This window comes from Oreochromis niloticus, linkage group LG20, assembly GCF_001858045.2.
Source record: "Oreochromis niloticus isolate F11D_XX linkage group LG20, O_niloticus_UMD_NMBU, whole genome shotgun sequence".
NCBI lineage: Eukaryota > Metazoa > Chordata > Actinopteri > Cichliformes > Cichlidae > Oreochromis > Oreochromis niloticus.
In genome coordinates, this window is record NC_031984.2 from 30,000,697 (window position 1) to 30,144,875 (window position 144,179).

The window sequence follows — 144,179 nt, forward strand, 5'->3', positions numbered from 1 at the left end:
TCCCTCTGTATAATCTGGAAATCTCCGAGCCCCTGTACTGATACATCACTGAGATAAGGTATAAATCAACACAAGTATACACTCGTGACTTCAACCCAGCCACACAATCCACAGAAACATCCCAATTCCTTCTAAGTGGAATTCAGAGTTTCTTCGTGGTGTCCATAAAGGTCACCAAACATTAATGCTGACTCTGTACACATTCATGCCTCCTGTAAGTATCACCATATGCACTGATGAGTTGGTCCAACCCTGTATAATGACAATGCGACTGTCTCTCATTGAGCATTAGTACGCGGGGTAAAGCTCGATCAGAAACACAGGCTGCCTCCGAGCGCTGCTTTTCATATGAGTTTTATCTCCTTCTGTCTTTGCATACACAAAAAAACACATGATAAAAGTTGTCAGTGTTTGAAAAGAGAAAATGTTGTCAAGGATCAGCAAGGAGACTGTTGGTGAGAGTTGTCCTGGTTTTGTGTCAAAAGAATTCCAACAACACTTGGATGAGTTAACTTAACGTACTTGGATAATATATGTGACTCCCAACAAAAGCACATTGGTTGTGTTTCATCCACCTTTCTCTCTCTTTTTTCCATAATTTCTGTCTGTGTCTCTACGACTGTTGTTGAAAAACATAAAAATGTCAAAGAAAACAAACAAAAAAGTGCGACTGAGTGTAACTCTAATACAGATGTTTCAGGTTTCTAAAACTTCAGGATCACAGTTTGGGAAACAGACTGTGTATAAAATGTGCAGCAACCCAGGTTCCCCTTGGGAATTTGCTTCCACAACACCTTACTGCACTGTTCTTCTTCTTCAGAGAGGAAGTTGGAGCGAGGAGCGGGCCAGCTGTGCCAGATACACTCAGCAGCTGGCAAAAGTGACAGCCCCCTTGTGACAATATGCTGTAGTACCTCTTGATAATCCATTTCAAAGAAGCGAGCATGGCTTGCGACACTCTTGGCAGACGATGAAAATTCCACTTTGACATCTGAGCGTGCGGCTTTGATTGTATTGCTAATGCCGATGTGAGTGATGTGACACTTGCATCCACCTTTTTTTACCGGCCCTGTGTTTGCCTGCTTCAGCCACCAAAGAAACAGGAACACAAATACACATTTTTCTCCGATTTTATTGGCACATGATGCAGTAGTATCACTTATTTATCATCTGACAAGCCATTTTCGATACCTTTAGTAAGTAAACCTATTGATTTTTCCCTCTATTATGTATATTTCAAAGCAGAGAAGCGGTTTAATTAAGAACATGTTGATGACGTCTGTGATAGCGTGTCGCTGAGGTTTTTCTTGTTTTGTTTTGTTTTTTTGAATGTGGTTATCTTAGCTCAGTGGCAATTACAAGACTCTTGAGAGGAGTCTTTATCTGGAGTGTTTTCTTGAGTTTCTTGTCCACGTCTTCATATTTTCAACTGGCAGCAACACACCTGCCTGCGCCTGCCTTCATATCTGACAGAAAAAGAATGCCAACAAAGGGAGCATTCAGCTGTGAATTATTCAACTTCCTACAGCAAGCTTCTGAGTCATTGTCATATTGAAACTGTGAACTGCTTTTCACTCTTACATGAACAGTTATATGATTATGTGTCAGAAAAAGCTCATATTAATGATGCTCCTCAGCAGTGAGATAACTATCTGTGATTTGCATTACTTAGAGACAGTCAGTCAGAGACCAACTGTAACCCGAATGATGTTTAATCACACTAATAACTGTTATAAAAAGCAGTTATGTTCTATATCATATTCTTAAGTTACTGAAGACATTTGCCACGAATACCCTGAACTTTATCTTGTTCCACGTGACACTGTTTGCATGTCGCATCGCCAAAATGAAAACAAAGTTCAAAGGTCCCGTTTGTGACATGAGTGGTCAGACTGGAATTTTCACAGAGTGCTGGAGGTGGTGCAGAAGGTGCACAAGGACATGACTCTGAAGTAAATCTGGGTCAGATTTAAATCATGGGATCAGTTTTCACCTGCCTGTGCATTCACATGTCAACACTTATATTTTTGCTTACATTTATTCTCAGATTATTTGGGACTAAATTGTTTATACAGGAGAAGCTGTTCAGTTTTCACCAATAAAAGCTACAAATACCATTACATTAAATTGCATTACAATATAAGTCCATGAAGAACTGCTGCTGAAGATTGCACAGATCCCTGTGATCACTGATGACACTGAAGTTTCCCCTCTACCAGAGGCCTTGGGCTTGAGGGTCCTGCACAGTATATTTGCTGTTCCTGCACTAGATCACCGATCTCAGATATCATTCTTGGGATCTGCTGGAGTCACTCGCCAGTTTGGGGGTCACTGCACCGAGTGCTGTAATTACCACTGGGACCTCTATTAACTTCCAAATCTTCTCTCAGCCCTTGGTATTTCTCAAGCTACTTATGTTCCTTCGTCCTGATGTTGCTATCACTTGGTTTAGCTACATCTGTCACTATGGCTGTCTTCTGCTTGTCCACAACTACTATGTCCAGTTGGTTAGCCAGTTCACCAGTTTGCATCTCGATATCTAGAAGTCTCACGGGCTTTAGCTTGGTCAATCTCAGCCACCTTTGGTAGTGTATCCTATTTTAACTTACAGGCCATACTCGACACATCCACTCAGTTCTGGTTACATTTTATCCATTTGTGGATAACGGGTCTCTTGGTGGTTCACTGGAGTCTAAAAGCCTTAGAAAAGGCTTTGAAACCCTTTCCACACTGATAGAATGACTTTGTTTCCCAGTTGTGTTTTATATTGTGGCATAATGGATCTTTTAGCCCATTTCACTTTGTCAGACAGGTTCTATTTATGAAATATGCAAGTGTTACAAATATGCATAAAGAATAAGAAATACATTTTGAAAGCTTTAAAAACATCCGTTCAATGACAAACTTTGCCATAAAACATCAAAAGGAAGATACATTGACCAAAAATGCATTTTCAAACAGGGTGAGAGGGTGGGGGCTTAAGCCTTGGAGATCAGTGAGGATTTGACGGTGCCACAGCAAAGCTTTTGAGCAGCTTCCAGGAGGCCAGAATTTCTAGGTGCACCCCTGTTTCTCACATCCACCGGAGGTTATTGATTCACACTTCCGAGTGATTTCTCCATGTGGTGAAAGCTTGAATCACTGTCCCTTTTGGTTCATATGCAGTCACAGACCAGCTAGCACTGCAGCCAAAAAAACACACAAAGTCGACTTGTGTAGCTTAAAAAAATACTCATCACTGCTGTGCTTTTTGAGTCTATCACTGTTTGTGTCGCTCTGTCTGCACGTAGCTTTGGGTATGCTCTTTTCTGAATATGTCAGCATGGGGTTGTATGTTTACTCCAAGAAGTCCTCCAACATTTACCACTGAGTGCCACATAAAATAACTCCTCGCTATCCCCAATAGCCTCATATCCAGCAGCGTTCAGTGTTTTGCCTTTAATGCACTGACCTGCCGGGAACCCTGAGTAAATGGAGGCCCTGCTGTTGCAGCCGGATCACAACACAACAAACCAAACAAACACAACAAGCAGGGTTCAAGTCAGAGGAGACCCCATCACAGCTCTAATGGAGCGTTCACTGGATTCATATTTACATATGGCATGCTTTAATTTCTTCTCTCTCTTTTTTTTCCCAAATAATTGTCTCTCTGAGGATGAGTGTGAACACACGCAAGTGTAGCGTAACGGTTCTGTTTGTTTTCCGCCGAGTTCAATCACAGCGAGGCTGCGTAAACAACACACGCCGATCATCACTACAGCATCCAAGCCTCCGCTGTGAAGACATGGCAGGAGTCAAGCAGCTCGTCTCCATGCCTCTGCTCCCTGCAGTAAGGCTTTGGCACACACCATCACCGCACGCACATCCATACAGGCGTCTCTATGTTGACATCACCTCTAAGAATCCTAATCCATTTAGTTCAGCCGCCGTTCCGTGTTTGTGGCTTCACGTGTGTGAGTATAACATGGGCCCATTTCTAGCACAGGATTATTGAACTAAGACTTGTAATTGAAGCTTGATGAGCTAAATAACGTTAGATAAATCTCTTTTTTTTCATAAAGCATAAGGTTTGTGAGACGTAGAAAAGTCCTTATCTCCCTATACAGCTCCAGGCTGCTGTTGCCCGTTACTAATCTCTCATCCAGCATGAAAACGCAATGCCATGTTGAGTGGCATTTGCTCACAAAAGTGCTAAGCTAAGATTTACACTAGGTGTTAAAAACATAAAAGTATACTGAAATATACTGTGACAATTCAAATTTCACGAGCCTGCACAGCATTAATGTTACTTGAGTGGCTGTGGCTCAGGAGGTAGAGTAACATCCATTTTTTTGAAAGTCAGTGTACTTGAGCAAGACACCTTGTAGTGCTGTGTGGATGTGTCAATAAAAAGCAGAAGAGTGATAAATGTCAGTCCATTTATTCAGGTGGATTCATATCAGAGTAAATAATATTCATAATTTCAATACAATACTTTGTTCTGCTGTAAAACTTCAGGTTTTTCCATTTCTGTGGAGGAATTAGCCAAATTATTTGGCTACTGTAGGCAGTATAAAAGATGGAAACTGCTACTGGGTCTGAAAAGTGAAGTACCTTAAACCTGTGTTCTTTTTAATGGCCACTAGGAGGCCATAGCTGTGGTTCCAAAATTAGTTCTGTTGCTATAAAAGTCTATGGGAAAACTGCCCTCTACACTGACCTTGTTAAAGACTTTCCTGACGTGTTTATGGCTTCAGTCTGTTCTTAAACAAAATCATGGATGCTTTGAGGTTTTCTTCACTATCTAAATAAATGTGTCTTATTCCATATCAGTTCTCATTCTCAGGTTTTAGATTTCAATTTAACCACTTTTGTCTTTGTTCTTTCTAATGATTTCTTCAGCATTGAGGTAGTGACAGTGCTTTCACTGCCACACAGTAAACAACTTATTTAATTCAGCAAACTTTACTTTCCAAATTGTAAACATATATGGTTTAAAACAGCACTTAGATTGCTGCCATTGTGTAACTCAGTTTAATGCAGTAACCTGTCATTTAGGCTCTGACCTCCGGACTGTCAAAACTCGGCTGATTCGAGTGAGCGGGATTCATCTCTGAGATTAAAGCTCTACATGTGCGCAGCTGCTGATTGTACTTGCGAGGAACGCAGCTGCACAAGTAGCAATGAATACGATTATGAGTTGCAACTATTTGGCTCCGTCCATTAGCCTCTCAGTGCAGTGAGATTGTCCTTTACCCTTAACAGAAAAACAGTCCCAAAGCATAATGTTTCCACCTCCCTGCTTGACTGTGGGGATGGTGTTCTTTAGGTCATACTCAGCGTTTCTCTTCCTCCAAACTTGGCCTAAGAGTCAGATGCCAAAGAGTTATGGTTTCATGTGACCACAATACTTTCTCCAAAGCCTTCTCTGAATGGTTGAGATCTGGAGTGTCAAACTTACAAACTTCAGCTCTGCTTTGTTTTAATAGGCACACCATGCAGCCAGTCACATGCAAAGACCGACTGGGATCATACCATTGTGTCAAAGAAAGAAAGGGGGCAGACATTCCCAAGACAGCAAGTGTTGTGGTACAGGCCAGGTGCACAGAGAAACAGGGGAGCCGAATTTAAATGCAAGAATGTCGGGAAAAAGTGAAGAAATAAGTGAAAATGTAAAATGAGAAGCGTCTGGCTGGATTTCAAAAGATTTAAAATGAGGAGCTGGATAAAGTGATTCCCGTTTTTATTTTCAGCCATTTTTCATTGTGGAGAACAAAAGGTTTGAAACGTCATTGAAATTATTCTGTGTTCTCTCTAGTAGAAGCAAATGCACAAAAATAAGGCTTTTATGAAAATTCTGAATAAAAAATTGCTTCCTTGAAATAGAAAATTTACAGTTCAGGGTTGAATATTAGATAAAATAAACTATATGCAAAGTGTCTTTGAATGGCAGAGATGCAGAAATGTCTGCATGTAGCACAGAGCCATGGCTTAGTGTCTAAATGAGTCTCACAGGCCTGAACGTGCACTTGAAGCCATTTAAAATTCTGAACTTGTTTGATGTGCTGCTCACCACAAACAAGCACAAGCAGACGTTCTGAGCTTTTAACTGTAGCTTCTCCTACTGATGCACACAAATACAACACAACAACACAAAGTAATTAAGAAAAAAACAATTATATTAAAGAAAAGTTTTAGTTTTTCACTCTTTACTACCACAAAAATGTATTTTATTTTACAACTACTGTTTAAAATAAAGCTGGACAGTCTGGACAACAAGCTTTTTTCTGTTAATTACACATTTATTTCTTACAATTTAACACTTGTGCAGACAGTTTTCTTTCTTTGGCACAGCAGCTTTTTCTTCATCATGTAGAAAAACATTTAAATATGTTACCTCTTTACACTGACAGAAAGAGGAGTTTTACTGGCCCGCCTCACTGTAAACGTATAAGGTAGAGAGAGCCAGGATGGAGGTCGGTTTCAAAGTGGTATGGGCACAAGCAGCAACTGTGGGCAGGTCAAAATAGCTGAAACAATGTCCCCTGAGATTTGAGTTGATATGTGGAAGGGTATGATGTGTGCTGCCATTGACATCAGCTGATCTGAGTGTATTATGGCTGAGCTCGACTTTGTGGCCTCCCTGAACTAACACTATAATCAATTATAAACCTTGAATAAGAAGGTATGCGTGAAACTCCACAAACAGCTTTCCTAATGACATTAAGCCACCTTGTGTGTGTGTGTGTATGCACGAGTTACCTTGAGTCAGTGACATCTATGAACTTGTCTTTTTAAAAGGTGTTGCTGTTTCTATTCTACTGTCATCACAAAGCTTCCATAATCTCCTCATGAAAATTCATAATCATAAACAAGCACAACAGAAGAACACATGAATGCAATGTAGGTGTGCTGCACAATGAAATGAAGATGTAAATAAATCATTTTAACAAGTGTCACCTCTCTGAGCTTTTGGGGATTGTGACACATCCCATGTGGCTCCGCCGTTTGTCAGCTAAAAGAAGAAAAAATCTAATCCAGTTGCGTTTCACCTAAGAGCTTAGGTACGCAGCGCCGCTGTTTCGGGATAATTTTTGTCTGGAGTGGACTTAGCATACATCAACCCCATTTTTCGCTTCTTATCTTTCCTCTCTCTTGCTCATCACCCTTTCTTTGCTTCATTCGACTTTGTTTTTGCACCTTGTTGACAGATTCTGATCTTTTGTCTGTTGTTTAAACCAAGTGAGGATTTAGCCCTGCACTGACACAGCTTTTGGCCTCGGATCTGAACTGTTTGACTCCCGGCAAACAGCTTTTTTTCTTCTTCTTCATCTTTTTTTTTTCCCTTCTCCGCACCCGGTGTAATCCTCACAGATAAAGCAACCTCTTCGAACACAGCGGAGTGTAGCAGTTGCTTAGGCAACAGACTATCCCATCTAATCCAACCTGTTCCCATCTCCCCAAAGTCTGAATACCTGTCGAATTGAAAAGCTTCCTAAGCTCACCACTTGTTAACCTTGAGTCTTGTGAATAGCATTTTCAACGAAGATTTCAATAACAGCATGTTACCTTATTCATTGACATTAAAGCTTGAGAGACCTCTGACTAGTCCAGCTGTGGTAACTGTGAGGATAAGATTGCACTTGGTTCGACTTTTAAAATAAGAAGCGACTCAAGAAGCAACAATTTTGTGACCTCGACAAGAAGATTTGCTGGCAACAATGTGTCCAGCAGTTGGGAACTGACTGTAATGAAAACAGAGCTGACCTTAGATTACCTCGCAGAGCACCACATTGTTTGTCTTTGTGCCCCCCTCCCCCCAAAAAATCATTGTTCAATTCAACTCTTAGTTTCCCACCTCAGAAAGAAATGATGGGGGAGAGATGGTCTCGCCAAGTGCTTTATAATCTTCCCTGGGGTGCCAGGAGCAGCAAGGTGTTGGGGACATAGTATTGATTTATATAAAACTCAATGTTCCCTCCGCTGCCCAGATCTGAGTGTGTCTGGACCGTGAGAGCGATAAGGGATTGGACTAATGTGAGTGCAGGGCAAAAAAGGCCTTGATGCCAAATGGATAAGCTCAGACTTTTAACAACCTGAAAGTTTGCACTCTCGCTGCTGTATGTTATTATTTTTTTTCTTTCTTCTTCATCGTGTCATTGCATTACAGTGCTGGGTGTTGATGAATTGGAGCATTAAGGATTATGTTCTCCAAGAGATGCCCCTGGTGATTTGGGGTAAAAACTGGAATATGTCAAGTCACAGTCTGAGCAGAACTAGCAACTACTGCATAGATTTTGGCCAGATTTATAAGCCTAATTAGGCCAGCCCACACAGGCTCAGACAAGTTTGCAGACTTTACCTTGTCATAGTTTTTTATCTGATGCTATCTAAGGGCAGCTAAATCTCGAAACTGCTGCCGGGGAAGCATATACACCCCCTGATTAGATGCAAAGCCCATATAAATACAGTATACTGCTTGCAAGGTGCAAGTTCAGCTTAAAAACATTCTCGCTCAGACAAACAACTGAAGTTATTTATAAACATTTTAATGTCAAATTTCATTTTTCTAATTGTCCTTAGAAACTGGGACTTATTATTTTCCAATTATCCAAAGAGGCTAGCAATTTATTTTTCTATAATTACTTTCTTATATTTTCCTACTATGTATAATAAACACATCCTTAATGATCAGTTCTATTATTCACTTGTTAATTAGGAAACCCTGTTTACTGAAATCTAAACTGAAACCATTGGTGTCTGTAAGAGGAATAATTGACTCTGGACATTTTAATTTAAAGTGGATATGAGGAGACAGTTCTGGATGACGTATTGTCAACCTCTACCTGAGTAGAGTCGGAGAAGTTGTGAATTATTAAAAGATGAAAGTGTTTTCAGTATAATTGACTTAAAGAGTCACTTTTACCCAATAAAGTAGAACTTCATAATGGCTCAGTCACAGTTAGGGATGGGAATCAAGAGTTCCCTGTAGGTCAATTGCTTGAAATTGTTAGTCTGCCTGCCCACTGATCCCGCTTATCGGTTCTTGCACTTGCGCTAAAGTAAGCTAGTTTTAGCTCATGTGCTGGAGGAGGAAAATAGTGATGCAGTCTACAGCGTGGATAAGGACATTAGTTTTATTTATATTGCACAAAAGAACAAGAGTGCGATGGTTAAGTAGAAACTGCATCCAGGACAGAAACAACTGCATTATGCTGCTAGCAGAACTTGGGCTCTTTGCAAGCATCTGGATAGACAGCATGCTAATGCTAACCTAGCCAAGAACCCAGAGTGATGTTAAAGCTGAGTGAACAGCCCAGCAACCAGACCCTGAACTTTAACAGGTAACAACGACATTGATGAGCAGTCAGGCTGCTGTTCATGTTCCACAGGAGAATCACTGTGACGAACATTATGAAGTGTCTTTGTGCTGGTTTTCATCTTTGATTTGAGGTGTCGGCTTTGTGTTCATATCTAAATGCTAAGACAAACATCATATGTGTGTCCTCATTAGGATGGGGATTTTTGTTCTGTCGCATGGAAGCAATTGGCAATCCAGAGAAATTCTTATCTTCAGGTACACTGATGTTGAGAGTAATAGATTAATGAATATACATTGGAGTTGGAGAGACTATAGAGTTTGTGATTGCTTCCAACATGATAATGGCGGTTGTTAGGGGGTAAGAATACATATAGAAAAATAGTCTTGTAAAATATCACCATTAATATAAATGTAGGATTTTAATATTGCAAATGTCAAATCAGCCAAACATATGGTAGCACTTCAATTCATTTAGGCATGTAAAAACGGACGAATCGACCTGCTAAAGTTTTAAATCGATTCTCAGAACAATGAAGAAATGTGATTCAAGTGACTCTGGACATGGCAGAACATGAAAACATGGATCCATATTGCGTTGTATGAGCAGCTCAGACTGGTGGTGTAATGGTGTGGGAGATATTCGTTTGGCACACTTTTCACTATGTAATACAAAATCAGCACACAAATAAATATACAGCCTACCCAAGTGTTGTTGCTGATCATTTGCATCCCATAGTGTATCCAGGTTCCAACAGAATAACACACCATGTTACAGAGCTTGAATATTCTCAAACTGATTTCTTGAGCATAACGATGAGTTCACCGACTCAAATGGCCTCCACAGTCACCTGATCTCAGTCCAGTAGAGCAGCTTTGGGGTGTGGTGGAACGCAAGATTCACATCATGAGTGTGCAGCAACTGTGTGATGGAATCATGCCAACATGGACCAAAGTCTCTGGGGAATGTTTCCAGCAACTTGTTGAATCAGTGCTACAAAGACTTAAGGTGGCTCTGAAGGCAAAAGGTGATCCAATCCATTGCTACCAAGGTTTACCAAATAAAATGGTTTGCAAGCTTATATAAGTAGAAAAAAGTTGCACAACATGGGAATATTCTTGATTAGTACATCCATCCATTTATTTTCTCAAAGACTTTTCTAATTCAGGGTCACAGGATGTTTAGTACATTACTTTAGCAAATCAGAGAAATATCAGGAACACATCTTTCATGAAAATGAAGAACTGCTGCTGCGTGCTGGGATTTCTGTCGATATTTTTTTACCATTGTTTCAGGAAGCCATTGTGCCATTGCTTTACGGGTATGACAGCAAAGATGTTGAAAAGCTGTGTAATCCATCACAGAAGAAATAAAAGCTGTGATCCTTTTTTTGTTGTTCTGAAAGTTACTTGCAATGCATTAACTCATACACATCCAAATATCCAGTAACTGATGGAATGTGTAAGCCCTGCAACACAACAACCAAAGTAACTGCATTCCTGTTATGCTGATTCATTAATGAAACAATAGGTTCATTAAGGTATAGAGCAGTCATTCATATGAGGCTTGGCAGACTTGACTTGTGGTTTATGCCAGATTGGACTACATGCAGTTTTATGTAAACCTGGCTGCCTTGAGCAGTAGGGAAAGCGCAGCCAAAACATTGCATAGCAATGTTTAGCATGAGTGACTGATAAGAACCTCAGCCTTGCAGAAACACTGATACAGTTTCCAACTAGGTATTCGTGCTATTACATCTGATTCATATCTAGCTATAGAGCAGATTTGTGTTCTCTCTGAGCTGCTTCTTTTACTTTGTGAATTGTGAATAAAGGTTTATTGTTGCAGCTTATTATGTCAAACTTTTCCGTTTTTTTATTCATTGTACCAACTACCATGAATTCTAAAATTGTGTACACTGTGTGGCATATTTTTTTGTGTTTGCCTTTCAAACACAAAATCTCACGGACAGACTCCTTCAGCACAGCTCTCATCTGGTGTTTCCATTACAAAGAGGAGCGCGCATGCTTTGATGGGGAAAGGCACTCTCTCGCTCCCTCTCTAAAACCCTAATTGTACCTGCTTCCAAGCCTATTTCTGGGACATCAAAGGATCAACTAGCCTAAGTGCTCATGCCACAGTGTAAGGGTGCATATTGAAGCCTGTATTTAGAAACTCCCATCATTACCATGCTGATGTAAGGAGGGTTATTTTCTCATATGCGCTCCATACCAGAGCGTGTATGACGTGTAAACATGAGGCAATGGCGCCATCACATGGACAGCGGCAGTACTGACCACTAGTGGATGATAATTTGTTTGAATAAAAGATGAAACCGCAGGAGACGGAGCACAACAAGTCTGGGGGAATTCATGCATAGCGCTAAATAGAAATTGATTTTGGGTAGCAAATAAGGGACAGTTATGGAAGCAGCCTCCCTGCTTTGAAAGTGAAAGCCTTCTTGTTATTTAAAAGTCTAAAGAGAACAGGGTATCCCATTCAGTTCCATGTCTAAAGGTTCAGATGTTGACCTCTGACCTCCCAAATTACAATACAAATTTCTCACACGGCTCATATTTTTCGCTTCTCTGTTGAGTGACGAGAGCCAACCCGAGTCATTTCAACTTGTGATTTTCTATGATGGCTTGAAAAACATCCTCCAACAGCATCTGCTGCTGGAGGAAGGCCAGAGTGATATATCTGTTGCTAAGCAACCACTTTGACTCTTATTTTGTTGTGCAGGACCACTAACTAGATTTTCAGACAAGGTTGCATCAGTTCGGTTTGATTCCTCTGCAATGTTGGAAACATGCAGAAATCAAAGGAGAGAGTGTGTATTATTGATGTGTCTGTGCTAGCTCTATGTGAAAAGACACATTTTGATATGAAGTTACAGATGAGAATGCAAATGTGGGAATGGAAAGTGGCTGAAAGTCAGTGTCTATAATGATGCTTAGTACAGTTTGTTCTCGTGCATCATTTCAAAAAAATCCACCAGATTTGCACACTGTGAGGCGAGCCCTCACGGTCAGCAGTCAGAACTGCAGCAGTAACAAGGAGGAAAAGCCCGTGGAGGGAATTAACATAATTGAAAAGGCCCATCTGAAGCAGTCCTCCTAAATAGCATGCTCCTTTTTTTCTCGTATCAAATCTGGAAAGATACACATCATTTAAAATTCAGTGACACGTCCTGTGCATTATCTGCAATGAGCATGTCAATAAGGCTCCATACATTATTTAAATGTCTTATCAGTAAATGGTTTTTTACACAGCTCTGCAGAAGTAGACCCAGAAACATCGGCTATTTTGGTCTTTGAGAACAACAGAGTGACGGTCCCAGCGTGGTATTATGCTGGTGCAAATCTGTATGTACAGTGAAGCTCTCCCTTGCAACTTGGGGAATAATATGTGGAATAATCAGTAATGCAATAGTGCTGTAGTTGGTTTTGTAGCTTACCTTTTCACACTGATGGTGCAGATGTCCTAATATACAGAGACTTTAATGTAGTAGAGTGAAATTAAGTGCTGTGCCCTTGGCTGGTTCGAAGACTGCATGCAAAAAAACAAAAACAAAAAAGACTGCATTTCTATGGTGTCTCCATTCCTGTTCACCTTGTGAACCTCAGACTTTCAGTATACACCACCTACAAAAACACTGTGATGAGTATTCTGAATGGCTCAGTGTATCAGTGATGGGAGAGAAGAGGTGTACAGAGGACTAGCTGTTGACTAGCAGGTTTGTGGAGAGACATCTGCTTCTGAATGTGGATAAGAAGCAAAAGGACTGTTCACGGTGCGTGATTTACAAATCAGTGGGTATACTACAAGAATTTTTATGTTCTGTAAAATATGGAGAAATAAAAATAGGTTTACGTGAAGTCTGGTGCCTCACAACCTCGGGTTTAGAAGCTAAATCCATTTTATGGTACTTTAGGGACTAAACCTTAAAACAACTACATTCATCGTTCTGTTTCTTGTTACCACCAGACCAGAATTCTATTTCTTGTCAGTTAAATTAATACAGCTTTGGCATGTGACAGAGTCTGCATAAAACTGCAAAATATATAAGCCTGTAAATGTGTTGTGTCTCCTTTTGATGTGTCAACATCAAGCAGTTTTTTGGGGTTTGGGTTTTTGGGTTTTTTTTGCTACTCTGAATTTCTCGTGTCTTCTTTATTCCCAGAGGCTCTTAGATGAGACGTGTGGAGGAGAAATGACAGTCGTTGCCACTGTGATGTAATGCAGCAGGTGACTGGATGAAGAAGGCATCAGTTTGTGTGAGCAATGAAACCCTGTTCAAGCAACTACTGTATAGTGTGGACGGCAGTGACAACACCTGGCTTTATCGACAAAAGAGGCTTTATTTAAAGTGCTCCTATACACATCATATGCTACAGTAGGCTCCAAAAAGCTACCAACCAGTGTTCTGCAAGTGACCTTGAGCTCTAGTAGAATCAGAAGAAAACTGAAAAATACAGGTTGTATAAAAAATCAGTGAATACTGAACTGCCAGAACCACCAACCTTACGAATTCTTCCTTACAACAAATTCTTTTTTCATCCTCTCCACTGAATGTCTTTGATAACTGTATTTATTCATCTGTCAGAAAAATGTCATGTGCCAGAACTGAAAGCCCACAATTACATTCAGTCTTATTTTGGGTACAGCAACCTTTGATCCAGGTTGCTGTACCCTTAACGATAAAGCAATACGCCTTAGTCCTTTCTGAAGGCTCTCTAATGATAAAGATTATAATTGCAGCACTGTGTGAAAGTCTTGAGCCACGCCTTATTTCTTTGTATTTTGCTTCCAAGGAGACAGACTTTCTTGTCATTTTTAAAGTGGTCTTGAGCAATAGTTCTCCAGCTTTTTGAAGAACTTTCAATACTTTTCTTTAGACATGGGTTGTTTTTTCACTCATTTTCAGTTCAGTCCTTGTACCTGACCATTTTCAGAGGAATACTTTTTTGCTGGTTAAGAGACTTAAGACTGTGACTTAAGGCACCTCACTCAAGATATGAACAAGTGTTGTGTCTAAACATAACAGACAACTTAGGAAACAACCAATGTAAAACTGTGTTTGTAGGCATTTTGTTACAAGCAACATGTGGCAAAACACATATTTGTTCTCATTTCCTTTAGTTGAATCTATGAAAAATATTCAAAAAAATGTTCGACAGACAGAAATGAGCATTTTTGCACCAACAACCCAAAAAGCTATAAGCTGAAACTTTTTAGGGAGGCCGAAAAAAAAAACCCCTGCTATGGTTTCAAGTTGCCTTTCAGCCTGTAGTGTCGGGAATCTTCTCAGAATTGATGGAAATAAAAATGTAGATTTTGATCCTTTGTCCAATACTATGTGAAAAGTGTCTGATTAGCAACAGCTTAGCTTATTTTTCAGCATGACAATGATCCTAAACAAACTGTCAGTGCAGTAGAAGCATACCTGGATAGAAAAAAAACAACTGAACATTATTGAAGCAGTGTGAGATCTTCTTGACAGAGAACAGAAAATAGATCCGATTCCAGCATCGAGAACTATTTCTGAAGACTATAAGAACAAGAAAGTTTGCCTTAGAGGGTTAAGGCTATACTGAAAGTGTTCCTACCAAACACTGACTTTCAAGCTGGTAGAAACCCTGTTTTTTCTTGTATTCTACAATTACATATATGTTTTTGTGTCTTATTAAATCACTGCACATTTTTCCCATTTTCATATCAAAATAGGGTTGACTGAAAGAAAGAGGGTTGACTCGAGACTTTTGCACATACAGTGAAAGTTTCACTGTGTAAGATATTGCAGGCATTACAGTTAGGTTTTCTGTTGTCGCAGACAACAAACATCCATCTGGCCTCAAATATGAATGCAAGAAGTTTTGCTGTACAGGGTCTGCAGATAAGTTGGTACTACAAACTAATCGGATTTAGTGTAATTCAAGTCGGCAATGAAGTCAGGCTTGGCAGAAATCTCAATACTGGCCACAATGTTTAGGTCCCTGTATTTGCTCTGCATCTACAAGCCACTTTGCAACCCCACCTTTTCCTTTGTTACTGCTTTTTTCTGTCTTGCTGCTGCTGTTCTAAGTGTTTTCAATGTGTGTCACTGGAAGTGTCTGACGGTGTAAAAAGACAGCCAATCTGCCAAATGTAATTTGCTGCAGTTAATATTAACTGTCAGTGCAGTAGAAGCATAGCAATATTAGCCACCATAAGATAATCTCAAGTTTAGCAAGGCTGTGTTTTATCACTTATGAACAGAAAGGGGAAGGTTTTCATGTTTCATTGCTAAGAAGTATAAAAGACATACATACGGACAAATTAGGTTTACACAAATCTGAAAGCGCTTCTACATAATTAGTACTTACTTTAAATACATTTTGATTATCCAACTCATGCACTACTAAACTACTTAAAGAAGATTATTTTACATAATTAAAAAGTCTAAAAACCTTTTTTTTCCACTTTACAACAAACTGATCCAACACAAAGCCTGAAAATCATGTTTATGCTTTTTGATGCCTGTCACTGAGTGAACACTGAGGAACAGTTTTCAGTACCAAAGTTCCCAAAGTCACAGCTGTGGTCTACTACAACAGCTGGGGAACAGTCTGTTGTACCTTTGTGCTTCTTCAGGCATTAAAAACTGTTTATTGTTATACTTGTGGGAAAAGTGAACTAATAGAAAATAATTTGATTATGCATTCCATGACTGTTGGCTTAACAATATAGGGGTTCTCCTATGACATAGCACAGTAATACTTGTAAGAAGATGTAACACTTTGAGATAAGTATTGGGTTTAAGGTATGAACAGTGTGTCAAACATACGGCCCAGGGGCCAGATTTGGCCTGGACAGCTTTGGAACAAGTGAAGGAGAGGTATACATTTTGGACCATTAACTGTATTTTTTCACTGACAAAGACCTGCACCATGGCCACTCATACAAATGTAATTAAGTAACGGATATATGACAGAATATCTCCTGGGGATTTTTTTAAACTACAGATTTTAGTTTTATACCAATAGTACAGTAATTTTCTATGGATTGACAAAATCTTTCTTTCTTTTTTTTTAATTACAGGACACTCAATGAGAAATGAATTACTGAACTTTCGCTTTAATTTTAGGTTGTGTCTGCTCTGTCCTGACGGTCACTTCTCACCGCCATGAGCTGCTTAATTTAGCTGAAAACATCGGAAGAGCCGTTTTGTCGGCCATCCAAAGGTTCGGCAGTAGAGCACCCTCAGCAGCTGCAGTCTCCACTTCACAATCGCCGCAGCATGTGTGCAGCTAAATCGCTGGACATGCTGATAGGCGAGCAGTGACTGTCAGGCACACTTTAGCGCCGCAGGTTTTCGTAAAGCTTTTATTTTTGATATTTCCATTGACCCGTAGTGAAGTGAAGCAGCTCATGGCGGTGAGTATGGGCTCAAAATGTGGTCATAAATATCCTGATTTACAAGTACAAAATATTTATGACCACATTTTGAGCCCATAGGGTGAGAAGTGACCGTCAGGACAGAGCAGACACAACCTGACCGCTGCCGGCACATTTTAGCGCCCCATAACAGTGCTGCATATTTAATATTAATTTAACTATCCTGTGTTATATATATTGTGGTGTCTACACTATCTTTGGTTAGAAACGGGGCCATGTACTTCATGGATGATGGCCTCACTACTGCCCCTAGAGACTGAAGAAAATGATGCATGTAGTAAGTGTTAGCACACGTGTTTTGAGTGAACCCATAGTTGTTTTGTTTTTACTAGCTTGGTATCGCCACACCCTGAAGAAGCCACACCTGATATTCTTTTTTAAATGTTTTTTGTTAGAATTATGTTCTCAGATGTTCTCCCACCTTTGGAGAGGTAAGAGCACTCTTTCTGATTTTTTTAGGCCTTTTTAGCCGTTTTGTATTGTGCGGGACAAAACTAGAAATGAGCAAAAACTAAAAGTGCTTTCCGAGCATTATTTTTCCACGAAAAAAAAAAACTTGTCTTGGTCCCAAATAACGGCTTTTCCTTGCACAACATAACTTTTAGTTGTAAAGTCAATTGGTAAACTTGATTTTTTTAATTTATTTATTGTGCACACATTTAACTTTGTTTGCACAAAATGACATTTTGCTTGAAATGCCAAGTCTTAACCTTACCCAAGTAAATTCACTCATGAGCTTCTGTAACATGAATCAAAAGGCTGAATTGCCACCTCAGCATGCAGTCAAGTTCTATAGTCTCGCTAATGACCTACTAATTATATTCAGGTGTGTTGCAACAGGGACACATGGAAATGTTTCAGGACACCGGCCCTCGAGGATTGCAGTTTGAGACCCCTGGTATAGTGTGAAGAAAAGTTACAATGTGGTATATAAATGTAAGTTGTAGTGGATTTTAAAAATCTTCACTGCTGCATACTTGCATTAGCATCATTTTTGTTTTCTGGAGCGTTCAAAAATGTACATTTTGCATCTAATAAAATGTACACAAATCTGTGTAAATATCAAGAACTGCAATTTGAACAGTTCTCCCTTCCTTCCTTGGATGAAGCCAGTTTTGTTTGTTTTGGGGTTTTTTTGTTTTTTTTTTAATTGGTTTTGTCTTAACTAGGGGTAGAAATGTAATGTGTTGATTGTGATTAATTCATGTAAAAAAAAAAAAATAACGAGTTAAAAATAACAAATTTAATGGCACTTTAAATTTGCATTCCAAGCAAAGGGCAACTTTTGTCAGCGCACGATTTCCTGGTATAACGATTACAGTGATTTTACACATCACAGGTAATCGGAAGAAAACCCATTGCTAGGACTGATCGGAGGCAAATGTCGTTTCAAAAGACTACCCGACGGAAGCCTTGATAAAAGCATGGTTTTGTGCAAAAATGAGTTTGCATACCACCGAAGCACTTCAACCTTATGGTACCAACTTTATGCTGCTGAGTGGCTCATTTTGTTTTTTCTATACTAAAACTGCATTCAGAGAGGGGCCCCTGCACCAGTGCATGTATGCTTTTTTGATACTGATCATGATACACACCAATTTAAATGATTAATTGTATAATAAAATTATTAAGCTTTTCCTGATGTATCTTGCCTTTGTACTTTTAGGTAAAACAACAGAAGCAGACCGATACGGACTGATGGTGGGATTACAGCAGAGGGCAGAACAGATGAAGGTGTGCAGGGTGAGAATGGAGAAAACGGCAAAGCAGTGATACAGTTGTAATTTTCATCTTATACCCATCTCATTCTTTCTTCTTATTTTCATCCCAGTCTTCCTCCTTGTCTCCCCATCTTCCTCACGTCTCTGAGACTTCTTCACTCTCTCTCTCTCTCTATAGTGCTCTGTTCCTCCTTGTCTCCACCCTGTCTCACTATCTTATTATCTGTCTTTCGCTCTGTCCCGGGTTCTTTCCCAATTTGTTCCCCATTTACTAGAGTTGTAATAGTTTTGTGTCATATGATTAGTTCTTATTGTTATTTTGTTTTGACTTTTTCTTTTTAATTCAGTTTAGTGTCATTTAGTTTCAGAGTGTTTTAGCTTGTTTCAGTTAAGTTTTCATTGTTTAAAAAGTGTAGTTTTTAGTTTTTATTATTTCAGTGTTTCTTTTAATCTTTTTCTTCCTTCCTCTCTTTATTTCTTTCTTCTTCCTCTTTTGTCCCCAGCTGGCGTTCGGCAGGGGAGGTCGTCCACATGCTTTGTCCTCCAGTGAGCGCGGCGCTGCAGAGGGCCAAACCATTGCAGTCGTCGCTTCTGGATCAGCTGTTCCAGCTCTATTCCTACCTCCCCCTTCCTCTCTACCTTTCTTCTTCAGTCTTCCTGTCTTTTCCGCTTCTTAGATTTCCTCTCTGCCTTCTTTCCTTGTTGTCCTTCCTCTTTACATGTCCTTACTTCCTTTCTGTTTTCATCCCTCCTTGTATTCCTGTTGTACTTCGTTTTCTCAATTTCTTCTTCCCTGATTGCCCACATTTTCCTGTCCTTCTGCTTTTCCTGTCTCCCTGTATCCCTTCCCCTCCCTCCCTCTCTCCTTCTCTTATCCCTTCTTCCACTCTCTCCCTTTCCCTCCCTCTGTCTCTATCTTTTTCCCTCTCTGTAACTTTTCTGTTTTTAATCCCTCTTCCTTTCTTCCTGCCTCTCTTCATGTCTTCTTCCCATCTTTGTCTCTTTATTCTTTCCTGTGTTCTCTCTCTATTTTCCTCGCTCCTGCTCTGTTTTCTTCCCTCTTCTTTTTCTGTCTTCCTCCCTCCCTGTACTCCTGTCACCCTTCCTCTCTTAACATCTTCTTCCCTGTTTTCTTCCTGTTATCTCCTCAGTCTTCCTCAGTCTTTTCTGTCTTCCTCCTTTGCTCTTCTTGCCATCTCTTCAGTTTTCATTTGTTTTCCTCTATTTTTGTTTTTTGTTTTCCCCTCACCTCTGCCTTCCTGGTTTTCTTCCTTCCTCTTCATTTTTTCCTTTTTTTCCTTCCTGTCCCCCTCCCTTCATTGTTGTTCTTTGTCTCTACATGTCCTCCGTCTTTCCATCTTCCTTTCTCCCTGTATTCCTTTCATCCTTTCTCTGTTTCTTCCTCTCTGTTATTGTTGCTGTCTTCCTCCCTCCCTTGTTGTCTTCTTGTCTTCTTCTCTTCGTCTGTTTACCTCTTTCCTTCCTCCTTCCTTTGCTCTTTTACTGTCTCCCCCTCCCATTCTCCATTTCCCTCACTCTCTACCTCTCCCTCCCTTCCTTCATCTCTACCTGTCCTGTCTGTCTTCCTTCCTGTATTCCTGTCATTCTCCATCTCTTAACGTCATCTCCTGATTTTTCTGTTTTCTTCTCAGGCTTCCTCTGTCTTTCTGACCCCCCCCCTCTCCCTGTCTCTCTATCATGTCTTCTTCCCCGTCTTTCCCTTTTGTCTTCCTGCTTTCTGTTCTCTCCATTTTCCTCACTGCCGCTGTTTTCTTTCCTCTTCCTGTTTTTCTGTCTTGCTCCCTCTGTGTATTGCTGTCACCCTTCCTCTCAATGTTCTTCCCTGTTATCTTTTTCAGTCTTTCTCTTTCAGTATTCCTTCTTTTTTCCTCTATTTTTGTTTTTCTTCCCTCATTTTATTCCTACCTCCCCCTCCCTCTCTGTTTCCCTCTTCCTCACCCTCTTCCTGTCTTCCTGTTTCTGTTTTCCTCTCTGCCTTCATTCCTTTTCTTTCTTCTTACGTGTCCTTTCTTTGTTTCCATCCCTCCTTGTATTCCTGTCATCCTCCCTTTTTCTTCTGTCTTCTTCCCTCACTTTTTTCCAGTTTTCTTCCCTGACTGTTTTCTCCATTTTTTTTTTTTTTTTTTTTTCCCCCCCTTCTTCTTTTTCTGTATTCCTCCCTCGTATGGTTGTGCGATATGACCAAACTCTCATAGTGCTTTTTGTATAAATTCAGTGAATCTCAGGCAACTCGACTTGTGTGACGTGTTTTCAGCTGGGCGTCGTGTACCTGGAGTCCAGTCTTTTGACCGATGCATGAAACTATACATTTTCAGAGGTTATTTGTATTGGCTGCCATGTTCTGTGTATTTATTACTTGGCGTGCTGCGGGGAAAAGCCTGTTCTAACGTTTGGGTCTAAGGGTTATTTTGAGCACCTGACAGCTCTTTCTTGCTTCTCATCTGTAAACTCTCTCCATGCCCTTTCAGGTGATTCTTGCGTAGGTGGTTGAAGGGGTTTGTTGTGTTCGAGTCTGTGTGGGGACTGGTTTGCGGCATAATTTGCACAGTACAGTTTTCTGGTCCGTGTCAGACTTTTTCAGAACTAAACCATGTCCATGCTACAGAGGTGGCCCCTCGTTTAGGAATAAGGTCCTCGATTTGTTTTGACTGGTCCTTCTGTTTGGAGCTACCTGGTTCTGCCTCATCTTCACTGGCCATGCTGGTATTCTCTGTGCCTGCATCCACATGGTGACTGTAGGCGCCATTTATAGTTCATGTTTTCATTTGAGGTAATTTGTTTGATGCATATTCTGAAATTTGATGTTTGAGAATAATATATTTTGTCATCATTTCAGTTTATTTTGAAAAGTCTCAATAGGATCTTAAGCTTTATCGTGAAAGGTTTATGTGGAAAATAAACAAGTGGACAGCAGAGCCACACGATGGTTTTTACCGTCTTTGTTGCTAACAAGCCGACGCGTTAAAAACAGTTGCTTCTCCGTCCGCAGTGTGGTTATTTTAAATATAAGAGAAAGAGAACTTATAAATATATAAAAATTATAGCCACTACAGTGACCATCAAAATGATGAAAACATATTACCGTAAACATTTTTTTTCTTTGCAACATCGTATGAAATGATAGATGTTTTCATATCGTCAACGGATATATGGTCATATCGCACAGCCCTACTTCCTCCCTCAGTCTTTTTGTTTTCTTCCCTCTCCATTCCTACCTCCCCCTCTTTGTCTTCCTCTCTTCCTCACTCTTCCTGTCTTCCCGCTTCTGAGTTTTCCTCTCTGCCTTCTGTACTTGTTGTCCCTTGACTTTCCATGTCCTGTCTTTCTTTGTTTTCATCTCCTTGTATTCCTGTCATCCTCCCTTTCTCAATGTTTTCTTCCCTGACTGCCCACATTTTCCTGTCCTCCTTCTATTCCTGTCTCCCTCCCCCTTCCTCTCTCCTTTTCTCATCCCTTCCTCCCTTTCCCTCCCTCTACCTTTTCCCTCTCTGTAACTTTCCCTGTTTTTTTTTTTTATTCCCTCTTCCTACTTTCCTGCCTCTCTTCATGTCTTCTTCCCATCTTTCTCTTTATTCGTCCATCTATTCTCTCCATTTTCCTCACTGCCACTCTGTTTTCTTCCCTCTTCTTTTTCTGTCTTGCTCCCCTCCCTGTATTCCTGTCACCCTTCCTCTCTTAACAGGAAGAAAACAGGGAAGAAGACGTTATCTCCTTAGTCTTTTCTGTCTTCTCATTTGTTCTTCTTGCCGTCTTTTCATGTTTTCCTCTTTATTTTTTCTCCCCTCATCTCCCCTTCCTGTTTTCTTCCTCCCATCTTCATTTACTCATCTTCTTTTCTTTCCTTCCTATCTCACCTCCTTCCTTACTGTCCTTTGTCTCTACCTGTCCTCCATCTTTCCATCTTCCTTTCTCTGTGTATTCCTTTCATCTCTTGTTGTCCTTCATCTCTATTTATCCTTTCATCCTCTCTCTCAATTTCTTCCTCTTTGTTATTCATCCTTCCTGGTATCGTCGCTGTCTTCCTCTCTCCCTTGTTCTCTTGTCTTCTTCACTTGGTCTCTGTTTACCTCTCTTCCCTTGTTGTCCTTCATCTCTGCTTACCCTCTCTCACTCGCTCCCATTATTCCTGTCGTCCTCCTTGCCTCAGTGTTTTCTTCCCTGGCCTACTGCCTCTCTTCCTCCCTCCCTCTTTTCCCATCTTCCTGTCGTGTTTCTCTATTCGTACCTCTTTCGTCTTCCTGTCCTCTGTTTTCCTCCTTCCTTTGCTCTTATACTGTCTCCCCCTCTCACTCTCCATTTCCTTCACTCACTACAGCTCCCTTCCTTCCTTGTTGTCCTTCATCTCTACCTGTCCTGTCTTCCTTCCTTTATTCCTGTCATTCTCCATCTCTTAATGTCATCTCCTGATTTTTGTTTTCTTCTCAGTCTTCCTCTGTCATTCTGTATTTGTCTTCTTCCTCTTCTTTCTCTTGTCTTCATCTGTTCTCTCCATTTTCATCACTCCCGCTCTGTTTTCTTCCCTCTTCCTCTTTTTCTGTCTCCCTCCCTCCCTTTATTTCTGTCACCCTTCCTCTCTTAATTTCTTCTTGTTTCCTTCCTGTTTTCTTTTCAGTCTTCCTCCTTTGCTCTTCTTGCAGTCTTCTCAGTTTTCATCTGTTTTCCTCTCTATTTTTGTTTTTCTTCCCTCATTCTATTCCTCCATCCCCCTTTCTCTCTACCTCTCTTCCTGTCTTTCCGCTTCTTAGTTTTCCTCCCTGCCTTCTTTCCTGGTCCTTTAAATGTCCTGTCTTTCTGTTTCCACCCCTCCTTGAATTCCTGTTATCCTCCCTTTATCAGTGTCTTCTTCCCTGACTGCCCACATTTTCCTGTCCTTCCACTATTCCTGCCTCCCTCCCTCTCTACCTTTTTGCTTCCCTCTTCATATTTTATTCCCTCTTCCTCCCTCTCCATGTCTTCTTCCCATCTTTCTCTTTATTCTGTTCTCTCCATTTTCCTCACTCCTGCTCTGTTTTCTTCCCTCTTCTTTTTCTGTCTTGCTCCCCTCCCTGTATTCCTGTCACCCTTCCTCTCTTAACAGGAAGAAAACAGGGAAGAAGACGTTATCTCCTTAGTCTTTTCTGTCTTCCTCCTTCGCTCTTCTTGCTGTCTTTTCATGCTTTGCTTTTTTTTTTTTTCTCCCCTCATCTCCCACTTCCTGTTTTTCTTCCTCCCAACTTAATTTATTCTTCTTCTTCTTTTCTTTCCCTCCTGTCACTTCCTTCCTTGCTGTCCTTCGTCTCTACCTGTCCTCCATCTTTCTGTCTTCCTTCCTCCCATTATTCCTTTAATCCTCCCTCTCAATTTCTTCCTCTTTTTTTTTTTTTTTTTTTTTTGTTTATCCTCTCTGGTATCGTTGCGGTCTTCCTCCCTCCCTTTTCTTCCTGTCTTCTTTCTCTTCTGTTTACTTCCCTTTCCTTGTTGTCCTTCGTCTCTATTTATCCTTTCTCTCTCGCTCCCATTATTCCTGTCGTCCTCCTTGCCTCAGTTTTCTTCCCTGTCCTACACCCTCGCTTCCTCCCTTCCTCTTTTCCCATCTTCCTGTCGTGTTTCTCTTTTTGTCTCCCTGTCCTCGTTTTTTCCTCCGTGTCTTCCTCCTTCCTTTTGCTCTTTTACTGTCTCCCCCTCTCACTGTCCATTTCCTTCACTCTCTACATCTTTGCTCTTCTTGCTTCTCAGTTTTCATCTGTTTTCCTCTATTTTGGTTTTTCTTTCCTCCCTCTTCCTGGTTTTCTTCCTCCATCTCTTCTCTTTACCTCCCTCCCTCGATTTTAATCCTCCCTCTCTCCAGGTCATCTTACTTCCTGTTTCTCTGTTTTCCTATCTCCCACCCTACATGTTTTCTTCCCTTTTCCTGCTCCCGCCTTGTCTTCTTCCCCGTCTGTTTCCTTCCTTCTTTCTTTTCTTTCTCTTCCTGTCCTCTTCCCTTGTGTCGTCTCTCTCAATATGCTCTTCCCAGGTTTCCTCGCTGTTGTTCTTTTTTTTCCTCCCACCTCACTCTATCAATCTTCCGGTTTTCTTTCCTTTATTCCCGTCTTCCTTCCTCTTTCTTTTCTGTGTTAGTGTTAAAAAATTAGCTCTGAGTGTTGTTGATTTTCTAACACTGACACTGGTGTAGAACATTTTCTCACTCCTCAGTCTTACTTTAACACAGGCGATTTTGCTGTCCTTCCTCTCTTCTTTCCTTTCACCCCACCCCCCAATCTGTCGCGGCAGATGACTGCCCCTCCCTGAGCCTGGTTCTGCCGGAGGTTTCTTCCTGTTAAAAGGGAGTTTTTCCTCCCCACTGTTGCCAAGTGCTTGCTCATAGGGGATCGTTTGATTGTTGGGGGTTTCTCTCTAATAGGGTCTTTAACTTGCAATACACACCTTGATAAATGTTCTTGTGATTTAGTGGGTAAAATTAAATTGAAGTGAAATTGAACCAAAGCTAAAGTCTTCGAATTTGGAAAGCTAACAATATACAATAAACTGAAATCAACCAAAACTCTTGGATGCATTTTTTTTTTCTTTCTAAGTCACTGTTGACATGGCATTCATGCAAGTTAATGACTGTGATGGAGGTTTTTGACATTTCACATGCATTTTTGCCACAGAACAAGGACTTCCCAATTTGCCTCCATCACAGTCATGAACTTGCATGAATGCCATGTCAACATTTCATGTGCCATTCCCTTTACTTGTCCAGGTACAAATACAATATAGTTTATCGGTTTTTCAGAGTGGTAGAATCTCCAATGATGTGATGAAAACGGATGTAATTGAAAACAAAAAGCTTGAAGGGCTGCTAATGTTAAGGGTTTTGTTTCTGTTCATGTCTCCTCCTGTACAGTTTTCATGATGTACTGAAGTGTCCTTCCCTGTGACACTGAACCTGTTGTTTATGATGCCATGTACCTATAAATAACCAAACATGTCTCATAGCATGACAGCAAATCTGTCACACACACCATTTTTCATCTAAAATTTAAATGAGCCTCAGAGGTATGCTCCATCTTCCTCAGTGCTGTCGACTAAATCAGCCACCTTGATTAAAAAATAACTAATAAAATAGTAACCAATTTTTTTTAATTGATCAAGTTGTCTTTTGAAAGAAATTAGGCCAGTTCCAGAGCTTTGTTTGTAGAAAACTATTACAGTTACTGGTCGGGTGTGACTTTTCAGTCACTGAGTGCTGCTGTCTTTCCCTTTGAAATATATCCTCTGAAGCACTGGAGCCAAAAACAAAACAGCAGGAGCTGTTGAAGCTCAGAGAGTGGACTGTATTCTAATTTATTGGATCCAGTTCAACTAACAGCTCAGACCATTTCTCAGAAAAGTCAGAACTGGGCAAACTTATCTGGAATTCAGGATGCAGAATGCATAAGACGGTGTAGGAGCGGGATTATGACCCGATTTGACTTCACCTTCTGCACACTTTGACAGACATGGCTTTTCTCCTTTCCTGAGGTGCTAACAGTGACCAAGTAAGTGGTATCTGGTTGGTTTCTGAGCAGAGTTCAGACTTCGGTTCAGTTGGACATAGTATAGTTTACCCGTGGGCAGGGCAGAATACTCAGATTAACTCTCAACTGTTCCTGGGTGGAGAGGACCCCAGCTGACCCGAACACTAGTTTGTCCAGGCTGGGAAACTGTTACGCACCTCTGGCGTGTAAGAAAGGCGAGAGCAATTGCTAAAGGAGAAGAAATAATATGACGAGAACATGACGATTTTTACTTGAGTTTTTTCTTCTTCACCGAACCATAAAATAAAATCTTTTACATAAGCTTTTTCATTGTAGCTTTTATTTTCTTATCGTGGGCCTATAACAAAGACATTTCCTTCAGAATGCCAACAAAACTGACTTTACAGTGATGCGTGTAGAACAGATAAAAACAGCAAATTTCTAAATTTGAGACTGCAAAAGCAGATTAGAACTTTGACTTTTTACAGTTATAACAAACCTTTGAAAAGCTTTTGTGCCAGTTGCAAAGCCCCACCGACTCCTGTCCAAACTCAAGCAAAGCCGATTTCATAGTGGCCTATCAACCAAGGACAGAACGGGTCGCCACTGCAGTGTGGTGGAGCTGGTGGAGACGTGTCGGACGTGAATTTCTTCAGCTCGGATGATGTCTGTTGGAGACTGAAGGACATCATGTGCACATGATGTTGGGGGCAGGTAACTTTTTTTTTTTTTTTTTTTGTCTTGATGCATTCTCAATCATCCAGGTAAGTAAGTCTCTAAAAGTTGATTCTCTTCATCTGGACGTAGCGTTTTCAGTGGGAGAAACGTTTCGTCACTCATCCAAGTGACTTCTTCAGTCTCAGCTGACTGCAGGTTTCCCCAATCTAATAAACAGTACATTTGCATAATGACTGAAACCAGCCCACTGGAGGAACAATGGGCTGGGAGGCTCACTCTTTATAAGATTGGGGACAAGCCCTATTTTGTATTATGCATCATGTCTTACAGCAGCTGTATAAATGCTGTAGTGTCCCTTGTGAGCATTATGGCAGTTACCTAATCCATCCAGAGAAATGTCTCATCTTCCGTGTGTGTGAGTGTGTGATGTTGGGCATAGCGTTGGATAGAGCAGAAAGAGATGGTGAATCATTAATCCATTAACAGATTGGCCCATCTCGTTACAGATGACTCATACACATGCACACAGTGTCCCGGCTAGTTGGTCTCCTTGTCTTTAGGAGCATGTGTGGTATTAGGGAGAAGCACAGAGAGACATGTAATACAGGATATAAGTGTTATTGTAGCCGTTTGAATGGAAGGGGGGTTTCTCAAAGCTACTGAAGTGTATGAGCAATCCAGCTTTGATTGGTCAGGATCAATCACGAATAGTAATTTTTCCCAATCATTGTAATACAGGCATGTGCAGATACACAATTTTATTGAGCAGAATGTGTGTTGTGTTCAATCCAATAACAAATTTTTTGTAATTATCTGTCATCCTCACTTTATTTCCTTAAATCTTTTATTTGGAACACACAAAGATGCTATCCATGTTGTACTCACTAATTGTGGCATCCCAGAATTCTTTTGGCTGTAGCTCAGGAGGTAGAGCGGGTCATCTGCTAATCTGGAGGATGGTTGGTTCGATCCCTGGCTGCTCTAGTCTACATGCTAAATATCCTTAGCCAAGATACTAACATCAAGTTGCTCTCCCATGCATCCATTGGGGTATAAACGGGTGTGAATGGTAGATAGAAAAAGCGTAGTAAAAAGTACTTGCGTGAATGAGCGCTATATAAGAACCAGTCCATTTACCTTGTGATGATGCTCATATCGTCGTTGTACACAAAATGCAGGTGAGTTCAAGACCTGGTATTTGCCATGGCCAGTGGACACGACCAGCACGGCCACACCCTCGTCTCGTAGCTGAGCCATCGTCCATCAACCTAAAAAAATGTCTGACATCACTCTTGTTTGGAGCAAGAGTGCTGTTGTGTACAGGAGCCACCTTACCTCTGCCTTTGTGCAGGTACGCCTTTATCTCCAGACCTACTGCTGCCATTTTATCACCTGCCCTTCTTTTTCTTATACTTAGCTCTCACAGGGATTGTATGTGTAGTTAAACTGCTTTATACACTGACAGAAAGGGGAGATCCACTGATGTCACTTTGATCTTAAGTGGGGTGTATGTGGCCCATGATGCAAAACAATTTTGGCACTTAGCTGCTGTGCAATATCCCGATGCCAAAATGGACAACCCATGCTGTCCTCTTGTTGCGACCAATCAATAAATCCACAGACAGTTTTTTTTTTTTGGCTTTCTCTTTAAGCATCATTGTTGTTTTGGTGCCTTCCTCCCAGTTATATCATGTAAGTCAAGAAAAACTTGAGATCAACGTCTGGTTTGCCAGACAGCCTCACTGTGCCTCACTCACTGTGCATACTGAACAACCCAGTATAACGCCAACTCACTTCCCTGTCTTTGCTTTTGCTTCCTCTCTGTTTTCTTCTGTGCCCTCTTTGAATTCTGAAGAAGCAAATACCTTTGTTGGGGGGGGGTCTTTATTACTTGAATGGTATGTGCAGGCAACGCTGGTAACACTCTCTGACAGAAGAAGTGGAGCGTCTTGAAACAACCTGGGTCCAACAAAAACACCCATCCTTACAAATGATGTAATCTAACTCTTATAAAATGCAACATAACAAAAGTCAATACAATCTCTGAAAAAACGATTTGGGGCATCTCATAACTGGAGAGCTGTGACATTCTATCACGCTAAACGTGGAAATATTAAAATTTCATTTTCTCCGTTTTGTTGTTTGTGACAGGCGGCTACCGGAGAATAATTCAACTTATTTCTGTTGTTGTGACTCCAGCGAGGAATATGACAGATTGTTTTTGGCAAGTTGCTAATAGAGTGCAGAGCGCAGTTTCAGCAGTGACAAGTGTCTCTATTTTCTGCTGCGAAGGGACACGCTTCCATTACAGATAGGACAGATCCAGATTGTCAAGGAGCCCAGGAAATATACACTTGCAATATGGAGCTATTCACATAAAAAGACTGAGAACACAAAAAATAAAAGAATCCAATAGTTTTTGTGGAAAAGAGTTCTAAGTGTGGGAACTGGAGGAATCTTGCCACCTGGGTATTTCTCTCTTTTGTGACTTTTCAGAGATTTGACACATTATTGTCTGTAAATGGATGACACCATAACGATGCAGCGGTTAAGAACCCCCACCTGTCAAACCACATTTTCTCTCTGCTGCAGCTTGAATTGAATCCCTGAGAACCCTTTCTTGTTCATGCTATCAGAGCTCCTTCACTCTTCCACACTCTGAAATAAAGGATACCCACAAGAGCGGACTTCCCTTTCTGTGGAACGGTGTGCTTAGCGATGACTCGGCCACTGCGCTGTAAGCAAACTTCTTCTGGACTTTCACTGCACTGTGTAGCTGAGGACTTTGCTACAGGCTGTCTACCCACAAATGGGCACTAAAGCGATACTTTGTAACTGTGGCTTCTACAGCAACATGTGGGGTTGACCTTGTTTGACTTTAAAGAAGAGCTTAGATGTTCAAATTTTAATGGATTGTTAACATGAGCCCACTCTACACCCTTACATGGTTTTTAACAGAATTCAATGACATACACAAAGGCTACCAAAAATACACATACACAATACATGCAAACCAAAGTGGAAAAAAAAACTGCACTTATTAGAGTCACTAAGGACTTAACTTAGCAAGCCAATTGGGAACATGCTACTACAAGTCAAAAAACAAAAATGAACACAGTGGAAAAAGTGAAATATTTCAAGCCTCTTTTATTTTCATTTTCAAAATTTCACATTATTTCAATATTTCATTTAGGGTTTGATTAAATTGCAATTCAAACAGTATGAACAGTGTATAATTCACAGGGTGGAAGTAATTTTAATAATTTATTCTGTGTGTTTTATGGTATACTTTTATTAGTGTGTGTGTTTTTATGTTTCACATGTTTTCATATGTGGTGGGCAGATTCCAGACTTCTGCCCAACCCTGGTGAGTACAGGCTCCCGTCACTATTCAGACCACCGTGAATAGTGGCTTGGGCTAGTAATTGTCTAGTTCTCTCAGACAGGCAGCTTCATGAGGGGGGACACTTTCCTTCCACAACAACTTTTTAGTGGACTTTCTTTTTATTGGACTGATAAGTGGAGATTTTGTTTAAATTGTGTAAATAAATTACTTTTTAGAACTGCTGAGGCCAATGGGTAAACTGCAGTTACCATCGTTTTGTTCACCATCATGTGCATGCTGCTGCACCACAGAGGTAGCAAGCATCCTGGGCATTGGCCAGTTGAATATCATCATCTCCACGTAGACAAAGTGAAGAATGTTAACAGCACCAATTCTGGCTAAATGAGACTGTAGTTTAACTTGTTTTTTCACCTCCATGAGAGGCATGTCTTAAGTGCCTTTAGTCTGCCTGTTTGCAAGTGTATACATTATACAGTATGAATATGCAAAGTAGATAACAGCAGCACAAGCTGGACAGATTCAATCCCTTAGGCTAACACGTATTTTTTACTGTTTAAAATGATATGTTGAGACAAATAGAAACATACTGCTGTTTGTAGATATTTAATAATATTTGAGTCCTGCATAGGACCTGAAGAAAAAGTCCAGCCTGTAGTTTTACAGTTGTTCTAAACTGAAAACTTCGCAGCTAACAGCTTGTCTTCCCGAGCTAGCTAATGAAATGAGTTAACTGATCACTTTACAAAACATGCATTAAACTTGCGTTAAACCCCCCAAAAGTAAGGCAGTCCCTCAGGTCCCTTATGTATGTTAGTCCAGTTTACTGCAGAGCATATTGCTCTTCAGTTTGCAGACACAGTGGGGGTTGTGAGAATGCTGGATCTCCTCTTAGCATCCTGCTCCATCTGCAATCAATCATGACATTATGGGCCAGTTTTATGGGAAGTTAGTGAATAAAAACAAACTTATGAGAAAAGCTGCGCCCTTAAACCCCAAAAATGATTGCACAAAGGATCTTTAGGAAAGAATTTATGTGAGGTGAACTTTTTTGTTTTACTTTGACCCCTAGCCCATCTGCTAACGTGTACAGAGCTGGGTTAATGATCTATACTCCAACCAGGCAGCAGGGGGCGAGAGGTGGTCCATGTCTTGAACAGTCTGTTCAAGCATATCAATTCGCTAAATAATCAACTTCATTTTGCAGTTCCTCACATTATTAAGCGATGCCAGGTGACCTGCAAAGTTATTTGCCAACTGTTTCAAGCTTTAAAGCACTGCATGGTCCCACGTCGTCAGCTGTGAGAATGTGTTTCACTTCATTGTTGTCGGTTTTTACATTGTTGGTTGGACTAGAAAACATCACCTTACATTGCACTGCAGGATACCAACATGGTCGTTTTCACTGAGTTCTGATGGAAACAATGTAATCAACTGGTGCCATCTGCTGGCTGACATAGAATGTGATATTAAAACACATATTTACTCTCTATACTCTACTCCAGCTGTTTTATTTAAGCAAAAAGAGAGTTTCTGGTGGCTGTTTTCTTTATGATCAGCAGAGGTCATAGTTTACCAACATTTATGACCGCTGTTGTAAACTAATCTGAGACCAGTGCTATAAATTAAAGGATTTTCTGTGAATGTAAACAGGCTCAGATTTTTCTGTATGCTTTTAATCCAAATAAATCCTTATACAGTATGCTTCCGCGTTTTCCCAACTTATTATTAGCTCTATTTTCTGGTTTCCAGCTGTTTTCTCAGTTAAATGGCATGTGCCCATGTGTGCCTTTGGGGAAAAAAAATGTTGAAAGCTCATGTTTCCTGCCTTATAAATCAGATTTACTGTGATGATATATGTACTTCTCTGTACTTTTACAGTCAAAACACATCTTAAAACTTTTATGACAGCTTTTCAACCACTAAAGGCAAAATATTCTTAATATTAAAAACATGCTCACAGCAACAGATCCAATGTCTGTTTCTCTTCTATTTGTTCAGCAAAGTAAGTGGATTTAAAATGGCACCATGCAGGTAACATTAGATGCAGACTTTAGCATATTTTCAGCCGTTGCCTTTGGTTGCCGAACGCTTTTTCCATATGTGACACCATCTTTTTAGCGCCAGAGAAACTAAAGGTGAAGGTTTTGTCAGATGCAAACTGAAAGCAAAAAAAAATGTCAGCAGGTGATTTTTTCACTTATCTAAAAATAAGCACGTTGTCAGAAGGACAGTTGCCAAAATGGTGCAGACAAAGCAGCATATGCAGAAAATCACATGTCAATGTTTAACTGTGTGCTGCCCAGGACGTGTGGAAGTCATGGCCCAATAACAGCTGTGCTCCCTCACATTAAAAAGCGACTGCAGAGTCTTCTTAATGTGGGACAGATGTGCTCACTGACACTGCTGTCTATTCAGGCAGGGAAAAAAATAAATCAAAATGTATTAAGAGCCAATTGATGTGCAGCAAAATGTGTGGATTCTTTGCTGCTCTTGGATGTTGAAACACAAACTGGAGCGCTGTTTAGAAGTGGGAGGAGATGGACTGAAGTGTGGACAGATCCCTCATGACTGATCACCAGCTTTCTGGAGGCCACATGGAGTCTGTGTTGTGGTCTGTAATGTGTTCTGACTTTGGCTACTCAGCTAAAGTGCAGCCATGTATCTTCGTTCTGTGTAATACTGACAGACAGTGATCAGGGAAGCTACCGGCTAACTAAGTTTAGTTTAATGAGTACTGGAGCTTTTGTTGAGTAGTTGATGGTGTCTGTGTGGAACAGGAAATTGGCTGGTGCCTGTAATGCTCAGCTGGCACATGATAGGACAGTACAATCTGCAGATTCAGTTTGGAAAGCAATCTTACTTAAATCTCATCATCTCTGTAACAGAGTCTGTCGGGATTGAGTCTTTGGGATGAGCAACAGTGCCTCCTGGTGGGGAAATCCGATTCCTGCATCCACTTTTAAGGGGAACCTGTTACTCCCATTTCCAGCTCCGTGCTTTTCTTTGACTCTACTACAGCAGATTTGCATGATTCACAGTCCAAAATAATCTTTATTTGTCGAATACTGGCTGTCTGTGCGTATAGCTAACACAGCTTTGTGCCTGAGGTCACCTGATCTCAATGTCAACATACAGAGCCGAGAGTACAAAAATGTATCTCAGAAAATGTTTAGATCTGAAGTTTGATCAGTGAGACTTACGATGACACTCATACAGAGGCTGACATCATTATTTGAAATTTGGTAACAGGACCTCATCTTTTCACTGAGACTCACCGTGCACATGATGTGCCTGATATCATCGTGTTATTGATGCACAGCTCTTCCTGTGGTAGTAGAAGTGCTGAGTGGTAAAGCTAAGATGGTGAGAGATAAAAGGCTGAAACACAGAAAAGCATCCACATCTGAGTATGATGCTCTGTGAAACCACAAGTAGATGTGCGATTATTGTTTTTCCAGACTTGGCAGAATTTTTTTTTACTTCTTTTTTTTTTTTAAACAACCGTGATCAAGAGAACTCGATATAAACGTTCAAAAAAGGCAAAAGCAACACGAGACAGCTTTCACAGTTGGTTAGGTTTAGGCACTAAACTAGCTTTTGTCAAATGTGTTAAAAAGACTGCTAAAATAAGGTGTCATGAGGGATCTAATAGTTAGTCACTTTTCCTTTTTTTAGTTTACTTTACAGTTTGATGTTAATTTCAAGAGCCAACAGTGACAGCTGTCAAAGTTGATTCTGTTTCTTTTGCTATTTTCAATGTTTATATGTAGTTCTCTTGGTCTGGCTTGGAGTGTCTCACAGTATTAATTAGACTCAGGGTGGTGCACTTTCTGTTACACCAGAGAACCACTCATCAGGTTAGCAGAGGTTATAAAATGGAGCACATTTGTGTGAGTTCTCTGCACATTGTTGTTGCAGTAGAAGCTGCAGTGAGGCATTTCCTATGGTTGGTTTGTGTTGTGTTGAAAACTATAGCTGCAACTTGTAAAACTATCAAGTTCCAGAAGTGTTCATTGGGGAGTTGTAAACCTGTTGGCCACAGATCCACTCTTCAGTCTTTTCACATATGCACAAACTCCAGTACTTGAACAATGCCATGTTTTTTTTAACCTAAATTTTATAACTATCTATTAACTAATACTTACACTTTCACATACAAAGATTTCAACAGGACTCTGAACTCCTTTCACAGATCAGAGTCCTGACATATCCTATGCAAGTCCACACTGTAATCATCCATCCATACATCATCTTCAGCTTATCTGGGTCGGGTCGCGGGGGCAGCAGCCTAAGCAGAGAAGCCCAGACCTCTCTCTCTCCCTCGCCACCTGCTCCAGCTGTCCGGGGGGACACCAAGACGTTCCCAGGCCAACTGAGAGATATAATCTCTCCAGGGTGTCCTGGGTCTGCCCCAGGGCCTCCTCCCAGTGGGACATGGCCAGAACACCTCGCCCAGAAGGCGCCCGGGAGGCATCCTTGTCAGATGCCCGAACCACCTCAACTGTAATCATATCAGTAGAAATAAAATCAACACCGTCCATGAAGGTTACAAAATTTGAAACAAACTTATGTCCGTATTTGTGATGTTATTTTGTTGCATACCACTATAGGAGGGCTATACACAGTGGCTTGCAAAAGTATTCGGCCCCCTTGAACTTTCCCACATTTTGTCACATTACAGCCACAAACATGAATCAATTTTATTGGAATTCCACGTGAAAGACCAATACAAAGTGGTGTACACGTGAGAAGTGGAATGAAAATCATACATGATTCCAAACATTTTTTACAAATAAATAACTGAAAAGTGGGGTGTGCGTAATTATTCAGCCCCCTGAGTCAATACTTTGTAGAAACACCTTTTGCTGAAAACTGCTGTTCACAAACGCTGTCCATCTAATCTTACTGAGCTGGAGCTGTTTTGCAAAGAAGAATGGGCAAAGATTTCAGTCTGTAGATGTGCAAAGCTGGTAGAGACATACCCTAAAAGACTGGCAGCTGTAATTGAAGCAAAAGGTGGTTCTACAAAGTATTGACTCAGGGGGCTGAATAATTACACACACCCCACTTTTCAGTTATTTATTTGTAAAAAAATGTTTGGAATCATGCATGATTTTCGTTCCACTTCTCACGTGTACACCACTTTGTATTGGTCTTTCACGTGGAATTCCAATAAAATTGATTCATGTTTGTGGCTGTAATGTGACAAAATGTGGGAAAGTTCAAGGGGGCCGAATACTTTTGCAAGCCACTGTGTATAGCCCTCCTAGAACACAAAATTAGTTTCACTCCCAGGTCCCCCAGGACTGTTAAATATTTAGTAAGCAGTGTCTTGATGCATGCTCAATCAATCAGGTAAGGAAATCCCAAAAAGGTGATTCTGTTCATCTGGACACAGCGTTTTCAGTGGGACAAATGTTTCATCACTCATCCAAGTGACTTTTTAGTCTCCGTCATAGCATCAACTTTTTGATATTTAGTAAGCAGCGGGCAGGTACCTTAGTTCTCTATACAGACTGGAAGCCGGTGACCTTAATCCATCCTGGAGTTTTTTGTATGGCCATGATGCCAAAAGTGTTGGTTGTGGCACCCGGTGGACCACGAGAATTCATTTAACAAGCATTTAAATATATAAGGAAAATGTCATTTAAAAACTTTGAGAAAATTTTATTTTTATTGGAAAAGAGGACTTACTTTTATAAAGATTCTCTCCATGTAACATGGTGTAATTAATAAAATTCTCTATCATTTTTCCATGAAGTACCTTTGGACTTCATTGTAGTTACTATTTGTTAAGGGTTATTAGTTCATGCCATAGCTTCCTCCGTCTCTCCTTATTAAGGTTCTCTGTTTATTCATTTCCTCTTTTATTTTGCTAATTAGTTGTCTCCTGTGTCTTGTGTTTACTTTGACTTTAATTAGTCTCAACTGATCCTTTTCCCCACCTGTTTCCACTTCTGTTGAGCGCCCTCAGTGTGTCTGTGTGTATAAATAGCCCGGGTTTCCTTTTGTCCCTTGCTGCAGTTTGTTATCCTTTGGCTTTTGCTGTTTATGTGCCACTGTGGATTTTGCGTTTTCTGTTCATGCACTTTTGACCTAGTTAGAGCTTTGTTCTTATTCACTTTGTTTTGTCTGTGAGTGCTGCTTTCGAGTTTTTTTGTCACACCCGTGACACCTGTCTTTTATCTTATTGTTAGCGGGAGAGAATTTAAAATGCAAAAAAATGCTTGTTGTTGGAAGAGCTCAACAAGTAAGTCTGCAGGAGATTAAAATGAATGAATGAAAATATGAAGGAAATGTGTAATAATATATTTGTGTGAATAAAAGGTTGAGTGTGCCACAGAAGATTTCCTGAAGTTTGGAAAGAGCTGTTGAATGGAATAAACCAAGAAATAATTCATATTTGTTAGTAATATTCAGACCTGCTGTTAGGTGGGTGTTGGTATTATTTTTAGTAACAATGCCTTCATGTTGCCTTCAGCGAGACAGTGAATATTAGACTTTAGAATATTTGATTGTTCCAGATTAATACTAATGCTGCTCTGCATGCTGGATGTGAAGGCAACTGCTTTTTTGTTGTTTGGTTGGGCTTTTCTCCTAGTAACTAAAGAGGCATTTCATGCATTTCTCAAACGTGAAACTTCTTCTTTGACCAGCGGTCAGACTCACACACTTTCACTGGATAAAGGAACAGTCAAACTAGAAAGTTCTGCTTTTGTAATAATAATACTAATGGATTGGATTTATGTAGCACTTTTCAAGGCACCCAAAGCGCTTTACAACTCCATTATTCATTCACACACTGGTGGAGGCAAGCTACAGTTGTAGCCACAGCTGCCCTGGGGCAGGCTGACAGAAGCGAGGCTGCCATATTGCGCCATCGGCCCCTCTGGCCAACACCAGCAGGCGGTAGGGTAAAGTGTCTTGCCCAAGGACACAACGACCAGGACAGAGAGCCCAGGAATCGAACCGGCGACCTTGCGGTTATAGATGCGCTTCCCAACTCCCTGCACCACGGTCGCCCCTAATAGAAAGCAAAAGTCTGTTTGGGGCACTACAAAGAGGAAGAAGACGTTGAAGACAGAAGACAGAAATAGGCCAAGTCAAGCCGATCCACGTAGCATACCCGTGTGATGCCTCATTTGAATTTAATTTTTTTTCTCTACCCACAGTTCATGGTTTAATATTTGGCAGTTTCTTGTCTTAGGATATGGAAAGTAAACCCAGGAACAGAAGCAGCATCATGACCTCAGCTCTCTATACTTATTTCATTTTTTTTCTGCCTACCCTTCTGAGGTAGTTTTTCTCACCATGAGAGTTTGGCAAGAAAAAATGTCTGTCTGTAATGATTGAGTTTTGTGGTCATTTTTTCCCCGTTGGATGTAAAAAGAAATCAACATTTCTCTGTTTTATTTGAGCTACCATGGTGCCCTAAATGCCTCAACCTCAGCAAAGGTGGACTGTTTGGGCCTGAGTGCCACATGAGTGGATTTTTATACTCTTGGAACATTTCAAGTGGTTTCCCTGTGGTTAGACAACCCATTTGCAATCAATTCTCTGTGGTTTTACCTTTAAACTAGACTGAAGCAGGAAAGCCAAAGCTTTAGGAAAGGAAATTCAGTAGCATTCCTCTGCCATGAGCTCCTCCAAATATTTGGAAACGTACAAGTTCAACAATAATTTGCAGCGTCTGTGCCGATAAAAGACCAGGCATGCCTCGCTGCTCAGCTTCTCCTGCAGTGACCACGTGCCAAGAAATCATATATTACAACTTCTGCAAATTTGGTAGGATCAATTTAATTACAAACTCTGTGTCTTTTTGATGTGGTGCTTTAGAAAGTACTCGGGACATGACTGCCAGGATTTGGGCTCTTATGTAGTCCTTCGTGCATTTAACTAAGTGTGTGGTGCTGTAGCTAAAGACCAGCACAGATTCATTCTGTGTGACCTGCGTCTTGGTGTCGCTGTACACTTTGTTATTAAGGGGACAGATCAGCAATAGCACCAGTTTATAATGCTGCTTTGGGTACAGCAGGTGGTGCTGTGCACAGGCCATGTAGTATCCAGAGCATGCCACATATGAACCCAGTGTGTGCCCAGGCATTATAAAAACCACATATCACACTGTTTAGATTCAATCAATCTTATTAGTGCCAAACATGCACAGTTCGCTCCTGGTTGATTAACATTTGCAGAGGAAACTGCAGTAAGGTTTTACAGTGTTATCCACAGATATATGGTGTTATCAACCGGCTGTAAGTTTCCTGATAATCAATATTTTTTGCCCAATGTGGCTTAATAACATAAAATGGAACCACATTACTGCTGTTATAGAAGGAGAAAAAAGAGAGCGATGCTGGGGAATTTATTTTCCACTCCCAGCTGGAAAACAAAGAAAGTATCATTGAGAGAGCCTTTTTTACATAATTGCCTGATAATTAGTGAATATAAGTGGAAAGATAAAACTGTTTAGGAACATTTGCTTGTTCTTCTTTTTCTTTTTTTTCCCATTTAGGACTGCAAGATAATAGATGCTACATAAGAATAATGTTATATGGATCAATGTCTGTGAAGGTTCTCAATCATCCATCGTAGTCTAAGGAGCTTGGAAAGAAAAGCATCTGGACTTCTTTAAGTTTCTTGAAGATGTTTCACTTCTCATCCGAGAAGCTCTACCTACTCCTCGAGCCACACTCGTTTTCACACCTTGACTCATGTGAATAAGTAGGGGTCTATGACCACCTTGGGGACACTCCCATAGGGCTTAAATCCAGACTCGCCACCAATTACTCTTAGAACTGAAGAAGCTTCTCAGATGAGAGGTGAAACGTTTTAAGAAACTTAAAGAAGTCCAGACGCTTTTGTTTTCCAAGCTCCTTAGAGTATATAGTATGTAAATATTACTGTCATTGAACTCATGTGAGGAAAAATCTCTTACATTTACATTTCCTGCTTGCAACTGGTATTGACATAGAGGGCAAAGTTGTCCATGACCAGTAATGTCTTCAAATACTTTAGCACAACGTTGTGTTCTGCGTTTGCTTCCTTACCGTACAAAAGTTCCCACTCTGGGTGCATTTGTTTCATTAATGTGAGCAATATCTCTGAAGAAGTGTTAGTTTAGTAGTTTCATCTAGCATCACCATCCCTTCTGAAGGCGCACATGGCTTGTAAAATGTTGAGCTCACATTTGGCACATACAAGTTCCTCAGTCGGAGAGCAACTGTTAAAAGTCACATGTTTGGCCAGTCAGTGTAATTGTATTTATTTTGTGCGGTAATGTTTTTTGAAGTGAGGTGGAGCAGATGCAGAGGAGCTGTTGATTTAATCGTAAAATGCACGAGTGCAATGGTTTGTGTACTCGCAGCCTCCAAATTACCTTGTACTCTTATTTTTAGTTTCACCTACCTTGTGTATCTAGCGTCTATAAAATGTTTTTCCACAAGTATTGCTAAAGGGAAATAAAAGTTTCACAAGCAAATGCTATTCATAGCTTTTAAAAGATACACTGTAAAACGTGTCAAACTTTTCCTTTCATTATGGGTGAAATTTCCACCCTGCACAACGCCGATCGTCCAGATAGTAGATAATATATTATTAGGCCATTCAAAGCATCTACTGCAACAGAAACTGCTTTGTTTAACGTGCTTTTGCTTTCACACTTTTCTCCAGTACGTCTGGTGTCAGGGTTTTGTCTCTAAATCGAGTTTTGTATTCTTGTTTAATATTTGGGTTCTTGGATACGTTTCATCATTGTTTATTTATTTCTTTTTTTGCTCTATTTTTCATCACATTTTCATTCCCTTGTTTATTTTGCATCCTCATTTAGACATTTCCTGGTTGGTTTATTATAGAATCAATTTAGTCTCTACAATTTTACCTTACAAATCTAGTTTGTCTTTGTGTTTTGAGCTTGTTTGTTGTATCTTTGTAATTTTGGTTTATTTTTCTTCCCCAGTATTCCTCTGTGTGAGCTTTGTTATTGTCTTGTCTCTGTTTAGCTTGTGACTTCCTGCTGTACTTAGCATATCTCTTATGTATTGTCTGAGATGGTACTTCATGGCTGTCAAATTCCCTAATTACCCTTTTATGTATTTATACATACATACATATATATATCTGGAGAAATCTCTGTGCGCAAGGGACAAAGCTGAAAATAAATACTGGATACTGATGATCTTATGGCTCTCAGACAGCACTGCAGTACAAACAGGCATGATTCTGTCATGCCTCTGCAACACTTGCCCTCAGCTGTCTGTGAATACATTTTGCTGTGCCATCCACACATGCAGGTTTAGGTTCTTTTAAAAGTTCAATAAAACCATTAAACTAAAAAAAACAAAACAAATACCATTACAAGAACGAATAAAATTGCATGTACAGTCCAATCATAAAAGATAACAATTGTAAAAGCAGTAGATTATTCATACATCCATTTGTACAGTAAGGAGAGAGGGGGCTCAAGGGGAGCTTTTCAGTATGCACACGACTGTATTATAAAAGCTTTTCCTCAGCAGAGTGGTGCGGCATTTTAAAGCCCTGTAGTTCCTTCCTGAGGGCAGCAAGTCAAACAGATGACAAAATGGGTGAGTGCTGTCCTCAATGACCCTCTGGGCTCTGCAGTCGTAAGTGTAGAGGGCGTAGAAGATGGGGCTAAGCACACAGCCTTGTGGTGCTCCTGTGCTCAAAGTGAAGCCTGAGGAGATGTAATAACCGAGTCTCACAGTTTCCGTCCTACAGCTTAGAAAGTTCTTATCCACAGTGCTTTGTTATCCAGAGCAGTTGTCCAGGCCAGACCGCATGAGTCAAACTAATCATCAAGGCAGGACCTACAATGTAAATTTTAAGCTGTGGTTCAGCTTAAAAAGCTGAAGCCTCCTGAGTAGAAGCTCATTATGTAGGAAAAGTTTGACCTTTTGCTTTTTGATGGCAAATGGAGCAGATCTTGTGGGCTTGTAAGTTGCTTTGAGCGGCATCAGCGATGTTGATGAGTAAAGCATTGGAAGTCAGATGGTGGTAAACAAAGTTGCTCATGAGAGTTGCTCAGTCTGACTTGGAATAATTTTTGTCAAAAAACCTCACAGAAAACATAAATTGTATTCTTATCAGGTGTCTAAGAATACAAAATGTTCAGACTGTGAAAAAGAGTGGATGTTCAAAACACGTGACGTGCTGTGACGTGTTACAGGAGAGATATTTTCATGTGTTTGAGACAGGACGGGCCTTCTAAACTTATTTCCTTACATCTCCAAACTGGTTTATTGTACCTGCCTCTGCTGCATGCTGGGCTCACATTCACAGGCTATTTAGCTAAGCAGAACTCAGAAAAAAAAATGTTTTTATTGATTATGTACAATACAGTTTAATTGGACTTACAAACTCAATTTTGACAAGAAGAAACTCCATCCAGGTTATCCGCAGTAGGTAGATGGCTCAGTAGGTAGAGTGGTGGCCCCATGATCGGAAGGTTGGGGGTTCGAATCCACTCGCCCAATGGCTGCCCACTGCTTCACAGAGTGAATGGGTTAAATGCAGAGAGAAATTTCCTCATGGGGATCAATGAAGTATACATTAAATTAAAATGAGGACCACTACCTGTACTTGAAATTGCTTACATTTGAAACAGCAAAGAGAATTCAAAAAAAGAGAGAGCTTTATTCAAACGTAAATAACTACAGGAAAAAAGCCAATAAAGTGCCTCTTCACCACAGTCAAGGAAAAAAATGTTTTGCCTTGGATCCCACAAAGTGCCATGGAATCAAACTTGTCAGCTGACACTGGGAAATAAAAAGGAACAGAAGAGAATTATCTTTATTTTTGTAATAACCCCACTGAAATTTCTGAAGGCCCCTCTCTTCCACTGACCTCTTCTTCCATGACACATTCACATTAAATATGCAGTCAGACTGTCAGGTTTACCTCACCAAAGAAACTATCCTATACAAACTACTGACCAACAGACATTCTTGCATGCATACTCAGTAGCTGCTATGGCTTGATGTGAGCTGACTTTTGCCCACCAATGCAAAAGCAGGCATCTTCATCGAATTGTTTGATGACCAAAAAAGACTGACACGTCTTGGCGCTTCAGAGAGAGTCTGGTGTGCCATGTAGAAGACGCTATTTTCCATCTTCGTCAAAGAAACGTCACATGATGTCTTGGTTTGTGACGGATGTTTTGCACCTCTCCAGCTGAGTTTCAGAAAGTGTTTTGGCATCTTTTGCCAGTACCACACTCTATTAAGATCTTTAATGATGGTTCTTTTTGTTTTGTTGAATTTCTGTAATTTTAAACATGTTTTTAAGAAAACTTTGAGAAAAGGCACTTTTGGTAATTCTTACCAAAAGTATCCAGGGGAGTTGTTTGCTTACTTTCCTCTGTGTCTGTGTATAGCATGTACCATTACACCCATAATATCTATAAGGAAATGAGTGGGCACACATCCACAATGAATCATGATTTCCATGGTGCATGTAATGGTTCAATAAAAGTGTTTGAACAGTCTAATAATCTCCTATAGGGTGACTAAACACTCTCATCAGACGAAACAGAGTGAGAAACAAGACACCCAGTGTCACAACAACCAGGGCAGGGGTTCTAAATTTGGGGGTTGGGGGGGACTCCACACCAACTCCACTGACTTAAAAAAAAAAAAAAAATTGAAAAGATGCACTTTAACTACATTTCATTGGTGCAGACTGAACCTGCATTTCACTATTTTAAAACTTACTTTTATCATCCTACTGCAGCAGTTTGGAATTTTGCAAGAAGCAACATCATAATTAAAAAGTCTGATGCTGCATTATTAGCAGGTCAAAAGCATTCACTTCACATGTTAACATCCCCCATCACCCCCAAAATGGAATTTTAACCAAAACAAAAGAAGAAAGAATGTTACAACTATATATATATATATATATATATAAACTGCTATAGCATACAGTAGCATTAGTCCACACACACACCATGAAGTCAAGCACTGATGCAATACAGGCAGATCAGCAGTTCTCATTGCCAGCCAGTATCAGCTGACTGAGAGATCCTACATCCTTCCATACATCCAAATAGGAACCATGTCATGCAGGGAATCCAGTTTAAGCAGTTTTAGCCTACCCACATTAGTTGCACATCTGCAAGCTGCTTTGGAACCCACCTCCACTTGAACTTGTTCTTTAACAATGAAGTCCAAATTGGACTAAATATATTTTTTTCCATTGATCCCTGCTATGTTCTGTACTGGGATCTTGCAATTGCTCTTTTCACCTCATATTTCATGGGTGGGGTGGATCAGGAGGTACAGCATGTCATCCACTAATCGGCTACTTCAATCTGCATGCCAAAGTATCCTTGAACTGAGCCCTAAGTTGCTCTCCAGTGTGTTCATCAGAGCAGGAAGAATGTTAGACAGAAAGCACTGAATGTGTATGACTGAGAGTGAATGGGTTAAAGAGGCATGTTTTATAAAGTGCTTTAGGTTATCCAGTAGAGTAGAAAAGCACTATATAAGAATCCATCCAATAGATAGATAGATAATAGATGGATAACTCTTTATTGTCATTGCACAGTCATACATAGAACAATAGTACAATGAAATTGGAAAACTGTCCCACATCGGCACTACATACAACACAACACGACACAACACGACACATCACAACAAACACAGTAACTTAACTTTGACCATATATATGTGTGGAAGGGCAGGCGGGCCCAGAACAAAGCCTCCAAATACAAATGACTGCAGATGTAAAATAAAGACTAATTTTTATTATAATGGTTCAGACTGAACTAGGTAATACTTTATTTAGACTGTTCATTTTTCCTCATAGAATTATAAAACTTTACATATATAAATAACTTTGATAATACTGATCCAGCAGGACCATCCATGTGACTGTAGTTTCTGATTGCTGTATTACTGCTAACACATTATTCTGCTTTAAACTTGCCAAGTGTTTTGGGGTTTTTGTTTTGTTTTGTTTTTACTTCAAGGCAGTAGATTTGATATAGATGGATTGGATAATGACCACCTTACTGAGCTAACCAGTCACACAGTAAAGGGTCACACTCCTGCAGTGGGGACAGGGGATTTACATGTAGATGTCCATAAATATCATAATGACAGAGTGATGTCTGGACTGGACCTTCTACATGGATACTGTGCCCGGTGCATGTTTTACCTCTCTACCACGGCCGATTTTGACTGAGGAGATAACATCAATGTTTCTGCCATATTTACTGGAAATCCCCTTCTTGGACCTCTTTTTTTTAAGCTCCCATTAAAAAGTATTTCTGAAACAAAACAGTATAAAAGGAAAATAAAGTAGTAAAAACAACAATCTCAATTGGACTAAGTATCAACTAACATTTTACCAGAGATGCATGGTCAGCAGTCAGTATGCAGTGCTGTATGACAGCTCTACAAAATGCTCTCTTTGCCTTTCTCACTAATGTGGTTTGCTGCAGTATATCTTCTGCTATGAAACAAGCTGATAATATACATTTGGTATATTACAGGCTGAGTTTGAAACACTCACTCAAAATCATGTAGTGGAAAATGTGCCTTCATGTTGTGCAGCGCCCTGTTATTGTCTTTCAGTTTTAGAGCGCATGGCTCTACACTATGCCGAATCATCCCAACCCATCCCTGCACTGCAAACAGAAAACCACACGGAGATCAAAGCAATGGTAATGATGCTAAGCGCATGTTAGGAGGACAACTGCAAACGTTTACTTTCCTCAAGTCCCATCAGTCACTAATTAAAGCCATTTATTTTAGGACTGAGATTCTTTCCAGCCTGCATTCATTTACCTGCAATCAGTGCACCCCAAACACAAAATCACCAAAAATCCAGACTTTCATTTCGGCCTGCTTGTTATTGAACTAGACATTCACAAAGCCAAATGTGTTCACAGAGAATTATATGATAGGAGGGGAGAATGGAAGGCTTTCCCTCGACACAGACTGTACATATCAACACAGTCAGCCCTTCTATTCATCAGTTTTGTTGCATGTTGAAAATATAATTGCTATTTGTTTAGATATGTGTAGCTTGTGGGTGATGCACACATGCACATGCAGATTTATGTTGTTGTTTCTGAGTGTAGACAGGATTGGAGAACATCTGACCATCAGTGCTCACATGTTGACTATAACTGTCTCCTCCCTGGCTGTGTCTTCTGTCACGTTTTCATTCTTTCCTGTGGGACAGTTGCCCCTCTCCCTCTCTTTTTCTCTTTAACTTCCATGTTATCTCTCTCCCTTATTTCAGTGTTGGCTAATGTATGTAAAAGTTATATATTTAGAATAGAATAGAATAGAATAGAATAATCCTTTAATTGTCCCACAAGGGGAAATTTGGTTGTAACAGCAGCCAAAAAGACACATATACAAACAAACAGTACACAGGACACAGAACAGAAACATACACAATTTTTCTTACATATTTACATTAAGGACAATGGTTACTATAAACAGAGTACTGTACAATTATTAAATTAAATATAAATAACTACAGATAAGAGGCAAACCAGGTTGTAGTGCGAATCGGTTGATTAACTTATTGCAGTTACAGCGCAGATGTAAACATCTATGATTGTTGGGAGCAGTTCTGATTGTACAGTCTGACAGCTGCAGGGAGGAAGGACCTGCGGAAACGCTCCTTCATGCATCGAGGATGCAGCAGTCTGTCACTGAAGGAGCTCTGCAGTTCAGCAACATTTACATGAATGGGGTGGGAGACTCTGTCCATCAGAGATGTTATTTTGGCCAGAGTCCTTCTGTCTCCCACCACCTGCACTGGGTCCAGGGTGCATCCCAGAACAGAGCTGGCCTTCCTGATGAGTTTATCCAACCTCTTCCTCTCAGCCGCCGATAAACTGCTGCTCCAACATACATCACTGTAAAAAATGACAGATGCCACCACAGAGTCATAGAAGGTCTTTAAAAGCGCTCCCTGTACTCCAAATGACCTCAGCTGCCTCAGCAGGTAGAGTCTGCTCTGACCCTTCCTGTAAAGAGCATCAGTGTTGTGGCTCCAGTCCAGTTTATTATTCAGGTGAACACCCAGGTACCTATAAGAGTCCACTATCTCAATGTCCACTCCCTGGATGTTCACCGGTGTCAGTGTGGTGGGTCTGCGTCTCCGGAAGTCCACCACCAACTCCTTGGTTTTCCCGGCGTTGATCAGCAGGTGGTTCTGCTGACACCAGTCAACAAAGTCCAGAGTCCACTGTCTGTACTCTGAGTCGTCCTCACCTGTGATGAGGCCGACTATGGCAGAGTCGTCAGAGAACTTCTGTAGGTGGCAGCGTGGGGAGTTGATGGAGAAGTCTGCAGTGTAGAGGGTGAAGAGGAACGGTGCCAGCACAGTTCCCTGTGGGGCCCCCGTACTGCAGACCAGCGTGTCAGAGACACAGCCCTGTGACCTCACATACTGTGGACGTTCTGTGAGGTAGTCCAGTATCCACTGGGACATGCGGTGGTCCACTCCCGATAGCTCCAGCTTGTCTCTCAGAAGTCGTGGCTGGATGGTGTTGAAAGCATTGGAGAAATCAAAGAACATGATCCTCACAGTGCTTCCAGGCTTCTCCAGGTGAGTCAGAGCTCGGTGCAGGAGGTAGATGATGGCGTCCTCCACCCCAATGCCAGGCTGGTAAGCAAACTGCAGTGGATCCAATGAAGACCTCACCAGGGGGCACAGATGGTTTAGAACCAACCTCTCGAGGGTCTTCATCAGATGGGATGTCAGGGCTACCGGCCTGTAGCTGCTGAGGTCCTAGGGATGGGAGGTCTTTGATACCGGTACCACACAGGAGGTCTTCCACAGCTGTGGTACTTTCCCCAGTGACAGGCTCAGGTTGAACAGATAACCTAGGCTGCCACACAGTTCATCTGCGCAGCATCTCAGGAGCCTGGAGCTGACGCCATCTGGACCTGCAGCCTTCCGCACCTTGATCTTGCGAAGCTCATTCCTCACTTGAAGTGCTGAGATAGAAAGAGTGGATTTTGGGGGAGGGGTGTGTATGTTGGAGTCCACAGAAGCCGGGGGTGGGTGTAATGACTGGGAGCTGGGAGGTGTGAAGCTGAGAGGTGTGAAGTCCTGAGATGAAGGACAGGCAGTCCCTGAAGATGAAGGAGATTGCAGCAGGGGGGACGATGCTGTGGGAGGGGTGGGTGGTCGATCAAACCTATTAAAATATTTATTTAGGTCATTCACCCACCCCAAGTCTCCTGCAGCCTGGGGGGTTGGTTTTTGTCCTGAGATTGTCTTCAGGCTGTTCCAAACCCCTCTGATGTTGTCCTGTTGCAGCTGCTCTTCCATCTTCCTCCTGTAGTTTTCAATTTGGCTGCTCAGGTGGAGTGCAGGATTTACAGAAGAACAAAAAACTGTTTATCATCAGATCCTGACAAATCCCAGTTCTGAAGGTACACAGTAATCGTGTCACCTGATCGTGAGTCCCATTAGATTATTGCAAACAGATTATATATTACAGATCAGAGAGAAGAAAGAAACAAATACATTCAAGGGATATGTGCAGTTGCAGAGCTGTATGCCTGCGCTTGTGTTGATTATGGATCGATTTCTGATTAAAAATTAATACTGCAAATCCATCGTCTCACTTTGCTTTTTGCATTGTTGCTATCCTTTGACGATCTGAAAAGAAAACTCCTGCAATTGTATGTCTAATGAGGTTAGCTGCAAAAATAAGCGTCCATGCACCACATTTACTAACCCCGTCCTGGCTTTAAAGACCTACGGTTGGGATTTCAAGAAGGGGCGCAGCATCAGTTTTTTTACAGAAAGTGGTGGGAACGGGTTTGACTGCATGTGTGTTTGTGGGAGTTTCCCCTTCATGGCACCAAATTTTGGGGGAGAATATTTAAACAAATCACATAAAGATTTGCAGCTTTCAATTTAATGCTAAATTTAACACACAAATAAAGCACAGAAAAGCTGAGAGTGCAGTGCCAAATCTTTGACTCAGTGAGTCCTCATGCTGAGTGCGCACATACACATGAACCATTCAGCTGCTCCCTTATTCACAAGGGCTCGCCACAGCTGGTAGCTCCGCATGTTTTCATTTGGCTGACTTTTACACCAGACGCCCTTCCTGCAATCCCCAAAGGATTTGTGTCAACTTCCAACCGGGTATCAACCCGGGAATCTTTCACTTGTCCTGTAAATGTGCAAACCTACACTGATTTGTGTTAGATTCTTGAAATATGACATTTGACTTTAATAAGTACCTCCAATCTCATGCAGACCGTAAAAACCCCCAGAGCGATTGATGCCAGTGACTCTGTAACAGTGTCTTCATTAGCTCACGTTCAGCTTTAGTTCTGACAGTAAACCATGTTTTCTGTTCTGCACGTCGTCCAGGTCCGCTGTTATAGATCATAGTTCAGGTTTATATGGTGGGATAGTTTTTAATAATCTGGCTCTCCTCTGAATAAATCTTACACTCCACTTCAGTCTCAGTCCTCAGGACCTCACACATAGTGTCCAGTGGCCTCTGTCAAAAGACTTCCTCCATCCATCTAAGCAATTCAAGGTAGTTCCCCCTTAAATAAACCTCATATTGATTCTTCTTAAGCCACTTCTCATTTATCTTAGTTTCCAGCTGTATTCAAAGAGAAAAATGTGCGTACAGCTTGTGTTTGCACTGCCATATTGTTGTTATAGTCACTCGTTCTCATCAGGTGTGTTTATTTCTTAACTGGTACTGGTACTCCAGAGTACCTGGAGAAACCCACTTCAGAAATCTTCTTGCTCTGTGCATGCTGACCACCCCACTACCATGCCATCCTATTACAGATCTCTTGCCTGTCTCAGTGCAAGGGGTTACACAGTGTGAGAAATGGATCTGAACAGATTTGGGTTAAATTTGACCCAGAATAGCATTAATTTATAGTTTTCAGTTAAGTGACCAACTTGCTGCCCTTGCAGGCAAGTCCACTATTTGCTGTTATGAAGGAGTAAGTGTTTTCACTTACTCCTTCATAACAGCAAATAGTGGATAGTGGGCGGTACTGCAGGACAAAAGTGTTGTTTCTTTCGCCTGTCTGGAGCCAAGAGTGTTTGGATCATCTGTCCATGAAGGAGAAATAAAGATATGAAGAGAAACTGGGAATTTTGTGGCTTTGGGATAAATATTCTACCCCAGCAGCTTTATTTAAATTCCTAAAAGTGCCAACTTCTCTCCCAGAACAGATGTTGGTGCGATACTCTACGCCCATTTGGCAGCAATAAATAAACACAAGTTAGTTAGTGCATCTGAGAGGTCAGCAACTATCTGGCATTATTGCTAAGTTTAAACTCAAAGACATTCAAAGTATGGCTGGAGGGCAAAGGACCCTGTTACTGTTTTTGCCCACCAGCTTGGCGTGTCCCAGGAACTCTGACTTCATGTGAACACTATGGATTGTGGTATCTCTAGAACAACATACATGGTTGTGTGTGTGTGTGTGTGTGTGTGTGTGTGTGTGTGTGTGTGTGTAATTTGAATCACTTTAGGATAAGTAATCAAATTTCAGGCTTACAAATTGCATTTAGGGTATTTTTGCTGGTGTCAAATGTCAAAACAAAATTTTACATGAACACAAGGTTTAGTAAATCTTGCTCTAAATATCATGATGACAGCTTTGACTGCTCTTTTTGGAAACAATTCCAGCAATAAATGCAGTGTGAAATTACATATCATTAGTCAAACCTGTGTTTGACGAGTCAAAATATCTCTGGTGAAAGTAATTTTTTGCTCTTCATAAAGGAAAAGTTTTGCAACCTAAGCTAATTTTCAATAGTTAAATGAATACACTGAAGTAACTCCCATACTGTAAATAAAGATTAGTTAGATTTAGAGCTTAATCACATGAACAAAAAATAAAATAAAGACCTGCAAGCCAAATTCAGTATTTTAGTACATTTAAACCTGGCCTGCATATTAAATTACATCAGACTCTAAATTCATTTTTGTCCTCCTGATCATAGCTGTGGCCTGCACAGCATCAGTGCAAATAAGTAGATGGACACGTCGTCATAGCATCTGCAGGCTATAAAGCTAGCTAACATGCAGTGCAATAGCCTTCATTCAGAACTTAAACCAGCATGCTTTTGCATACTCTTTTAAATTACAAAAAGTCAATAATATGTTCAAAATTAAAACTCTGTATCCTCTTAAAGATTGGTAATTAGTTGTTTCACCTGTTTTCATGCTCGTTACTTGAAGTTGGCTTACTACGGCTTTATTTGCAAAAACATAAACAAAGACACTTAGTGTAGTTACACACTGTTTATGACAATAAGTTGCCTGAAATGTTTGATTGACGGATATCTGCTATGCAAATCTGCAGGTCTGCAGACATGCGTCTATAGCGATTATATGTGGTGTGTCAGCTGAACTGATAATTTCAAGTCAGGAAAAAGAACCAGAAGAGAGAGGAATGAGCACGTCTCTCTGAAGAACAGTAAAGTAATACTGCCACTGCTGTTATTAGTAGCAAATATCTGAGAGACTCTAAGCTGTGTGGTAACACTTGCAGGAAAACAAATTTCTCCATACATGACCACAAACAATAGATTGACGTTTTAAAGATTAAATTAGAGAATGATAAAGGTGTTCTAGACGTGTTCCTCAGGCCAACTAAAAAAGCCTGCACACATTTACCACAGTACTAGTTAGTGGGCTGGTGATGAAACTCTACTCCAAGCCTCGTGGGTGGTCAGTAAACCATGAACTGGGGAGAGTTGAGCGGTAGAAGCTAACATTGACCCCAAACAACCACATAATCTGCCAAACCATTCTTAACTATGCCTCTCTCCTTCTCAAGTCTCAGATCTCTCTCAAGTGTTTCCAAGAAACCTAAGAGGCGCTGCATGTTGTAGGCCTAATGATGGGCATGTGGGTAATTACAGCATTCTCAAATGTGGCAGCACGAGTGGTTATACTGCTCACACACCGACCTGGCACCTCCTCACTGCCTCAGTGTCTGCCACGTCTTTAGACTTTGTTCGGGCTGGGTCCTGCCATAGATGTGTGCTGTTTGGACTACTAAGATACACTGCTTTGCGCTTTTTTGTGTACACCGGCCTTTTATCTTGTTCAGGAATGAAAATGAGCGTTCTGTAGGGATGCTTTTGATAAAAATCTGTTTCGTTTAGTGGACTCAAGCCCAGTTTCTATTTTCTCTTTTGATGATTTTATCTCCATTCTCTAGGTAACTAACTTAAAATATATCCCCTGTAAAACTCGTCAAACTCGACACACTGTACATGACATTTGAAGCAGTACTAGAACTCAGTAACTTCCCCGAGGCCTGACAGTTAAAAAGTATGTCTTCGTATTCAGAAGGGAAGTTTAACTAGAGTGTGAAAAAAAAAAAAACCTGGTGCAAAAATTGCAGTTTACGGAACTCTAGATATTCAGATCTTGAGGTTTAAGAAGAGGATTTAAAAAAAGAAATAATTACAAGGAAGTTAATAACACATTCATGTATTTCTAATACATGAGCTGTTATTCCTGGTGGAGTGATGCCAGTATCATACAGGAGTGAAATGTCCTGAAAGATTAAGTTGTTTCTTGATCTTGACGAGTTCTTTTAATGATAAAGGTTAAAATACTATAATTATTTAGTTCTTTAAACTTTAAAAAATACAACTCAGCCTCTTCACTATCTGTTCTGTATGTTTACTAAATCTGAGCATTTACGTATTCTTTTATTTATGTAAGTTTAGTGATTTTTTATTTTGTCAAAAAGCCCATTGAAGCTTTTCTTGTTTTATCCAAATAATTCATTGAACTGTTGCCATTTATACACTAGTTGTAGTCAAAGACAGGACATGCCATGGCTGCAGTGCGATGTTGCCTTCAAGTGCTGGTCGTAAGCCGAATAGAAACATTCTGTAAATTTAAAAAAGTATATAAAGTTTAATGCGACTGAACGTTTTTTTTTTTTACAATCATGGGATGAAACTTCTTCCTTTTCATACAATACTGGGACAAGTATAACTACATTACATTAACCCAAAAAAACCCCATCATAACCAAATTGTCCTGTTGTCTCTGAATGGAGCATTGATGAGGGAGAGTACGCGTGAGGAGAAGGGGGTGTGTGACGTCATGGCAAGGGTGCCCAGTCTTCAGTTTGGCGGAGGACAAGTTTGTGTAGCTTCGACAAACTCTACACACCACAGGCGGGGGTAGCAAATAGACTAAGAAGAAACAGGGCTGTTAATAACTTTTGGGGGGGGACTGTAATATCAACATGACGTTATTTCCAGTGTTATTTAAAGTGCCATTATAATTAATATTGTTGTTGGGTTTTTAAAAAAGTAGCGACCAGAGCGAAGTGGATTTATACCCGTCACATTACAATTAACGGCTTTATTACTGCGCTGTTATTTCTGTCAGGTTGGGCGGTTGCTTCCCGTAATTAATGAATAGGTCCATATCGCTTTCAAGTGTCTCGTATCTGCCACCGGGCGGTCTCGCATGAACTGCGTAGAGGCAGCGACGAGGGGTCGGAGGCTCCGCCAGCAGAGCCGGGCTTCAGGATGAAGATGCCGCGGGGAGGACGCCTGTTTCTGGCGACGTGCCTCGGCTCGCTCTTCGTTCTCGTGCTGTACTTTCAGAGCATCACCAAACCAGGTAAGCCCACACATATATATTCCACTCACTGGGGAAACAGTGCTACACTCACGCTATTAGGGTACTGTTTAACGAACATTTTTTTTAATGTATTTAAATACGGCAAATAAAACTGTTCGATATATTGTGTGGTTATCACAAGGAAGGAGAAGGCAGAGGGTCCGCACTTTACTGACGTTAGCTAAGCTAGCTCTTCTTCTCATTCGCTGTCGTGGAAAATACACGCTGGTGTAACGAGTGAAAGAAACTACAGATAATTAGGCACACACACTGAATTTAGGGTTTAGGGAATGTGAATGACTAATTAATAGCGGGGAAAATACAAGTAATAAAGCTCTTCGTGCTTTTTGGTCTTGTGGTCTTGCTAGAGTCTGCATCTTTGGCAGGCAATTTTGCACAACTGTGAAGTTTTAATGGTGGCATAATGAAACGTGAATAAGCTCACATGGAAAAGGTGGAAGGGTTTGAAAGCCCCATGCTTTTGGAGAGAGATCCCCCCCCCACACACACACACACACACACACACAAACAAAAACACACATATTCCTCCACCGTGACCCTCCTCTCCTCCTTTTACCTCTCCTCTCCTCTGCCTTTGTTTCCTGGGTAGCACAGAGAAAAAGGACTGCAGACCTCCAGGGTGAGGAGTAAGGGGTGAAAGAGATGTCCAGATGATGGATTTGTGCCTTGCCATGCATACTGAAGTGAAGCAGCACATGCGCTTAGAGAAGAGGAAGAACAAATATTTAAATTGGTTTGTCAAGAAGAGAGAGAAAACAGCAGAGCACAGAGAGCAGACAAATCAGCTGTACGTGATATTTTTGTGCAAGAGGATTTTCCATCAGTCTGTGTGGGGTTTTTTGTTTTTTGTTTTTGTTGAACGGTATCCAGGGTAACACTGCACGTGTTAAGGAAATGTCAAAAGAAATAATCACATGCACCCCACCTGAATATCACGAAACACACACCTGAAACAAAAAAACAAAAAAACCCTTTAAATCACATTTTATAGCTTTCAGTAGCAGACACACAGACCACATGTTGCCAGCTCCACAAGCAGCACACTAAAGCACTTTCATTGACCTCCCCCTTCCATCTACAGACTATATACCCTTACTGGTTGACCCATTGAGGCTTGGCTGCATTAGAACCTACTAGTAGAAAATGAAAACCACATGAAAAGCAGGTTGGAGCCACATTAAAAAAAACCAATTAACTGGATGTCAGCAGAATATCTACTCAGCGTGAATTTAAAAACTGAGATCCAAGCGTTGTTTACTTCACTTTTTTTTCCATTCCTAGCTTCTGCTCTCCTTTAAATTGTTCTGAAATGAAACAGGGCACACACTTTAGCATCTTTAGATACTTTTCAGGCTACTCTCTTTAGATATTCATAAGGTATTGCATTTTTCCATAGTTCAGATCTGTGGTTCTATCCAGAACTTGTTCCATAAGCCCTGGTGTCAGGAAGGATTTTGTGATGAGTAACCTTAAAGAACTGTTTTTCCTGCAGATGCTTAAGTAGAGAAAAAAATGGATTTAAGACCTTAAAACTTGATGATCAACACAAATGTTGCAGACAGTTCATAGGATTTCCATTGTGGCTTTGGTGCAGTTACACTGACCATAAAGTCGTGTGTCACGGTGTGCTGGATCATCCCCGTGGTTTCTGATAGATCAGTTAATAGTTTTATCTTTGTGCTGGTTTCCATTTCAGTTCCCTGTCTGTGTTTAGTTGTTCTTTTGTTTGAGTATGTTCTTGGTCTCCCTTTCAGTGTACAGCGTGTCCCTGTTAATTCTGAAGGTTAGTTCCCTATAAGGCCTTTTGCACTAGTACCTTCTCGGCTTGACATGATGCAGCTCAACTCAACATTTTCCATTACAATCAAGTACCACCTAATGTGTGTGGGGTTGTTATAACAGCGTGGCCAAAAATCCTGTGATGTCATTTGTATGTGACACGAACGGCACAACAGTGGAGGATGTCGAGGCGATGGTACCTGCTGCTCATTGATGGCTTTTTGTCAGACTTTGATTTTTGTGAAGGAGATGCTCTCATGAATCATTGAGTGATTCGTGAGAATCATCATCACTGACTTTAATCATTGATTGAGACTAGCTAATCAGTGGCATGCATTCTGTTGACGTCACATTTTCAGATCTGCTCAGATCACTTGGATCTCCAGCTGAGCACTACTAAGAAAGTGCCTGGTACCAGGTACTACCAGCTAATGGAAAACCCTTAAAAGTTGAGTCGCCTCGAGTTAAGCTGACCTCAGCTGACCCTTCTTTTCTTAGTTCCCACCCACGTTGTTGCCTTGATTAAGTTTGCCTGTGCCTTACTGTCTCTCTCAGTTGTGTAGGTGTTTAGTCTGTGTTAGGTTATCAACGTCCTTCTTTTTCTTAAGTTTCTCTACTTGTGAATGTAGAGTTTTTTTGACAACGTCGTGGTTACAAAAATCAGGACTTCAGATGTGCAGCAGTGGGCTGGGAAACAGCTTGAATATGTTAGCAGCTTTGCCCTGTAGTTAATTTGTCATGTTTCAGAGTTGTTCTGTTTTGCAACTTAATAATATGTATCGGGAATTCAACTGTGTGAAAATGTTGGATAAGTGAGGTAAGACAGCAGAAGAGATGCAAACAATTGTAAACAGCTAGCAGAAACCAAACTGAGTTTATCTGTACTGAAGCACAAGCACAATAAGTAACATACACCCAGTACTAGGGTTAAAAAAATAAATCAGTACTCAGATATTAATATTAATTTGATTGCAACGACTGCAGGTAGACATGCACATGGCTTCTTTTTTTCATTAACAGCTGAAGTAGTTAACGCTCATGACACTTAACAGTACTGCAGGAGGAATTTAAAGAGGTAAAGCTTCCATTTTAACAGCATTGAAGTATTAAGCAGTTATCATAAAGGTTAACCTGGCCACTGCACATTAGCAGTTTAACTATTAGCAATTATCCATTAGCCACATTAGCCATCTGTTATCTTTAATGTAGCGGCTAGCAGTGTGCGGGTCGTGGATAGGATATTGAGCAGTGGCAGATACACTGGCCAGCCACTTGGCTGTCGGGGAGCCATAGAGTTCTGAGTGTGGAGAACTAATCCGAGCAAATAAAGAGTGAAATCGAGAACAGAGCAGTAGAATCAGATGGTTTCAGGTTTGAAAAGCAGAGCTGAGGATGTAAAGAGCTGAAGACTGAGGTGGAGCAGTGTGAATGCTGGATGTCGGCAGATGTGAACAAAGTGATAAACTTTAACTTTTGTTGTAGCCAGCTAGGTCAGTTTTAAAAGCTAGGTCAGTTGTAAAATGCAGCCAGTGAGCGGTTTAGCCTTTTACAGTATGCAATATGTTTTATTTTATTTTTTTAAAGCTTCTTCATTTTAACATTACTAATTCCATAATTCATCTAAGGTTCATTTCTAACTTTTCCATAATGCTCTTCTTCTACAATCAAAAAACCTATTTAGATGTGTTAATACATTTTACACATCTAAATAAGATCTAAAATCTTATAATTGGAAAAAATAATTGAAAATTAACAAGTTAACCTTTTCAAGATTTGACTTTTTTCTGCCATTATTTCTGTTGTTGCAACTTCAAACCAATACAATACAATGCAGGTGCTTTTCTTTGTCCAGGTTTTATTTGTTTGATGTTTGAAAGTTCCTAAATAGACTAAGTTTGTCAGGCTGTTCGACGTGTTACACTCTGAAATGGTAGCTGCTGTGTGATACCTTGGAATGAATTCTTTTGCAGAAATAAATCAATAAATCACCAATAATAGAGCAAAACTGGGATGTCAGTCAGGAAACAAACCACACAAGCAACAAGGAGCTTCTGTATTTAGCCTCACTATTTTTGCAGTTTCCCTTTGTTTTCGGAGCAGCTGATAACAGCACGGCTCTGAAAACACTTGTAGGCATGTCTTTTAACATGAGACAATATGCCACTGAAAATTTGGGGTGGAGATTATAGCTTTTAGTTTTAATGGTATCTGATTATAGACTTTCAACTTGTTTTCAGCTGGTTCTAAACAAAATTCTGGACCATAGCCATAGGAAATGCATTTACACACCAGGAGCGTTTAACACACATTTTGACCAGATGCTTAAAGCCTTTCTTGTATTGTACATCTGGATGTCCCCATCTGATTGTCATATCAGCAACAACAATGTGATCGGCTAGTAACAAAATGATCAGATGGAGCACAGCAGCACCCAGCAGCAGCAGCATGCCTAAATTAGCTGGGGAGTTGTCTTAGCCTGTAGGAAGCTAACAGCAAAGCTTCATTTTGTAGGAATTTCTCTCTGACTCGACCACCAGGTTCTGTTTGCTGGAGTGTTTAATTTAACCAAAAACTGAGATCAAATGAGTTCTGATAATGATGCTTGATCTTTTGCTCCTGTTCATGCTCTCACTATTCTTATGTTGTTTGTTTGGAAGTTTTTACTTTGCTTAATGTAACATAACCTGTTGCCACCAACTTAACTAACATTGTTTCACTACATCTGTCTCTGTGAGCTCCCCTCCACATGTGGCATGTGTGAGAGGAGAGGTGAAATGAGGTTTACTCAGAACAAACAAAGAAACCAGATGAAACAAAAAAATGAAAGTAAAATGCAGAGTTGAGAAAAGACTATTTGTAATATATTTATTGTTGTCCTTTTGTCATTTATTATCTTATCAATAAACTCAAGTTCCAGAAACTGATGCTGTTGGATTTATTTGCTATTTTTAATTTTATTAAGTTAGGAAATTAATTTTTAAGTCAAGTCTGATGCTGCCTTACACACAAAAGACTGATTCATTTATAACAGCAAAAGGCAGATACATTTGTTACCTTAAGCCAAGGTTATCATATGGCTCTGGATGGTGGCCTAATAAAACCAAGACTTACAAGTGACAGACTTCCTTGTGGGAGTAGCCAGGTTTTATCTGCAGTGGAAATCACTTCCAATAATAGAGTGTGACTGTTGGTGAAGGATTGGGTAATCAGTGTCAAACAGTGTTGACGGTTGTGTGTGGTTGGTGTTGCTTCACTGTGGTGTTTTCATCACACGCACAGCCTTGTGAATTCTGTAGCACTTTGCTATCCCAGTAAAAAATAATACTTGATCTCTGCAGCTGCATACAAGATTATTGGCAGGTCTGAGCGATATGGATAAAAGTCATCATTTTTTTGTCATTTCAGTCAATACTATACATTTGTATCATGATGAAGATCGAATCACTAAAATCACTACTTCTGACAAACCTGAAGCTTCATTTTTGACTCCTAAGTGGGATTAGGAAAATATAAGGTGAATTTTGGGTTAAATATTTTCTGTCAGAAGTTGAACATGATAAATGTACTACAACACTGGACAAGAGAATTTAAATAAATACCATGGGTACGTAATGAACTAAAATCTAAATCCTAACTAGGCAAAAACTTCAATTATTACAAAAACTGCATCTGAACTGCAGTCAAACTGTTTTAAATTGTTGGGAAATAATCCCACAAATTAAAAAACATTGATAATTTTCTGCAGTATCCTCAGTACATATTCCATAAGGTGAACATAAACCAAAGTGACATATTCACTGAATTCTCCATGGGAGAATCCACTGAGGGCTCATGAAAGGCAGTATAGTCTCAGTGAAGTGGGGGGTGACACTCATGCATGGGTCAGTTGTGTGACTTGTACATTATCTAAACACTCTCAAATTCCTCATCAGGTTCCTTTTGAGGCCTGGGCTGTGTCCGCTGGCGTGTAATGTTCGATAACACTGTGGCTCGAGTTTTCGTTCACATTTTTGGTTGTCATTTTGTATTTTGTCTCGCTCACACTCCTGATGTAAGAGTGTGCAGCAGCCTAAATATTAGCACGTGGTGCTGCCGACTGCTTCTCCCGTGCTCTGTCCTGTGTTTGTCAACCTAAAGACTTATTTCCAACTCTGTTCCAACCACATGACTGAAGAAAGGACAGTACAGTAGTCCCAGCAGCGACAGGAAGCACGGTGCAAATTATTATTGTGGTTCTATTGTCTGACTTCCTAAAACAACACCCTCGGTTTGGAGTTTAAGACAGTAACACAAAGTCCTGTCCAGAGTGGTCTCATGAACTCATTTACCCAGGTCATGTCATGTGTTACGCCATTAAATGTGAACTTAGTTAGGAATTTGACTGAAATGAGATTAAGATGTATATTACAAGAGGCTTAGTGATATGTTATGACTGACCATTTGATATGAATGAATATATTGTGTGTCTAATCTTCAATCATCATTAAATTATGGTCAGGCAGTTTAGATAGACAACATACAGTGTCCATGCAACTACTGCAGGGGGATGCTTGGACAACCAGGTGATTAATATGAAGGGACACAAAATTGAATATGATATGTTTTTTTAAAGAAAATAAGCAACATTTAAGATACTTACTCTAGATTGCATTGAGTTGGCCTCTAGTAAAACTGTGAGGAACCTTGGGGTCACTTTTAGAAACATCCTCTCTCAGAGTGATGCTTGTTCCTACATTCATTACTTTACTATTGTTATCAGGTTGTTCTAAAACTTTCTGAAAAAACCTTCAGTTGATCCAGAATGGAGCAGTGAGAGTAAGGACAGGGAGTAGAAAGAGATCATATATCTCATATTGCTTCTCTTCATTGGCTCCCTGTTAAATCCAGACTTGAATTTGAAATACTTACTTACTCAGTGAGCAATCTCACCAAGATCTGTTAGGCGGAGGAAGTCTGTAATCATCTTTCCGTTTTAAAGTGTGAACGGTAAATTGGTTTGATTGGTTCCAGAAGCAACATTATCATTCCTACTTTTATATTACTGTTAGCTCCCCCCCCCAAAATCAAACAAAAAGATTTGTGACACTGTTGAAATTTCCCTGACATAACCTGTTTCCACCTGGTCTTTTTGCTCAAACACATCACTGTACAAAAATAGAATTAAATCTTTTGCCACTCGTTCTTCTTTCATGTGGCTGCTCTGACCCAGCTGTGCTGCCTCAGTGTCACTATGCGAGTGTCCTTTGAGCATCTAAACGTGTGTGTTGTCAAACCCGGAGCGCATGTGTCACCTTTAAAAGCTAACTGCTCTGAACTGCTTCTGTGGCTGTGCTAATTTAAAGAGTTTTGTGCTCTTTCAGTTTGACACAGGAAACCATTTTCTCTCATCAGCGTAAAATTTACAGTTTGGTCCCATTGAAGACGCAAAGCATCATTTTGTGTGGCTGAGTCAGTTGTCCTGCCATAGTTAATATGGGATTTGCTAGTATCATCATTTCTGGGCATGAGTATTTTCTTCGCTCACAGTGCTGTTTGCTCTGCATTCACCCTCGCCATTTTTATTCCACTTCATTTGCTGGACTGCTGTATGCAACTTTGCATGCTGTAGGGTGGTAAAGCATCTGTGTCTGTGTTCCCCAGCTATGGGAGACAATAGCAAACTGTCTGCTCAACAGTGATGTGCCCGTGGCATCTGAACAATATGAGCTGTTCTGATTTAAGTTTTAAGTCTGGAGTGGACTGTCATAGCTGCCACCACACACAGGAAACTGAATTCACCGAATGTGAAAAAGCAAACTGTCAGCCATGAATGACAGAGTTTTGAAGGCTGTTTTGACAGCCATCATTGATGCTTCACACAGGCCGAATCCTCTCTGGGTCTTGTGACAGTGATGGATTCCACATCAAAGCTGTAAACAGCATCACCAGGGCCCACTCTGTCATCTCACCCACACACAGACTGTGGGGATTGTTTTTCACCTAAACATATTGTAGACACCCACTGTAAACATTTGTCATTAAACACATATACAGACACAACCTGTGCATATCTATTCATACATGTAGCTTAATCCAGTAAACTAAGGCTATGTCCACACTAATGCGTTTCCGTTTGAAAACGCATCGTTTTCTCTCCGTTTTGGCCACTGAGACGGTGTTTTCGCCAAGGAACACGCAGTGTTTTAAAAACACTCTTGCAGTGTGGACAGCGAAAACGGAGACTTTTTGAAAACGATGACACGTATTAGTCATGTGATGCAGTCAAGTGACCAATTAAACAAAGATAGCGGAGGGTACTATACAGCAGTTGTTTTGTTGGCTCTCAATTTTGACAGCCCAAAAAAGATTAATATCAGTTTGTACATGCTTCAGATAGCTTTTCTTCAAATTCTACAATTCTTACTCTCTTTTGCAACTTTGTACTTTTGTGTTACTCGCAGCAACAACTCCACCTCATTGTTAGTCCATTTAAAAAACTCGGTGCTTTTCCTCGACATTTTGCCACGACGTTTCAAAGAGCCGGAAAATAAATAAACGGCAGACAGAAATGAGACAGGTTGAATCTTCTTGCGTTTCACGCATGCGCAGTGAAAACGTGGACACACAACTCTGTGAAAACGACTGAAAACGACAGTGTGGACGCCGAGCGTTTTCAGACAAAAACGCCCTTTTCAAATCTATCCGGGCTAGTGTGGACGTAGCCTGAGTACACTCTTCATTTGCATGTGTGCACACCGCCACTTATCATCTGACGCTGATAACAGTGCAGGTGCTGTGACACAACAAGTGATGTCTTTAAGGTCTCCAACAGAGCCAACAGCTCATTAGAGAGCACATCACACCATGTGCTACACCTGTAGGAAGTTTGTACTGTGTTAATATTATAATGTAAAAGGTGTTAATATGGTTAATAAGGCTAGTGTCTTAAGTACATAAAGATGAAGTTATTTATAGTTACCTTAAACTGCAAAAATAGCATCGATGCCATGTTTTTAGCTTTTTAGCGCTGATGTGTTTGTAACACTTAGATCTGTGTAAGAGACCGGAGTGCACTGGTTATATTGCAGAGGTTCACACAGGATTGGATTCTGTTTGTGGCAGCAGTGTGTGTACCCAAACCTTAAATTGTGTTTTTTATGAACTGTTTGTGGCTGAACGTTTTCTCAACAGCTGCACCAGGAGACAGGAAATTAGTTCAAACTGGAGCTGTACTGAAGTATACCTCACTTTATCTGACATGTTTTACACGACTGTGCTGCTCTGTAATTATGAATCAGACGTGTTCAGCTTCTTCTTGTGTAAAAATACTGACAATGCTGAGCTGACGGTTGCTGGAGTTGGATGTAAAATCTCGAACGATGTGAGGTTTCACTGAAATTACTGGAACGTAAAAAAGACTTCTGAATGAACCGTGCTGAAACACAGATGGGCAGAGGTGTAGAAACGATAAGGCAGATGGCTGCATCGGCAGACTGTTAGCTGCAGTGATGTCTCAGACAGATCAGTTCATTACACGCTACATGTCGTTTCAGAGAAGATAAATTTCAGGCCAACCTCAAGTCTGACATCAGATTTTTCAGATTTTTCAGGTGAAAAAGGATGTGATGACTTACAGGAACTGGTTAGTCAGTGCATCTGCTGAAGGTTTGTAAGAGGTGTGCAAGTAAAAATAAGAAGAATAAGAGTAAAATGGAAAGTGGCTGCCAGCTCCCTAGTGTCACTTATTGTAAAACCACCACATCTAGTTTGTGCAATCACCAACATCTGCAGTCTGTAGCACATGAATGTTGTGACACCATGAATCAGGCTCTGCCTGGTGACACGTTATTCTTCATAATGCTGTAGTCTGCCCTGCCTTTGTCAGCTGCTGGTGAGCCAGACTTTTATTTACTTCACATAAAATACATCACATTGCCCTTTTCTTACAGCTCATGGAAACTAATAAAGATAGGCCTTCTTTTGAAGTGCATTTAAGCTGAATTATACACCCATGCATAATAAGTGATGCAGCATAATTCTCTGTGCCTTGTATGCATTATGATTATAGAGGGGAAGAGGTTTTTCAAAAGGGGAAGCAGCTTCTTTGCCAGTAAAGCAGGGCTGTGATTTGCCTTTGTAGAGTGGGGACAAAACAGCCGGTTATTCCAAGTCCCACACAGGCTTTTTGCATGTAACGAGACTGGGCCTCTTCTACTCCTCTTCAGCTATCGGTATGTTGTCACTTCCTGATATGAGAGGAAGTGGTGGTTTTCTGGTGGATGTGATAGAACACTCAACACACACATACACATAAAAAAAAAGAAAAAGAAACTAAGCTTCACAATGATCAGAGCATAGTAACCACAGATGTATTCGTGGTCATGTGATGTATTATAAAATATCAGAAAAGTTGACCTGATAGAGGAATTCGGGATTGAACGATGTAGAGCCATTTGTATTGATAATACACACCAGTGGACCATATACACCCATATTTATAGGTTATGCAAGTAAAGTGTTTGTCATGTTGACTACAAACTTGACTTAGATATTGCAACTGTGCTTATCAGCTGCAAACCACAAAAACAAACTAATGTATTGAGGGAAATGATATTTTTTGGCTGCAGAGATAGCAGTGACTGAGGTTTATCTGTTCACATCAACTTGCCACTCACTGAATATTAAGAGTCTGTCTTAATGAATAAAGAAAAAAGAATCAAAAAACAAATGTGTCCTTGACACAAAGAGGAAATAAATAACAGCCCGAGTCCTGTGTTTGACAGGCTGGTGAATAGATTTCTGGGAGCCACAATGATTTATAAAACATGTTACGATTATCCATCGAGCTCACATTCAACACTGACTGACTGACTCACAGCCTGTACCCCAGCTAAAAGTTTTATAATTTCATATTCAAATAACTGACATTTCCAGTTTTTCCATGATAGTGATACCTTGACTGTGGATATCTGCTAAGTGTGTTTTTCTGAGTAGATATGTGAGCAGTGATCTAATACCAGTGTTAAAGTATAATAGCTATGCTCCTTGCTCTGAGAAAGAGACCAGTAATCATTCAGGTGTGTAAGGCAGCGTCAGAGTCCACTGAATGTTGATTTCCTAACATTTTTAAATAAATACAAAATTATTATAAAAAGGTGATCATATGAAAACAGAATCATTTAAAATAATAAAACACGCATTAACATTATTCAACTGACTTATTTGCTGTGGTCTCACTTCAGCACAGTGTGAAGTTTTTAGTTTCCACATCCATGAGTGCACTTGGGCCTGTGTGATGTAAATGTCATCATCAGACAGTGACTGTGTCTGCGTCAGCAACAGAGTATAATCCAGGCTTGAGAGTACCTATTGCATACTACTGCCATTTATAGCCATGCTAGTTTCCCCTTTCCCTGCTTTCAGTGTCGCTGAGTGCATCTCCTCAGACACTTGTGTCATGTATGGAGTGGAGCTGATGATCCAGTTGTTGACATTGGATTGTGGCCTATATTTGCCATTTCCTGAGCTTTCCTCGTGACTTTGGCATGGATAGAAAACCTAAACATTTCATGTCCATGTAGCGTTTATGCTCAAAACAGACAGTAAACTATTAACAGACCCTCCACAAGTGTCTCTTGACCTACTTTCCAGCTTCCTGAGGAAGTGTCCTGGGTTTGCTGAAGGTTTATCTGCTTAATAATTGTGGAATTGTGCTGTAGACTGAGAGCTCACATGCCTCATGTATTGTAATTAGAAATCTCTCGAAGTTGCCGTTAGTGTGACTTTTAGCCTGAGTGCTGACAAAAGACATCTTTACTGGTTTATACAAAATCATATCAGAAATGACATGTTCTTTCTTTTGGACTGGTGTGGATTTTTTTTATGTATCCAGTGAGTCCAGGAAGACTTGATGTCTATCTGTGCGTGTTGCTGATGATGTGGCACAGATTACCCAGAGGAAGTGGAGGATTTTGATGGTTCATGTGAGCTCACGCAGAGAGGCTGTGGCCCAGGCAGAGGATGTGTCTCCACAGCCTCTGCCTGGGCCACAGCCTCTGCCTGCCTTGACCTGAGATCCGCCCTCTTCTTGTTGTGTGAGTGAACATTACACATTTGCTCTGTCACCATTTGTTCTCCTTTTTGTGTTTGCTTCTTCCTCAAAATGGAAGGAAGCAGTTATGATTTACAGCTTCGTGTCAATCTGGAACATGTGACAGTGTATTTTGTCAGACCAGAATGCACAGCTGATGGGTTTTTAAACATTTCAGAACAGCAGGGGTTCGATTTTATTTGTTTGATGTATTCAGCTGAAAAGAAGAGACACAGTAGGAGGGAAATGGCCTCCGTCTCCATCTGGCTTCCATACTTACAGCATAGCCATTCACCTTGCTGGTTAATATTCCTTCCATATGATGGTATGGAGACACCCCTCCCCCAAAAATGCTCAACTGCATAAAGCACATTCCCCACATCTACTTACCTCTGTCTCACTCTGGCGTTGTGCCTGATGTAAAGCAGCCCTCTGCATCATTTAGGCACATGTGCAAAACAAATTTCTGTTCTCACTTTAGTGCCATTAGCTGCAGACCTAAACACTAACACTGTGTTTGCAGGGGGGGGTGGCATAGAGGAATGGACGAAAGAAGACAGATGTGTTTACAGAGGCTGAAGAAGGAGGAAGGGCACAAGTATCTAGACTCTCCCAGATCATCCAGTTCAGCCTAACATCATTTGCATCCACAGCTAACTGTGGTGTGTTTGTGAGCAGGTAAAGGTCTTCTTAAAGCAAAGAGAGGCTAAAAGAGCTAAAAGTGTTATTAATGTAGGTGTTGGAGTTTTATAGAATCTACAGTATAAATGAATGGTGGGAGATCACGTCATGACTGAACGGGACCAGCAGATGGGTGGAAAGTTGGCTCTGTCTGTAACTCCATTTGGACATCTTTACAGCGAAATTTAAACTTGTGCAAATATACGAGACGCTGTTTCTCATTAGTCACCTACATGCAGACTGAATTAAAAAAAAAATAACAGTGAAGTGGTTACACTTAAATCAGTGGTTGTGGAAATATGACACACCATGCAGTAGACTTGCTGCAGGGTTCCATGTGTCCTGACTGCTGCAGAACAACTCTGATCCATCAGAATGGATGCAGGATCTCTGGAGGTATCCTGTGGTGCAGAGCGAGTCCCGTGGGTTATGGGGCGGGACCTTCATGGATTGGGTTCGTTCCGGTACATTTATCAGAGCGGTGTATGGTGGGTTTGGAGTTTGTAATCAAAGGCTTTGGCATTTTTTGTAGGCTTCATTGCTTATCTGGACAGTTTTGGTTGCGGGATGGATTCTAGGGGGGACCACAGCCTTTGGGGAGTGTTAAGCAACATTAACGCACTTTTCAGTACTCATAGCCGTTAACACGTTGAAGCGCTCACTGTTTTGTCCTCCTTTGTGACTCTGCAGAGGCAGAAATGAACGTCCTCCATTAAAATTCAGTCAGGAAATACTTTACTCAGATCACCCAAAAGAGAGCTTTCACAGGTTGTTTCCACATACACTTCTACACAGTCATTCTTTGTTTTGCACCCGCATGAGTTTCCCCAATGCTGAATATTATTTAGTGCAGGTTTAAGGCACCACTGACTTACTGTCACTTTTCAGACCTTGGAGCAAAGGTGCTCGTTTTATATGGAGTATGTGATCAGCGAGATGATCAGTTTTGTCCACTTCACGTCTCAGAGGTTTCAGTGTTGTGTCCATTTTAGTAAAACACGTTTGTTGTTTAAAAGCAGAAGCTGGTTTGAAGGCTGTCACCAGACCAGGGAAAAGCAGGACAAGTCCGCTGCAGACGCTTTATAATGGAGACCAGGTGAGAACGTACTGTCCCACCACACACACGCACACACACAATCGCACACACATAGTGTGACAGCTAGTAGGTAGCAAGTTTCACTTTCACTGTACAGACTGTACCAACTGCAACATCTAAAGCTCAGTACTAAACACACTGTAGTATTAAACATAATGCAAAATGAACACTTGGGCTCAGGCTTCCGGTCTCTGACGAGATGCTGCATTTAGTGAGAACACTTTAAATTTGTATCAAGCTACTTATTAACATTCAAACACTCAAAAACCCCTGCAGCCTGCCTGCCAGCTTTCATAAGCAAAGGTCATCTGTGTAAACTTTATGTGCAGACCTTTGAAAGAGTCCAATCTTTAGTAAAATGTGTTCCACATGAAATCCTTGAAGGAGTTAAGTTCTGTACTGACAGCTGGCCTTCAGCGGTTTTTAAAAGGCTTTTGTTGAAAGTTGTTTGTGCCTCTCCCTCTCTCTCTGCATCGTCCTCATCACAAGCAGCTGGAGCTGTTGGCAGCTCACAAGTCCCTCCAAGGCCGCAGGGAGCTGCTGGAGCAGGCATGTCTGAGTCACACGAGGAAGCGCCGCGTGCTCTCGCCCGAGGATCTCAAACACCTCATTGTTGACGACATGCATGGCCTTATTTACTGCTATGTACCCAAGGTTGGTAAGCACGTACAGATGAAATGAAAGAGGTTTGAGAGAATGTGAGAGGAATGGATGATGATAGAGGGAGACAGGTGCATCTTTTTATTTCACAGGTGTTTCCTTTTCTGACTTGCAGGTAGCCTGCACTAACTGGAAGCGTGTCCTCATGGTCCTCACCAGCGACGGCCGCTACACCGACCCCCTCGCCATCCCCGCTAATGAGGCCCACGTCGCAGGTAACCTCCGCACGCTTTCCGAGTTCTCGGTCGCAGAGATCAACCAGCGCCTTCGCAGCTACCTCAAGTTCATCTTTGTGCGGGAGCCCTTTGAGCGGCTGGTGTCGGCCTACAGGAACAAATTCACGCGCAGGTACAACACTGCCTTCCACAAACGCTATGGAACCAAAATCATCCGCCGGCACAGGCCCAACGCCAAGCCGGAAGCCCTCGAGAAAGGAGATGATGTGACTTTCCCTGAGTTTGTCCAGTATCTCGTGGACCCTCGGACGCAACGGGAGGAACCTTTTAACGAGCACTGGGAGCGGGTGCACTCCCTCTGCCACCCCTGCCTGATCCACTATGACGTTGTGGGGAAATACGAGACTCTGGAGCCCGATGCTCAGGCCGTGCTCAGATTGGCCGGAGTGGAGGGGACGCTTCAATTTCCAACGTCCGGCAAGACCACCAGGACAGACGGCCACATGGCGGCGCGTTACTTTAAGCACATCAGTCCTTTCTATCAGAAAAAACTGTTCAACCTGTATCGCATGGACTTCATGCTCTTCAACTACTCCACACCAGAGTATCTCAGGACTTGATAAGCATCACTTGTCCTTTCAGGCACTTTTGTGTTGCTCCCTGCCTCGGAGTGGTCCATCACAAGCAGAGACTTGACACTGGGACTCTCCAAGGGAAACAGTTAACGGCTGTGGAGAGTGACTGGATTTTCTGGTTCCAGTAAGTGAAACTAAAAACTGCCTAAGAAGAAGACAGATGGTGTGTGTGCTGTTATCTACTGAGTGAGGATGGAGTTTGTCTTTAGCACAGCAGACTGCAGGTGACACATCATCTCTTTACAAACAGATCCTTTTTGTGTTTGTTGCAATTTCTTGCCAAAGTTTTGCTTCATCAAATTTAGCGAGCCTTGCTTTGACTTTAGTTGGAGTGTTGTAGAGCTGGTGAAATGTGCCTCATCAGCATTTTTCTGCAGCTCTCACTACAGATTTCTTTTCTTTGTTTTTGCATCTTCTGAGAGGTAATGAGCCAGAAATGAAACTTGAGAGGAGCAGGTTCTCTTCTCACAGGTAAATGTGCTGACTGTGAAACTGAGCATAGTGTTGCCGTCTCTTAGGAAGGCCTTTATTTATGTCAGTATTTATTGTTTTGGAAAACAAGGATGTCGGGCTCATTTTTTTTCCAGAGGAAATGATTTTCTTTTCTTAAAGAACAAAAAACTTTTCTCTTTCAGAGTCAATATCTTTTTGCCGTGTCAGCTTTTGCACATTAACCGATGCTAAAACAGAAAACTGTGAGAGCGTACCACATCAGCCTCCTGCTTTAAATCTGCACAACTCTCACAGCTCTCGTTCACACCGGCTCCCACAGATCCCAGAGTGATTTCCAGTCGTAGACGCTCCCTCATTCCAGTAAAAGTGTGTTGCCGTCCCTCATCTATCGTGTGCCTGTATTTAGCTCTGAGCAGGTAGGCTGAACAAACAACCACATAGCTGTGGTCAGGGCTGCGTCCAGCCCAGGACTAGTCCTGGTCAGAGCTCCCCTTGTTGGGCTGTAGGCAAGCACACCAAGGTTTAATCCACCTACAGTCACCAAACAGGCCTCGTTCAGTAAATATGATCAGTACACTGTTTGACCTTCATTAACTCTTTGAAGACAGAATATGCATTTAAGATGGACTTGAAATATTTGCCAAAGATAAAAATAACTTCTTTAAAATTCATATTACCTCAGATATTTCCTTGCAAGCACCATAAGCGAGAGACAGTTTGTATCATACATATCTGTTTATATCCCAGCATCCACTTAAATTATAGGAAGATTAGATTATGCTTTAAAAATAACTCCCAAAGGCATTTCAAGATGGCTTTAACCAACAAGAATTGGGCACAAGAGCTAGAAGAGATTTGGATCTCCCCTAAACGAATAAACTGAAATCAAAACAAACAGTTCTTTGATTCCTTACAATAATCTGAATATCTCAGTGCTACACAGTTTATCAAGATTAAGAGCTGGGATTACTTATTCTTTGTAGATTGCTGAGACATGATCTCAAAACATCAGAAGCGAACATTTCAGAAACACACCCACGGTTTGCTCACTGTACACTGAAGCTTTGGCTGTTTATTCTTATCTGCACGTCCTTCGGGTTTCTTTTATAAAGTATGTTTAATTTAGTCAGACACGTGCCAACCTTTCTTATTGTTTTCCTGTAATTACGCTTTGAAAAGTGCAATATTAGTACATGTTAAAAGCTGTGTCTTTATTCAAGCCTTAATTTTGTGCCATATTTTATTTTTCTATTCCAGCCATGGATTACAGGGTGTTCCTTTCTGATGCTTTCCTGCGTAGCAGTTTGTAATTTAAGTCGTAATTTGTAAGAAGCTGCAACTTGGCAAAACCTGATTACACACTTTACTTTTTTTTCTTGTTTTATGATCTACTGCACGAAATGTATGTTTCACCTTTTAATTTAGAATCTGCTAAGTTTTCATCTCAGATGCCCCGACGCTGCTGTGTGGGACACAGCTAGCCAAAGAAACCATTTTCTGTAGAAATGTTCTTTGAGTCAGATCTTTGTCATTGTGAGTCATTGTGAAACGGCAAACAGAACACAATCTGAAAGAATCTCTCATGCACTTGTGACACCAAGCTGTGAATCTGATAACTGAAGTGCACTTGCTGATGTGATAGTGAATGACTGGTTACCTTGAAGTTTAAAAAAATATAAACCCACAATGACAGCACTGTGTGTGTCTGCTTTATTATTATGACAGTTGTCCTATAGTTGAACACCATTTGAACACAGATGTGCAGAAACTGTATTTTGCCCTGTTTTTTTTTGGGCGGGGGGGGGGGGTTTGCAGTAGGAATAGTAAAATTGCCCCAAACTTTAAAAACCATACACATGCTGGGGTAGCAGGACTTTTTTTTTCTTATTTGTATGATAACGCCACAGACAATCAGAAATTAGTCTGTTGCTTTTTCATTAAAATAGAACTGTTCATAGCCACAAAGTCACATTAACACTCACCAACAATTTTGCTTTAATCTCCAGACACATAAGACAGCACAGTGTAGGTATGGAAGTTTGAAGAACTTAACACAGCAAGATTAGAAAACAAAGGCGCCTTAAAAAGGCCCTAACATCATAACGTGGCAGTGTCAACACTGAAGTACAGTACAAGCTCTGACGAAGATAAAGCAAAAGAGAAAGAACTGCTGCAACATTTAAATACAGATTCTGTTTTTCTTTTTAAACATTGAGATGCTTGTAGACGAGATTTTAGTTACAACATGGTTGACATTTTTGCTTTCAAGGCAACTTCAGACTACTAATAAAACACAGTGCAAGTTTGCAGTCAGATGTTTTTGTTCCAGTTGCACTCCATACTGTCCAATAGGGCTGGATGATACACTAAAAAAGAAAGAAATAAAATAGAGGTTTGCTTTCTTGCAAAAAGCTAGATGCAAAGACTGACCACTCTCAATTAAAAGCCACTTAGCAGTGAGCTAAGCTGAGCTAATAGCTAGCAGGTATTGAATTAGCAATTAATGTTCGTTTTCATTGTTTATAGTTTGTAGCTCATAGATTTTTAGGCCTCACTCACACAAGCCCAGAGACTAGTGGACAACCCTGTTTTCCCAGTTTCACTACCACTTGTCGAATAGTTTTTCAAAGTCAGCATCTTCTGGACAAATTGCTGAAGACCGCAGCAATCTGCTAGTGACTAAAGCAATTACAAGGTGGTTTTCGGTGAAGTACAATATACCTCTTTGCAATCCTTTTCATGCTAGTGACTGCACACAATACAGAGAAACCATCTGCCAGTCGAATGCACACTGGCAGTTACTGACTGGTCTCTAGGCCCATATGAACTGAGTTGAGCAAGCGACGTCACAGTGACCTCTTCACAGCAATTCACAACTTTTCAGAGAATACATGTTTGGCTGTTGCCAGATGGTTGCAGACTGTGTGACTAGGGCCTTTGGTTATGTTAGTGCTAAGGTAAATAGTTATCACTCTAAAGTTTAAAGCAAGCAAGTATTTAGCTATCTTTAACAAGTAGCTAAACTGTTACCATTGCTTCACTTTAAAGGTTTAGCTGTAATTAGCAGGTGCTAGCTTACCTAAGCCAGTTAAACTTATTCTAAGCCTTATACATATAGCTCTATTGAGCTACACATATAAGTATAGCTCACTAGGGAGCTATACTAGCGTAAGGTTATGCTACTTTTAAGGTAAAGAGTGTTTCACTATTTAAAGTTCATATTACAGTAATTGCCTTTGACATAGATAAATAGTTAGCTTTTTCCATTTTACAGTTTAAGCATTTATCTGGGATAAAAGGCAGCACTGTGAACAAGCTATGGCCATGACTAGAACTTGGGTCCATGCTTATAAAATTACCAAATTAAGTAATGTTCCCATGTTTTTATCAGTGATTGTACTCTTTTAACCACTTGGTGCAGTGGTCTGCAGGTATACGAGACTCCACTTTGGATCAGAACATTTTGTAGTTACAATGCAAATACCCTCTAATTTGTTATAACCTGGCAGACATCACGCCACCTACTGTACACTACAAGAACATCATTTTATATGTCGTCCATGTAAACATGAAAGGGGGGGGGGACTACTACAACAACCCTGGCTTTATAACCAGCAACATCCATTTATTGGTCTTCTTATCCAAATATTTTACTCAGAGTACTTTAGTTACTTGCATTTTTAGAAATGGCAGTTGAAAATAATAATTTATTAAAACACTGAACTTTTCCTTTTAACCGTTTTAAATTAAATGTGCGTCTAATTTGGATCACGGTCAAAAATTCAAACAGCAGACGTAAACAATCACAAAAGGTAAATAACTAATTTCCTAAAACTGTCATATTAACCTTAATTGTTATGCGAATGACAAAGTTTAAATTGTATCATCCAGCCCCTTCACCCACACTGGTTAAGACTCACTTATGTGCTGGTACAACACAACCTCAGCTGTGGTCTAAATCTCACAGTATCACAGTTAATACACTGATCTCAGATGACTAACCCGGGATTCAAGTAGTACACGTCTATAGACTAGTTCTTATGCATCTAGTGTTTAACAGTGTTACAATAAAAGCTTTTAGCAAAGACCTATTAACACTGCAGTACCTCACATAAAAGTTCACTGAGAAGACGGGTTGTTGACAGAAACGCGTTGATGTTTGAGGCTTACTCGAAAAGTGCATGCGTGTAAAAAAAATGAGAAACTCTCCTTGTGTTTAATGAGTGCATGTACACACACATTTGTGTTTCACTGTTATTTTGAGACATCATGTAAACTCAAGCAGAAAGACGAGAACATAGTTTGGGCCAGTCTGATTTAGTCATCCATGCTGTGATGAACTTTTACCGATTCTATCCTTTGTGTTTTATTGAACATTTAAATGTGGAAAGTCTGAATATAAAGCAGCTTAAACATGACTTTAACTGTTACGTGAATTAAAAAGGGGCACAGTGAACACAGGCAGAATGTGACACCAGATGCAAATTCTACCAGCGTGGATTAAACGTGTCCACAAGAGTGGGATTTTTCTGAACTCTACTATTTTGGGGTTTTAAGACAAGACAAAGAAAATCAAGGATATCAAGACAGACTATGACCAAGAACTGGGGTTAAAGGTAAGTTTTGGATTTGGTCAGGAGCTGAGCTAAAACGTTCAAGTCCAATATGTGCAAAGACTTTCCATAACACAAAATAAGTATGCACTCACTGCTGTAATGATGAGGTCGTATGGTTCTGAAAAACATCACTATGAATAGTAAGGCTGTGTTGACCCTCCATTAAAGGGATGTAATATCAAGTAGTGAGAGAACTCCAGAGGCAGCTCTACAGCTGAATAAATCTTCAGCATCTGTCTGTTTTTTAAAATCATCATGTGGCAGCACAAAGTTCACAACTCTCAAAATATTGCAGAACGCTTTCTGAACGTTGAGATCGTGACGCACAAGGTGAGAGGTGCACACACATTTTCACGCTTCAGTGTTTAGAAACACATTTTCCTCCCACATTTTTAACAATTTCTAGTATGATGTGAAATCTGAACAACAATCTACTTGCTCGTAATCATTAGCTTATTGGCCTAATGTGCACGCTAACGATACTGTACATTTATCTAGTGAATGTCCGACAAGAAGCTCTACATAATCTGAACATTAGATATTCAGGAGAGCGCTGTGCGTTGTGGACAAGAGAAAAAAAGATTTACAGATGTCAAACATTTAACAGTTATTATTTCTGTCCGTCCATCTGTCTCAGTAACTCAACATTATAAATCAGCACAAAGATGGTGTCTATTTTGGTTATTAGAATCCTTGTAAAGTACATTCTGTGGATTATGATAGAGATAAGAAGTTTATCAGAGAACATTCCCCATGTATTTTATATTCCAGTTAGTGCAGCGGTCCCCAACCTTTGTGCCGCCACAAACCGGTTTAGTGTCAGACAATATTTTCATGGACCGGCCTTTAACGTATCGCGGATAAATACAACAAAATAAAATGAGATGACCAAGACAAAAACTGTGATATTTTATAAATATAATGATAAACAAGAATTCACTGTGTAATTGTGTAACTTTATTAGCAGCGTCCTCCTGAAATGGGCCAACAACACTTAGAGTAACATCCTCCTCTCTGCCACTTAATGCTTTCTGGTCGCTATGGTAACGCATAAATATTTCTTTCAAAATAAGACACATAATTAAAACATGGGAAAAGACCCAGGGACACTGAGTTAACGATAAATTTCACACCCGAGCGTCAACTCATGCGGCCCGGTACCAAACGACTCCGGTCCGTGGCCCGGGGGTTGGGGACTGCTGAGTTAGTGTATGACATATATCATTTATACAGTGACATATATCATCCTCTCTATCCTCCAAAATCAATGCATAGTGCAGTGCACCCAAACACGGGCTGCTTTAAGTCTGTTCTAACTGTTAGATTTAAAAAAACAAAACAAAATCTTGCTGTCATGCCACTATGATAAGTTGCTACATCTTCCACGCAGGGTAACCACATAAGGACCAAGAAACAGAGGAATGATAGTCAACATTAATTCAAAATAATGTACTACATGTTCTGAAGGACATCATTTTGGCTATGCAAAAAAAAAAAAAGATTGATTGGTTGCTAGGCTTAACCTCCTAGGACCTGCCGTCCACATATGTGGACATCACATTTTGGGTTATTTAGACCAAAATACTCAATTTTGCTCTACAAGGGCCTGATATCCACTTACGAGGACATTATACTGCTACTGTTCTATCAAAATTTTAAACGAATATCCTCATATGTGGCTCTTATTTTTCTTAAAAACAAAAATAAGGTAAAAAAAAAAAAATCTGGTAATTCTTTGTTTTTACATTCATCGGGCCCCAATATGCCCAAATATCAAAGTGAAATTAAAAATGCATGCTGTGGAAGAGTTCGGGTCTTAGGAGGTTAAAGTGGATGTGTCCAAGCAGAATAACATATCCAGATGGATGGATGGATGTAATTGGGTGGATGTCACCAGTGCTGTACCTCCCATCAGTGTAAAGGTTTGAATTTGTGACAGATACGGATTTCTCAGGCGCAGTGGGAAAGATCCAAAAATGCTTTATTGTCCAATCAAAAGCATTTTTGTTAATGCAACAAAATCGGGTTCAATACGATGGTGGCAGGCAGTTCTTAATGGAAAAAAAACTCAATTTATAGACCCAGGCTTTGAACCACTGACACGCAGCGGAAACAGAGAGCCAGGAAACCAGTGCCTAGCAGGTCTCCCAGGGCCGTCAGGTACGGGATGGAGAAGTTGTCAGGGTCCAGACTCCGTCTCCACATCAAACGGACAATTAGGTCAGCAACATAAAGGAGGATAGCCACCTGGAGAGAGAAGACAACTGGGCTGTGAGTGTCAAAATTAGCATCAAACGTTAGAGTGCTTGTAGTTAGCTGCTTTTCTTACTATTAGCTGCCAGTAATGGACAAATAGACTAATGATATATATGACTTAAACAGCTAAAAGGAAACGATGGGCGGTTGAAAGTATGGCTAAATTAATAAAGCTGGCGAATGTAATGGCCCAACTGTTGAAACAGCAAGACCTATTGTAACAGTATAGTAATATTTAGCAACGAAAATAAAATGATGGGGAATTTAGCTCAAGCTGTTGGCTTTAGGTAATTACCAAACAGATGAGATTTTTAAATGCACATCATCAACTGCTGAAACAGAAAGTAACTGAATAATCAGTTAGTTGCCTAGGTGGTCTTCTAAACCATTTACTATCAAGTTATATGCCAATATGTGATTCCCTGGAAGTTGTGAAAAGTGTATCCCCGGTCCTGATCACTTCCCATCACTGATGCTTATGTCATACGTAGTTCCTTTTAGTCGCCCAATGTCATTCGTTCTCTGTGGTCTCTGTTTGGCCCTTTGCTTCTAGTGCAGATGCAGCTAAAGACGCAGCTCTAACTTGTATGGTGAATGGTCTCTGTTTCCAGTTTGTGGCACACTTTAAGTTTTAGTGTCATTCTGTGATTAGTTACCATCTGTCTGGCATCTAAACACGTGTGGCATTTACAAGCGTGCACACTGGGCGACCACAGCAATGTGCTAGTGACCAAAGTAAGCAACAGGACATTTTTGGTGCAGCACACTCTCTGAGACAGATTTGAACCAGCAACCTCAGGTGATCACGCACCAGTCGGTCAGGGAACGTACATTTTCCCCTGAACCCGACCTGAGGCAGCGACGGGATTTTCAACCCGTCTCTAGTGTGACTAATGCCTAAAGTGGTTGAAGTAGAGCTGACTTTAAATAAATAAGATAAGATAAGTGGTTTAAAACAACTGAACGTAAACAGCTTTCTAACAGTTGTTTATAAAAAAGAAAGGAAAAACAGCTGTTGGAGAGAAAAAAATAAAACCTAGTGGATGAATAGCTGGAGTAGATGATTAGAAGGTATATCTAAAAGTGATGGTTAAATGGACTATTACATGGTCTATATTGATTGCTTTAAGTATTTGATTATCAGTTGAAAAATCAGTGATTCGTGGCAAGTTTCCTATGAAGCTTCCTAGAAATGGAATCAACTTTTCTGGGCTTGGGCTGTTAGGAAATCTGACATCTTGAACCTCCGGGAGATTACCCAGAGTGCCAAACTATTATTGACTTGGTATCAAAGGACAAAACACTGAATTCTGTTCAGTAACACAGACTTTCCAAACACATGACAGATGATGTTATGCTGGGGATTGCGGTGTACTTTCTGCTCTATCCTGGAGCAACTCTTTATCCCAGCGAGCTGCTCAAACACACACACCTGGTACAGGTCATTTCACACTTGGGTAACAGGGGGTTGCTGCCATTTTGATCAGACTGTACAAAGTCTAAGTCTATAATGTACCTTCTGATGACTGGTTTTCACAGTCTGTGTCAGACTGTCATGGGAAACTTGAGGGTCAGCTGAGAGCCAACGAGTTCATGAGAAACCGCTCAGTGTTGGCTACCATCAACAGGAAAGCCCAAACGATTTCTTACAGTGAATGTGGCTGAATCAGTGTACCTGTAGCAGAGCAGCACACAGGTAGCAGACAGTGAAGGCTATGGTGATAGGTGCCTCCTCTCCTTGTAGCAGAGAGATGGCGTAAAGGAAGACCAGGTGACCGGGTATAACCAGCATCAGCAGCACCCGTGCTGACTTCGAGTTGACCCCTGGGAGACAGAAAATGTAAGAAAATAGTGCCTTTTGTTATCAAACAATGATATTTATCACCAATCTTTTGACTCCAACTGAAGAATTTCTAGACTAAACTTTATGTTACATCATACAATCGCAGTAATCTGACTTATTTTACAAGCTCCACATTGCCAATATTGTCACCACTTATAGTTAATCTGACATCAACAACTGACCTTTTACACATTCTGCAGACTCTGATTGACATCAGCACATTTGGAAGTCTTATTTGCAGTCAGCTAATAGATCAAGTCCCACATTCACACGAGCTGGCTGTTTGTCTCTGGCTGAAAATGACGATGATGGTGGTGAGACAGTAAGTTTAAAGCTATGGTGTGGTGGGGCCTGTTGGGTGGCCCTGGGGCTGTACCATTTGGGTTTGGATTTCGTGAGGAGGCTGGCTCTTCCTGGGCTTCAGGGCAGGTTGGCCTGGGCTGATTGCGTGTCTGGAATGCTTGATCCCAGACCCTCATTAGTAGAATGTGTTTTTTACCCATGCCTGTTAGGAATTTTAAACTTGGTTTCCTTAAATCGTTTAAATTTCTGGTTTAGAGCTTCCACAGCATGGCAGCGTTACCTGAGGAGAAGAAGGTGATGCAGGGATTGGGCCAGTGCTGCCTCATCTTGTAGGGTAGCACCCCCGGGATGCTCCAAAAGTGCAGATAGGTAGAGATCCTGCTGGCCTGGATGGCTACCAAGTTGCCACCCACTCCTATGCATGGGAAGAGAAGGCAAGAGGATGAACGAGCGGAGTCAAAGATGATGTAAACAAAGTAAGAGAAACTACTTTAAGCTGTTGATCGCAACTTTAAACGAGCCGTTGCAAATGTCGGACAAAGCTGCCATTCAAGTTGTATCGTCGTAATCAAAGTTCTTTCCCACAAAGAACAGTAAACACAGCTTTAGTGACGCTTAATCTCATTTATCGCTGCCGGCACACAAATTAGGCCAAATAATGACACACTCTTGGCACAGCTGCGATCCGGACAGGGTCTGCAGAGAGACGCGAGCCAGAACAACGCTAAAGCCTGACCACTCGAGTCACAGTAACTGAAAAATAAGACAGATGAACACAAAAGAGCACTGCAAAGTGCGGCGACTAGCTGCACATGCACGTGGAACGCTACACAAATAAAACTGGCTGTAAAAATCAGAATGGGACAAATTCTGGCATAAAAATTGTGTCAATACTGGTTGAGCGGGAACTGTTTGACGAGCCATTTTCTGATTTCTAATGTGCTCCAGGTGGATTACACAATCAAACTGGAAGATAAGATTCTGGCTGAAATGAGTTTATTTGCTTCTTCAAAGTTGTATTTCGGCACAATCAAGGACGGCTTTTGCAGATCCCGCTGCTTTTCACAGTCCATTTTCATCTGGCGTTGACAGTGATATCTGTGACTAACTCGGTTATGTCAAGAACCTTTCCAAGTACTTAGCCCCACAAAAAACAACCCTGCCCCCAAAAAACGAGGCACAGTTGCCATTAGGATGGGGAGAGGGGTGTTTTGTGAGGAAAACATAATGCTGGTTATATTTTGCAAGCCAGAATAGGAAATTTAAACCAGACGGGAAATTTAGAAATTATCAGCGTGGCGCAAAGAGTGTATGAAACAGAGGATTATGAAACAGCCAGAGGATGGGCAGAATCAAAATGAGAAACATTAACAGGGAGGATCTGTGGTTATTCAAGGCGCTATGAGCTGTGCCAGCACACTGGCTGTGCATCATTAGTGGTTTACATTGACTTCTCTCCTATACTCATCGGCTCTCTGCACGCATCACCTCACAGCCAAACCGCTCAGCCTTAGGGCTGCTTCTTTTTTGCGTCCTCTTCTCTATGTCATGATGCAGTTTTCATTAACGCATAAGTTAGACACACATTAAAGATGACCATCAGGTCTCTATGAGCACAGTGTGACGATCTCTCTGCTCGTCCTTATGTTTATTTGACAAGTTTGTGGTACACACAGTGCTACTGCGTCTCAAAAAATTTATATTTTACAGATTGACTGCACATAAACGGAAATATTTCACCTTTTTCTTTTAATAGCTCATGAAAACCAGGAATCGAGTATCTCAGATTTAAGTATGTCAATAAATTACTATTCAAACAGCATAAACACCATACATCTCTCACCCTTGTTTAGCACATACAGCCGCAATCATTTGGCAAACTGCTGATTTGATGGTTACCCGGATGACGATCATCCACATCCTCCAGAAGTGGATGAGCAGTGTTAAAACTGCTACCAAATGGTTTGCTGACCATTTTATTACTGTCCTGCCAACTCACCTCACCTAAACTCTATAAAGAATCTTGAAGGTACTGTGAAGAGGAAGATGAAAAACACCCAGGCCAAACCCAGGCAGAGCTGAAGGCTGCTATCAAAATAACACCTCAGCAGTTCCACAAGCTGACTGCCTTCGTGCCACGCTACATTTATGCAGTAATTTGTGGTGATGGACCTCCCAACCAAGTATTAACATTTTAAAGAAACATACATTTCAGAAGCTGGACATCCTGTATTGTCCAGCCTGTTTTTTGATTGATCTGAGGAGATTTTCTAATGATTTTTGGGATGCTTTTTAACGCTGGTAAGTTGGACACATGGGTTCTATGGGAACTGATTGACTTTTGGAACCAACACCAAGTGGCCACTAGATGAACTGCAATTCATTTTTCAAATTTTTGTTTGTTTTTTATGCTTGGTCTACACATGCCTCTAAAAGAGAAGCTTGACTTGCTGCATCTTATTACTCATGTATTTGCATCACTCTAATGGCACAATCGAATTGACCACAAATAGTTTGCCAACTTTACTCAGCTGCTGTTGCAACGCTCGACCTTTTCAAATTTTGTCTGTGGTGGTTTTGTTTGTGATTGTAGCTACTCTGACAGTTGGCTCTTCCTATTCTCTTCTTATTTAACACAACAGCAAAGGTCCTGTAGATAAAGTCAGCATCCTCAAAAGTAAACGACCTAAGTAGAAGCGTGTAGTCACATCAAAAGAGCATTTATTTTATTTTATTGTAAAGAACAATAAACAAACAATATGGGAATGACGAAGCTGTAGTTCCTGTCCAGTTATGGCAAACTGCAACACTGATGTTAAAATGGCTGATTTTAAAGCAGAAATAATATGTTCATAGCCAGGTATAAAAAAACAAAATAAAACATAAACAATATTTATACTGTAGGCAGTTATACGGTACTAAGTGCCTGCTAGGTGTTCCCAAATGGTTAGCTGATGACTTAGCATGCTAGCCCTTTTCCAAATATAAAAAAAGCTAGTGAAGAAACCAAACTTCAAACTTTAAAACAGTCGTCCACAAACCAGTAGGTGATGTCATGCTGGCTAGGTCCATCTTTTATCTGCAGTCTATAATTTAGAACCATATCCATGTTTGGCTGCTTAGCTTTAAATAGTTGGTCAAATAGGTGAGAAACTAGATTTATTCTTCACTCTTTTCCATTTTTAAATCACAAAATATTGCATTTTAGGTACGAGTGATTGTATTTTGGTAAAAGAAGAACTCTGATTAAGCAAAATACAACATAAAAATTGAGCTTCCAAAAGATGCATGAAAGCAGTTTTATGCCCTTACATCATGGCTCTGGTGCATAAGGAAAAAGTTGCTTCTTCTCAAATGTTCCAGTGGTTTTAAGGCTTCATTTACGGGACATTTTGGCAGTTACTCAGGTTTTAGCCCATTAACTTCAAATCATGTGTACTTTAACATTAGGGCTGAACATTTTCCGAAGCATCACATATGATTTTAGACTGGTTTCCCGCTAGCAGCTGGTTTCAGTTCATTTCACAATGGCAATTAACATCCACTTGGAAAAAACAAGGCTCAAGTGCTTGAGGAGAGGTCATCATGCATGGTAATTCAGACTGTTCTGAATGCCCCCCATTGGGATTACATAATATGTTCTTAGTGCTTTGGCGGTGAATATAAACAAAATTGTTGCCAAATTCAAAATTTTACTTCAGCAAAGTTCTTGTCCTGCTTCCTGTGTTTAAACAAGATTTTAATATTATGAGAAATATGACTTCAGTTTTCAAATTAAATAGGATTATATAGCAAAACACTGAACACTGATATCCAGTCTGGATGGGTCATCCACCGACCACATTTATATTTTTCTTTTGTGTTTACAGCTTTTTAATGTCAGACGTCAGAGCTGTTAAACACACAAAATAGAAGCGTTTCCAGTTACTTGGAAGGAAATCAATAAAGAAAAATCCTTTGATCAAGTCAAAGTATTTGGATGGGGACTTTAGATGCACTCAAATCCTGGTAAAATGAAATATTTCAGCCGTGCCCCGAGAGCTGGACTGTGCTGTTGAATCTGTGCTTACTGTGGTGTTCATGCACAACAAACCAAACATGAGTAGCTATCATTATTTCTAAATCAAATGAGCTTTTGACATTAAATTTTAAGCTCATTTGATTTAACTGCAGCACTTTATCAAATTTTATTACTATACCCATGTGACACAGATCTCAACTTCCCACATCTTTGAGCTGGCTGATACACAGAAACTCACTGTCATCAACTACCGCACAGGCATTTGTACAGACACGTTCAAGTAATTACACATGGCACCGTTTCATTTTAGAGACCTGCTTACCATTAATGACAGGAGTGAAGATAGCCATACCCTCGAAGTTGGGATCACTCACTGTCTTGTCCAGTATAAGGCCTCCAAAGCTGGACAGCACAAACAGAAAGGCAATCACAACACAGCAATACAACCTGTACACTCATATACTGTACATACAGCGCGACGCATGATTTCTTAGTTTTCGTCCATATTTGTCACACAGAGTTCACATCATCAAACAAATGTTATTAGACCAACGTAACCCCAGTCAACACAGATGCTGTTTTTAAAGGAAAACCTCTCCAAGCCTACCTGCCCTACGGGCAAAAGTAACAACCACTAGTTCTAATAAGCAGCTGTGCCACCCTTGGCGGTGAGAACTACAATGAAGCATTTGTGATAACTGGCAGTGACTCGTTCCCATCGTTGTGGAGGAATTTTGGCCCGCTCTTCTTTTACTTTTAGGATTTGAGTCACGAGACCACGCCAAAACCTTCATTTTGTTCTTTTAAGCCATTCAGAGGTGGAGTTGCTGGTGTGTTTCAGATCATTGTCCTGCTGTATAATTTGAGTGCCCTGGAGCTTCAGGGCACAAACTGATGGCCAGACATTCTCCTTTGGGATTTTCTGGTAGAGAGCAGAATTCATGGTTCCATCATTTACAACGAGTCATCCAAATCCTGAAGCAGCAAAGCAATCCCAGACTGTCACACTACACTTGGTATGCCGTTCTTTTTTATTAAATGCTTTGTTAGTTTTATGCCAATCGTAACGGGACTCAAACTTTCCAAAAAGTATATTTTTCCAAAAGTCTCGGCGAGATGAGATGAGCCTTTGTGCTCTTGTTGGTCCGCAGTGGTTTTCTCCCTGGAACTTTTTGTCGAGCGTCTTTCTTATTGTTGAGTCATGAATTCTGACCTGAACTGAGACCAGCTGTTCTTTAGATATTGTTCCGGGTTCTTTTGTGATCTCCGTGATGAGACGTTGATCTATTGCACTAGCTTTGGTAGGCCAGCCACTCCTGTGAAGGTTCACCACTGGTCCTCCACATGTGGACAATGGCTCTCACCGTCACCTACATTCTGTCCCAAAGTCTTAGAAATGGCTTTATAACCCTTTCCAGACTGTCATTGGATACATGTCATGGATTCTGTTGCTCAGCTGTTTCTTTAGATCAGAACAAGATGTGTTACTTTTTGAGATCTTGCAGCTACTTCACTTCTGGGAAGATTGGCAGTTAAATGATGGACATCAAACTGCTGTGGAAATAACCTTATAGTATTTCCCAGATTGATGGGCAGCAACAATAGCTCCTCTAAGATGATTGTTGATGTCTTTCCACTTTGACATTGTGTTAAAACACACCCGAATGATCCAGAGGTGCTCACACTTGCTGATTATCAATCAATCAAGTACATTTGATTAGCAGCCCCTGGCTGCTGCTTACCCTGTTCATGCTTATAGAAGCAGTAAGAGTAGACTTCATACAAGTCCTGTTAAAAAATACTTTTTAATAGGCCTGTATATATGCAAGAGCCATAAACACACAAAAAACAAATCTATTCACATATAAAGTGCTGTTTATTATTATTCTAGAGCAAGTGTTTGAGTGTGTACCTGCTAATGGACATGGCCACTATTACAGGCTGCCATCCTGAGCGGAGAACCTCTCTGATCTGAGGACTTTGTCGGGCCACCAATACCCAGACCGGGATGAGACAGAGGAAGACCAGACACACCAGAGGCGACAGGTACCATATGTCTAAAAGAAAGAGAGACAGAGAGACTGAGACATTATACTGAAGGTCTCCAAAGAAAGAAAGAAAAAAAGGAGACAAATCCACTCAGTTATGGGCATGTCTGCATGGGTATGAAGAATGTTATTCAACACAACATTAAAGGCTTTACAGTTTTATCCTACATATACAGTAGCTAGGAAACTGTAGCTTTATTTGCTTGTGTTCTGTGATGTAAATGATAATGATGGCATTTTATTCCCCCTGTACACACAAGGTAGCTTCTGCAGATATTCACTGAGTTCAGCTGGGTTACATTCTTCCTACATATGTACATTTACATCACATATGCCAAATAACTAGATGCAGAGAAACACATCTATAATCACTGTTTTATACACCCTGAGACATTTTGATACACAGTGCACACGCACTACAGTGTGTGTTGTGGATACACAGTGCATTCTCACAGTGTGTGTGGAAAAAATCTGCCTTTTGCTGCCACCTTCTGGCAGAAAAAAGTCAGTTAAATCTTTCCTTCCAAATTTCAAGGGCACCAAAATACCCTGCCGTATATCACTTGTTTTTCACATTTAAGGGTTGTTAGTGGTTGTCACTGGCAGCCACCAGTGCTACCCCTCAGCCTCCCAGCAGAGGGCATCTATGGCATAAATTTGAAAACCTAGGCGATTTCCTTCTACAGTTATCACACGACTATCAGAAAAACTGACCTTTGACCTTGTCCCAGATTTCACCTCATCCAAGATTTTTAGTACCAGCACCAATGGTATGAATTTGAAAAGCCTGTGTTGCCTCGTTTGAAGCACCGTGCTACGCAGCTCCACAACAGTTACATATAAACTGTGTTAAGGCCGTGGCTCGTAACATAAGGAGGAGCACAACACCCATTTACTCTCTGAGAGATGTCATTTATTAACAAAAAACCCCCCAAAACACAAAAACCAAAACAAATCAAGCACAAAGGCTGGGTCAAGAGGGAGAACAAGTGGGTAGAGCTAAGGAGGAGAATAGCTACAAACCAAATACTTCACAGATCACCAGAGGGCGACACCTACACATCACATCCAAATCTGGACATACTCCAAAATTCACTTCTAAGCTGTGTGAAAAATGAAATTTATAATCCAGCCACAGGTTTGTGAATATAAGGAAAAATAGAACTGAACTAATCATGTGACCTCTTACGCACAGTTAAAGAAAAAAAATGCAAGGAACTTTAGTGAAACCCAATAAGCTTGAGGTCAGATGGTTGCTACTGACTACTCAAGTGCCAGAGCTCATCTCGGCTCTTTCCTCACCTTTATACTCATAGAGCGCACTGCTGACCCCAGCCAGCAGGGACAGGGTGATCAAATCCCCCAGACTCGCAGCAATGGGGGTGGCCACATTGTCAGGGTTGATTCCCACTTTCCTCGAGCCGATGATCACTCCAATCATCACCAGACCTGCACAACAGAGTGTGAAGGGACAGAAACACAAAAGACGTGAGACGCTGACACTTTCAATCAACATACGGGGAAAAACACGACTGTAGAAAGAAAGAGCCAATTCAGCTTCTTCTTTCATCATGTTTGTGAGACAACAGAATGCTGACGGAAGCTTTTAGTTGGAATTTGTTCATTTTTCTATATCAATAAAGACAACTGCCAACAGCCAACCTGCCTCACAGAGTGACAGCTGGCTGGGAAAGAGAAAAGAAAAGAAAAACAAAAGAGTATGAGTAAAAAAACTAATTACAGAGAAACTGAAATGACAGCGTAAAGAGAGACAGCGATGAGGTTTCCCCCTGCAGAGAAGAAAATGAAACAAGGACAGTTTTGTTCCCTCACACATCAGTCCTGCTCAACGCCAGAACACTTAAGGTGAGCATGAATTATGGATTATTCAGGGAGTGCATGCTGAGACGGGTAATGTAAGGACAGGCGTACAGATAAAAACGGTTTGATTGAAATTTGTTTCACAACATTGAGAAGCCACCCTAAAACACTGTCAGAATAATAACATTAGCTTGTATAACTGTCAAACTGTTACATATCGTTTGTTATAGTTACAATCACATTCACACCCAGCAGCTTAAACAGTTTGTTACCTTAAATTAAGACCTTAAAAACAGCAGCATCTGCATGGGTGTGTGTCGTTCTGTCTGTCAACATGATAGCATGAAAAGATTTGAGTGATTTCTGATACAACCTAGTGGGAGTGTGGAGTGGGGTCATGTTAACAATCTATTAAATCCACCGAGATCTTCAAAGTCAACTTAATTTATTGGTTCAAAATTGGCAAAAAGCCTTATAACATAGAAACTATGATTCTTACATGTGTGGTGTGTATTGCCCACATATAGAAAGTTCTGTATAAAGATTTAAAATATCATGCCACATTTGACCTCTGACCTCAAGTTCAACAGATTGATCTGAAGGTCAAAGTGATAATAAAGCTATATAGAGCTATTGAAAACTATGTATCTTACTGAGGCGAGTTAAAAACATCCAATCAGAAAGTTCCTCTGTCAGCAGGTGTTTAGTTTGACTATCATAACATCATGAAGAATGTGAGTACAGCTGGTACTCTGGAGTGAATGGTTCATCTGGTTCTTCTATAGGTACAGCTTTAGATTTGAACCCTGACCCCTAAATGAAACTGTATGCTTGGTCAACTGTATGCTGGAATAACTGACTGTTATTCGAATCTCCAAATAAAGAACATCCCCAAAGCTTACTTACCTAAAGACAGAGCAGCTACAAAGGCGGTGGTGATACTGCTGGCGCACAGGACAGCTGCTTGTTCCAGTTCAATGCCTCCTCTGGAAATCGCCCCTAAACAAATTGCTGCCACTGCGGCGAGGAATCCTACCACTGTGGCCTGGACCTGCCGAAACAGGAGAGAGCACAGCAGCGTCAGGCCCCAGCTACAGTACGATAGTGGATTTAACATTGACAGAAGCCGCAATTTTCGTGAGTGAATATTTTTTGGCAGATTTTACTCAGAAAAATCGCTTCAGGAATCATTTAGCCTGATAACTGAAGCAGAGTGAATTTGAACTTAAACACAATACAAAGAGCAAACTGAAGACAGGAGTCCCGAACTGTTGGACAGTACAAAATACTCTTTTCATATTTTGTATGTAAATTTCTCCCTGGCATACCTTACCTGAATAAGTGCCAGATTGCTGCACACCATGGTCCATTGTTTGTCAGGGTCATCCATTTGGCCTGTGTTAGCCTGCAAACATGGAGTCATGATTCATATGTTGAGGCAAAGGCTCTCGCTCAAAAAACACAGGTCTGAAAGAATGAAGTTTTTTTGTTAAGGCAGATAAATGAGCCCAGTTAATAACAAACCGGGCTCCAATATAAATCCAGATGTTAACAAACTAATTTAATTTGGACTTTTAGTGATGCTTTGAGTCAGAGTCTAACAGTCTGAGTTGAGTACAGCGTTATCCATAGTAACACATATTAGATGACTCCACACAGTCTCTGTGACTCAAGAGCTTCCCTGAGGCCTACGGCTATCATTACTGGTCCTGTCTGGTTGTCAGGACACTAGCCTGTCTGCAAACATCGACTGCAGAGTGTCTCGTCTCTTTCGGCTGGGCATTGTATACTTAGGGTGAAGTGTTTTGACCAATGCATGAAACCATATATTTATAGATATATTTTGGGGTCTTTGTGAGTCTTTATTGTATGGCGTGCTGCAGGGAAAAGCCTGTTCTAATGTTTGGGTTTGTGGTTTATTGTGAGCACCTGACGGCTTCTTGCTTCTTATTCATAAACTCTCTCCACACTCTTTCACATGATACTTTCGTTGGTGGCAGAAGAATTTTTGTAGTTTTTGGTGTCTGGCAGGGACCAGTTTGCAGCATAATTTTATATGCAATGAAAAACATATTGCAGTAAACAGTGTATGTTGCAACAGCATGGCATAAATGATAGAGTATAATATGAAACGGTAGATGTTTTAACTAGTGCTGTCAATAGATTAAAAAAAATTAACTAATTAATGTCACAATTTTCTGTAATTAATTGCGATTAATTGCAATTACTTGATCAATAGCCTGGCTGCAATTACACTTTTTCAACTTTACATTTAAGCTTGTAACTGACATTTATGCAATATAAGGAAGTAAATGCAGAATAAACACAAAGAATGTGTCCTTAAATTCAAAGAGAATTGTAATAGTTTTCTTCAGTCTTTTAGCACAGGTTCTCTCCTGTGAAATGCAACTTTAAAAAAAACTATATACTAATAGGTAAGTATACACTAATATATAATATATATTAGTGCTGTCAAACAATTAAAATGTTTAATCTGATTCATCACAGGGTTACTGTGGATTCATTTTGATTAATCACGATGAAATATCATCCATTTTACTCTATAGTAATCGCATTTCATTTTGCATGAGCAAACAGACTCGGGAAGAAGGGGAAAATATACACACTTAACATGTTTATTGAACATCTTGAACATTCATGTTAACAAAAAATTCTGTAAACATTTATCCACTCTCTCTCTGTCACTCTTGGGGAGGCACTTCAAGTCCTTGAGACGAGGAACTAAAGTTATGTAAAGCGCGTGTTCTCAACGATATTAATAGGTCTGCAGTTTGTTGCAATCCACTTGGCAGTTGTGTCAGTCAGTATGTCTGAGGTAGACTTACTGAGTCTCCGATGCTCCGTGAGTGGCCTGTCGCAAGCTGGGTGACGCATTAGCCAGAGTCCTAGCAGCATCCCCGACTAACCCATGCTTCTGGTCAATGTGATATTTTAAGCTGGAAGTGCTTCGGTGAAAAGAAAATTCTTTCTTGCACAATGTGCATAATACTTTATGTCGGTCGACTGTTCAGTCTTGTTATTTTTTTAATACTCAAATTTCCCAGCGAGAGGGCCAATGTGTGTTTATCATCTTCCCGATTGAGTTGATTGGTTCAGCTGCCCGTCAAATCAACTGCTCATTTGTGCATGTGCGAAGGTAACTCTACTTGGACAAACTGCCCGAAATGCGTTGACAGAAACATTTCAGGGATTTTGAGTCATTCTGCACTCCAGATGAGTTAATTGCGTTAAAAATTTTAATCGCATTGACAGATTAATTTGCGTTAATGTGTTAATTTTGACGGCACTAGTTTTAATATCATCATCCAATATATTTTATCGTATCACTCAGCCCTAGTGGTAAGTGTGTGTTTCTAAAGCAGGGGTGTCCAACTCCAGGCCTCAAGGGCCTGAGTCCTGCAGGTTTTAGATATCACCCTGGCATTTGATCCAGGTGTGTTGATTAGTTCATTACCAGGCCTCTGGAGAACTTCAAGACATGGTGAGGAGTTCTAAAGCCTCTCCACCAGAGGCCTGGGAGTTTGAGGGTCGTGTGCAGTGTCTCATTGTTCCTAGGACTGCACTCTTCTGGACAGAAACCTCTGATGTTGTGCCCGGAATCTGATGGAGGCACTCTTCCAGTTTGGGGGCTACAGCTCCTAATGTACACTATCCCAATCACTACACTACAATCAACTACAACCTGCTATTGTGTGTTAGATGTCTCTTGGCCCCCAATTGCACAATCTGGAACTTGGGTCCAGCGGTGGTAGACTCCTGCCTCTATGGTCCTGGTCCTTAGGACTTGTTCTGTGTTGTCCTTTAAGCTGGCCTTTTCTAGCCATTGATAGGATTTCTTAATGTTAGCCACTTCCTCTATCTCTCAATGGTGCATCCTAGGCAGGGACTTGGTCATCCATGATCCATGTTCCTCCTCTTTTACCTCACCACCTTCTGCCTTCAGCTGCCTGAAGCATTCTTGGAGCAGCTCAACTAACATATGTCTTCCTAATGTATTGTAGATGCTCTGTGTTTCCTTCTGGATTACGGCTCTGACTCTCACTCCCATCGTTGTTCATAAAGCCTTAGGGTGCTGGACTTGGAGACATCTATAAGTTATGAGGAATCTTTGTTTGGATTTCGCACCTACTTCCTCCTGTGGCCAGCTTATTAGTGTGACTGCTGATTAAGCATCCACAGTACTGAGATCCAAATCTTTCCTTAAGCACCATTTAACTTGGAAAAAAAACTATCAATGCAAATTCGGGTTTTTCATTTGCGGTTCTTCAGTTTAGACATTTAAAATGAGTCATTTCATTCTTCAAGTGATTTAAAAAATATGAGCTTTCAATATTCATTCAGATTTTTTGTACCTCTTTTTCTAATGTACATTTAAAAGCTATTCAGCTACTTTCCAACCTTGAAACTTCTTCTGTGTGAACAGCTTTCAGCAGTTCTGCACTTTGGCTTTCAGGTGAATGATTCTGTGCATTTCAGCTCATTCAACATTTATTTCACCAAAGATTCAGGAATTATAAAAATTCAACTCAAATCACTCAACTGTCAGCATTCACGCTGCATTTTCTTATACACTGTTATACACTGTCTTACGTTCTGGAGGCATTTGGATATGGCTGACATTCTTGCCACAGCTACATGTACATGTAAAATTTGATGTGTACCAAATCTAAATATGGCTCTGCTACAACCTCTCTAACATTGCTCTGCTTCACTTTATTTGTTGGCACAGACAGTATATAACATAACAAGTATATAACAAGATAATATATAACATAACCCTTAGGCTTGCTTACGGCGGTAGAGAGGCGAGCAGCCAAGGTCATCTCCAGGTTTCCTTTGAGTCCAACCAGAGCTGGAACCAGGATGAAAACTTCTGTGATCACCTTAAACACCTCCCAGTGCTGGAACACACACATTGTGTAATGAGATACCGAATAAACAATTACAGAGCAGTGCAAAAAATACAAAACAAAAGCAAACATTGTCACTAATTATGCCTGATATATTCATATTCTAAAAACAACTGCACCTGATAAACCCGATAAACCTTCCTGATGCAGTTATGAAAGACGATCAGATATTCTAGACTAACCCAGTAGCCTACTTTCTGTTTCCACTACTTTGAGCATTCGACGCCACGCCATACCGTGCAGGTTCACTGGCTTTAGAAGACGTGCAGTTCACAGAGTCCGCCTCGTGATGGTTTAGATCTTTAAATAAATGCGATTATAAAAGAACACAGCTACAAAGAGCAGAGCGATGTGAAGATGTGACAGCCACGTAGGGAGGGAAGTAAGGAAGAGTGGAGGGGACTGACAAAGCAGGTCAGTAAAAGTTTGATAAGACGTTTTGTTAAATAGGTGACATAGTCAGTTATAAAATATAATATAACAGGAGCTAGACATAATATATTATTTATTGCTAGCATGTTTAAAAAAACAGCTTGTGCTTAGTGAAGACTCTATTGTTTTATAGCAAATACATCCTTGTGTGAACTTCAAAAGATTAATTTCTGCAACAAATATAGCTCCGCTCAGAGGGAAGAAAAAACCTATGCAGGTGTACAACCACCTACATGTGCTTCTTAACTAGCTGACTCAGCTGATCCTGCATGCCGTGTTTAAGCGTACAAGAAAACAGAGAAGTTATAGAATTTCTCTCTCTTGCTTTTAAACTTGAGATGTACTCAGAGCCACTGTGTTTTGATGGGAACTATGAAACTATAAATCTTTAGCTCTTATATATAGTGGGGATCACATTCCTATAATAAACCTTGCAGAGCCTAAAGTCAACTTGAATTCAGAGTTACATGGAGCCTATAGATTCTAAATTGGCAGCAAGGAGTATGATTAAGCTTGAATGTTTGTCTCTCTGTGGTACGACGCTTTTACAGAGGACTGGGTTCAAAGGACAGAGCACAATAAGCACAAAAAATATCCAGAAATTTATTTAAATTCTTTCTTCTCAGACGCAAAATCCAAACCCATCGGTCCTCATCATATCTTAAATACCTCATAGCACCACATTATTCTAATACAGCACTTTTCCTCCATTTCTACCTTTAGAAACTCTGAGAACCTCTGAGAGTAGAGCCTTCAGCTTTCAGGCCTCAATTCTGTGGAACTAGCTCCTCGTTTGGATTCAGGAGACAGACACCTACTCTGCTTTTAAGATTAGGCTTAAACCTTCCTTTTAGATCATGCTTATATAGCTTATATCTCTCTGTTCTTTCCTTTATCCTCTTCTCTTTGTCCCCACCGGGTCACAGCAGATGTCTGCCCCTCTCTGAGCCTTGTTCTGCCAGAGTTTTCTTTCTGTTAAAAGGGAGTTTTTCTTTCCTGCTGTCGCCAAGTACTTGATCAAAGGGGTCGTCTGAATGTTGGGGTTTCGGGATTTGCGAGTAATGAACTAGTGCCTATTACCATGCAGGGTTTTGATATGTGTTGTCAGTATTTACAAAGACTGAATTTAGGACTTAGGAACCTTTTTTCGACTGACCCTGTTCTATATGTGTATCTGGGGGTTCCTTTCTCAAGGCACAAAACATAGGGAGAAGAATACTTAAATCTGCACTCAAACTGATTTATAAGCAGAAAGCAGAGTGGGTTTTTTTTTTATATCCCTCTGAATTCTCTGGCTGCTTCTATCAGCTGTCACATCAAATGTCAGTGACCCAGTTCCACTGGAAGTTATGCATGCCCATCACTGCCTCTGACTTGTTTCATAAGTGAGGTGTGTTTCTGACATGCCTTCTTCACACTGTCATTTCGGTACAGGTCGATCTAAATATCATCTCACACGTGCCCTTTCTATTCTTGAGGGTTACAAATCATTTCCATGAAGTTCTGAACCCTACAAATGGAGCTACATACTGATGAGCAGTGATTCATAATCTCTTCCTTCTCAAACTATTGGAACACAAATATTAATTAATCCATCAGTTACTGGTTACTGTGTGCCAGTTAGCTAGCTTGGTTAACCAATGATTTGTCACATACAAGAACAACCCGAACAAGTTTTTTTTTTTAATCTTTTTAAACATTATGAATGTGCTCACTATTGGTCTGTTAAATATTATGCACTCTCTAATGTTTACAACCAATGGGATCATTTCTGCCTCCTGAACTGTTTAAACAATAGTGAACCGGTGATGAAGATGAATGGATCCAAACAAAGGAATAAGAGAACTGAATGTCAGTCTTGTCAATGGTAGAGGAGTGTGTGTGCTGGTGTGAGTGCATCTCTATTCATACCAATTCCTCTCAGGTTCTGGATTGCTAAATCTGGCTGACATCTGTCATACACAGAGGCTATCTTGGGACATGTCCCACTTCTGCTGTAATACTGCTGCTACTGCTGCTTGACTGTGAGTGCGAGTGTGATGGGACAAAAGCCAACATAAGCCAGCTCAGTGCTACTGTAGACTTCAAGGGACTTTCTAATGTTGGTGCTGTCGCTGTCTTCAAAATGACCGATTCAGATACTTCAGACACACAAAAATGACTTCAAAAAATCAACTTCTTTTAGCCAATTACAAGCCAGGTCTCAAGCCAAATATTTGCTGGGGAACTATAATGTGTTAAGTTTGCGTCATTACATTAAAAGTCTGGTTGCTCATGTTTTGCTGTTAATGTTGTGTTCTATAGTTTTTTCCTGGTCCCCTCCCCACTGTGACCATTAATGACAAACTGGGTTATGGTCTTTAAAAAAAAAATTGTGAAATTTAAAAAAGTAGTCTATATTTTTAAAGAGCCCGCAGTGACAAGAGGAGGAAGCTCAGGTGGTTTTTTCTGCGACTGATTCTGTTGCATATGTATTTCTGGGGGTTCTGTTTTCAAGGTGCAAAATATAGGGAGGATAATATTTAAATCAAGACCGCAAACTGAGTTATTAACATTTGAAATACACAATTTACGACTAATTGCACAAATATTTAATAACGAAAGAAGCATGTCTTATTTTCTGCACTTGGTATTGATATGAATGATCTGTGGTTAGAAAACAGAGCAACTTTTGTAAATCAGTGCTATTTGGGGATGGCGCTCACTGGCTTTCTCGATTTTTCGTACGCCATCTGACAGATCGACTGCATTGTTGTCAGAGTGTGTTTTTTGAGGAAACACTTTTCGTAAAATGCAATGCTTTCGGTGTGTATATATATGTTATACGACATGTTGACATCCGAAAAATACTGAATTTCATGCCATTTTTTTCGCAATGCACTCCGTCTGTAAAGGCCTTTACGGTTAGGGTGGATCAGGTGACCCTGAACCATTCTTTAAATTTATGCTGCAAAATGCTGGTGATGCAAAGTTGGTACATTCCAAGTCTGAACATAGAATGACTGAGGGGAATACTCATAACAGTACAGAATACCAGAGATGGACATATGACAGGGCAGTGAATACACTGGAGGGTTAACTAGGTAACCAGAACTACTAACCATCAGCTTCAAAGCAACGCATGAGGAACGCTTCAACTGTGACAAGGTTCTTTACTTTTAAGGAGCTTGGAAAGAAAAGCGACTGGCCTTCTTTAAGTTTCTTGAAGATGTTTCACCTCTCATCATTAAATTACTATGACCTGGATGACATATGCGCTTTACTTTTGTTTTTACCTTTTTAAGTAAAGAACTTGGTCACAATTTCAGGGGAGATGCACTGTATATACAAAGTCATCTCCCTCTCTGACCTTCTTTTTCTCTCTCTCATCTTCAAACCACTTATTGAATTAACTGTTCAATGCAATCCCAAGGCTCTCGTCTCTCTCGCTAGTCTAAATCTGATTTAGAAAGCTCAGAAAGGTGGATGTAACACAAGACTCCATCTGTTAATCAGAAAAAAGCACTGTCAACGGTGAACCAGCAGAGCTGTGCATGCATGTGCAATCACAATACACGCATTTCTTGTTTAACCAATTCAGGCTTGTTTTTAAAGGATCTCAACAACGCAGACTGAGTTCAGAAAGCAGGCCAAGTCATGAAAAAGGTAGATGAGACTGGCAAATATCTTATATTTAACTAAGGCCAGCATTAGTCTGAACTAATTCAAGCTTGTGAATACCTGAGGGGCAGGAAAACAAAAAGGTCTTTTCCACTGACTGAACCGTTTATCTATTCTTCATAGCAACAGTTGTCAATACGTGTCTGTACTCAGTATGCAAATACCCACCCACCTTTCCACAACATCCCACAATCAGAAACTGTAAGTGAGGTCAGTCCATTTCTCCCATTGAAACATCCATTAACAGGACAGGGTCTCAAATTTCACTGCTTGTTTTTTCAGCATTGGGAATCAAAATTAGTGAAGTAGAGAGCTTGCTCAAATATTCTTTGATCTCTTTGATATTCAAAAGTTTCAGGTTAACCTACAAAAAAAAAAATCACCCCTTTATAGAAAGAAGGAAGTATGAGCGTGGTGCCCTCGAGCAACAATCATGACACGATATTCAAAACAGTTCAGATGGTACCCAACCCTACACATCTATTCACATTATTCTTGGATAATTACTTGTATAAGGTCCATAACGATACCAGCGGAGACCATTCCAAGTCCCGATATGAGGTATGGCACGATAACCTGCGCCCCAATGAGCCAAGAGCTCTCTGGTAGGAAACCATGTTCTGATCGAGTCAGCTTCCAGGTCACGCCACGTAACTTCTTGCCTTGGTAGCGTAGCTCCAACTCCAGACGAGTCACAACCATGTTGCACGGGGGATTAAGCAAAGCACTTAGTTTGATGTTTAGTTATCCCATGGTAAGTGTAACTTCATTCCAATGGAAAAAAACAAACAAACACGGATTAAAAATAAAAAAGGTCAGAGGGGTCAAAATAAAGTAAGGAAGTGAAATACCAAAGACGAAAACTATCAATGAGTTTGTCCTTGGTTTAAAAAAGGGGAAATGTTTCAAGCAGTTCCTAAGGCCCTTCCTGAAGAAATGAGAGGCAGCATTTGGGAGCATATATATGTTCTGCTCTCAAGGGATGACCCAAAGATGACAGATACTTCTTGCATCATTCTTGGCAGCACACAAGATAAACATTCAGCATCCCTTTGATGGAAACTGGAGATTCGATATCTATTCAAGCAAGCGAGACATTCGTCATGTTTCCATTCCTTCCAATCAATGATGTGTTTTGCCAGGCAGAATCAAATTTAAAAGCTTTAACTCCAACTTGAGGGAGCTGGAGCATGGCATCTTTGGACCAGTGGTGAGTCAGCAGTGATGAGGTATCCATTTGTCAGCACCTCTGGGAAAAAACAATCATTAACACGATTTCTGATTCATCAGTCAAAATGTTCCACAAGCACAGATGATCCACATCTGCAGTCAAAGTCTTAAGTTTACCTCGCAACCCGTCCAAACTAACATTAATAATAAGACTGGTTTACACCAGTAAATTAATGCTGAATAGCTCAGTGGTCCTCCAGTTGTCCTGAACAACTCTAGAATCAAATAAATCCTCTTGCTGAGTTTGTTGTTTGTTGGATGGAGTCCTCAGTTGATAAGATCCAGCTTTAAATCTACTTGACCTCCAGTGTAAACGGCACAGCTGTATCTTGTGAAGGCAGCGCTCGGAGTGACAGCTGAATGAGTGACAGGAGCAAGAAGATGAAGAACAGTCCAAAAGGTGAGAGAGTTTAGAAGCAGGAGGAAGACTTTATATCTTTGATATATCAGCTTAATCTCTTATTTGGCGAGGTGAGCTCTGTGATGTCAATAGGAGATCCACAGATGAGATGCAGCACACAGTACCACATGAGCAGACTAAAGTGTTCCTTTCCTCCTTTCAGCATCAGGGTAGTCCTGCTCAGTCCGCTCAGCTCTGCTGTGACGTAGCACAGAAAGAGGCAGGGCTGTCTGCACTGTGCAAACTCACGAGAGAAACGACCGGCTTTCTGCCACGCACTCTCCCTCTAAGCTATTTTTTACTGCGTGTCTGCCTCTTATCCTCCCTCCCTCCCGCGTGTGGCATCCATCGTTCTACGTCGAACAGTCTTGCTGCATTTCTCCCTCTCACATCCCTCTTTTAGTTGTTTCCATATCTCTGTATCGTGACTCATTCTTTCCCTCCATCTTTTCCTTCCACTTGTACCTCCGTTCTAGCTGCGATATTAATTTTGGAACACCGTATTTAAGAGCAAACAAACATACTGTACAACTACTGATTTCCAGCCATCTTTCAGGTCTTAAACTAAAAATCATTCTCCTCACTTTATACTGTTCGATTACAGTCACAGCTGGTTCATCTCACAAAAAAAAGAAAAGAAAATGTTTTCATACACGAAATATTAATGACATGGAAAAAAAAGTCTGATAGATATTACGTAATATTTTTACTACAGCAAGGTGATTCCCAAAGTTCTATTAGCTGAAATCTCTCAGCATGGTGTGCAGTGTGTACTTAAGAAATCTGAGGAAACTGGTCAGTTGGAGGACAAAAAGAAGAAGTGGCAAACCTAAATTTTATTTACAGCAGATGAACAACATGTGAAAATCAAGTCCTTATAGAACAGGAACAATCCAGCACAGAACCTGAGAGATCCTGACCCTTCAGTTGCTTCATGAAATAGTCATGGATTGGATTGGATGATGAGAAACTCAGACAACCCCAAATCAAAGAAAATATGACCCAGTGAAAATTATAATTTTAAACACTAGCATTAAATATTCAATTAGATTTTCAAATTAATTATTAATTTTCAAATATCTTGAACTTATAAAAATAAGTGTTTAAACAAATGCTCAGGATACTCAGTTACTTTTGTAATGTGTATTCATTACAAATCTATCAAGATATGTTCTTTTTTATACACATCTTTATGTGAACATTTGGATTGAATCACAATAACAACTAAAACAGCAGTGGGATGGGTTTCAGTGTTTTTGCTCAGAAGATAACAGACACTTGCACTTACACAGCAGGGGTAAGACTTGTAATGACTGCTAATGGTAAACTCTTAGCCTAAATGCTGCTAAATGTCAACACGATTGACGCATCACTGGCCCATTTGTTTGCTTCAAGTATTTAAAGAATTTATAACTATAACAGTTTCTGGGAGTCTGTCCAACTAACATTTAAGTCTCTTTTAACCACCATAACTGTATTTTAAAGAAGTCAAATATTGCATGTTTGCAATATTCTAGTATATAGACGATCTATTCTCACAATTTTATAGAGCGAGCTTTTATAGAGCTCTAATTTGGAAGCCAACCAACAGAACAAAGAGAAGCTGACACAAATGGCACTGCGTCCGCCTGTCCATCCATTCATCTTCTTCCGCTTATCCAGGGCCGGGTTGTGGCAGCAGACCTCCCTCTCCCTGGCCACCTCCTCCAGCTTATCCAGGGGAACATTAAGGCGTTCCCAGGCCAGCCAAGAGATAATCTCTTCAACGTGTCTTGGCCCTGGGGCCTCCTCCCAGTGGGACAAGGCTGGAACCCCTTACCGAGGAGGCATATAGGATCCTTGTAGAAGCCCGAACCACCTCAACTGGCTCCTTTCGATGTGGAGGAGCAGCGGCTCTACTCTGAGCTCCTCTCGGACAAACCGAGCTCCTCTCCCCATCTCTAAGGGAGAGGCCAGCCACCCTTTGGAGAAAGCGCATTTGCACTGCTTGTATCCCCGATCTCGTTCTTTCGGTCACTACCCAAAGCTTGTGACCATAGGTGAGGGCGGGGACGTAGATCAGCCAGACAATCGATCACTTTTACGCTCAGTTTTCTCTTTACCGCGACGGACATCACTGCAGGCGCAGCACCAATCCATCTGTCAGTCTCCCATTCCCCTCTCCCCTCACTTGTGAACAAGACCCCGACAAATTGCATGTAGGATGTAACTGAAAGACAGGGCAACAGGATGTGGTTGTTTAGACAATAGCCACCATCACAGGCCACAGTAACAATCGTTATTGCTGATAGTGCAGTGTTTCCGTCTTTATCTCCATTTTAGATCGGCTACTCTCCACGTCCTTGTACGTCCCCTGTGCTTTGAGACACAGCTCCCAGCCAAGCTCATGACTAATCTTCCATCTGATGCAGGAGGGAAACTGATACTGTAGACTGCAGAGTGGGAAGAAATACTGATGAGCTACAGATGGAGTAAAGGGAAGCAACCATATGAGGACGGACGTATGTTTATCAGTGGAGGACGCAGGGGAAGAGGGAGACCAGCTCATCATAGAGCAGACAGCAGTGTGTCCGATTTCCCTCAGCTCAGATGGCTGCAGACCAAATGCCAGGGACACGTGGCACAGGACAGACACGACTAGCCCAAACTCATTTTTAAATGTACTATCCCACTTTTCCCACCTTATATTCCTATGCTATATCCTACAGTATGATTCTATACCAGTGTGTAGAAAACACAGCCATCAGTCAGTTATATTCTTGAGGTATTTTGACCAAGGATATTACTGACATTTCATTAAGAACTGATGGGAAGGTTAAAGGTATAGTCACAAATTTTTGAGGTCATTTAATAGAAAAAAAGTATACTATAGTCTTAAATGTACATAGATCAGTGTGTAACTACATTTTCCAATAAACTGCATTCTCATAAACATGTAATTAATCTATTAATAATATATAGGAGTGAGTTTGCAGTTTCTGGAAGTCGTCATGTTCCTCCACCATATTTGAATACAGTCGCTGGGAAGGACATCTCCCTTCCACCTAATGGTGTTTTACATAAATGGTAGAGACAGGCCATGTATGTAGTATGCCAAATGGGGAGTAGAAGAGAAGTTGTAGGCATTTGCGTGTCATGGGGACATTTCAATTTGTGCCTGTACCTTCAGACTGAAGATATGAACCATTATACTTGTTTTATCATCTGAGAATGGACCCCCTTCATCAAAGAGATAACACCACTTGCACCTTAATAAAATGTCATCCTCTTCCTCCTCACCTCAAGATTAATCTCCTAAACAGAAGTCGCACTCTAAGACATGAAAACTTGCATAAACATGCCTATTTATTCCCGATACTGTTGCAGTGACTTATTTTCAGTAGATCAGACATGAGACTTTCCTGTCTCTGGAGAGTTGACAACGAGCCGGGTGAACAACAACAGCTAATTTTAAGCTAACGTTATGCCAGCTAATGTTAGACTCAAGTGTCATAAAACATTTGATTACATTCTCACATTGTATGAGCGTTTATTCACCAACTGTACGAGTCCAACAATGTTAAATCCACGTTAGATTCACTAGCAAAAACTAAAACCAGCTAACAGTGGAAAAAAAAGCAGAAATGTTCAGGATATCCTCAACAGCTCACCTTAGTTTGGCTGTCATCAGTCAGAGGTAAGCTTTACTGACTCACTGACCTGTATTGAACTCCTTTTACAGTTTTACAGCTACACGTGGATGCTTCTCACCCAGCATTGACAGCTGAGATAAACACGCATAAGCTGTTGTGGCAGTTATGGTCTAAAAACTTTCCCTAAAACATGATGTTAGGTTTTTGAACATAGTGTAATGTTTTGATCTCTATTAGCTGACTAGAACATGTTTGTCCTACAGGAGCCAATGTAGCAAGGATTATGCACTTGAATTGGGAGAGGTAAGAAAACAGAACTGCAATACACTGACATCTAGATTTTGCACTCTGTAACTATAAAGAGGGGTACTATTAGGTTTATTAGTCTTCTAAGGTCACTGGAAATCACACTGTGCAACGTAGATCTCATAAATTTGGGTAGGATGCACATACAACTAGGGCTGGGCCATATCATAATGTTCACGGTAATACCGGTATAATGTTAGGCAATGGTAAGAAAATGAAATATCGCTATAGAATATGGGTAAAACGCACATGCGCAGTGCATTTGTTTTCATACGCACATGGCGGAAAAAGCATGGCGGCAGTGGAGAATGAGAAGGGCGATGAACCAGAATTGGTTTGTAAAAATGCTGCAACTTCAGTGATGTGAAACTGGTTTGGCTTTCGTCTGTCAGATACACACCAAAGCACAATTTTTGGTAGAGCATGCAAGCGAGCCGTCGTTATTACCGTGTGTTTCGGAAAGTAAGGCACACTTAAAAGCCATCCTTTGATTTTCTGAAAAATCCACAGTGCCCCTTATAATCCGGTGCACCTTATGTATGAATTCTGGTTGTGCTTACTGACCTCGAACCGATTTTATGTGGTACATGGCGCTCAAAAATCTGTTAAAATAATGTTTTAGTACGACTTTGGTAAGCTACGAAGTCGCACCGCTTGATGGATTGTCAGAGCATTACGGCTACATAGTCAGGAGCCTCGCGGAGTGATACGTACTGTGCTTCAACATAATATTACCATATTGTGTGTGTATAACCTCTTTTTAAGTTTTGTGGATATTATACATGGTTATGCTCAAGATATGTCGGCCAATTTCCACTGGAAATGCCTTTTGGTTAAACTGTCAGCAAGGAATTTGCATTTGCACTGTTAAATTGTTATATAGCTTTAATGCACATAAAAAACAGCTGCTTGTTTCAGTAAAAATACATTGACGGGTTTTTTTGCACTAATAAATTTGTGGAGTTGTAAAGTATTTTGTCTCGCATCAATTATATCGTCAGTTATATTGTTATCGCAAATTTTCAAATATATATAGTGATAAATATTTTTGGCCATATTGTCCTGCCCTACATACAACATGCAATAATATTAGCCCACACACCGGCTGCTATCTCTTAACTACTGATCTACATACGTGGCTATGATAACAGATGGAGAACACTTGTTACATGCTACTGAAGATGTAATAGTATCAACAGCAGGACAGCAGCAGCTATGCACTGGGGTGCATTCAACTCACTCAAAAGGCCATTTTGCCCATCCAGTCAGTTTATAACTTCCGACAGAACTGGCCCAGTGTACACCATGTTAACATGATAAAGAGATACAATAATACTTAAGTCAGAAGAAGATGGCTTTATTGCTCTGAGCTAGAAGACTATTTCAAGGTAACAAGTACACACAAGCACACACACAGTCCCACCTCCTGTAACAAAAACAAACAAAAATACACACTTAGACAAACAACCTGTTCTAACCGGTGCAGATGAGTCAGTATGTTGCTCATGTTGTTATTTATTCACTACCATAAAGTCTCTGTGTACGGTCCAGTTTCTCATTGTTGTGACGCTCTCTCTCTCTCCTTACGTTAACACGTTTAACGAGAGAGAGTAACCGTCTGGGTCATTACTGACGTATTTTGCTGTGCCTCTGGTCTCCAAGCTCTTAAATCTGTCAGAGATCTGTCCTTACCGGAAAAGAGCCTGCCACTGTGTGCATAGATTTACTGTCTGCTAAGAGATGCCTTAATATTCTGTTGCACATTACATGCCAGACAACGTGAAAATAACTTCCCTGTATAATAAACAGTTACTTATGAAGTACTTTATATGTAAAATTAAGGGGGACAAATTTTTTCATCTTCATTTATACAGTGAAGTTTTTCACCTTCCCGATTTCCTATTTTTTTGTATGTTTGTCAATCTTAAAAGTTTAATTCTCAGTTAACTGAGACCTGTGAAGCCTGTGATTCTTTAATGTTGTCCTGGATCCTTTTGTGACTCCCAGGATGAGTCAGCGATGTGCTCTTAGATGTGCTCTTTTCTCATTTTGGTCAGCCAGTCACTCCTGGGAAGCTTCACCACTGCTCCACGTTTTCACCATTTACCACTGGAGTCCCAAAACCTTAGAAATGTGCTATGATGTGTTCCTTTTTAAGATCTTTTAACCTGCTTCACTTTGTCAGACGGTTTCTATTTAAGTGATCTCCTGATTCAACAGGACATCCAGTAATTGGGCCCAAGTGTGTTTAGTGAAACTCAAATCAGCTTTCCAAACAATGTGGTTAATCACAGTTAATTCATGATTTAACAAAAGGGTAACTTTTCTCCCTTAATCAGTGAAATCATCATTAAAAAAAAACTGCATTTTGTATTTACTCGAGTTAGCGTGGTCTAATATTAAAATTTGTTTGATCTGAAACATTCATGTGTGACAAATATACAAAACTCTAGGAAATCAGGAAGGAGGCAAACACTTTTTGATACCACTGTGTTTTAGACACTCACGAAAAAAATGGTGGTTTTATTCTGGGGGTTTAAAGAGGGTGTAATAATTGTATCCTTTGACATAGCTGCCACATTTACACTGATCATAGTTTTTGTACAACATCCCCGAAAAAATCATCTTGGAGAGCGGTGATGCCAGCATCTGATGAGCGGCCTGAAGGTTACCTGTCAGCTTCTCCAACCTCTGGCTTTTTGCCCACCCTAATGTAGTAGGCCCCAATATCCACTATTATGTTAACATACTTCACGCTTTTCCACTCTGAATATGTGATATTAGTCTCCAAGCTACCCTAAGGACCTTACCTGTACAATGTCCAGCACCATGCCAGCCATCACCATGCCCATTCCAGCCAGCAAGTAGGGAAAAACCACCTGAAGACAGATGGCTATGGATGTCTCTTCCTCTACTTTGGCAACAGGCACTTTCCTCCTCTCCTCCGTAGGTTTTTTAGGAGGAGGTTGCACGACTGGGGGCAAGATGAAGTCATCTTGTCCGTCTAAGGTGCTTCCCAAGCTGGCACTAGGACTCCCAGTGGGACTCTTCCCCTTGGAGCGGGACTTCTTGGTCTTTTTCCTCTGGCGGGCCTGTTGTGACGGTTTATCCTCCCCAGGCATGATGACAGCAGTGGCTGTGACAAGTAGGGTTGTGTTAGTTTAATCTGGGAACACAGAATAGATAGGGACAGTAAGAGTCTAGTTTGGCACAGCTGTACTATCTATAGAGATAACTGCATCCAATCTTTTGAATCCATCCACTCCACCAGGATGATGTGCCAATCAAATCAAATCAAATATGCTTTCCATCAGCTGAACAGAGGACTAGCTATCAAATTTTGCCATGAAGGGAGACAACAGTTTCTATTGGTGCTTGTTCACTTTGTTATATCTAGCTCTACTTAGAAAGCATGCTAAAGTAACATATATAGATGCACAAAGGGGAAAAGGCACCATATAGTTTGGATCAACTGTATAGAACAGCAAGAAATGTACACTCTCCACATTTCCACCACTGTTAAGCTTAACTCTGCACTTCCTTTTATTTGCCTTCTGTTTCCTCTCAGCTTTCAACTGGGCGTAGCATAAGGCTGCCGCTCCCTGAGCCTGGTTCAGCGAGAGGTCACTTCCTGTTAAAATGGAATTCTTCCTTCCCACAATCGCCAAGTCCTGCTCATAGGGTCGCCTCTGAGTTTGGGCGCTTTCTGCAAGATAGTGACTGTAGAGTCATTATCTTGCAATATATAGCTCACAGAGGAAACCTGCTGTGAATTGACACCATATAAACAATAACTTAATGCTTCAACTTTTTCTGATAGACTGGTGCTCTGTTTTCAGGAAAGCTAATCAACATATTAAACACAGGGGCATAACAGAGAACTCTAAACACTATACATAAACAGCCCCTTCTTTTCTTAATCCATGAACATCTTTTATTTTTATTATTTATATTTTTTAAACAAATAACTGAGCTGACAGCTGTATTCAACAATCTGTAGCAATCAATAAGGTAGTCAGTAATGCACTGCTAATATACCAGCTTTAATAAAAACCTTTATGTTGATAAGTTGGCACTGTTTCTCATTTCTCATCATACTGTGGTCTACAATAATTTCATAAATTAGTTTTGCTTGGAGTATCAAACTTTAGAGTGAATAGTTGTCATCGTTTCATTTAACTCTTCACTCAACTGATATATTCAGGCAATTTCATTATGACACTAATTACTAATTGAGAGTTTTTAAAATCATCAGTTCAAACTCGGGAGCGACGAGTAGCTGGTGTGTGATACGTGGTCTCAAAGCACGCAAAGTGCTATCATGAGCAAACGTACAAGAACAGACAGGAAGAGAAACGTTTGTCTCATATTAAAAAGCAAAACTCAAACATTAGTAATACAAACATGTTCGACACGGAGTCCCGGAAACCTCCCCAAACGTCTGAATTCATCTGCAGGTCCCGAAACGACGCCGAACATACAGCGCAGAATTCTTCTGTTGACATGCATTCCCTCACTTGGACGCTGCCATGTGCATATCCCATAATACATCTGTACCAGTAACCACGGTTACACAACCAGGTGCTTTCTGATTGGATAAACTAAGCAGTAAAAGACAGAAAAAAATACTGCGTAAGCGTGTAGCCCCGCCCCCCTCGCGAGAAGAGTGCGAGCAGCTGCTGTTTGTAATAATGAAATTCACAGTTTTATGACTGTGAGGATGTGTAAATACTATAATATATAAAAATACGTTTGAATGAATATAACAGCAGTAGAAACAATTTTTGAAAAGCGTTTGGGCTGAGGAAAGATTTATTTTTAGTTTCTTAATTTCAAAGACCAGAGGAAAATGTTTTATATCAGTTCATGTGGCGGTTTGCCTGAGCTTAGATCTCCAGATCAAAGTGACTTAACTTATGATTTAATAAGTTGACATGTGTCTGACATCAGACTAGTGTCAAAGTTAGAAAACCTCTCTGTCTCAAACTCCCTGGTAGTTTATAGATGCCAATATGAAAATCTTTGAAGGCATACTAGGGGGGGGCAGCAGTGGAATCACCAGCGAGGCATTTCATTATAGCAGTGTACAGAGCAAACCAATACTTGTTACCATTTCTAGAGTCTGTACTAATCACAACACACTCTCATTCAACATAAATTCATAAAGTTCTGCTTGGACAGCATGCTCTCTGAGGCCACAGAGCCACATTAAGCCTGGTGTATATTAGTTTCCATATTAGATTTGATTTATCGCCCTTACCTTTGTCTCCAGTCAGAACTCGTGAAAGTTTGTGGGGAAAGCTCCCGAGAATAACCGTGTGTGCCCTTGCTATGCTGTGTATATGCGCTTGAATGTAAATGCCTGTCTAAATTAGGACATGTGTATGTTCCTCTCTCGTGCATTTGTTTTTTTCTATGTGTGTCTGTGCGCTGAGCTCTGCGCGTGCGTGTTTGTGCAGGGCAGGAGCTGGCGCGCATGCATCATAGGGCACCGTCTTGAATTTCATGGCATTAGCAGATAAGGATGACCCCCCCTCACCCCCCTCCTCCTGTCTCTTTCCATCTCTGTCCGGCTGGCTGGCATCTATATAGCGTTTTCTCTTTTCCATTCACAGAAAGAATAAAGTTTGCAACGTCACAGTTAGGGAAACCCTCCTAAAGGATTTGTGGGGTCGCGCGCACGCACGCACATACACACACGCACGCACACACAACCCCGTTCAGCTATCTTAGTGAGGACCTTCATTGGCATAATGGTTTTCCTAGCCCCTTACCCTAACCCTAACCATTAAAAATGAATGCCTAACCATAACCTAATTGTAACCCTGACACTAAAACCACATTTTGAGCCTCAAAAATGGCTTTAAGTGACTTCAAATTTGTGAGGACCGGGTTGTGTGTCCTCACAAGTGACTGTTGGTTCTCACAAGTATAGCAGAATGCAGACGTCGGTCCTCACAAAGATAGCTAGAGAGGAACACACACACACACACACACACACACCTCACTGAGGTTTTTATGAGCTTGTGTAGGAACTATAACCATTCATTACAATCAAAAATCATACATGTTTAAAAGACACTATTTAATACTATTAGGTCGATCCCTCTTCACTAATTTACGTGTTAAACTGAACAGCCTGGTTATTTCTTTACTGTTGCTTGCAATATGACACCATGCCATGGGCATGCAGCAGTTTTTAAAGGTTATGTGATGGCATGCTGGGTAATACCTTAGTGGTCAGTGTCTAATAGTCCTGTGTTTTTGGTATCGATCTGATACCAGATAAAGACAACTTATGTAGTGTATAGCAGTGTGTCATGGCTTACAGTATGAGATGAATCATCTGTGATTTGCAAAATGTGAACATAATTTAATGACCAATAGATCACTGTGATTTTTACTTTCAGCAGTAATAATGATTAGTTATCACAACAAAACTCACCTTTCAGCTTTTCATGCATTTTGAAACTTCTTGGAGACCTGAAATGTAAATGTGCCTGTCCCTAGCACTTTGAGCTCTTCTGTTGTTTAAATGTGCTACAGGTTATAAATAAAATAGTCATCACAGCCAAAGATTCAGACCTGTTTCATAGTGCATGTTTGAGGTTTGAGTTTTTATTTCCCCCAAATTAACAATTTAACATTTCAGTGGGTTACAGATTAGAGGATAGAAACAAATCAACCCTATCACATTAGTATGAATCTGATACCAACACAAGTCTTGGTATTAAAACTATTGATATTTGGATTGAATGCGACATCCACATGGATGGTAAGACCCAATGTTTCCAGTGGTATATTACCCAAAGCATCACACTGCCTCCACTAGCTTGCCTTCTTCCCATAATGGATCCTGGCACCTGGAGATCCTCAGGTAAGTGACACACTCGAGAATCCACGCTGATGTCAAAGAAATGTGATTCATCAGACCAGCCCACCTTCTTCCATTGCTCCTGGTCCAGTTCTGATGGTCACGTGTCCATTGTTGGTGCTTTCGCCATTGGACAGGGGTCAGCATGTGCACCCTGTCTGGTCTGCAGCTATGCAGCCCCATACACAACAAACTGTGATGCCCTGTGTATTCTGACACCTGTCTATCAGGAACAGCAGTAATTTTTTTGACAATTTGAGCTACCGTAGCTCATCTGTTGGGTCAGACCATATGGGCCAGCCTTCACTTCCCACATGCATCAGTGAGCCCTGGCTGCATATGACCCTGTCACTGATTCACCACTGTTCCTTCCTTGGACCACTTTTGTTAAATACTGACCAGTGCAGATCAGCTCACAAGAGCTGCTTTTGTTTTGGGGATGGTCTGACCCAGTCATCTAGCCATCACAATTTGTCCCCTGTCAATCTCACTCTAGCTCATTTTTCCTGCTTCTAACTCATCAACTTTGAGGACAAAATGTGCACTTGCTCCATAATATATCCCACCTGCTAACAGGTGCCATGATGAAAAGATGATCAGTGTTATTCACCTGTGAGTGGTCATAATGTTATGCCTGATCGGTGAATGTATAAGACTGGGTACATTCAGTTTAAAGTACACTACATTACAGTCACTTTGTTTTTTTCCACTTTAATATGTTGTTGATAAATCTGTATCTGGTTTGCTTTAATTAATACAACAATAAATCTGATACTTGCCATTTTCAAATAGCCATAATTCAGAACAAGTCCCTTCACAACAATTACAGCTTTGAGTCTTCTTGGATAAAGTATAAGCTTTGCACACCTGGCCATTATTATTGGCCGATCCTCTCCAGTTCGGTCAGATTGGACATCAGCCATCCAAAAACTGCTATCTTCAGTTCTTTTTGGGTGGAACAGTTAAGGAGAGCCAGAGACCTCTCCTGAAAGTATTCCAATGTTGGACTGGCTGCTCTCTTTGGTTCATTGTCATCCACCCAGTCTCAGGTTGCTACTGTTGCTGCTGCAGAGAAGTGAGCACATTAGCTGGGTGGGTAGCAATGTCTGGTGTTTGTCAGACATAATGCTTGCATTTTTATTCTTAAGACCTGGGTATACTTTTTTTTCTCCACATGATCTCATAGTTCTTGCAGTGCTGCCTGGCAAACTCTAAGTGGGCAGCATTGTTCCTTTAGATTCTTCTTCTGTCTAGTCCCATACAGGCCTTATTGATGAAGCGCCGCTGACTCTTTCTGGCAGGCTCTACTATATCTGTAGAGGACTGTTGCAGTTTTGTCACAGTGGCCACTCGGTTCATGGTCACCTCCCTGACCAAGGCCTTCTTGGTCATTTGTTTGATGTGGCAGGATAGACAACATACTAATTCAATTCATCTTATTTATGTAGCCCCATATGATAAAAACAGTTGGCTTAAGGCACTTTATATTGTAAGTTAAAGATCCTGCAATGATGCAGAGAAACAGTCAGACGACCTCCTTCTGAGAAAACATTTGATGATAGTGGGAAGGAAAAAGTCCCTTTTAAGAGAAAGAAACCTCCAGCACAACCAGGTTTAGGAAAGGTCACCTACCTGCTGTGATTGGTTGGGGGGGGAGATGAACAGGACAGGACAAAAGACACACTATGGAAGAGAACCAGACATTAACAATAACTAATGATTAAATGCAACGTGGTGCGATACTTTTGTCCTGAGCTTTACATTATAGAAATTCTTTGTCTTGCCACAGTTGAGGTTTTAGACATTTTAAGGATAATTCAATATTCGAAGGAATTGTCTGTGATCTTGATCTTGATTGCCTTCAAGATCCAATCTCTTATGTCTTATGGGGAAGAAAACCAGGCAAAGGTTCACAAAAACTTGAAAGAGGAAACCAGTAAAGTTCTGAAACAAATTTGTATGGACTGGTGAAACAAAAATCAGCCTCAATCAAGAGATGGAAAAAAGAAAGTGTGGAGGAAAAAAAGAAAAAGAAACAGCTCATGACCTCATTTGTCAAAGTGGCTACCAATGGAACTGGCAGTTATTGATGATTTTGCTGCTGAACGAAGTAGCAGACCGAATTCAAAAGTGTACAGGAGGTTTCTGTCTGTGTTTTCAGCCGGAGGCATAAAATCTCATTGGTTGACATTTCATAATTCAGAGCAGATTAAAAGCAGACAGACTTTACTATACCCAAGAGCCGAAGATGTCTGCAGGAAAGGTCTGAGGGAGTATTCAACAAAGTACTAAATATGTGACCATGTGGTGAAAGTTCAGTTATGTAGTTAACTCCATTACCAGATCTTCCTTCTGACATTATACATAATGAAACATTGGCTATAGATGGACTGACATCCAAAGAACCGAACACACCATCCTTAGTATACAGTAAACTGTTTTTCATTGGGGTTTTTAAAGGAACTTACACTATTTAGTTTAAGTTGGAGTTCTCAATATAGCCACTAGGTGGCAGCATGGATTAATGAGAAACAAAACAGCAAAAGGTTTTGTTCACATCATTAGAACTTTTAGAACTTTCTAAAATAGGCAGCTACCTGCAGATTTCTCACCCACTTGCAAAATTATGCTGAACCTAAAACCCGACCCCAGCAGAGAGACTTTGTTTCTATAAAAACTCTCTTCTCTTTAGGCCTGCTGCTAACTGATGCAATCAAAACAAAGCAGGCTTGTAAAAATGTTCCACTTATTAAAGTTGACAAGAATGAAGAGTAATTTTCCAAGATGCTGAGAAAAAAAAGCATTCAGGTGCAGTGGATTTTGGTGGTATCAAATGCATGGTGGTCTGATAGGATGATCTGTCTCTAACAGCCTTTAAGTTCAGGTCCTTTTTAAGTTTATAGTAATATGATCCATGTTGTAGTTATGGATTCCTTTATGTCCCTGTTCAGAGGTGGAAAGCCCCTGGAGGCTATCGAAATATGGTTTCCAGTTGCTCAGTGTTTATTTTCAACTCATATTAACTATAATCGAAACCAGAAATGGCCGAGATTCGCCGTGCACGTGCATTCCTATATGTTCTGCCTTTTGTGCTTTTTTAATATGTACAGCACATGGTTTCTTTGGCTTCAGATCATCAGGGCTGTGTGAGCCCTGGCATTTTCAGCACCTCATTAACACCTTCATGCACACACAGTACAGTCACATACAAAGATGCATTTATTACACTCCCTCAGAAAAAATATTTACTGTACATTCAGGGATACAATGGATTGTCGTTGGAGTAATGCAGTTTAACCCTTTAGAGGGTACCTTTTACACAGAGCATTTTTAAAAACTGGTGACTATTTTCACTTTAAAGTAATGTCAATAAAATGGATCGCTAGAAATCTTGAGGTATTGTTATTCATTTATTGGGATTAGTTTAGTACTTGTCTAGACTTGCTTACCACTCAGACAGCTTTATCTATCCAAAATCTGACGCTAGAGCCAACTTTGAATCTCACATTAACCTAACATACAAGTGTCTGAACTACAGTAAATGGAATGATACTTATGCAGTACCTTTTTTAAACTGAGACCACTTTTTACTGCAAATCTCATTCATCCAGTCGCATGCAATCACGCTGTGCTTTTATCTATGCTTAAGAACTTTTCATAACATTTACACACACACTCGCAGTCTGATGGATGCACTGGGGGAAACTCTGGGTTCAGTATCTTGCCCAAAGACACTTCATCATGCAGACTGGACTAGTTGAGAATTTATCCCCTGACCTTCTGATTGTTAGATTACCCACTCTATCATCTGAGTCTGGAAAACCTACAGCCACCCATGAGGGATGAAACTAGAGAAAATCTATAATGCACACCGAAAATGGTCATATACCTTTGTACTTCTTGGAAAGGTATCTGTGTTTTGGCCTTTGATAAGGACGCAGAGTCACCTCAGGTGGTATATAGTATGTACTTCAATGACTTAAAGTAATTATTATGACTTTATCAGTCTTTCACATTTCTTTAGTTCATTGAAGTTGGGTTGAGGTTGAGGTTGAGGCCTGGGCTATGACTGAGCCACTGCAGTATCTTGATTATTTTCTTTTCGGCCACAATGCTGTTGATGTGTTGTGTGTTTGAGATCATTGTCCTGTTGAGTGACTCACTTTAGGCCAACGTATAACCGTCACACAGGTGGGCTCATTTTTGAATGTAGAATATGTTGATGTAAGGAGGAATTTTGCCATTAGAATGGCTGTAAGGTGCACACATCTTGTGACTGTAAAAGCCATCACCACTTTGCATGACAGTTGGTATGAAACATTTTTGCTGATATACTTTTTGTTTTGTTTGGGGGTTTGTTTATAGCCAAACATTTCCACATTTGGTCTGTCCAAAGGAAATTGTTCCAGAAATCATCTGGTTTGTTCAGATGAGACATTGCAAATCTAAGCTGTGCTGTGCTCTTTTAGGACAAATAAGCATCAGTAGTTGTTCAGCTTTTTTCTAACTGTACTGTCATGCTAACTGAGGCCTGTAGAGTCTGAGATGAAGCTTTTGCTTTTATTTTTTGCAGTTTAGCTGAGCATTGCACAGTCTGACCTTGGGAGGGAATTTGTTTGGGAGATTGTGGCGTTGTGTCACAGACCAGCCAACTGCCAAAACTTCCATTAAGGGTGTGCTTAGTTTTTTACAGGACTGTAAATAAATGCACACATTTATCAAATATTTCTTCAGTTGATTACTTTATTAGCTTAATACACAATAACAAACAAACAATAAGAAAAAGTCATTTAACCAGAGTCACAGACGTGATTGATATTAGACTAAGATTGCTCTTGCTACTCTGGCTAGCTAGGCTTTTAGCCAGTTTAGCTAAATGTGTTTTAGCATCGCTAAATATTAGAAATATTTGGTGTCACATTTTTCTTTGACTTATGATCAAAGTAGCATCATGGAAAATATACAGAGTTGTTTAAAAGAGAAAGTGGATAAATAATTTTTGCTAAGAATGCCTTTTGACATTTTGCCTTATGATTGGGAGTTTGCTGCCCAAATATTGTGCATGTTCCCCCAAAATTAATGATGCTACACCATTGCTACCAAACTATATAGCAACACCCCTTTGGCTAATATTAAAGACTAAAACCACAATATTCTTGCCAAAGGTGGAAGCATTACAAAGCAGTTCAAACATGCTAGCACCACATCATAGACTCCAGTGTTTCAAAGCAGCATTTTACATACCATACTGTTTGCTACATCAGATTTGTACCAAGTGAATGATAGTTCAGCATTTACCATTACTGTGTTGGTGAGAGAGCAGCTGATTTCACTATGATAATTACATACATTGTTACATTCCCCAGAAGCATGCTGACATTGTAACATGAGCGCATAATGAGTGTTGTACCCCATATATACATATGCAAACCCTCCTGACCGCACTAGTGATATCATCTACAAGGAAAACTAAAAGGAATGACTAATGCGTGATTCAGGTCCATGCAGTGTTTTATAAGCTACTGCCGACAGAAGTGCTTTGGTACTCGCGCGACGATATGCACAGTGGTTGATAGATAGCTATGTGCTTCCAGGGTCCCTGGACAGTGTGGTGGAAACTATCATGGAAATTCGTAATGTTGCTATAAATAAATGCCCCTGTCCTCTGTTGCCAGCCACGCTATCAGTCCTTTAGTCAGTCAGCAGACTGTCTGTGTTCTGTCCTGCCTTTCTTGTTGGGATACTTGTTTTTCAGCTGTCTATCGGGCTTAGGTTGGGCTATATGGTTTTTAATGCTAATGCCTAATATCCTTTAACTATAATGGAAGATGAAGATATTAGCTGCAGCTGGAGAGTAAGACTATAGCTAAAGCAGGCAGACAGTGTAGGTGAAACTGTCACAAAAGACATCTCGTTCTAACTGACTTATACTCTCTGGTGCACCTCTGATTTACCTTGGAGCACCTGTCGCTGGTCACACGGGCAGCTGTTGGCCTTGTGAAACTCCCACTGCATACACTCTATCACCATCTCTTTTTACACACACGCACATTACTGTATTTCACTCACTCTTGTGACACCCTCTTGTGTCAACTAATATTACTAACCTAAATCTGTGTGAGTGTTCTCTGTGGAAAGGAAGGAAAAGATAAAATAATCTCAAGAAAAGAAGTCATTTTCTGTAATTATTAGTATTAGATTAGCATTAGCAATAGTAGAGTACGGCGTAGGCTTTTTTTCATTCAACGGGATTAATGAGCAGAATTAATGATGATACTGGTACAATAAAGTTGTACCACGTCCCATTTTTATCCCACAGTCAGTCTGTTATGTTACTGAAAAGATTTTTGGGAACATACAGCACTGTGCAAAAGTCTCAGTGCCACCCCTCATGTTTTTTTTAATATATTTTGCTAGACTAATTGGAAAATGGTGCCGTGATTTTTGAAATATACAGTATATACAGCAGATATTAAGTTTGTACAATTCTAAGAAGCTTGAAAGTGAATATTTGGTATGACCACCTTTATTCTTTAACACAGCCTAAACTCTTTCTAATTTAAGTAGTCTGCAGCAATAGTTCTCCAGGCTTGTTCAAGGAGATTCAAAGCTCTTCTTTGAATTTTGCTCTGTTCTCTGCCAATAATAGTGTTTGATTATTTCTTCTTCTATCTATCTTTTATGACCTTCCACGTTGGTGATAATTTACGTTTTTTGCACAATAGCTCCCCAGATAAGTGCCTTTAGGTGTTTCAAGATGGCTGCTGAGTGGTGAGATTTGTTTCTAAGAGGACTTTGGTCTTATTTTTGTGTGTGTGTGTGTTTTTAGTTTGTATTTGGAGACTGTGTAAAACTCCACGAGCTAGAGTTTCTGATAATGACCTCACCAGTTCTGAATTTGAACCCAGAGACGATGAACTCTGGGTTTATGCTATCTATCTTAACTAAAGTCAAACAAGTTGATGATTCAGCCCAAATGTGGAAAACAACTCTCAGACATTTTGGATACATATATATAGATACTGTAGCCAATATAACCTATGAGCAAGGGGATGTGTTTGGTTGGTAAAAGCTACTAAATTTGTTTTTATTTCACGTCAATAATAGTGACGATTGTTCTCTGAGATACCAGAGAACAATCTTTAAGACTTTTTAGTTCAATGAAACAGGATAACAAGAAAAATAAATAAATAAAGGCATTAATAGTTAGTGAATGAAAAATATGAGTAGTGGCAGAAAGATATTTTCTTCTGTGTTTCCCTTCATTCATTACTTTGAAATCCTCAACAGGCTTTGTAACAGGATTTGTATTTTTTCCTCGCCGAACTCAGTTAATAATCTTTAACTTAATTAATCCAGTCTATTATTCTTACAATTGCATGTTTCTAGGAGTGAAGACAAATGATTGCATTTGCCATAACTATCTTTTGATGACTAATGCAGTTATAACACAAGCTGGGAGCTGTTGTGTGAAAATGCTGTTAAATACACCAAATTATAATTCCAGCTTTGGTTGTGATTGCTTACCAGGAAGATGAGTACTTGTATTAAAGCTGGGTTACTCACTTGGTGATGATTTGTTTGGATCTATGCGTCTGCCATGAATTCAGTTACATTTAACCTTGTGGGCAGCACTTATTCCTTCAACACTAAACCCAAGCCTTCGTCAGAAAATGAAGCTCAATGGTACGTCGGCCAACCTAGCATTAATTCAGCTGATGTACCTCCAGGGTAATGTCAGCATAGTTAATGAATGGCTATGAAATAGATTTGAGGTATTTGTGCTCATCACTGTGTTGTCAAATAATGCAATAATGACAACATGTAGACCCACTAGGATATGATAAATGTATTTGTTTGTTTTCTAATTCTTGTATTCAGGCATCACATGAAGGTTCGCTGGATGTTCGCACTCTCGACCATACAACAAAACATTTTTTGGGGAGTCGTCTTCCATGTATGGAAATTCCACTATGTGGTGCTGACGCTCTCTGCAGATGTTTCTTCTCTCGGTTTTTGTTGTTGTGCTCCAGCAGTCAGCACCTTGGGATCTCTTTGACTCAGCTTGTGGTTGAGTTGGGTTTTATTGTTTGTTTGTTTTAACGCTGGTTAGCAGTGTGATGCAAAAAAGGAAGTTATCATGACAATATTGACTGTTTTTTGGCCTTTTTGAGCTTTTATTGACAGAAACAGTGAAGAAAGGACAGAAAAGCAGAGGGAGGACATGTGGCAAAGGGCAGCGGGTCAGAATCGAACCCTGGCCGGCCGCTCTCAGCCGTATGGCATGTGGCCACCTGCTCAACGCACTGAGCTAAACCAGCACCCTTTTTTGTTTTACTTTTTGTCTTCTCTGCAGAAAGTTTGTCTCAGATGCATCAGAAGGGAAAATGAAGTAAGGATGTTTTCACCTCTAATATCACTTAGAACAGACCAGAAGAGATGAAGGAGCGGAGGGATGGGACAGAGATGGAAATGGGAGGATGAAAGGAGGGAGAAAGCAGAAGCCACTAAAAGTTGGAGTGGGTGAATGGTAGAGAAGAGGAAGAAAAAGTAGAGATGAACCTCAAACTTTGTGTTGCTGGGACACTTTCTCTTTTGGAAGCTGCTCTTTGTACTTGGCTTTCTTATCCTGCTTTTTTGCCCTCCTCATCTCTTTTAGGTTTTTTCTTTTTTTTAGCATCTTGTTGTTGCTTCTTTTTTGCTTCCAATCGCTTCAAAGCTCTCCTCTTCTAGTGCTTTCTGGACTTCCAACAATTTATTCTTTATACTTTCAGCATCTTTCTTTGCATTTTCATTTCCCTTTTTTTTGCCTTCCTGCATTTCAGTTTTCTTGTCTACCAGTACAGGATACAACAAAGGCAGCCAGCATCCAAAGAAGAGCTTTGAATGTCCTTGGACAGGTAAGTTGATGTGAGCTGATCACGAACCTGCAGCATCAGACAGCAGAAAAAGCAAAAAAAAAAGGCTGTTACCTAACTCACTACTGTCTTATTCTTGTCTAATGAGCTAACGTTTGTTATTCTTAATTTTGTCTAACAAATAGTCTCTTTCTCTCTCTCTCTCTTAGTGTTAAATGTGTCACCAATTTTCTAATTAAATATATTTCTCAAATTGCTATTGATTTGATATTCTCATCAAATCTTAGTAACAGTGCATCCAGTCCACATACAAAGAAACCAAACCATATGTGTCCATAAACTAAGTTATGTGTAATAATGCTCATTGACACAGGAAAAAGTATTGAACACGCTTACAGAAATGTATTTAATACTTGGTATAAAGGCCTTTGTTGGTGATGACAGCTTCAAGATGCCTTCTGAATAAAAAAAGACTAGTCACATGCATTGCTCAGGTGTGATTTTGTCCCATTCTGTCACTCAAATTCTGGATTCTGGTCAGCTGTTTGGCTTGGCCATTCTAGCTTTATTTTCTTTGTCTGTAACCAGCTGAGAGTTTCCTTGGCTGTGTGTTTGGGATCATTGTCTTGCTGAGAAACATCCTGCCTCATCTTCATCATCCTGGTAGATGGCAGCAGATTTTTATCAAGAATGTCTCTTTTTCTATTCTTTCTTCTTTGTGCCAGCCCCACACCATGATGTTCCCACCTCCAAACTTCACTGTTGGTATGATGTTTTTGGACTGATATGCACTTCCTTTTGACCTCCAAACATGGTGTGTGTTATGTTATCCAAAGAGTTCAGTTTTGGTGTCATCTGCTCAGACTATAATCTCCCAGTATTTCACAGGCTTTTCTAAATGTCGATCAGCAAACTTCAGCATGATTTTTCCTTCAGCAATGGACTCTTGAGTGGTGAGCGTGCATACAGGCCATGGCGAGTAAGTCCATTACTTGTTGTTTTCTTTGAAACCATTGTACCTGCAGATTCCAGGTCTTTCTTTCTTTTCCGTCCTCTGTATGAAATCTTGGTTGTGGTCATTTTTTGGTGAAATTATGTTCTTTCCACCTTTGCATTATGACCCCAACAGTACTCACTGGAACCTTCTGTACTTTTGAAATCCTTCTGTAACCAGTGCCATCTGTCACGTCCGCAGTGGCAGACGAGTGGAGGTTGGAAGTAGGACCCAAGATGCAAGCACTGGCTGATGAGAGTGAGCTTTATTGTGATGGTGAAGGTACAACAGCAAAGGAGGTGGCAAATGTAGAACCAAAGATTAACTAAACTGGGAAAAACTAACACAAACAGACCTGAAATGGAGACACAGGGAGACTCAGGGAAACAACACAGACGAACTGGCAACAGGCAAGAGAACACACAGGGCTTAAATGCACACAGCAGTGATCAGAGGATGGGAGACAGGAGGGGAACACACCTGGGAGAAATCACAGCTGACGAGACAGGGGAAACGTAAACTGAACATGCCCACATGAGACAAAGACCTTCAGAATAAAACAGAAAACTAACAGACACAGAGGACCTGACAAGACGCTGAACTTAACAGACTTACGAGCAGACACAGTGACACCGTGGACAGACAGAGGGAACACAGGCAGGCATAAAACAAAACCCAAACACATAGCAAACCTAAGCAAAAGACATAACAGAATAAACAAGAACATAGAATAATATAAAGAAACCCAAAACACTGAGTCGTCCGACTTAGGACCATGACACCATCAGTATGTTTACAACAATAAGATTGTGAAGGTCTTGAGAGAGCTCACTGGCTTCACCCATCATGGGATGTTTCTAGTATGACACCTTTCTAATGAGGCACCTTTTACAGGTGATCATTTGGGACTGAACCAGCTGATATTAATTTGCACTAAGTTGGAGGATTGTTTTCTAATTACTGATAGATTTCAGCTGGTGTCATGACTTTCTGTGCCTTTTTACGCCTGCTTTCCTTCATGTATTCGATACTATTTACTTACTAAATACTGTCATTTGTCATTATTGCACAGTTTAATTTCTTTGCATGTGTGGATTGGATATATATATGAAAATAAAACTGTTGTCACTGAGGTACTGTAATGAATCACTCTTGCTTCCACATTCAAGCTTCTTCAGATACAGTTGCCACATGGCTCACGTGGCAATCATTGGCAGGATATAGCAGACATACTGTATAGTCCCACCCTGTATGCCTAGGGGTCTCTTCTGTATGTATATGCTCGTGCAGTAGGCATGTGCATCGACTTTTCCTGGATGACTTCAGAGGGGCCATCTGCTGATGTTGTTGTCGAGTGTCTACAGTGTGACTTGTTGCATAATCCTGCTGAAGTGTGCATTGCTTATTGCACAATGACAGCCTATTTGTGCAACACCAAGTTTTTATTTCCCTGCAGAACTTTTTCATACAGTGAATAACAATAAATTATCTTTTTTTAAACAAAAAGGTATTTGTTAGTTACATAGTTATGAACTATGATCAAATTTCAGCATGTTTATGATGTCATAAACATGTCAGACAACTACAAAAAATATAAAAAATAAAAATAAAAACATACCAAACATGATTTTTATTGAGTGATATCCACTATATCTGAAGTGAAGAAATAAAAATAAATAAAAGAATGTTTCTTATAATGCAGTGATTTTAGTTTTTCACACAACTGTATATAATTTAAATAGACATAACCAAACTTTTGCAAAGAGTTTAAACTTACATGGATGTGGACTTTGAAGTTGTCGGGTTCAAGAACTGGGATCAAAGACTTTTGTGCACGAAGTGTTGGGGTTAGCTAGGGTTATGTGAGTGGGGTCAGTCTACAGGTCTAGCCTGACGGGAAGTAGTGAAGTGGCAGGAGGGCTACTATATGAGCCTGCTGAGCTCAAACCCAAGGGGTCAAAGGGTTTGCTGAAATTCTTTGCTTTAAAGTCAAGTGACTGACTGCAAAAAGGAAAACAAAATAAAGTTGGAACAAATTCAACCAAAACTTACCTGAAAAATTACAAAAGAAGATTCTTGTTCTTTATATATCTTTTTCCCGTGGTTTTAAAATCTGTGTAATGATCATGTGAGAGGGTCCATGCAAAATATTTGACCTTTTCAGAAAGGCAGTGTTGATGACATCACCACCTGGAGTGGGGCTTTCTGCTGTGGCAACTAAGAAAGAGAAGCTGTAGAGGTGCTGCAGCTGTGAAGACACTTGTAAACTGCATTACAAGAGACTGACATTAATCTCTGGCTCTGTTCCACGGCATGTCTTTTGTCTCTCACCTCAACCAGTTGTGGCAGATGGCTGCTCCTCCCTGAGCCTGGTTCTGCTGGAGGTTTCTTCCTGTTAAAAGGGAGTTTTTCCTTCCTGCTGTTACCAAAGTGCTTTTTATAGGTCGTCATAATAAATCAAACCCGCTAAACCGAGACTTCATAGAGACATAAAACAACCTCAGACAGCAAGCATTCTTTGGGCAGTATTTACTTTTTATTGAACAGTATTGTATTATAGATATTTATGTATTAACTTTGTTCTTTTCAGATTTTAAGAAGTTTGTAGTGCAATAAAAACTAATTTTAATATTCTTGACATCATTTTGTGAATAATTATGAATTATTATTATTTTGTTATGTATGTGGATATAGTACATGGGAAGGATTTATTTTATTGTTTAGTAAAATTGGTTTAAATGCTTAGTAAAAAAGACTTATTCAGGAATATTGTACATGTATTCCAGTTGTCTGTGAAGGTTCTCAGTCATCCAGGTCATCGTAGTCTAAGGAGCTTGGAAAGAAAAGCATCTGGACTTCTTTAAGTTAGGTAGAAGTTCTTTAAATTAGGTAGAGGATCATTAGGGGGTCCATTGTCCCTCTCGGGGGAAGCTCCCACGGGGTTTAAATCTGGGACTCTCCACCATTTGACCCTAGAACTGAAGAAGCTTCTCGGATGAGAGGTGAAATGTCTTCAAGCAAATTAAGGAAGTCCAGACGCTTTTCTTTCTAAGCTCCTTAGACATGTATTCCAGTTGTTATGCATTGAAATGGTTATAATCCATTACTGTACCGTAATAAAGTCATAATAAAATTAATCAACAATATAACCCATTGTCATTTTAAATAATTTAATTTAATTTACCTTGGTGGATCTAAGGCAAATTTTAATGATTGTGAATTTCTTATTTCATTCAAAAATTTTCAAGCTATTCTGTTAGATCTCTCAGATAGATGAACAACGTGCTTGGAACAAGCACTGATGCGACCAAAAAACAAGGCAAAAATGACCAAAAAGTTTCCAGTGAAATCCCAACTTACTGAAGAAAGGAAGCAAAATAAAGACAAAGATGAAACAGTGGTGGGCCTTTTTTCTTGCCAGTGCCTGGGGGCCCACTGTTTCATAAACCGAGCGTCATAATCAAAGCATAGATTATCAGTTTACTGTGCACACACATTCTGTTTGTACTGGCTCTCTGCTCCGCTGTACTTCCTTTCTGCACCTTTCCACACCTCTTATTCAGTTTTTCCAGTACTTTCCTATTCTGAACATGAGAGCAGGAGGTGCTGCTTGTTTCTCTTCTTGCGGAAATTAATGGTCGATAAATCTCGCATTGGACTTTTATATTTTAGTATTGCGTAAAAATTTCTGAAAACAATTAAATAATTGAATTGGAGTGTTTTTCTGTTTACATCTCCTTTCTAAATGCCGGTTCACAATACTGTCTAATTCTATTGTGTACTTGTAATAAAGAGCATAATGCATTCAAACCTCGTTTCACAGTGAGATCATGTCGTGGCGTGATGTGTGTGTCAGATTTATTTCCACATGCTGTCACATTAAATCTTAGTGGCTCCACCAGTTGTCGAACTGTGCCATGAGGACACAGGTGCAGAAACACCAGCTCATGTTGCTCACATGTCACCCTGTGGCGCCATCATTGCTGCTCCAGCTATTACCAATGTTTCTACCGCAGTCATTATTGCTCTTATCCCACAGCTCTATCTGTTGGCGTTAATGTTTGCTATGGTTTTCGTGAAAGTGTCGTCAGTTTAAACCACAAGCGTTTTAGGCTAGATTTGCCAGATTCTGTCTCATTTCTGGAAGTCATTTTCAGTTGTATCCCTTTGAAACATTTTACAGCTGACTACAGCTACAGCTGACTTCACTGTTCGTGTGGTACAGGGTCGTGAGATTTGCAACATACAAGCTCCAAAGTGCATCACCTCATTCTCATCATGTCTGTTTTTGACACATTAAAGCACAGATAAAAGCCATGGGTGAGATTCAGGGCCAGACGGTGGTGCATGCATCGTTCAATGTTCTGTTAAATGAGATGAAAACAATATAGGCTTAAAGCTAAAGCTGCAGTACAGCTGCAGGATTAAGTCACAGAGTCATATTTTGTTTTTGCACCAGGTTATGTACATCTTTTTTCAATTTCTGCTGTGAATTTGGAATATGGGAAGATTACTAGTAGTAATAGCCAGCCACTAGTGGACATCTCAGGACTGCAGTTTTTCGACATTTCTACCTTGGCTTCATATTTCATCCCTTAAGGACAGCCACTTGGGACTGTAGTACAGTACTGTGCAAAATGTCTTGAGCTCATTTCTTCATGTTTTGCTTCCAAGGAGCAAGAGTTGAGCAATCATTCGCTGGGCTTTCAAAGGATGATTTGGACATTAGCTGCTTTTGACTCATTTCCAGTCCTCATCATTTTTAGCATAATGCTTTTTTCTTTTTTTTTTAGTAAAACCACTAAACATTGACCTATGAATCATTCAAGCAAAAAAAGAAATCCACCTCACTCAAAAGAAGAACCCAATATAACCAACAACAGTTAACAGAATATGAGAGTGTCACATCATGTCTTTGGTTTGGGCCAAATATAAATGACACCTTTACAAATTCCACAATTTCTAATTTTAAACACTTATGTTTTCCTTCTTTTGCTTGTTTGCAAATATTATATCTGTGTTACATATTTAACGAGACAGGCATGAAAGACAGGTATACATATGTAAAGGTAGTGTCAGTAAATGCTTGTATTTTTAAAAGTTATTAATCTTCAGTCCAGGCAGTGAATCTGGGGTTCACAACTTTGTTCGCTGGGCAGTTTTGAACTTTTCCATCGTTAGCCAAAATATTGACTCTGGTCACAGATTAACTACTACGATCAAGGTGAAGACTACGGTATTATTCCTGGCCTTTATACAGATAAATAAAGGAATCCAAAAAAACTATATAAATATATATATATATAAAAAAAAACACCCAGCACGCCCCTGTGGGCGGTTCATCCTTCAAGCTCGGGTCCTCTACCAGAGGCCTGGGAGCTTGAGGGTCCTGCGCAGTATCTTAGCTGTTCCCAGGACTGCGCTCTTCTGGACAGAGATGTCCGATGTTGTTCCCGGGATCTGCTGGAGCCACTCGCCTAGCTTGGGAGTCACCGCACCTAGTGCTCCGATTACCACGGGGACCACCGTTACCTTCACCCTCCACATCCTCTCGAGCTCTTCTCTGAGCCCTTGGTATTTCTCCAGCTTCTTGTGTTCCTTCTTCCTGATGTTGCTGTCATTCGGAACCACTACATCGATCACTACGGCCGTCTTCTCCTGTTTGTCTACCACCACTATGTCCGGTTGGTTAGCCACCACCATTTTGCCCGTCTGTATCTGGAAGTCCCACAGGATCTTAGCTCGGTCATTCTCCACCACCCTTGGGGGCGTCTCCCATTTTGACCTCGGGACTTCCAGGTTATACTCGGCACAGATGTTCCTGTACACTATGCCGGCCACTTGGTTATGGCGTTCCATGCATGCCTTCCCTGCTAGCATCTTGCACCCTGCTGTTAAGTGCTGGATTGTCTCTGGGGCATCTTTACACAGCCTGTACCTGGGGTCTTGCCTGGTGTGATAGACCCCAGCCTCTATGGATCTTGTACTCAGAGCTTGTTCTTGTGCTGCCATGATTAGTGCCTCTGTGCTGTCTTTCAGTCCAGCTTTGTCCAGCCACTGGTAGGATTTCTGGATATCAGCCACCTCCTCTATCTGCCGGTGGTACATGCCGTGCAGGGGCCTGTCCTTCCATGATGGTTCCTCGCCTTCCTCCTCTTTCTTGGGTTTCTGCTGCCTGAGGTGTTCACTGAGCATGCTGTCAGTTGGGGCCATCTTCGTGATGTATTCGTGGATGTTTCTTGTCTCATCCTGGACTGTGGTGCTGACACTCACCAGTCCCCGGCCCCCTTCCTTCCGCTTAGCGTACAGCCTCAGGGTGCTGGACTTGGGGTGAAACCCTCCATGCATGGTAAGGAGCTTTCTTGTCTTTATGTCAGTGGCTTCTATCCCCTCCTTTGGCCAGCCTATTACCCAGCAGGGTACCTGATATATATATACATATATATATATATATGTATATATATATATATATATATATATATATATATATATATATATATATATATATATATATACATGTATATATATATATATATATATATACATGTATATATATACATGTATATATATAATGATATATATATGTTATATATATATATATATATATATATATATATATATATATATATATATATATACATGTATATATATAATGATATATATATATATATGTTATATATATATATTTGTTATATATATATAACAAATTTCCCACGTGTGGGACTAATAAAGGTTATCTTATCTTATCTTATCTTATCTTATGTTACGAAGTACAAAACCTGTTCATAGGGAACAACGGGTTTCTTTCTTTTTAATACTATATTTTTACTATTTTAGGTGACTTTGATGTGCTCTCAGTAGGAATAAAACACATTACTGAAACTGAAAAGGATACATTTTAGTCAGAGCATGAAACAAGTCATTAGTTTAGTTAACAATTCAAAAAACACTTGTCCAAAAACAGTGTAACATCTGCCACTTCTTGTCAGTGTATAAACTCAGTGTCCCCAAGTTGTGTCTCTTTTTTTGTTTTGCAGTAATTTCATTTAATGAAACTGATATTTATTTTATTAAGTCAGAGCTAATTTCAGAGTTTTAGTTAACTATGCAGCCGAGTAAAGGGAGCTAAATAAGTGAACATGATTTTATTTTTCTATCTAGCTGCTATTTTTGGAGACATTTTTAAAGTTATTAAATTGTCAGTATTTTGTCCTTAAAGTAAACTGAAATTTCATAAAACATTATTTTAATATTACAAAACTATTTGGCATTCCACCAGTTATATTAGAGAAAATCTAATCCAATTTTTACCCTTGTTTTTGTTGTGGGTTTAGTGGCATGTGACAGGTCAGAGAGCTTGATAACAAGCAGCAGTGCTGTTATGAGAGTCTTTGATTTTGCTAACAGATCCAGTGGCCTGCTGTGAAGGAAGCAGGCCAAAGGGAAGCAGGCCAGAAAGCATGGAAGGCTGTAAAACAGGGCAGAGGCAAAAAAAACAACAAGCAGCCCTCCGTGACTGGTGTCACCATGGCTTAACTAAACAACGGAGTACAACAGCTGCGCATCATTTAGTGTTTTGCTGTTGCTGGAATGTCATAACCATATTTAATTACCAATACTTCCTGTGCTCTAATACTGTTGCATGCATTTGTAGTAGTTCTTTCCCCCATGTTCAATCTGAAATCACTTCCACATCAGCTGCCCATAAAGTTTTTCTTCTCTCCTGCATCGGGCTGCGACTAATCCGGGACATAAATTGATTCCTTCCTACATCTTCATCCAAAACCAACCAGTCACGACACAATATTAAGGTGGAAATGTTTTCAGAAGCTGCTTTATTTGATCATTCTAATTGGAAAATTGGGTAAAAGGTCCTTTATATTTAGTTAAATGACCTCTAAAAATAACAGCTGATGCAATGTTACATAATCACATACTCACATCAAACTTATCTGAGGCAATCTGTGAGAAATGTTTATTTTGGTTACAAGTTTAAGTGCTGATGCCCTTTCTTAGAAAAAACAGTGAGCTAGTGTGTCAGTTTGCTAGCTGTTGACAGAGTACAACATGTTCTGTACTCAAAACCAGTTGGTTGCACAGGATTGATTGTCCGTAAGGAATACTGCCACTGGGCTGCACCAGTGTACTCAAATATGCATACATACACAGACTACCAGGAAATAATGTGGGTCAAAGGGTTCACCACTGAGAAATAAGTGGTGTTTACAGCTGTGTGTGTGTGTGGCTTTGCTTTGGGTGTGAAAGCGCAGGCCTGAATGAGGGTTTTCTGCCCATGTCGGCTGTTTCTGTTTGGGAATCAGCTTGTTTGACTCCATGTGAGTACACAAAATGATGCAAAAGAATGCCACTGAACCGCCTTGTGTTTCCCGAACTGCATTTTCTTGTGTGTGTGAGAGTGAAACCTCTTGGGACTAAAGCCAGCAGGTCCTCAGGCTGTTCTCAGCAAAAGTCCAAAACATCAATTTCACCTGAACCAGGTCTGTTCAGTGGATTAAAAACTTTTCAACCGTAGCTCAGATCAGAGATGCACTGATATCAAGGTTTTATTAAAACCGCTTACTTTTGACCCGGGAACCAGAGCAACAAGTTTTATTCAAATGACTTGTCACCAAGTTTGCCTCTGGTAACATATCCATGGTGCAGAGTCAAGGGATGGGGGAACCACTGAAAAACCCAAACCTACAAGACCCTGTGTGAAAAAGCGATTGCCCTCACTGCAGCTAAGAGGCAGGAGATGCTCCCAAGGAGTTTTAGTTAGAACATTCATATCATGATTGATCATATCATAGTTTTATCCTAAAACATTTACATCTCTTTGGGTCAACGACAGATTAGCTTTCAGCCCAAATTATATTATTGCAGTTAGATAGCATCCCTTACCTACTTCATCACTTCATCCAATGCTGGTCATTCTTCTCTGAATAGAAACAGAAACAAGTTCATATAGTAGAGTCAGGTGGGATATTCCAGTCCATATTCACCTCAGTTCTGACGCACGAGTTTAAGACCCATCTTTTAAATTTGTCTGCTTGGTTAGGTTTGGACCCCCAAAATGTTAGAAAAAGATCAGGGCTAAAATAGGCACTTTTACAATATTAAAGGCATGCTAAAAGTTACAGTTGCTAACATTTTTTATATGTTCTTCTTCACCACAGCTGGATGTCTCCTTGTGTTGCAGTCAGTTTATCACTTGTTACTGTGGACTGAAAAGCTCCATTTTCAGTTCGGCTAACTAGATTTACGAAGGTTAGCAGCTCTTACAGCCTGTGAGATTTCACTGCTAGAAACTGTCAGAACAAAGAACTAGTTGGATGTGCAGTAGCAGGCTGGCAGAGGTGCAGTGGGTTAGCTCTCTGAGGTTTAAGGCCAGGACTCCACCAAGGTACACTTGGGCCCATGTGATGTAAATTTCATCATCAGATAGTGAGTGCGAGGATCCACGTGGATGTTCACATACTGACCTGTTTTTCATGAACCCAAGAGGTGGACTTCAAAAGAGCATAACAGGAATGATAATTGGGTTGTAGTGTCTCCAGCTATCCCTGTCCACAATGGAGTCCACAAACCTATCCAGCCCTTCCAAGTCTTGTCAGGGAACAGTGAAAAGAAAATAATCATTCTTACTGACACAGATCAAAAAGTATTTACATATTTTTCCAAAAAGTTCATATTTCTCTAAATGATAGGGTAAGGCACCAGTGATGACTTAAACCTCAGAGTGTTGAGCTTCAAACCCCAAAACTCAATGATCAGTAAGATCTTTCGTATTTATTGACTGGCATCAGCTCAGTGTGAATAAGGAAATAAAGAAATACAAAGTGTTGACAAATAAACAAACTAATGTTAGATTAACAGATAAATCATGACTTGATAGCTGGTTTATGCTGCAGCCTTTGCTACTACTCTGAATTGGATGAGTTAAAGAAAATGCTTGGATGGATGGGTGGATGATATTCATACATATCAGTTTTGATAATGACTCATAATGAGTTGTGAGTCTTAATCTTATTCAAATGGGCTGATAAAATTTGAAGTGGGTGAAGAAACATCATTACTGCACACTGCTGATTATCAGTAACCACATTAGATACGAACTGAGCTGGGTTAATGTAATAACTATTTAAAAGAAAGTGCAAGAAGTTCAGATCTTCCCCTCTGTTCCCCTCAACACGAGCCTAAGTGATTAAGTGCAGAGCAAAGAAACTAATTCAGTGTAAGGTTCTTCTCTAAGTGAGTTTTGCTTGTTAATAATTTTGGACACTTATCTATTGATAGCGTTTTAAAAATACATTCCAGGCGCAAAACAGACTCTACAATAATGCCGAGCCCTTCCTGCAACATTCACCCTCGTGTTTTTAATGGAAGCTTGTTTAAGTGTCAAACTCAGCAACTGAGAAAAAAAAAGCCCCTCACATATAAACATGCACACACACGCTCCCCAACATATAGAAACCTCATTCCCATAAAAGATTCTCTATGAAACTGCAGGACAAAACGGGCCTGCGAGATGTGCTGGATGTGATTTTCTCATTGTGGTTCTGGAGCGTGATGTGGGATCGGTTTATTAAATGAATGGTTTCTCTTGGAAATGTCCAAGACTAGTCTGACATTCACATAACAGAAATTTACAGGACACACACACACACACACATGCACGCACGCATGTACACATGTGCACACAAGTGCAAGGAATAGTCAGACCGCAGGAGAAATTGTAATGCTAACCAGGAAATGTTGGACGATGATGACAGTTTCTGGAAAACACATTTTCTGACTGGCCATGCATCTTGTTACATAATTGTCCCGCAGAACTATTGTGCATTGTAATAAGCGTCATCCTGAACGTCTAAGTGACTTGAGTTAATCAACACTAACTCCTCTGGCTGGGCTCCTTATTGACTTTAAGCAGGCGGGGCAGAGCCTGGTGGTTTTCTGCCAAGTACAGTCTAATCACTCTTATAATTGGTGTGAGCTATTAAGAGTGAATAATAAAACAGTCAACTCTCTGTCCTCTCCCGCTTTCTCTTACTCTCAGACACACTCAGATAAGTGAGCATAAATACAAAAACACACACGTTGCCAAGAACAGAGGCAACTGTGATGCATATGGTTGCATAAGCACACACACAAACACAGTGTCTCTTTCGCATGTGGTAGTGTTTAAAAGCTCTGTCTTGAAGACAGAACTTAGGCACACTCATAAAGTTCTGTGTGCAGGCATGTGTGTGTGTGTGCATGCGTGTGTGTGCGTTTCTGCCTTTCTCTTTTGTCTTTGATGACCTGCCCTCAAGTCTTAAGCAGTTTCTGTATATTGTTATGTAAAAGAGGAAGCAGATATCTCAGGAGAGGTACTGTTTTCTAACAGAACCTATCCCAGGCTTCATCATTGAAAGCAGCCGCTCCCAGTAAAAAAGCCATATAAAGCCAGACGTAAAACCCCCTCTGTGTGGCTTCCAAAAAGTCATGTAAATGAGCTTGTAGATAGGGTTGAAACTCTTAATTCGGTATGTTCTGGAATGATAAACAAGTGCTTTGCAGACCTGTTTAATATGATACTTATTGCGTGTATCGCATTTGCCAACGTTATCAAGTGATTACTCTGTCCGGAGGTGATTTTTAATCTCATCTTACATGCAACATTTGGTAAAAATCTTTTTAAACAATAGTGAACTATGCTTTTTGCAACAATGTTGAAGTAATCCTGAAAACTCAAAAGATCAGAATTGTCATTGCGTAATCTGCTCTGTCTTCTAGAAATGGCTTTATATAAAATTAACCTGCAGCAGCAAATGTTTCTAAAAAGATACTTTTCACTCTTTAGGGACACTGAGTGTATCGGTGCTTATGGATCTGAAAAGTGAAGCCAAACTGGGAGTGGCTTAGTAGCCAGCAGGGGGCAACTCCTCCAGTTGCAAAAAGAAGTACAAGAAAAACAGGAATGTACAGATGAGACAAACTTAACTAAACTCTTAACAACAAAATCCTATATTCATCTAACAGTGTGTGTGTGTGTGTGTGTGTGTGTGTGTGTGTGTGTATTTGTCTTCTTTGTAAACTACATAGCTAAGCTACAGTGTAACTTATTTTTAATGACAACCTTGCGTCTCATGCACAGGAAGTGCTCTCTGTCTCTTTCTGTGAGATCTTTCCCACTAATGACGGTCGAGTGTGTGTCAGAGCAAGACAAAAGTATCGTGGTATGCAGTGCTACAAGCCAGTTGATAAAACCAAATTGTTTTTAAATATCAATACTAATAAGGCCCCAAACTTTGACCACAAAGAAAGTAACATCTGTCAAGTTATTTGTTTTAGAAAATCCCGGTGAGTTACGTACTTTCGTTAGCTTCCTGTTAAGTTTAGGGAATGTATTTTACTATCCAGTTAATTCAATTCAATTCAGTTCAGTTCAGTTCAGTTCAGTTCAATTCAATTCAATTTTATTTATATAGCACCAAATCACAACAACAGTCGCCTCAAGGCGCTTTATATTGTACAGTATATCCTATAATAATAGATACAGAGAAAAACCCAACAATCATATGACCCCCTATGAGCAGCACTTGGGCGACAGTGGGAAGGAAAAACTCCCTTTTAACAGGAGGAAACCTCCAGCAGAACCAGGCTCAGGGAAGGGCGGGGCCATCTGCTGCGACTGGTTGGGGTGAGAGAAGGAAAACAGGATAAAGACATGCTGTGGAAGAGAGACAGAGATTAATAACAGGTATGATTCGATGCAGAGAGGTCTATTAACACATAGTGAGTGAGAAAGGTGACTGAAAAGGAAAAACTCAGTGCATCATGGGAATCCGCGGCAGCCTACGTCTATTGCAGCATAACTAAGGGAGGATTCAGGGTCACCTGGTCCAGCCCTAACTATATGCTTTAGCAAAAAGGAAAGTTTTAAGCCTAATCTTAAAAGTAGAGATAGTGCCTGTCTCCCGAATCCAAACTGGAAGCTGGTTCCACAGAAGAGGGGCCTGAAAACTGAAGGCTCTGCCTCCCATTCTACTTTTAAATACTCTAGGAACAACAAGTAGGCCTGCAGTGTGAGAGTGAAGTGCTCTAATACGGTGATATGGTACTACAAGGTCATTAAGATAAGATGGGGCCTGATTATTTAAGGCCTTATATGTGAGGAGCAGGATTTTGAATTCAATTCTGGATTTAAGCTCAGAAACTTTGTAAATATAACCCCAAACAATGGGGAGCTATAAAAATGTGTTGTATTGTTTTACTTATCTTGTGCTCCTTGTAGCGTGGTATAAGTATTCAAATGTTCCAGTGATACGAATGCTATTTGCAATGCTAGGTGTGATGCTAGCTGCTAAGTGCAGTTAGCCAAACCAACAAGTCGTAGCACGACAGGCGGAGGTATTCAGGTACTTGATCTGTAAATATTAAAACGGTTTAGTCTTAATAGAACTAGCTTATCTCAGGTTTTAAAGCATTTGCTTTGAAGAAGTCACTTGGATGAGTGACGAAACGTTTCTCCCTCTGAAAACGCTACATCCAGATGAACAGAATCAAACTTTGGGCATTTGCTTTGTAACATTAAGCTCATGTGCACAATATGAGTTCTAGAACTCATTCATTACCTTTGTTTCTACTCTGAGAATTTGACATTTTCTGTAAAGAAGGTCAAACACTTTACCTAATGAATGCCATGCCCACGTGATATGGGAATTATGGCAGTTAACAGTTTGAGACTAAATATTTTCCAGGTTGTAATAGTACCTGGGATCGCCGGTATAAAAAAGCGTAATAATTCAGATTTGCCTGAATAAGCAAATCCGTATGGAAACCTTGCTTTACTTAAGGTCCATCATTCAAGGTAATTATCTTCATCATCTAACACATGTGATGCAACTGCACCACACCATCATGCATGAACACACTCATGGTGTCAGTTGTCCTTTCATTATGACATAGAAAATTCCTACATGAGTTGTTAGAAAGTGTAAGGTGAAACAATTTTAATGAAATGTATTGACAGCAGAGGAGGTATTTGCTGACACTGGCTCTTAAGTCCAGGATTTCTGGCTGAGTGACCATCTCTTTCAGCCACTTGACAACCTTTTTGCTCTTGCCCGGAATGCATGATGTGCTCCAGGCCTGCTTTTTGGTGATGGCCCAAGCATTTTTCACACATGCTCAGAAACAATTTTGGATCCTTTGCTGCGCACCTTTCTTAAAAATGGACAAGCAGTAAAGTAAAATATGTGTCTCTCTGTGGCTTGGAACACCTAAATAAACTGGCAGGCAGGCAGGGCAGCAGAGTGAGCAAGGTTGCTCCTCGTTCCTTTAAATAAGCCGTATCCCAAAAGAAAACAACTGGTCACTTTATTCGGTGTTAACAAGATTGAGGCCTACGTCAGAAAGAAGCTTTAAGTCCATGGAGGATGTTGAGGGGTGGCCATGCCAGGATACTCTGAATCATGTCCTGTTGGGATGTTTGTGTTGTCTTTGCTGCCACTAGCTGGGTAGATTTATGCAGGTGAAACTGCTTGGTTAGGTTTAGGTGATATATGATTGATGTGGACGCTGTACGAATCAGTTGTGGTGAAGAGAGAACTGAGTATAAAAACGGAGCTGCTGCTTTACCTGTCAGTACATCCCTGCTTTCACCTATGGTCATGGTAATGAGGTCGTGAATACATGTTGCGGAAAGCAATTTCTTTGAAGGGTGCTGAGCTCTACCATAAAGATAGTGTGAAGAGCTTAGTCATGAAGTTGCTGTTCCTCCACATTCACCGTCCTGGACGCCTCCTTGATGAGGTGTTCCAGGCAGTCCTACCTGGAGGAGGCCTTGGGATTGACTCAGCGTCCCCCCAGACGAGCTGGAAGAAGTAGCCAGGGTGAGGAAAGTCTGGTCTTCTTTGCTCAGACTGCCGCCCCCATGACCTAAACATGGATAAACAGTAGAAAATGGATGCATGGATGGCTGGAACTACTGGGTTCACAGGTGTTTGGGTTGAAATGTGCCACTTCACAACAGCAGCTCTGAAAAATGATGAGTTTGGAGTGACACACTTGTCTGACTAATGGCATGACACAGTGTATCAGGGCCCTGACGTCAAAGGACATGTTGTGCGCAAATGACCTACACTAGCTGCAATGGCATTAGTCGATGCCCGAGGTATTTATATTCACTGACTTGCTTGATGTGTTTAAAGATATTAACGAGGACCTACACTTGACAAACATTTAGAAGTAGATTATGAGGCCACCGCTCCGGCTGACGCAGGTTATCTGACTTGTTTTGCCTGTAAGGTCTGAGTGGGTTGTTAGTCGGACCTCTCTATCACAGAGACAGGCTGTGTGTGAGTAGGATAAGTGATGAGATCGCCTATCTGTTTTAGTAAAATCACTGAAAGACCATCCAATTTAAACAAACGCTTGGCAGCACATGCTACTGCAATTACGTAATAGAGAAGATTCAGTTTGACCTGCTGAATGGGCTCAGTCCAAAGGGCTTGGCTAACATAGGGCATACACAGGAAATGCAAGATGAGTTAAAATAAGCAAAAGATGACTGCCCCTGTTTATGTGTAAGGTTTATGCAAAATGGTCCCTTCTTTTTTAACCTGAAAGATACTTTGTGTGAAAGAGAAGAAGCCCTAAACTGACATCTGAAGCTGAATGTGTGCCCGCCTTGCAGCTGACACAAAGTTTCACTATGTGTCTGCCAGGTTTCTGACTGTGTGTGTAATGCCAAACTTGCAGTATCTGATTTGGACAACATACAGGAAGTTAAGCCCAATTACAAGTCTAAGACTGGCCTCATGTAAAATCCAAGGTAATTCGTTCGGATCATGTGTTTGCAAATCATGCTGTATGCAAATCAAATACATGCAATTATGAGTGTTTGTATAGGAATGCATGAAGATAAAAATGAGCAGAAATATATGAAGTAAGAACCCAGCGCTGGCCTGACAAAGACCTTTTTCACTACAGGAAAATAAACGACCTTCTACAGAACATATGACTCAAAGCAGAATAGAAAAGCTACAGTAAAAGCTCCACCGGTGGCTTATAAATGTGCCTATATACGTAAAACAGCTTCAGGTTGAGATATCAAGTTTCCAGGTTCTGTGTGTTTCAGAGCTGCTGCCAGCAGCGCTAATAATGAATCGACTTGAGTTTGTTAGTCAGCTGGGCGCTGAACTGAAAGGGCTGGCACAGCACGCTGGAAATGTGACTGACCAGGGCGGTCACTGGTTCAAATCTCAGGTTAATGAGTAACTTGTACGATGGCGATCACACACGCATACACAGGTTTTTCAGCCAGCCAAATGTTTTTCTTTGCCAGTGAGTGTGTTATATTTGTTTTTTTTTAACGTACCGGCATAGGCGCCCCTCTGAAAGCCATATACCACTTTTATAAAGAGCTCCGTTTAAAGTTCCCTGTTGGCTTGGACATTTTGGCCTCGTTCGAATAGTAATTTTGCATCACACCTTTGTAAAGAAACAATTTGCATAGCAAGCATATTATATATCACATATTGCAAATAATATTAGCAGTCACACATGTTTTCCAGTGCTGATCCAATCATCTTGAGCAACATCCTGCAGAAAAAATAATCTCCTCACAACTGCATGCGTAGCAATCATAATAAATTTCAAAGCCTGAGTTTATTTTGAAAGTGAAGTGCATTTATGATTATTATTCTAAGTTTTTGATGCATATGTCCACACTGTATGATTTATGCTGAATATCCAGGTGTCTTTACACTGTAGTTTTTGAGGGTTAAAGAAATCTCTAACTCTGATTTGGTATCCTCTGTGGCTTTATACTGCAGTTTGACATTCTCTCTGTTTGAAATGTTTTTAATTATGACAAGGCAGCCAATTAAAATTCTATAGAGCTAGCTAGAGATGTACCGATTGTATACTCAATTCATTCTAAGTGTAACTGATGGCTTTTCTCTGTAAGTTTTCTTGTGACTGCTTTGACTCATACTGAGGCTGCTGGCCTGTGGCTGGCTCTGTGCTCTGGCGAACTTTAGCTTTAGCCCCTTTGCCTTTGTTAGCTTCATTAAAATGTACATGTTCCGTTGGATGATGTCTTATTACATTTGTTGTTGCAAATGCTGTAGTTCTAATACTGCCATGGTTTACATTGGCAAACTCTGTGTCTTCACTCACAGTGAGGAGCTTTCACACTAACGGTATGCTAGCATGTGGCTGTGAGTAAGCAAATGACTATTTGCCTCGACCACTTCATGCATATTGTGCATGAACAAAATGGACTAGCTTGTATTTGGACAGGTGTGAGACTCACCAGCCGGTGAGTGGTCCATGCTGAGAATGCTGGAAATAAGCCATGTCTGGTCCTTGGCTATTTAATCAGTGCATTAAATAATCTGGGTTTCTCTGTTTTAATTCAGTTCTCTTGTATTTAAATAGTTCCGGTTCACAACTGAAAACAAGAGATGTCACAAGAAAATTTACAAATATTGTAAATTTTAGAAAGAGAACCCCAACTATCAGACAATTATTTATCAGCCAGCATTTGGCAACAGTGGGAAGAGACCTCTGGCAAAACTGGAGGGGGACATAAGGGGAAAGAGAAGATGGAAAAGAGGAGCATAAAGACAAAACGAAAGCTACGTCTCTGTAATCTGTCTAACCCTCCCATTTAAATCACGTCTGTTCACCACCGTATTTACATCAGACGTAATTCCTGACCTGTTCTTATCTAACTACAACTCTGCTCTGAACACAAATGCTAATCCTCTGTTTCGGAGAGAAAAGGGAACTTTTTTGGAAAAAATGTAAATAGTTTTTGATGCATGTCAGCTAGAATGATGACTTTCTTTGTATGTTCTGAAGCACAGGATTGAGAATACTGACTGCTTTATTGTTTTTACCACATTTACTGGTTGGACAATCGATGTCTGTTGCTTGCATAAGGAGAAAAGTACTACATTAAGAGCCTTCCAGGGTTAATCTGTTATTTTTGGCAGTGGTAAGAACGGACTATTTGTAGTGGCAATTTTTGACCGGTTTAATGTAATAAGTAGTCTGGACTGGATGAGCAACCAACTTTGACAGGAGGGACATTTGGTTGCTTCACTTTGCTGATTCATAAAAGAAATAAACCAGGACAGAGAGGGAAAATATAAGGTTGTGCTGCACTCACACACGATAATTTCACAAATACACGCAGGAAAAAATATGTTACATTTGCATTCAAAGGTACTGCAAAAGCCAATCATATGTAATGAATAAACCTGCACACCGGGACACCTTTAGAGGCTACACTACAAATTCAAAAACCTACTTTAAACTACATTGTGAACTGGTATGGATTATCCCAACCACATATGCATATGTCCACCGAGTGCGAGTGCAGAATCTCCTCAACACATTTCTAATTGTTTTGCAATTTTCAAGTGAGGTCGTGCTTTAAATCTAGTCGTGCAAGCTGATGAATGAGTTCAGGAGGGGGTCCTTCCCATTCCATGATTTGCACCGGTCGATATGACCCAAAATTATCTCAATAGATGTTACACTCCATCAGCCTCTCAGCCCTGGTGGGGTCAGTGGCCTCCTCAGTCATGCTATGCATTAGGCTTGAATGTGGGTTTTACTGACAATGTGGGTGTTTTAAATCTTTCAATACCAAGCTGTGTTACTTAACTTTACTAAGAGTATGTTAAAAAAAGTTCAGCTGAGGAGGCACAGTGCCGGGTTTCCCCAGGACTCAGGCACTTGCATCCAGAAATCTTGGGATTTATCAATATGACAACAAGTTGTGATCATGAATCTACCCATTTTTTGCCTCTGTCTCTGATATTTACCTCAGTACATGTGCTATTACTAAGGTTTTTTTGTTCATTATTAATTACTATGTGACATTGGTTGTGAATATTTAATTAATAGGAATATTTAATTTGTTATTCCGTTTCAGTATTGAGGCAAAATCTAATTTGGACAGTTAGGATAAATGACTGTCTAAAGATAGGGTAGAAGAAGGCTCTAATGTGATAATTACTTGACTTGGCCATCTATATCTCCTCAGCTTCAGCACTGCTAAAAGCCTCCTTTGGATGTGCGTGTAGAATGTGTGAAGATTTTGGACAAAATATTGACGTGACATGATGAGCCAATACAAAATCACATTCATCTGTCAGAGCTGTGCTTTATATCTCAATCTTGTGGCTGGCAAAGTTATGATACTGCAACATTTTCTGAACCATTTCTAAGTTCACTAAGTCCTCTTCACTCAAAGATGATCTTTATCTATTTGTTTCATAGCTAGACTGCTATTATTTGAGCTCCAAGAAGCTTTTGGGAAATCACAGGCCCCAGGTTAGTAACTTTCCAAGCCTGGCCCAGTGCTTGTACTGCAGGGTAAGGAATGCAGTGGTTGTTTTAACATTACAATGGCCTGGCAGGATTCAGCTGTGGTAAACCACTTGGTCCCAGACACCCTCAGACATGCCCTGCAGGGTGCCTCCAACAGCGAGCCTCAGAGATTGGAGGCAATCAGAAATGTACAATAAGATATGTTTGAAAATGTTCCCGAGAGAAGGTTCTGCTGAAAGAAAATCTGAAATGCACAGCAGGGCATCCCACTGACACAAAATATCATAGTGATACAAGTGAGCAATTTATGTACTGTTTCTTGCAAAACTGAGGAAACAGACACTGCAGGTCATTTGACAAATGTTGTATTTTACAATAAACTAAACATGTAAAGCAAACAAGTAGCAAACCTCAGGGCTTTCTATCAAACACTGAAACAACAACAACAAAAATACTTACAGCTGTTCCTAAAATAATACATCACTGTGACAAAACTCATTTTAAATTATACCTCATGTTTGTGAATTTACCTTGAATCATATTCAATATCATTTTGATTGTAACTTTATTGACCATTGTGTCAGCCTGTCACTCAATATCTGTTGGTCTCAATTCCAAGCCTGTTACTTGCTGAAAACATTCATTTTATTTGGACACTATACTGTACGTGTTCTTCTTTTTTTAACAAATGTGAAAAACCTGCATTTATTGGATACTATTTTTAAAAGTAGATTAATAGCAGGAGCATCAACTGTATAAAAGAAAGCTATCCTGACTAGTGAGCATTTTTCTACTCATCTTACTACTACTAACTTATCTACAACTACTTTCAGTACTATTGATATTTATTTACACTCTTTTCCTTCAGCTGGTCTTTCTGAGTTAACTTAAGTAATTACTGCCTCCAAATTATTAACGTCTTTTAGACCATATTCCTACAAAACTGCTCAAAGAAGTACTACAACTAATTAATGTTTCAGTATTAAATATGATCAGTCTATCCCTGGCAGTAGCTTGATTGAGATCCTAGGAGGATCCCACCCCTGTAAGGCAGTAAACACACCCACACACAGAGCATCAAGCATACAAACTGACAGAGAGATAGAGAGAGAACAAAGGGGAGAGAGAAACATTAGAGACGCATAAGAGGACTGCTGGATCAGGCAGGTTTCAGAGCTCATCACAGCACAGAAACAGCTTCAGAGAAGGTTGCAAATGTTCTACTCGGGGCCTCTGACAGTGGACTTTCTGTGCTTGTCCTGCTAGACTTCAGTGCAGCATTCGATACTGCTGATCAGAATATTTTGTTACAGCGATTAGAGCATGCTGTAGGTAGGTATTAAAGGAATTGGGCTGCACTGGTTTGAATCATATCTATATAGACTCCAATTTGTTCATGTAAATGAAGAGTCCTCTTCACACACTAAGGTTAATTATGGAGTTCCACAGGGTTCAGTGCTAGAACCCATTCTATTTACAATATACATACTTCCAGTATCATTAGAAGGCATAGCATACATTTTCCAGGCTATGCAGATGATAACTTTATCTTTCCTTGGAGGTCATCCAAGACCTGGATGACCTCTGATTTTTTGCTTCTAAATTCAGAGAAATCTGAGGTTATTGTACTCTGCCCTAAAAATCTCAAAAATATGGTATCTAACCAGATGCTTACTGTGGATTGTGTTACCTTGGCCTCCAGCAACAGTGTGAGAAATCTTGGAGTCGTGGTTAACCAGGATATGTCCTTCAGTGTGCATATTAGTTTGTTACACTGCAATAGATCTTAGGCTGCTGGGGGGATTCCCATGATGGATTTACTGTTTCCTCTTCAGTCACCTCTGACTCTCTTTCATAGCGTGTCTTTTCTTGTCTTCCTCTCCTAACCCCAAACGGTCGCAGCAGATGGCCACGCCACCCTGAACCGGGTTCTGCTGGAGGGTTCTTCCTGTTAAAAGGGAGTTTTTCCTTCCCACTGTCGCAAAAGCACTTACTCATAGAATGCCAAATGATTGTGGGGGGTTTCTGTGTTTTCTTTGTATTATTGTAGGGTCTTTACCTTACAAAATAAAGCACCTTGAGGCAACTGTTGTTGTAATCTGGTGCTATATAAATAAAATTTAATTGAATTGCAAACTGAATTGAACTTGTGCTTTTCCCTGACACACCAACAGTAGTGGCAAGTTTCAACTTTGTAATAAAGCTGAATGCAAAATATGAAAACTTTGGACTGAGACGAAGATGAAGTTTTAATGTTTTAGTTAACATGAACTTTAACATTTAACCTGCTAACTGATGCCTACACAGTCTAGGGTTTTTTGCATTCTCTGACCATCTCTGACACATAGCTTAATGCTCCAGACCAGAAAAATGGCAAAACCTTTGCTTTTGTACAGGCACTCTCTGATCAGTTAATCAAGTGCATTTGAATAGCATTATCTGGCTGCTACTTAGCCTCTTATTTAGTCTAGAAACAGTTACATGGTGTGAAAACTGTCTTTTTCATGCTTCTGTAAGTGGAGCAATCACACAGTTTCTTGATCAATATGTATAACATAACATTATTTCCCAAACTAGGCCAACCCAGTGATCACAAATGGTAATGGCTATGCTGCTCGATGTTGTAACAGACAATTAGAAAATTAGTCTCACTGAAATGTATGACCTCAGTAAACACTTTCCTGATGAGTTGCAAATTTTAAGTCTTTTTACATACAACATGATTGTTTACAACATGCTCTTGTAAATGATGGCAATAATAATTAACAGTAAAAAATACTTATTGGGACAGTGTTGAAAGCGGAAACGCTGTCAATACCTGAGGTTGTAAGAGTGCATTTATACCTAAAACTGTTCTGTTTAAAACAACTATTACGCCGCAAGAATGCGATTGTGGCTACAAGCAGTGGAAATTAGCTTTTTTTAAAGGGTTGTTGGCCTCTTTTAGAGAGAGCATGAGTTCAGTCATTTGAGAGAGGCTCAGAGTAGAGCTGCTACTCCTCCACATTGAAAGGAGCCAGTTGAGGTGGTTCAGGGAAATGATCAGGACTTGCTGGAAAGATTAGATTTCTTGGCTGGCCTGGGGGAATGGCTTGGTCTTCCCCCAGATAAGCTGGAAAGTGGTTGAGGAGAAGGAGATCTGAGTGGAAGAGGATGGATGGATTTGGAGATAGGGTTAGGGTGTCGCCAATGATGCCTTTGATTTCAAGAAGTTAAGTTGTTGTTTGTGATTGTGTGTCCTAATATAAAATATATAAAAACAACTCTTCGTTATGCGTGGTTTATGTTGCGTTATAGATGCAATCGTACTGATCAGCCTGCAGAAAAATATTGATAATATTCAGTTTAATTTATTATTGAATTTCTCCTCCTTTGAATCTGCAGGACATTCTGCAGATACCATCCCTGTCCAGGACGTTTCCATCTGAAATTTAAACAAGAAGAATGACAAAGATGCAGCAAAACACAGAAAAAAAAGAGCAATAGCTAGTATTATGAAAGCCTTTCCTCAGCAGTTTTATCAAAGCTCTTCTTTATAAGCATTCAGTCTGAGGATGTTGTTTTTTTTCTGTGCCTTTTTTTTGTGTTTGTTTAGCCTCCTCCTTCCTCAAGCCATTCCTCCCCAGCCACAATACAAGACTGTTTACTCTCCAGAGGAGTCGAAGATGTTCAGAGGTCCAATTTTCAGATTCCAGTACAAATGATATGGTGGCTGCAAAGGAAAAAAAGAAAAGGGGAAAAAAAGACTCTTTTTCTCTGCCGCTCTGTTCTCTCGTCTTCTCTCTGCCACGATGTTGCAGTTATGTTGTCAGTAACAAAACACAGAGCTGATGAATGATTGATGAAAGCCCAGCTAGTGAAACATAAAATCACATTCTCGTGGGCACAAAATGAGAAAACAAAAGGAAAGTAACCAACGGACTGCGTTTTGAAACGTGGAGTGTTCTGGGTAGACCGTGTCTCGACAAACTAGTGTTGATATGTTGATATGAATAACTGGACACAGACTGAGCCTTCAGTTATGTAAACAGATGGCAAAAATCTCATTTGTTGAGGAAAAGCAACAAAAGGCAGAACCAGTTTCACACATTTCCACATTGACATGTTGCATTTACTGTGATTAAAATGCATTGTTGCTGCCTTGATTGCTTTGGTGACAGTGCATATAAAATTGCTGGGTTGGACCCAAGGGTTCACTTCTTGGGTTTTGTAAATGCTACAAAGAATATGTCCCACAAACAAGTCTCTTAGTTTCAGTTACTGAGTTACAAAGTTTAGCTTAGATACAAAGTTTTAGTTCTTAAAAAGCGAGATTGTGTGGCGTAAGAGTGGATAATGTGCATGAAAGAAAGATGTTGTCTGTTCAGCAGATGTGATTCCTAAGTCTGCCGGTCAGACACATAATCTGGTGTTCCAGTTCCAACTAGTGCTCTTTTGTTGAATGCAGGTATCAAATATAGAGAATAAACACCACAGATAATGATGGTTACCCCTCGCTTGCTTAGCCCCTACTGGGAAGAATCAATGTCCTGAATGGTGTTTAACACAATAATGACAACAGGATGTAAATGAATAATAAGGAATAAAATGTTTTCATGTTCATCTTATGCACTCGTCTCATTTCAGCTGAGTGCGAGTCGTAATATTGTTATTTACAGCCACACTAACATCTCATTTCTTCCTCTCTTTTCTGTCTCTCCATGGAGCTGAAGAACAAAGTCCTCACACACACTTGGCTGTGGGTGGGGTGGTGCTGACTGAGAGAGATGAAGTGAAGTAACATTAATGGAGTTGGCGAGAACACGCTATGTCGCCATACGTGCAGTAAAAGCTTCCAAACATTGAACATAATGAGAGCGGTAAAGACAGAAAGCATCATAGTCAGAGCTTTTCAGTCAAGCCAGCTGACTTGACCACGGTTTCTGGTTAAATTAAAATTTATTGCAACCTTACTACATAACAAACGTTCTTTTTTTATACCTAATGTGGGACAGAGAGACAGTGGTTAGCGCTGTCACTTCACACCAAGAAGGTTTGTGGTTCGAAGCCCGACTGGGGCCTTTCCTGTGTTCATTTTGCATGTTCTCCTTGTGTGCACGGGTTTCCTCTGAGTACTCTGGCTTCCTCCCACAGACCACAGTCCAAAGACATGTTAGGTGGATAGTTTATTCTAAACTGGTGGTGGATAAAGAGCTTTAAGTATTTAGAAGAAGGTGCTGTATGTACGTGTGCTTAAAATGCATCTGGTAGTTTAAAGCACTTTGAGTTATTAGTAAGACTGGAAAAGTCCTAAGTTCATTATGAACCAAAACTTTAGGCTCTGGTGAGAGACTTGAGTAGTTTTTACAGCCTAATTCATTTCACAGATGTGGCACTTCATTTATTAAAAGAAGAATGTTGCATGTGGATGATATCCAAGCAACAATTGTTTTGCATAAAAAAGGGGAAAACCTTCTTAGCTTCTCTAGAAACAAAATGGTATCAGAGTTTCAGTCTATAAAAACTTATTTTGCGCTGGTACATTTCAGGAACTGTATGTGAATGTTCTTCTTTTAGATGTTTGATTTCTTAAAACTGAGGAAACTATACTTGGCTGTAAAAATCTGAGGTCTAACTAGAAACCTACTCTGGATGGCATTACATTGGCCTCCTGTAACACTCTGAGGAATCTTGGAGTCATTTCTGATCAGAACATGTCCTTCAACGTGGATATTAAATATGTAGGACTGATTTCTTGCAATACCTCTAAAATGAGAAACATCCTGTCTTAGGCTACGTTCACATTGCAGGCGAAAGCGCATCAAATTCGACTTTTTTGACCCTATGCGACCCATATCCCATCATAGTATGACTGTGTGAACAGCACAAATCTGATATTTTCAAATCCGAACATTGAACATAATGACGCCAGTTATCAGCGCCGGAGAAGACAAATGAGAAGGCATGGCGGCCATTGTACGCCATGAAGCACGGGCTCTCTTTTTTCTCAGTGTCCTTCTTTCTCTAATTAATTTGTCAAAATTCTGTCAGTTACGACTGTGCAGAAATTGATAGACTGCTGCAACAACACCTACTAGCTCTGTAGCTGCCATTTTTACTTCCGTAAACAGAGCGCATTGTGTGTGACGTCTCCTTTTGCGCTTGAGGGCCGTGAACCGTTCACACTAGAACGCGTTTGCTGTCACATTTTATTTGTAGTGTGAACAACCAGACAAAAAAAATCGGATTTGATCAAAAAAATCGGAATTGAGCATTAAGACCTGCAGTGTGAACGTAGCCTTAGTGTGATGCTGAAAAACTAGTTCATGCACTTATTGCTTCTAGGCTGGACTATTGCACTTCATTACTGTTACAATGCCCTAAAAGGGACTGAACTGAAAAGGTATCACCCCAGTAGAGCACTTTGGTCTCAGACACTGCTGGCCTACTTGTGGATCCTAGGATAAATAAAAGTAGAATGGGAGGCAGATCCTTCAGCTTTCAGGCCCCAGCTCCCATTCACACACATGTAATCTGTCTTGCCTCTATTGATATCCATACCTCCTTTTTCAAGAATACTTCCACCTGCTCCCTACTCTACATAGATTACAATGTTGTATTGGAACATCACTGTCCACAGAGACTACTGCCTGACCTCATCTGTCAGCCTGTCCATCACCACAGCAAATAGGAAGGGGGTCAGAAAGCTTCCTTCATCACTGTTGTTTGAAGTGACGTTATAATAGAAGAACAATCCTCAAAACATATCTATGGGAGAATTGCTTGGCACTTTCAGCTGTGGCAGTGGATCTATTTACTTGTTATTGTAACTGTATAGATTACCGTAGGAGTAGAGTGTTGAGCGTAGAGTCCATTTTTCGTAAATTATTGTGTGATGTGCAGGATATTCCATTGCCACAATCCCCATATAAATGCTCAAAGATGGCTCCTAAATGACAATAATCCATAACCCATAAATGCAGGAGTAGCGTCAGTGCTGAAGTAGTACACTTCTGCATTTTTGCTCATGCATCTAAGCTATGTGTATGTGGTGTGTGTGTGTATTATACAGTAACCACACAGCACATCTGCTAAGCTGTAACAGATACTGGTGAGTGCTGAAATCGGCTGCCCACATAATCCCGGGCTCTGCAGAGGGGATCATCTGTTGGGCTGTGAGCTTCTTTTCCCACTTTGTCTAGAGCCCAGTTTAGGGTAAAATAACTCTACACAGGTATTTTACTCTACATTTAGTTTGTCTTTGATTCCCCTTTCTTGTCTAATTCTGTTTTTTTAAAAATTTGTTTTCCATCATTTGTCTTCAGACTATGAAAAACGATTGCATAAATAAGCGTGCATAAATAAGCGTGCATCCAAGCGTGCGTTTATATGACAGACGCAGCACAGATCAGCAGATGGAGACAGAAAAGCTGAGAAATCGAATGATGAAAGCATCTTTTGTTCTCTGCTGAATTAACTATCCACAGTTTCCTTCTTCTCTGCTGTTGCTTCTTTTTCTCTGCGGTGGATGCCAACAGAGGAATCAGGCAGTACAGTATTGTCATTCTTCTTCTAGGCTCACACAAGCACACAAACTTTATCCTGCTGTACAGGACTGAATAGAAACCATAGAGAAACAAAGGCAGGAAAAAGTTTCGCTGACAAGAACCGCAATCACCATCTTCTCCACACGATGCAAATGGAAACCAGATGCTGAATGTATATTGTATAATAATGGCAGGATCTCTGTATGAAAAAGGAGGAAAAAAATGTGTTGCCATCATGGCAGCATTTCAGGATGTAATTTACTGCTTCTTTCTTTTTAATTACTGGAATAGCTGGGTTTCTGTGCTGTTGCAACTGAGCCCATACTGTGTTTAGAACAAGGAGGTGATGGCTTTCTAATCAGTCTCAGTCAGCGCTTTGATTTAAGTTACATTTTTATGTTTGTTGTTTTGTGCGGTGATTTAGTTCAATCCAACAAGACGAAAACATTTAATGAAACTACAAAGTTGTTGACAACTGTTCTTAAAGACGTAAATTTTGCTTTATTAGCCGCTTTAGAGCGATGAATGTCCATAGAGGTGGTGAAGCTAAATGCAGTCAATGCCACTTTTTTCTGCATTATGCTTTTTTCTTTATTGCAAATATGTGAATGCATTGTAATGTGGCTAAAAAACTGAAACTTTGCCCGACCCTCTCCGCTGCCACTAATATGCATGCTTCCGAGTGTCTTGCCATTTTCTGTCTTTAGCTACCAATATCAACAATGAGCAACACTTGCTAACGCTAGCAGTGGTTGGCTAATTTTAAACACCAGCTAAGTACTTGGCTTCACACAGCTTCTTGAATCCATCACAACCCCCCCTCCAAAAATTGAACAAAATTGATTACATTAGCAAGCAAGGAAGCTAACTTTATCTAGCTATCTGCTACACTGGG

The 144,179-nt window shown here is 40.4% G+C and overlaps 3 protein-coding genes across 16 annotated transcripts; 2 read left to right on the top strand and 1 right to left on the bottom strand.

The window, feature by feature from the left end:
- The first annotated feature begins 13,499 nt into the window (after window positions 1-13,499).
- On the top strand, window positions 13,500-20,601 carry LOC106098512 (uncharacterized). 7 transcript variants are annotated; one of them, XM_013273768.3, is made up of 4 exons: window positions 16,837-17,013; window positions 17,132-17,167; window positions 18,403-18,479; window positions 18,961-20,601. In XM_013273768.3, exons 1-4 carry the CDS (start codon window positions 16,965-16,967, stop codon window positions 19,132-19,134), a joined length of 336 nt encoding a protein of 111 aa, XP_013129222.1. In that variant the 5' UTR covers window positions 16,837-16,964; the 3' UTR covers window positions 19,135-20,601. The 7 variants fall into 7 exon arrangements, with proteins under 7 accessions (XP_025757716.1, XP_013129222.1, XP_013129214.1 ...); XM_013273760.3 differs by lacking the exon at window positions 16,837-17,013 and adding an exon at window positions 17,563-17,672 and having other exon boundaries at window positions 17,020-17,167; XM_019349275.2 differs by lacking the exon at window positions 16,837-17,013 and adding an exon at window positions 17,577-17,672 and having other exon boundaries at window positions 17,020-17,167.
- Window positions 20,602-52,097: 31,496 nt separating this feature from the next.
- Window positions 52,098-72,782, top strand: LOC100695310 (carbohydrate sulfotransferase 11). Of its 4 annotated transcripts, none has more exons than XM_005454082.4 (4): window positions 52,098-52,631; window positions 66,198-66,277; window positions 66,767-66,931; window positions 67,053-72,782. In XM_005454082.4, exons 1-4 carry the CDS (start codon window positions 52,538-52,540, stop codon window positions 67,731-67,733), a joined length of 1,020 nt encoding a protein of 339 aa, XP_005454139.1. In that variant the 5' UTR covers window positions 52,098-52,537; the 3' UTR covers window positions 67,734-72,782. The 4 variants fall into 4 exon arrangements, with proteins under 4 accessions (XP_005454139.1, XP_005454140.1, XP_013129206.1 ...); XM_005454083.4 differs by having other exon boundaries at window positions 66,770-66,931; XM_013273752.3 differs by having other exon boundaries at window positions 52,099-52,631; window positions 66,201-66,277.
- Window positions 72,783-74,625: 1,843 nt separating this feature from the next.
- LOC100695043 (solute carrier family 41 member 3) lies at window positions 74,626-105,133 on the bottom strand. Of its 5 annotated transcripts, none has more exons than XM_005454076.4 (11): window positions 104,961-105,133; window positions 102,511-102,866; window positions 89,924-90,031; window positions 86,443-86,514; window positions 86,016-86,160; window positions 84,591-84,737; window positions 83,153-83,297; window positions 81,563-81,642; window positions 77,500-77,634; window positions 76,749-76,897; window positions 74,626-75,064 (listed from the first exon to the last, which is right to left on the bottom strand). In XM_005454076.4, exons 2-11 carry the CDS (start codon window positions 102,820-102,822, stop codon window positions 74,891-74,893), a joined length of 1,467 nt encoding a protein of 488 aa, XP_005454133.1. In that variant the 5' UTR covers window positions 102,823-102,866; window positions 104,961-105,133; the 3' UTR covers window positions 74,626-74,890. The 5 variants fall into 5 exon arrangements, 4 of the variants coding, with proteins under 4 accessions (XP_005454133.1, XP_005454134.1, XP_003449161.1 ...); XM_005454077.4 differs by lacking the exon at window positions 104,961-105,133 and adding an exon at window positions 104,105-104,267 and having other exon boundaries at window positions 102,511-102,836; XM_003449113.5 differs by lacking the exon at window positions 104,961-105,133 and adding an exon at window positions 104,105-104,266.
- Between the last annotated feature and the right edge of the window lie 39,046 nt (window positions 105,134-144,179).

Bases quoted from the DNA above. Each gene is read 5' to 3' on its own strand.
- LOC106098512 (XM_025901931.1), top strand. From the start codon at position 18,989: ATGCTTTGTCCTCCAGTGAGCGCGGCGCTGCAGAGGGCCAAACCATTG.
- LOC100695310 (XM_005454082.4), top strand. From the start codon at position 52,538: ATGAAGATGCCGCGGGGAGGACGCCTGTTTCTGGCGACGTGCCTCGGC. The intron at 52,632-66,197 runs GTAAGCCCACAC...GTTGTTTAAAAG, and splicing joins TCAGAGCATCACCAAACCAG to CAGAAGCTGGTTTGAAGGCT. The intron at 66,932-67,052 runs GTTGGTAAGCAC...TCTGACTTGCAG, and splicing joins TTTACTGCTATGTACCCAAG to GTAGCCTGCACTAACTGGAA.
- LOC100695043 (XM_005454076.4), bottom strand. From the start codon at position 102,822: ATGCCTGGGGAGGATAAACCGTCACAACAGGCCCGCCAGAGGAAAAAG. The intron at 84,738-86,015 runs GTAAGTAAGCTT...TCTGTTGTGCAG, and splicing joins TGTAGCTGCTCTGTCTTTAG to GTCTGGTGATGATTGGAGTG. The intron at 76,898-77,499 runs GTAACGCTGCCA...TCTGTCTCCCAG, and splicing joins CATCACCTTCTTCTCCTCAG to GGGTCAACTCGAAGTCAGCA.